We start from the raw sequence: 144,144 nt of genomic DNA, 5'->3' as shown, positions 1-144,144 counted from the left end.
AGCATTCAGCTATTCCAGGCAAACGTCAAGTCAGAGCATCTGTTCTGCCTGCTTGTTCAGGGTCTATAGATTAGGTGCACTTCAAGATAAATACAACACATGAGTAAATGCACAGAGAAACCAGTATTCTATTTATTTCATTACAACACTTCAATGTTAAAGAATGACTCCAAAGGGCAAAGATCACATCTAAGCTGCTATGTAAACATGTATGTTGTAATCGTAGTAGCCAAATAGAGCTGGACTCTTATCAAAACTTTCTTTTACACAAACATCTACTACAGGATGGGTGAAAACTTTCCAGTATGTACAGACTCTCTGTCTGCGATTGGCTCAGGGGGAGTCTGCTGCAATTGTTGCAAAAGCACTTTCTCACTAGTGGATTTACATTGCATAAATGCTTAAAGTTCATGAGACAGGTGGGAGGGATCGGGTCACTGATGGCTGGACATTTTGGATACATTTTCTACACTTGTCCTAACCACTGGGATGCATTTTAGATGGAGGGCTGCAATTGGGATAACAGGAAATCTGGGCGCCAGAGGCACTGCAGAAGTGTAACACCCATGTTAATATTGGCAATTCAGGCTAACCGGTAAAAACTATTTTTCCTTACAGATACATTTTAAGGTACATTTTGGTGCCTGATAAAATAGCTGGTGTGGGGCCACCTGCTATGCAAACTGTAGATACAAATAGCGGACAATCATTTTTTCCTGGAGCAGACAGCGCATGGAACGCAAGAGCTGAGTCCGCGCTCCCTGCCCGCTTCCACTGCTGTAGTTTCTGAAGGGTTGAGCACAGGGTGACGGAGGGTAGGAGTCAGTCCATTCCTCCCTGCCCCTGAGTGTGCCCGCTGCTCCCCCTTCCTGCCCTGTACTCCCTTGTTCCCCTAAAAACGGCCCTGGTCGGACCCCAGAGCCTCTGGCCCCCCTCATGCTTCTCCCCCTACTGACCCCCGCGGCTGCATCCATTGTGTGGGGTTTGTTATACCCCTTGCAGGAAGTACATCGTCTGAATATCTGCGCATGCACAATGTACCATTGACTTTCATTGCTTGCGGTTCGCGATAACACTGCAGCTTCTGCGTCAGCCGGAGCACTTTCGTCGCATCACAGGAAGTGTGTCATATTCCCTTGGCTTTAATGTCCATTGCCACAAGGTGAGGTAGGAGAGGGCAATGTGGTAAGTGTAAAAGGGACTGTGATCTGTTGTGAACATTTTTGCACTGGTACCACAGGACCCCTTCCAAGGATTTGTAGAGTCCATGTGAAGAAGGGTTGGGGCAGTGGTAGGGGACTCGCATGGTATTAGGCGGTTTTAGGTGTGCACAAACCTCGAGCTGTCACAATTTAACACACACAACTAGGGTTGCAAAGCATATAAAAGACCATGGGCAGTCGGTTGTAGTCTGAAATTCAATTTTTGCAAGTTGCTATGTAGGAATTAGTTCTTGGATATCACCTTGGTGCTCTGTGTCCAATGTTAATTATCCCTATAATCTCACAGTAAGAGGTAGTTTAATTCTCACAATACATCGGTCAAATGCTCTTTCAAGGTCCACAAGCTGAACTGAATACATCACATTTCTATGGAATTTAAAGTAAGATTTTACAAAAAAAACTATACAATCGGATTTTTTTCACAAAACTTCTCATAAATGATTTATTTATCACCTTATTGATAAAAATAACCTTTCCGCAGATTTAGAAGCAAAATAATCACTCTTAGTAAGTTGTGTCTGATTAACTTCATTTCAATATTACTTTTCTTACCTTTGTTACATTTTTGCTCTTTGAAAACTTAAAAATGTAACATAGATAAGATCAGGGGCGTCTCTAGCCATTTTGTCACTCCAGGCGAGAAATCCTGTGTCCCCCCCCCCCCCCCCGTGATTGCCCCCCAGCCCCATACCCCCATCCCCGTGGTGAACCCCACCCCCAAGACCACCGAAAATAATAATGTAGCAGCGTTTCACCCGAAAATCTGAAAATACACTTATTGCGGCATGGGTTCACCAGAAAATAGTTGTAATGCAGCAGAGCGTTTCACCATAAAATATACTTATTGCGGCATGCACTCACACACACCACACACACACACTATACACATGCACACAGTACACACAACACACACACTATACACAGTACACACACACACACTATAGACACGCACAGTACACACACACACACTATGCTGCTACCAGGGGAGGACTGGGACCTTTTGGCCTGGGGAGAAACACAGACTAGAGGCCCGTTATCATGGCAGCCTCAGCCCAAATTATGTCATACATTCACCCCATGTCGTATATGCCAGTAATCACGTGGAGTGCCAATGCGGAAATACAGCTAGGACACTGTGAACAGTGTGACAGGTAAAGTACAGGCATCAGGGGGCACAATACATTTTGAGGGACAACGACCGGAGTTTCCGTCTTGTCTATAATTTGCGGTTATCACACGCCATGATTATCGCACCTGACAACCACATAGGCCCAAGATTTCCCAACATCTCAGATTGATACATTCAACCTATTTCCACCCAAAAAATTTTATCCGATTCGCTAATATCAAAACGGTTGGTCGATCAGCTGTCGAGTCAACAGAAGTATGGCCACTGTAATTCCCTCAAGGCCAATCCCCCAAATTGCTAGCGATTGCTATTGCGATTTTGTCATGCACTAGCCCAGAGAGAGGAGGAGTGGAGTGAGACTGAGAATAGCTGGAGATGGAGCAGAGAGCTGATCTGTATTGCAGTCCCACATTACACAGAGGCTAGTTGCTGGTAATAGGACTGCTGTCCCTGCCAGTCTCTCACACAAGTCAGAAAGCAGCCCTGGAGTCTAGGGACTGTCAAAACTTTTCAACCTGTTTAGCACCTTATCTGCACATGCAGTCATTTTAGCAATAGGGAGAGACCAGACAGATTTTTTTTCCCACAGACCCTCCTCTGCATCATGCCATGTATATTTACCAGCTTGCCTGCCCTCTAATTGCACTTTTATCAGCTAGCTTAGTGTTTCACATTGCTTTACAACAATAAACCTGAATACACCAGACACAGGACCAGCCCTAAATCACTGAATAAAAGGCAGCCTGGGGGGCAGTCCATGCCTGGCTCACTGCTACACTCAGTCTCTACATCCAAGCAGTTACCAGTAGCAGAGAGAGAGGAACTGAATGAATCAGTTAAGAGTGAAGAGTCAGGACTCAGGAGCTGATGCTGTACTCCGAGCCTTCTTTTACTGACTCATTACTGTGGTTCTTTGAATCATTGAGCTGAAGGAACTGAATGAATCAGTTATGAGTCGAGTCAGGCGCTGCTGTTAGCTGCTGCTGCTGTAATAAACAGATACCTGAGTGAGCTGAGAGGCATTTCTTCTCTCACTACTCACTGCAGCAGCGCTCCTGCCTCCTCCTGCCGCTGTAGGCAAGAATTTATACCTGCCTGGTGGTTGAGACGCCTGTGGATAAGATGAAAACGTGAAAATGCTTTGTGAATCATGACCAATGTGTGTGATTATACAAGGGTCTAGAACGTTTATTTAAATAAAGAAAAATTAAAAAACATCCCTGCAGCGATCAGAGCCCACCAACAGAAAGCTCTGTTGGTGGGCAGAAAAGGGGGGGGGGGATCACTTGTGTGCAGAGTTGTATGGCTCTGCAGCGAGCCCTTAAAGAGACACTGAAGCGAAAAAAATATGATATAATGAATTGGTTGTGTAGTGCGGATAATTACTAGAACATTAGTAGCAAAGAAAAATATTCTCATATTTTTATTTTGTTTTACAGCTTTTTTTTTTTTATAACATTGCATCATTCTCTAATATTTGCAGTTTACACACTACTCCGCATTCATTTTTACAGAACAGGCTATTGAACTTTTGATCTGTCCTGAACTGTTCTGTGATAAGAACCTTCAGAACACAGAGCACTCTGCGACTTTGAAAGTCGTGGAGCTCAATGGCAATTTGCATAGATAACAAATGGAGTTTCTTATCTCTTCCTGTACTGGAAAAATAATTCTGGGATTACACCATACAATTTTCAGATTCTTCTGTTAGATTTTCTGTTAGAATGCATAATTAGATTATTTTCTGTAGAGTGGTCATTATCTCTGGTGCATTGTCTTCTGGTCATCTCCTGCTGAGTAGAACAATGCCTAATTGCTCGGCAGATAGATGGTAAGATAGATAAATTGAACGTTGAATTTACAGAATCTAATGCTGGGCATACACGGCTTGATGCAGGCTTATCAATCGAGCCGCTGATGGCTCGATTGATATTATCCGACGTATCCGATCACCACTGGGAAGGATTCCGTGCTCGATACCCGCGGGCGGACAATGGCGGCGAATCGAGCGGAAGATAAACGCCGGCGGCGACGAGCGGGAATGTGGCGGGATCGACCCGTGTATGCCCAGCATAACAGAAAAATCTAATGGAAAATTGTATGGTGTAATCCCAGCATTATGCTTTTTTTATTATGTTTTTCCTTATCAATTGCACCGCTGATTGCTCGATTGATAATTTCCAACATGTCCGATCACCGCGGCGGATTGATTCCACGCTTGATCCCCGCGAGCGGACAATGCAAAAAAAACCGAACAGCTGATAAGAAGTGACCGCGGGGACGAGCAGGAATCGATCCGGGCGGCCACAGGGACGCGCCGGCATCGAGCCGCTGGCTCGATTCCGGCGCATTGTCCTACCGTGTATTCCCAGCATTAGACTTATGTCTCTGCTCCTAATGCTTTATTTCTTAGCTGTACTACACATACAAATCATTATATCATATATTTTTTTTCCACTTCAGTGTCTCTTTAAAGCTGTGTGGCCTGAATTGTAAAAAATAGCCTGGTCACTAGGGGGTGTAAGCCTACGGTCCTCAAGTGGTTTAAGTGTCTGTAAGAAGCAGCTCACAGTCGTTCAGGGGGAGGTACTTCATGCACAGGGCCGGCGCTACCATTAAGGCAAAGTAGGCAGCTGCCCCAGGGCCCCAGAGCTTGTAGGGGCCCCCAGTAGCTACAAGAGGAAAAAAAAATTTCAAATCGGCCTTATAGTTTTTGAGAAAATCGATTTTAAAGTTTCAAAGGAAAAAAAATAGACATTTAAAAACCTGCCGACTGTAATGGTTAATAGCAAATCCACCTTAAATGCTAGAAACCCTAAATTTGCAGGATATGTTAAGGAGATCATTAGGAATAAGAGGAAAAAACAATTTTTCAAAAAGACCTTATAGTTTTTGAGAAAATCGATTTTAAAGTTTCGAAGGAAAAAAGTATACTTTTAAATGCGGTAAATGTTACTTTTAGTAGCAAACCTAACGGTAGTGTAATTTTACATGCATCAAACGAAAGCGCAATAAATTTCCTGACGGGGTTTCCAGGGGGTCTATACGCAGCCGCAGCGCTTTGGCCAGGGATCGCTATACAGCCGCAATATGGCTGTATGAAGATCCCTGGCATTTTTTCCTATTTTCCCAATTTTTTTTTTTTATGTTTAGAGTGTGGGAATTTTTTTTTTTTTTTTAAATTATGTGCGGTCCCCCCTCCTGAAACTTTTTAACCCCTTGTCCCCCATGCAGGCTGGGATAGCCAGAATGTGGAGCTCCGACCGATTGGAACTTCACACCCTGACTATACCAGCTGCAAAAAAGGTCCCCTAATGCCGATTTTTGTTCCGGGGTATATGTTGGGGGGGGGCCCCCCATGTTTATTTTGCCCTGGGGCCCCATTGTTGCTTAAACCGGCCCTGTTCATGCAGTGAGGGTAACAGTTGACTGTTAGGACTACGGAAAGGCTATTAGGGAAGGGAAAAGACCTGGGACTCAGATCACTAATCCATTTTGAAATTTAATATAAAATAACAGAGTGGCTAAATGTGTAATGACACATTTAGGCAAAATGAGGCTTCTGCAGGTAGTACTCTTGTTTTTAAAATATGGCCTTAGGTCACGTGACCTAAATCAGCTGACTTGATGTTTCCTTCCATTACCGGGTAAGTGGCCACACACCATACAATTAAAACATCCAATTTTACACCAATTCGACAAATACAATCGGTTGTCCCAAAAATTTTAAACTTTTCAATTGAGAAATCCGATCTATTTCCTGTATTTTATTTTTTTTTTAAATGGGACATGTTGGAAAATTCAGAACAATTTTATCAAGATTTGTATGGTGTGTGATGGATTGTGAAATTGTATTCAACTAGAAAAAAATGTATGTAACTTTTCAGTACATTTCCCTCTCGATTTTTTTTTTTTTAAACCATTTTTATTGGGATATAAGCCAAAGAAATAAAGACAGCAAATACATCAAATTGTATAAATTACAGCATACTGAAAATAAGATTTATAATATAGAATTATATCCCAAAACATTTTCTGTGTATAAAGCAACATGAATAATATAGGTGCAGTCACCCAAGTGATTATTCGATGGTAAACCACTAGCAGACTTATCTATAGTTATAAAACATAAGCAGTACCATAAAAGAGAAAGAAGCCCAGGGGTCCAGGTCCGTCAAGGTTCTCATTACCCAAAGTCCCCGTACCTCTCGATTTTTCTAACCAAACCAATTTTTTCGGAGTTAACTTTTATCCCAAAATTGCGGTAATCTCGAAAATACGTGCGTGGTACCTCAAAGATTCTGATTGAAACTTCCAATCAATCGGAAAATTGGATCGAAATGCTCGAATCGAATCAAAATGAAAAAAAATTGTACGGTGTGGCCACCTTTGGGGTCCTTTTACACTTAGGGCCCATTTCCACTGGTGTTTGGGATGCAATGCGATTGTCGAATCGCCTCGCATCCCCCTGCAGGTACTTCCAGTTGTCGTGCGAACAACCGGATGCGACCTCAAGCAGCTTCCTGTTAGCAGCAATGGGGACTCGGATACGTGCTGTGGAAATCTGCAGCATGATATCCATAATTTCCCCCGCTACGCATTGCGCCGCTTCACATCGGGAAATTCACGTCAGTGGAAACTGTTCCATTGCCTAACAGGTGCTGCAGTGTAAATGCGGTGTGATGATTGCAATAACTGAAAGAAAACTGATTTTCAAAGTAATGTCCATGTTTTTCTACGGTATAACCCTGTTTTTGTTTTCAAATATGGTCATCATCTAAACCAGCTAACTTGAAGGGGCTAATAGAAGGCCCTATGAACAGCTGCAGAAACTATTCGCTAAGATCAGCGCTACTTACTGCAAATAGTTGCTATTGACCAATTCACCCTTGTTTCATGGCACTAATTGAGATCTGACAGGCTCGGGCTGAGCCACCGAACCACCGATTTTTCCATCGGTGGGCCCCACCTCCTGGGGGCCCCAGAGCTGAGGATGGGGGCACAGCGCAGGAAGGGGGGAAATTGTGCACAGAGCGGCGGGGAGGGGGGTAAGCCTCCCTCCCCTCCCTCACCTAGGCCCCCCCCCTTCTGCACTCCCCCTCCTCCAGAATTGCAGCCAGCCAGCGGCAGCAGCGGAAACGGCTTACCATGATCTATGGCTCTGCGTGCCGCTGGTCTGGTCTCCTGCACTGACACTGTCCAATCATGCTCTCGTAGTACTTCCTGTGAGAGCGTGATTGGACAGTGCAGTGCAGGAGATAGAGACCAGCAACGGCACGCAGAGCTATTGATCCCGGTAAATGATTCCTGCTGGCTGCAATTCTGGAGGGGGGGAGCGTGGAAGAGGGGGCTCTAGGCGAGGGAGGGGGGAGGCTTCTCCCCTCCCCGCCGCTCTGTGCACACTGCCCCCCCTTCCAGCATGGGGGCCCCCACTAACTGGGGACCTGCCTTTGTGGGGATATCTGCCACCAATCTGATTGCATTTTGTGGGGATATCTGCTGCCAATCTAATTGCAATTTGTGGGCATATCTGCCGCCAATCTAATTGTATTTTGTGGGGAAATCTGCTGCCAATCTGATTGCATTTTGTGGGGGTATCTGCCGCCAATCTGATTGCATTTTGTGGGGGTATCTGCTGCCAATCTGATTGCATTTAGTGGGGATATCTGCCGCCAATCTAATTGCATTTTGTGGGCATATCTGCTGCCAATTTGATTGCATTTTGTGGGGGTATGTGCTGCCAATCTAATTGCAATTTGTGGGGATATCTGCCGCCCATCTAATTGTATTTTGTAGGGAAATCTGCTGCCAATCTGATTGCATTTTGTGGAGATATCTGCCACCAATCTGATTGCATTTTGTGGGGGGTATCTGCCGCCAATCTGATTGCATTTTGTGGGGGTATCTGCTGCCAATCTGATTGCATTTAGTGGGGATATCTGCCGCCAATCTAATTGCATTTTGTGGGCATATCTGCTGCCAATTTGATTGCATTTTGTGGGGGTATGTGCTGCCAATCTAATTGCAATTTGTGGGGATATCTGCCACCAATCTAATTGTATTTTGTAGAGAAATCTGCTGCCAATCTGATTGCATTTTGTGGAGATATCTGCCACCAATCTGATTGCATTTTGTGGGGGTATCTGCCGCCAATCTGATTGCATTTAGTGGGGATATCTGCCGCCAATCTAATTGCATTTTGTGGGCATATCTACTGCCAATTTGCTTGCATTTTGTGGGGATATCTGCTGCTAATCTGATTGCATTTTGTGGGGATATCTGCTGCCAATCTGATTGCATTTTATGGGGATATCTGCTGCCAATTTGATTGCATCTTGTGGGGAAATCTGCCGCCAATCTGATTGCATTTTGTCTGAAAATCTGCTGCTATCTGACTACTTGATGAATTATCATGAGGCATGTAACTACTTGATTATTTTATCTAAAATGTATCTGGTCGGACCTAATCTCTGCGAATAACACCTCTACTTATTTTTTGGATTCTTTTTGTTTTTTTTTGGTGTAAAGTCTGCCCATGACTCATCATGACCACGCCCATGAGCCAGTGCGTGGTGACACTCATTTATTTTTGCTGTGGTGCGCTGCGTGCGCCGCATGTTAGACATCCCTATTGGAGACTGTCCTCAGAAGTGCTCACAATCTATTCCCTACCATAAAATCATGCAAAATTTCTAGAGTACATGTGTATGTGAGCCCAAAATGGGGGGGGGGAGGGGAGGAGGAGAGGTGTTCGAGGGGAGAGGGGGGGGGAGGAGGAGGAAAGTGGGGGAGGAGGAGGAGGGGGGGCGGGCCCCAGGCTGAAACTTCCTTCATGGGCCCTTAGTGTCCCAGTCCGACCCTGACATCTGATGTTTGTTCCAGATGGTTCTGTCTTCTAAGCTCCCTGTAAGAATTGGACTGAGGCCTGGAACCCAGTACAAATTGCAAAGCGCTATGGCAATCACTAGCATTTTTAATTAGCATTTTGTAAGCAATTTCATGAGCGTTTTCTGGCGATTTTTAAAAAGTGTAAGCTTTTTGCCAGCGATTGTGATGGCGATTTGCAATTTTAATTCTGATTGGTCCTTTCAAACTATTATAATTATTTTTTTACTGTTTGCAGTAATTTAAAATCCCACACAAATCGCTGTGAGTAGCAATTCATGAGCGATTTGCCAGCGCTTTATATTGAAGCACAAATGCTCCCAACATGATTGTCCTGCGATTGCGATTTTGCTATTTGCAATCGCTACTGTGGAATTTGTTACATTTATTTACATTGGCAGAGTGTTTAGGGAAATCGCTAGTGATTTAAAGTGCTCCCTAAACGCTCAAAAAAGCGATCTGGTGGGTTCCAGCCCTCAGATGTTGTCTCCTGTGCAGTGTCCAGGATCGCTCCAAATTTGACCGGGTTGTGTTTGTTGCCATTTTCAAATGGCCTGTACCATCTGTGATCATTTAAAAGTTCCTTTTCACTGCTTATTGTGCTTAACCACTTAAGGACTGCAGTCATAAAACCCCTTAAAGCCAATGGGTACCGGTAAAAAAAGAAAAAGTCAGATACTCACCTAAGGAGAGGGAAGGCTCGGTCCTAATGAGCCTTCCTTCTCCTCTCCCGGTGCCCTCGGTGCTGCGCTGGCTCCCCCGTTCGCGTCCGCCGCCGCAGGGACTTCGGAGGTCTTCGGAAGCACTCGTCCTTCCGAAGACGGGCTGCTCTATAGTACGTACGTGCGAGCGCGTCATAGAGGGCGCTCGTGCATGCGTAGTATGGAGCGGCCGCGTCATCGGGAGCCCGAGTGCTCCCGAAGGCTTCTGAAAGCTCCCGAAGGCATGCGGAAGTGGCAGTATTTGACCGAACTGGTCGAATACTGCCACGGGGGATCCTGCGCAGGACCGGACAGCGGGAGAGGAGAGGGAAGGCTCATTAGGACTGAGCCTTCCCTCTCCTTAGATGAGTATCTGACTTTTTCTTTTTTTTACCGGTAAACATTCACTTTAAGGACCAGACACTTTTTTTCCATTCAGACCACTGCAGCTTTAACGGTTTATTGCTCGGTCATACAACCTACCATCTAAATGAATTTTACCTCCTTTTCTTGTCACTAATACAGCTTTCTTTTGGTGCTATTTGATTGCTGCTGCGATTTTTACTTTTTACTATATTCATCAAAAAAGACATGAATTTTGTCAAAAAAATGATTATTTTTTTTACTTTCTGTGCTGACATTTTTCAAATAAAGTAAAATGTCTGTATACATGCAGCACGTAAAATGTGGACATACATGTTTTTAATAAAAAAAAAACAATTCAGCCTATATTTATTGGTTTGGGTAAAAGTTATAGCGTTTATAAACTATGGTGCCAAAAGTGAATTTTCCCATTTTTAGGCATCTCTGACTTTTCTGACCACCTGTCATGTTTCATGAGGTGCTAAAATTCCTGGATGTTATAAATACCCCCCAAATGACCCCATTTTGTAAAGAAGACATCCCAAAGTATTCACTGAGAGGCATGGTGAGTTCATAGAAGATTTTATTTTTTGTCACAAGTTAGCGGAAAATGACACTTTGTGACAAAAAAAAGAAAAAAAAAGTTTCAATGTCTTCTAACTTGCCACGGACTCACTATGCTCCTCTCTGAATACCTTGAAGTGTCTACTTTCCAAAATGGGGTCATTTGTGGGGTGTGTTTACTGTCCTGGTATTTTGGGGGGTGCTAAATTGTAAGCACCCCTGTAAAGCCTAAAGGTGCTCATTGGACTTTGGGCCCCTTAGCGCAGTTAGGCTGCAAAAAAGTGCCACACATGTGGTATTGCTGTACTCAGGAGAAGTAGTATAATGTGTTTTGGGGTGTATTTTTACCCATACCCATGCTGGGTGGGAAAAATATCTCTGTAAATGACAATTTTTTTTTTTTTTTTTTTTTTTTTTTACACACAATTGTCCATTTACAGAGATATATCTCCCACTCAGCATGGGTATGTGTAAAAATACACCCCAAAACACATTATACTACTTCTCGTGAGTATGGCGATACCACATGTGTGGCACTTTTTTGCACCCTAACTGCGCTAAGGGGCCCAAAGTCCAATGAGTACCTTTAGGATTTCACAGGTCATTTTGCGACATTTGGTTTCAAGACTACTCCTCACGGTTTAGGGCCCCTAAAATGCCAGGGCAGTATAGGAACCCCACAAATGACCCCATTTTAGAAAGAAGACACCTCAAGGTATTCCGTTAGCAGTATGGTGAGTTCATAGAAGATTTTATTTTTTGTCACAAGTTAGATCGGTAGATCCCAAAGGACTTCTAAGTAGATCCCACACCGCTTGCCTGAGTGACCTACGCATCTTACCCTGTCTCTTTGACTTGGATGAGCTTAGTGCGATATGCTGTACTGAAGTTATACTCAGCAGTTTAGTAGAGGATTATGATGTTGCAAGGTGCTGATTATAATATTTCTGAACACTGAGCATGATACTGTAAGCATGAAATTGAGACTCTATTTGGTCAAGCATTGTTCTGTTTGGCTTACTGAGGAGGACTCTCTGTCTAGTTGACTGGTGGCTTGTGGTAATCACTGATGGTCTGCCACTGTGCATGTACTGCAGCCGTGGCTTGCTTCTGTAGGTAGATTCTGCCTGGTAGATCATTTTAATTCATAATTATCTCAGTAGTTTGCAAGCTGAAACATTGGGGGCACCTCTGCCATAGAGCCTTATCAATCCGTGTCATGCACTGATGAGAACCAGCAAGACTAAAACATCAAATCCGTGTTGGATTGATGTGACTCTGTAAAATTACTGGCTAACATTTTTGTTTAGTTTGGATGCACTGCTACTTAATGCATATATGTCAAAGGAAACTTGAGACAATGCGACCAACGTCAGGACTTGCTTAGTAAATATTGGTTCATGATCAGGGTCACATGATTTCAGAAAGGTTGAGTAACCCTGGTCTATGCATGTGATGTTTGTAGGGAATGTCAACATGAATGAAGATACTGGGAGATAGTACATCTGTGCCATACCCTGCACTGAGGTTATATGGCAGGCAGCAGTGTTAGATGTTTTTGTTATACACTGACCATATTACATTTAATTACTAATTAAATATACTAATTAAATAACTGCAGATTCTTCTTAGTTATTATGTATGGGAAATGTTTCTATTTTTTTTCCTTACTCAACGCAGCTATGCTGTAAATTTTGTTGTTTTTGTGTTGTATTACTTCCACAATGTTTGAGAGCTGGACAGTCAGTATGGTCTTCCAAGGGCACCATCAACATGACCTGGGTGAGTTAGGGTAGTTCACAATTGAATTAATCTTAACGCAAACCTGAGACAAATTAAACACAAAGTTTTATACTTACCTGGGGCTTCCTCCAGCCGCTGTAGTCTGTGGCGTCCCTTAGTGTGCATCTGCTGCCGTCCGTATTCCCGCCATCAGCCCCAGTAGTTGGGCACTAGTTGTGCAGTCGCAGAACACTCCCAGCCATGGGATTGTGACCAAGGAGGCATGCGGCCAGGGCAGAGCATGCACAGTCGTCACCAAATGGCTCAATCTGGGACTTTACCAGAGCTGACTGCTGGAGAATGGACGGGACGGAATGCACACTGAGGGAGCCCATGGACTACAAGAGGCTGGAGGAAACCTTAGGTAAATATAAGTCCATGTGTTTGATGCATCTCGGGTACTCTTTAAGTCTTGTATACGCTAAATGGTTCTTAGCCGAGACAGCCAGTCGGGGCTCTGTATGCCAAGCATCTAGCATGTGTACAGTGGTCCACCATCCCCCATGATGTGTCGAGTGATGCAGATGACACCCAGATCTACCTCCACACCCCTGACATATCCACCATTAACATGGACAAGTTTGTCAGGAATATAGCAGCTAGTTATGATGTTGGGATAATACAGTAGTATATTTTCATTTTCCTGTCTGCTATGTACTTCAGATGCGTATGTATGTGTGGTCATCTGTCTTTGGGGGAAGCTGTACTTGTCTGTATGACAGTGTGGAATACAATTACCCTAAGTTCCTCTGGGAGCAGGGATCTAATTAGAAGCCCCATTGTCCCAATATACAAATCAGGCCAGAGTTAGGGAACTTCAAAGGCTAACAAAAAACTCTGGAATGTTGAGGAAGCCTTAATCAATTGTCACCTGGAGTGGGGAAGTCCTTTTGATACAATTTTTACCTGTGGAAATTGGATTTTATGGAAGTGTTTTGAAATCTCTGAAAGATCCAAAACTAACACAGAATTGCTTTTAAGTAGGCAAAGTGTGACAGGAAAGCCTTGAAATTCGCATGTCACATCTAGCCCAGATGTGACAAGGGGCTCGGCAGACCGTGATGTCACCGTCTGGGAAATTGCGTTAGTTCTGGGGATGGTACATTCACTGCCCCAGGCCCCCAGGTGGACTATATAACTCAAGCCTGGGACAGTCACAAATCATCTTCTCTTGGAGGTAGCGCATAGCTAGAGGGATCCCGAGCGAATCAGATCGGCGTTGTCCCGCCAACCACGTTCTAACCTACGCGATAACGTTATTTGCAACTTGTCTTGTTGTGTATCCTTGTAACTTTTACTTTGTAACTTTTTTTACTTTGTTTTTTTTGTACATCTTTTGTATATATTATTTTCTGCATTGTTCCTCTTTTTTTCCTGGAATATTAAATCGTTATTTAATAAGTTTGACTTCTGCTGTACTAAACTAATACTCATAGCCTACTAGAAGAGACTGAAGTGTAACTGTGTATAAGTCCATGCCTGATTGTATAATTGAGCAACACTACCGTATAAGATTGCAATTGTGCATGTGTGTGGGGCATTTGTCATACGTTGGCCTAAAGCGCGCAGCTGACCCAACGTACGAAAAAGCCAGTGCGAGTAGCTCGACGTCAGAGTGAGGAGTGTGTCTAGCAACAGCTAGTGGTGGCAGTGAGAAGTGTTTGAGGGGTCCCAGCCTTGTTTTTAGCTTGAATAAGGCTGCTCCCCGCTTGATCTGGTCAAACCCGCAGTCGGGAACCGTATATGCTGGCGTGCCGCGGGCCAGTTCCTGACAAATGTCTCCTCCTGGATGTCTGCTAGGTTCCTGAAACTAAATCTAGACAAAACGGAATTATTATTTTCACACCCCGGCCATCCCTGAACCTCCCAGATGTGCATGTCACTGTTAACCACACTACCATTTGCCCTACCTCTCAAGCCCGCTGTATGGGTGTCACCCTGGACTCCGCACTCTCCTTCACTCCCCACATCCAAAACCTCACAAAGTCCTGCAACTTCCACCTTCGTAACATCTGTAAGATTCGTCCTTTCCTGACCTCTGCCACCACCAAACTCCTCATCCATGCCTTCATAAACTACTGCAATGCCCTTCTGTCTGGTCTCCCTATGACCCGAATAGCCCCACTGCAGTCCATCACAAATGCGGCAACCAGAATTATCCACTCCTCCCATCGCTCCACCACAGCGGCTCCCCTCCGTGAATCCCTCCACTGGCTTCCTCTCCAGTCCAGAATCAGATTTAAGATACTGTGTCTGACCTACAAATCTGTCCACAAAACCTGTCCAACCTACATTTCTGATCTTACTCAAAGGTACACACTTAGCCGCTCACTCCGCTCCTCCAATGAACTTCGCTTGACCGCCCCCTGTATCACCCAGTCCCATGCACGCCTCCAGGACTTCTCAAGCTCCAACACTATGGAACTCCCTACCTCAACCCATTAGGGCAGCCCTCTCCTTCAACATCTTAAAGAAGGCCCTCAAAACTCACCTTTTCACTCTGACCTACCACCCCTCAAAAGTGCTCTAAACCCACAGCTGAACTCTGGTCCCCTACCTTTCATGTCTCTACCTCTCCCTCTAGATCAGGCATGGGCAAACTTGGCCCTCCAGCTGTTAAGGAACTACAAATCCCACAATGCATTTGCCTTTATGAGTCATGACTGTGGCTGTCAGACTCATGCAGCATTGTGGGACTTGTAGTCCCTCAACAGCTGGAGGGCCAAGTTTGCCCATGCCTGCTCTAGATTGTAAGCCTTTGGGCAGGGTCTTCCTCCTTTTGTGTCCTACCTGATCATGCACCTCCATTACTGTGAACCCATGCTATGCATTTGAGTGAACCTAACTTGCCTAGTCTCCATGCTCCATCCAGTGACTGACTAAGCATTACCTGGTACTCATACTGTGCTGCGTGATCTGGTCTTTCTTGTATTCCTGTATTGTCATATTGCTGTATGTCTCCCCTAAATATTGTCTGTAACCTAAACTAATGTCCAGCACTGCGTAATATGTTGGCGCTTTATAAATACAAATAAAAAATCTGACATCTCAGCCGAGGGCATTGTTCTATTCACCTGCCTGCTCCTTCAGCCCTCTACCCTCCTATATAAAGCAGAACAAATTGCTAGCCCCTGTACAGCATTAGGCCCAAACTGTCACATGAGAGATTGAGTCCTGATCCCTGGGGGTGACAGAAACTGTACACTCACCTCTAGACTGTAATCTATTTGTGAGTAGGGTGCTCCTCTGCCTTTTGTGTCTTGTTTTTGTGAGCTTGTACAATGCTATGTAAAGTGTTGTTTTAATTTGTGAAAAACCTATTTCTTTATGCAAATAGTAATATGTCAGTATTACATTGCTTGTACAGTATGTACTTAATTGCTTATTTTTGTATTTGGAACATGGGTGGTGGTGCTTTAATTACCTTTATTCATTTGCGTGGAATTCCTTTGAACCTGGGTTTATTTATATACAGTACATGAAAAAGGTTGAGTTCTATGTCAACTGATTGATTTACGAGCAGCCAATAGTGTTTAAGGACCACCAGCTGATAATATTCAGCAGGTCCGATGATGCTGCTCGATCCCCGCCCGCCTGATAAGGAAGCGCTGGCGGGAACGAGCGGGAATCGATCCGCGCGAACGCGGTGGGAGTCGATCCGGCGGCTAATCAGCCGCCAGATCGACCCGTGTATGCTCAGCATAAGACTAGAGTTGGGCCGAACGGTTTGCCGGCGAACGTGGTTCGCGCGAACGTAGGTGGTTCGCGTGCGGGTACCGCACGCGAACCTTTTGCGGAAGAAGTTCGGTTCGCCCCATAATGCACTGAGGGTCAACTTTGACCCTCTACATCACAGTCAGCAGGCCCAGTGTAGCCAATTAGGCTACACTAGCCCCTGGAGCCCCACCCCCCCTTATATAAGGCAGGCAGCGGCGGCCATTACGGCCACTCGTGTGCCTGCATTAGTGAGAGTAGGGCGAGCTGCTGCAGTCTCTCATATAGGGAAAGATTAGTTAGGCTTAACTTCTTCCTGGCTGCATACCTGTTCTGTTCAGTGAGCCCTCAGCCCACTGCATACCTGTACTGTGATCCTGCCACTGCATACCTGTTCAGTGATCCTGCCACTGCATACCTGTTCTGTTCAGTGAGCCCTCAGCCCACTGCATACCTGTACTGTGATCCTGCCACTCCATACCTGTTCAGTGATCCTGCCACTGCATACCTGTTCTGTTCAGTGAGCCCTCAGCCCACTGCATACCTGTACTGTGATCCTGCCACTCCATACCTGTTCAGTGATCCTGCCACTGCATACCTGTTCTGTGAACCCGCCACTGTATACCTGTTCTGTTCAGTGGACCCGCCACTGTATACCTGTTCTGTGAACCCGCCACTGTATACCTGTTCTGTTCAGTGGACCCGCCACTGTATACCTGTTCTGTTCAGTGGACCCGCCACTGTATACCTGTTCTGTTCAGTGGACCCGCCACTGTATACCTGTTCAGTGAACCCGCCACTGCATACCTGTTGTGTTCAGTGAACCTGCCACTGCATACCTGTTCTGTGAACCCGCCACTGTATACCTGTTCTGTTCAGTGGACCCGCCACTGTATACCTGTTCAGTGAACCCGCCACTGTATACCTGTTCTGTTCAGTGAACCCGCCACTGTATACCTGTTCTGTTCAGTGGACCCGCCACTGTATACCTGTTTAGTGAACACGCCACTGCATACCTATTGTGTTCAGTGATCCTGCCACTGCATACCTGTTCTGTGAACCCGCCACTGTATACCTGTTCTGTTCAGTGGACCCGCCACTGTATACCTGTTCTGTGAACCCGCCACTGTATACCTGTTCAGTGAACCCGCCACTGCATACCTGTTGTGTTCAGTGAACCTGCCACTGCATACCTGTTCTGTGAACCCGCCACTGTATACCTGTTCTGTTCAGTGGACCCGCCACTGTATACCTGTTCAGTGAACCCGCCACTGTATACCTGTTCTGTTCAGTGGACCCGCCACTGTATACCTGTTTAGTGAACACGCCACTGCATACCTATTGTGTTCAGTGATCCTGCCACTGCATACCTGTTCTGTGAACCCGCCACTGTATACCTGTTCTGTTCAGTGGACCCGCCACTGTATACCTGTTTAGTGAACACGCCACTGCATACCTATTGTGTTCAGTGATCCTGCCACTGCATACCTGTTCTGTGAACCCGCCACTGTATACCTGTTCTGTTCAGTGGACCCGCCACTGTATACCTGTTCTGTTCAGTGGACCCGCCACTGTATACCTGTTCTGTTCAGTGGACCCGCCACTGTATACCTGTTCAGTGGACCCGCCACTGTATACCTGTTCAGTGAACCCGCCACTGCATACCTGTTGTGTTCAGTGAACCTGCCACTGCATACCTGTTCTGTGAACCCGCCACTGTATACCTGTTCTGTTCAGTGGACCCGCCACTGTATACCTGTTCTGTTCAGTGGACCCGCCACTGTATACCTGTTCAGTGAACCCGCCACTGCATACCTGTTGTGTTCAGTGAACCTGCCACTGTATACCTGTACTGTTCAGTGAACCCACCGCATCAGTGCGCATACCTGTGCAGTTAAGTGAACCCACCTACCTACGTGAGTGCACGCAGTGTGATATACCACTCCGTGCATACCCGATATGGACAAAACAGGTAGAGGAAGAGGAAGAGGTAGTGGCAGAGGCAGAGGAAGGCCACCCGGCAGGTCTGCGCGAGGTCGTGTAAATGTAATTTCGTGTGGACCTGGCCCACAGTACAGTGCTCGGAAGAAGGCACGTCCCATCACCTCCCAAGATTGTCAGGACGTGGTTGAGTATTTAGCGACACAGAACACCTCATCTTGCTCAGCCACCAGCGCTACTACTAGCACCACTTCCGCTGCATTTGACACTTCGCAAGAATTATTTAGTGTTGAAATCACTGATGCACAGCCATTGTTGTTACAGCCAGATGAATTTTCACCAGCTAATATGTCTGAGTTACGCGGCAACACTATGGATGTAACGTGTCAGGAGGATGAAGGACCTACTGATGGTGCAAGTTTGGATTTGTCTGAGGCAAGCGAAGCTGGGCAGGATGACTACGATGATGACGGTAATAGGGATCCTCTGTATGTTCCCAATAGAGGAGATGAAGAGGGGGACAGTTCAGAGGGGGAGTCAGAGAGTAGTAGGAGGAGAGAAGTTGCTGAAAGAAGCTGGGGCAGCTCTTCGTCAGAAACAGCTGGTGGCAGAGTCCGGCACCATGTATCGCCACCTATGTACAGCCAGCCAACTTGCCCTTCAGCATCAGCTGCTGAGGTCCCCATAGTGCCCACATCCCAGGGTGGCTCAGCGGTGTGGAAATTTTTTAATGTGTGTGCCTCAGATCGGACCAAAGCCATCTGTTCGCTCTGCCAACAAAAATTGAGCCGTGGAAAGGCCAACACTCACGTAGGGACAAGTGCCTTACGAAGGCACCTGGAGAAAAGGCACAAACAGCAATGGGATGGCCACCTGAGCAAAAGCAGCAGCAGCACACAAAAGAAAAGTCACCCTCCTTCTCCTCTTCCTCCTTCAGGTGCATCATCTGCTTCTGCCGCTTTCTCCCTTGCACCTTCACAGGCACCCTCCTCCACTCCGCCTCTGCCCTTGAGCGGTTCCTGCTCCTCTGCCCACAGCAGCAGTCAGGTGTCCGTGAAGGAAATGTTTGAGCGGAAGAAGCCACTTTTGGCCAGTCACCCCCTTGCCCGGCGTCTGACAGCTGGCGTGGCGGAACTGTTAGCTCGCCAGCTGTTACCATACCGGCTGGTGGACTCTGAGGCCTTCCGTAAATTTGTGGCCATCGGAACACCGCAGTGGAAGATGCCAGGTCGCACTTATTTTTCGAGAAAGGCCATACCCCAACTGCACCGTGAAGTTGAGAGGCAAGTGGTGTCATCTCTTGCGAAGAGCGTTGGGTCAAGGGTACACCTGACCACGGATGGCTGGTCTGCCAAGCACGGGCAGGGCCGCTACATTACCTACACAGCCCATTGGGTGAACCTGGTGGTGAACGATGGCAAGCAGAAAGCGGCGGACCAAATTGTGACACCTCCACGGCTTGCAGGCAGGCCTCCTGCCACCTCCTCTCCTCCTGCTACATGCTCTTCGCTGTCCTCCTCCTCCTCCTTGGCTGAGTGGCAGTTCTCCTCTCCAGCTACACAGCCCCAGCTCCGCAGGGCCTATGCTGCATGCCAGGTACGACGGTGTCACGCCATCTTAGACATGGCTTGTCTCAAAGCGGAGAGTCACACTGGAGCAGCTCTCCTGGCTGCTCTTAAGAAACAGGTGGATGAGTGGCTGACCCCGCACCACCTGGAGATAGGCAACGTGGTGTGCGACAACGGCAGCAATCTGCTTGCCGCTTTGCATATGGGGAAGCTGACACACATACCCTGCATGGCACATGTCATGAATCTAGTGGTTCAAAGATTTGTGGCAAAGTACCCTGGCTTAGCGGATGTCCTGAAGCAGGCCAGGAAGTTCTGTGGGCATTTGAGGCGCTCTTACACAGCCATGGCACGATTTGCAGAAATTCAACATGCCGGTGAGACGCCTCATTTGCGATAGCCCCACTCGCTGGAACTCGACCCTGCTCATGTTCTCCCGCCTGCTAGAACAGAAGAAAGCCGTCACCCAGTACCTCTACAACTGGAGTAGAACGAAACAGTCTGGGAAGATGGGGATGTTCTGGCCCGACAACTGGACACTGATGAAAAATGCATGCAGGCTCATGCGGCCGTTTGAGGAGGTGACCAACCTGGTGAGCCGCAGTGAGGGCACCATCAGCGACTTAATTCCCTACGCGTACTTCTTGGAGCGTGCTGTGCGTAGAGTGGCGGATGAAGCTGCGAATGAGCGTGACCAGGAACCGTTACGGCAGGAACAGGCATGGGACCAATTTTCATCAGACCCAGCTGTTTCCTCAACACCTGTGGCAGCACAGAGGGGGGAGGAGGAGGAAGAAGAGAGGTCGTGTGCAGAAGACGAGTCAGACTCAGAGGATGATGAGCAAGGTGTTTCTTTGGGGGAGGAGGAGGAGGAGGGGACAGCGGCAGGAGAACAACCGCAGCAGGCGTCGCAGGGGACTTGTGCTGCTCAACCTTCCCGTGGTATTGTTCGCGGCTGGGGGGAGGAGTTTGACTTACGTGACGTCACTGAGGAAGAGCAAGAGGAGATGGAGGGTACTGGATCCGACTTTGTGCAGATGTCGTCTTTTATGCTGTCCTGCCTGTTGAGGGACCCCCGTATAAAAAACCTCAAGGGGAATGAGCTGTACTGGGTGGCCACACTACTAGACCCTCGGTACAGGCACAAAGTGGCGGACCTGTTACCAACTCACCTGAAGGTGGAAAGGATGCAGCACATGCAGAACCAGCTGTCAACTATGCTTTACAATGCCTTTAAGGGTGATGTGACAGCACAACGCCAGCAAGGTACCACTGCCACTAATCCTCCTCCCGTGTCCACGCAGTCAAAGACAGGACGCTCCAGCGATCTCATGGTGATGTCGGACATGCGGACGTTCTTTAGTCCAACGCCTCGCCGTAGCCCTTCCGGATCCACCCTCCACCAACGCCTCGACCGGCAGGTAGCCGACTACCTGGCCTTAAGTGTGGATGTAGACACTGCTGTGAACAGCGATGAGGAACCCTTGAACTACTGGGTGCGCAGGCTTGACCTGTGGCCAGAGCTGTCCCAATTTGCCATCCAACTTCTCTCCTGCCCTGCCGCAAGCGTCCTCTCAGAAAGGACCTTCAGCGCAGCTGGAGGCATTGTCACAGAGAAGAGAAGTCGCCTAAGTCACAAAAGTGTTAAGTACCTCACCTTTATCAAAATGAATGAGGCATGGATCCCGGAGGGCTGCTGCCCGCCCCAAGACTAAGTCAGTCCCCGCACACACAGCATCTCTGCCTGCACGCCGTGTGACTGGCTGCCTGGCCTGCCCCAAAAAGACTAAGTCGCTCCCAGTCCCTCCACACAGCATGTCTGCCTGCAGGCCGCTTCACTACCTTCTCCGCCACCACCAACAGGGTCCGGGACTCCAGGCGGATTGCTGAATTTTTTAGGCCGCTGCTAGCAGCGGCCGCTGTAATAATTTTTATGGTGCGTGTACATGACTGCCTAATTTTTCTGGCTGCACTGAGGGCAGCTGCAACAACAAAAGAAAAGGCATGTACATGCGCCCATTCCCCTTCGTGATCATTACCTTGCCGTGGTGAAGGGGCTTGCGTATCACAATGAAGCAATGACCGGCGCCTAGATGAGTGTCTCGGGGGGCACACAAAAGATAATAAGGTCGTTGCTTCATTGTGGTCAGACCAAATTTGATCAGCTGGACAGTCACTGTTCTGTCATTCAGCTACATCAGCCAGGCCGACCATATGGGCTGTAAAGCCACCAAAACCTGCACTCTCGCCATGGTGCGCACCAGTCCAGCACGGCCGTCACTACACAAACAGCTGTTTGCGGTGCATTACACGGTGAGTTTGGTGTGTCAGTGTGAAGCAGTACCTTAATTACACTACCTGATTGATGTATACACATGCAAGATGTTTGAAAGCACTTTAGGCCTGTCATTTAGCATTCAATGTGATTTCTGCCCTTAAAACGCTGCTTTGCGTCAAATCCAGATTTTTCCCGGGGACTTTTGGCGTGTATCCCACTCCGCCATTCCCCCCTCCAGGTGTTAGACCCCTTGAAACATCTTTTCCATCACTTTTGTGGCCAGCATAATTATTTTTTTTTTCAAAGTTCGCATCCCCATTGAAGTCTATTGCGGTTCGCGAACTTTAACGCGAACCGAACGTTCCGCGAAAGTTCGCGAACCCGGTTCGCGAACCTAAAATCGGAGGTTCGGCCCAACTCTACATAAGACTGCATAGATTATATAATCTGTTTATTCCTTAAAGCGGAACTGTAAAGTGTTTTTAAACACATTGTTTCACTTACCTGGGGCTTTCCCAAGCCCCCAGCAGCCTTCCTGTCCCGCGCCGGTCCTGCCCGAGCCTCCATTCTCCCGCCGCCGTGCCGTCGACTTCTAAATCGACACCAGCGCAGCCCTGCCAAGCGTATCTTTTCATTGCGTTCCCCTCTGCAATAGCAGGGTACACGAAAAAATGATACGGGTGGCCAGAGTCGCACAGGCGCAGTGGCCCAGTGGCGAAACTGAAAGTAGCTGGCAGCGGGAGAACGGCGGCTCGGGCAGGACCGGCGCGGGACAGGATGGCTGCTGGGGGCTTGGGGAAGCCCCAGGTAAAAACACTTTACAGTTCCGCTTTAAAGTGTACCACAAGCAACATGTGACATGATGAGATAAGCATGCGTATGTACAGGGCAGAACATATTAATATTTATGCTGTTTATTTTTTATTTTTTGCTGTCTGAAAGAGTGAATTTTCAGGCGTGCAAGTGACAGCGTCTGTCTTGTCAGTATCTTGTGGGGAATATAGTAAATATCAATGATAAGCAAATTACAGCCATAAAAGTTTTCGTGGCAGAATACAACTTCCAAAGGCAGGGGAGAGATAGACAAAGGTCAATAGTTCATGTATTTTAATTCTGGGACACTTAATATGCTGCCAGAGACAATAAAACATTCAGTCTACTTTTTAATTGTTTAAATATAAAATAAAACCATTGAATATTTAAAAAACATCATTTTCAGAAGTAGGAGGATAAATACAATTGTTTCTCTCTCAACGGTTTATTATCACCTCGGGTTCACTTTAATTACTCCATGATGATTTTAGATCAGTACAGCGCAACATTCAGAAGAAAGTAAAAACAATGAATTATTCCTATCAAGGTGAACATTACTTATTCATTTTTGCCATTAAAGGGCCACTCATGAAGAATGTAAAAAAATACATGTAAACACATACAAATAGGAAGGAATGAGCCAAAAATTACTTTTCTCCTATGTTGCTGTCACTTAATCCTAACATTTGTATAGCGCTTTTCTCCTGTTGTACTCAAAAGCTGCAGCCACTGGGATGCGCTCAAAGGGCCACCCTGCAGTGTTAGGAAGTCTTGCCCAAGGACTTCTTACTAAATAGGTACTGACCCTAGCCAGGATTTGAACCCTGATCGCCCACTTATCCCCTTATCCAGTACACTGCTTACAGTAGGTAGTAGAAATCTGACAGAATTGACAGGTTTTGGACTAGTCCATCTCCTCATGGGGGATTTTTAGTATTTTGTTTATTTTTTTTACAATAGCAATCCCTGGAAGGGATTTATACAAAGATGCCAGCTGCCCCCCTTACTTGTTTGCACACTATTTTGCTAGTTGGACCGAGCAACTGCCATTCACTAAGTGCTTTTGAAGTAAAGAAAACCCTGAGAATTCCCCAGGAGGAGATGGGCTAGTCCAAAACCTGTCAATTTTGCCAGATTTCTACTAAATACTGTAAGGGACAGCAACATAGGAGAAAAGTAATTCACAGCACGTTTAACTCTGGGAGAAATGTACTACCTAGCTGCATGTGTATGCATGTATTTAAATGTTATAGTTTTCACCATAAATGTCCTTTATATTGTGCACTGTTTGATGTGCCTCCCGTACCCTCTGCTTGGATTCTTCCCTCTTTTCTGTTCCTTGCTCCATTGATGCCCAGGAAAAGTTTCCTGGACTCTGCAAAGTTCTGCAGTTCTCAGCATAGCTGGATGAAGTTGCGTACAAATGCCTGGCACAAAGCACAAAAGGGGCGCTGTTTTCATGGGCAAGTGCTGAATGGGTTCACGTTTTATAGGTCAGATCAATTCAGTCCCCAAAAAAAAATCACATTCCTGCAGTGTATGCGCCTCCATAGTGGTAATCCACATTCCTGCAGTGTATTCACATTCATAGTGGTAATTCTGAAAAGTGCTGACAGTGAAATACCTGGACTTTAGAGCACAATGAACACCTGATGAGAGGACAGTGGCTGGTTTTATGTTATGCTGGCTGAAGTTATGAAATGAGTGAATTAGCATTTGGGGACATTTGAGTTTCTATATCCTGGCACCTCTCCCATAGGCATTCTCCTCTGTCATGGTTGTATATAAGCAGCCTTTGTTGCAGTTCAGTGTCAGCTGAGTTGGAGTCAAGAAGGGAGCTTGTGCAGAGGGTGGGGGGTAAGGGTGTGTGTGTGTGTGTGTGGGGGGGGGGGGGGGGGTGTCAATATTTGTGATCCATACAGCATCTGATGGAGGCTTGCACTCATGCAAGGAGTGGATCTGGGAGGGGAGAGAATGGAGATATGAAGGTGGACCAAGGGGAGCCTCAGGCAGAGCACAGAGAGCAGTAGGAGGGCAGCTGACAGTGACCCTGGGACACAAGAAAGGGGGAGTGTGACCAGCACATGATCTATGGAGGGGGGAACCACAGACACCACAGAGAAGAGGCAGAGGCTGGCAAAGCACAAACAAGGTAAGAAAAATGTGTGCTAGGCAGAGAATGGAGGAGAATTAGTAGTCCCAGTAACTGTGTGTTTGTTAGAGATGGAGAGAGGGAGAGGGAGTAAGTGAGAGAGAAGTAAACTTTCCAGCCAGGGACAAAGGACGTGAGATGGATTAGAAGTAGATTCCTGGGAATCATTGCTCCTGCTCTCCCACCTCCTCCAAGTAAGCAGGCTATGTAAGAGAACCTGTCACCCTGCATTACTTTACATTACACCTGCTGACAAGTGGCGTGTGTACCCTTTTACTCTTTGGGCCACATCCTGCTAACTTTTCTCCTGAGTTTTCTCCTAGTAGATATTTTTACACCTTATGGATAAAATACTTTTTAAAGCTCCCACCAAGCAAGAAATTACTCAAAATGAGTTTGCTGTGACCTTTTTACCTAGTTTTTAGTATTTTTTCAACTGCTAAGTACTGAGAAATGATTTTTAAGATGAGATGAAAAATGATCACCTTGGAGAGAGGATACTAGGATATGGCCTGTTGTATTCTCCCTGACAAAATGATTCAGTCATTATGGAAGTCTAGTGCTGCAGGACCCACATTTCTGGTCCTACCTGCCTGGACACTACAAGTTCCAGCATGCAAGTTTCTTAAGCGGACCTGAACTCAGAACTTCCTCTCTGCTCTAAAAGATACACAACAGCATAATAACCTTTAAAGATAAAAAAAATTATTTGTTACAGCGGATACAAATCCTGCAATAAATCTGCAGGGTTTCTACTTTCTTCTTTCATGGAAGCAGACAAAGGGTTAACATCCTGTGTTTACAAATTAGCCGCTCTGCCATGGAGGAGATTCATGAGATGACACAGCAGAGATATCAAATTACACTTGTGATTAGTCACCGATAAGGGGGAAATTAGACAGGCTAAATTCTCTAAATACATACAGGGTGCATTTCTCTCTGTTTTCCTTCTGTCCTGAGCAAGAGTTCAGGTCCTCTTCTTTCAGTAACTAGTTAATCTAAAGTAACAAATATGTGTAAGATGCTGGTGCTTTATATAGTGTAATAGTAGTAATATCCGATTAGCAGTGGTTATGATTGACTGATGAAATCTGCTTTGCTTCTGCGGCCTCAAGTGCTTTGCCAGTCATTTGTATTATTAGTTGTGATCCCTTTTTAGAATAGTCAATCATAAGTGTGTTTCCCATGATATGGTCATTAGTTTATTGTGTTTATTAGGCACCTATAACAAAGCTGCTAAACTGAATCACCCTTAAGATTTTCTGTTCTATGAATTCCAATTGCAACCAAAATGTTAATGTTCTCTTTGTGTATAATGAGGAAAAGATAGCTCTTTTGGATTTTTATTTATGTCTGTGTCCCTGTTAAAGCGAACATGAGCTGAAAATTGACTGATCAGATAAATAATTGTATCTATTCTCCTATTTTGAAAATTATGTATTTTTATGTATTTTTTTTTAGACTCTCCCGGTTTTATTTTCGGTTTGTAATTTGAAAAAGTTGGTTTAATGTTTGATTGTTTCAGCTAAAGGACAGTGTTTCACACAAATCAGAGATTACAGCCCCAATCTATAAACTATTGACCTCTTTATCTATCCCCTGCACTCAGCAGCTGTTCTCTGACAGGCAAGTTTTATGGCTGAAATCAGACTAAAGAGAAATTTTCAATTGGAAACCTGAATTTTTACAAGTTTATCTCATTCAGACAAAAAAAGTAAAATTATTTTGTTCGTTTTGTACTTTTTTTTTTTAGCAAATCAGTTTTTATTTGTATGCTTTGTACTTTACATACATGTTTATCTCATTATGGGCCATATGCACATGGTACATGGCTGTCCCCAGTACAGTGCTACTGGGAGACTGAAGGCAGAGCGGAGCTCCGCCTTCCAAGCAGAGATGCGCGCGTAATCTCTTGCAAAACCCAGCCTCAGGACTTGACGCAAATTGGCGTTAGGCGGTCCTGGGGCTGCTGCCGCAATCACGCCCATTGGCGTGACACGGTCGTTATGTAGTTAAAAAGCATTTTATGACAAGTTATAAAAATACCATCTAGGAGAAAACTCAGGTAAAAAATGTAATTGCAAATGGGTCTATGTCACATGTCACCCAGGTACCCTTTCAAGAAGTTGTCTCTATTCCTCATCACTAACACTTGACACTAAGACAAACTCTGGTAATATATCTCAAACAAACCTTAAAAAACAACTGAAGTGAGAGGAATATGGAGGCTGACATATTTATTTAATTTTATACAATACCAGTTGCCTAAAAGCTGATCTAGCATGCATGTAGCAAATGCAGTTATAAACCTGATCTGCATATGCTTGTTCAGGGTCTAAGACTAAAAGTATTCAAGGCAGAAGATCAGCAGGAGAGACAGTCAAATTGCATTGTTATAAAAATGTCAGTTTCCCTTTGTTGGGGGAGCAGATCCTTCCAAAGTTAGTTGAGCAGATTGAGCACCTGAATAGAAAGTGGTAACTGGATGTGCCTGCAGATTAACTGCACAGACCGTGCAAAGAGATTTCCATGAGGTGTGTCTGGATAATCATAGCATGTTGCCCTCTGAAGTGGAAACGTAAGATTTTAGTAACATTACAGTGGTGTGTGTAGCACTTATATACATTATTTTAGCTTTTAGCAATAGTTTATATGTCCATTAAATGAGACTGAGTGTACACTATGTAACAATATTTTGAATAGTGATATGCAATTTGTTTTTATTTTCCCCTCCACGTCTTTCTGCTGCTCTGGCTTCAGCTGTAACGATGGTGTCCCATACTCTGCTAATCACATTTGCTTTTGCAGTTTTTCTAACCCAGATAGTACTGAGTAGACTGTCAGATTCCCTGCTTACTCTCACTGATTCAGCCCATACTTTATCCCTTGTGATTGCACTTTGCCCCAATACCATCCTTGCCTACTCTTCCTCCTTGTCTTCCGAAGCCAAGGCCCGCCTTCCCACCCTGTTCTCTCTGCTCTCCCCTCTCGTCCTCTCCTCCCTGTGTCTGGCTCTCACTCTAGGTTCACTGGGACATCTGGTTCATCCTCACCACTCTCACCGCCCAGCTCTCGTCTTTGTGGCTGGAGTCCTGGGTCTTCTCTTCAATGTCATATATCTGGCTATAACCGGAGCTTTCCAAGGTAAGGATATTCCTATAAGGTAACCAAAAATATCTGGTGTATATAAGTGACCTGAGCAGTGTTTTTTTTTTTTTTTTTTCAAACTGAACCTCCCCATTAGGGAGCTTTGTAATTATGTGTGCCAATCAGGGTTGGGGGGAGCATCATTACCTACCTATGGGGTGCTGTCAGTGGCGTAGCTAAGGAGCTGTGGGCCCCGATGCAAGTTTTACATTGCCCCCCCCCCCCCCAAGCACTCTATACATAATTGATGCGGCGCACCAAAACCTGCCAATGGCAACTACAGTGTCAGGGGTGCAAGAAGGGGATGGGGAGCAGTTTAATGATTACCACTATTCAAAGCATCTATAGAAGTGATTATTATGTGCACAGGACCAATAGAGAGCTAATACTGTAATTGAGGGAGGGCTCTTTGGGGCCCCTCTGGCCCAAGGGCCCTGATGCGGTCGCAACCTCTGTTGCTACGCCCCTGGGTGCTGCTCCTCTTGCCTCTGGCCCGTACAACATGTGCCATCTTCTTCACTCGTCTGGCATCTTCTGCCAGTTATTGTTATTCACGTAGATGTCACACGCTGGGAGATGTAGCCCATGGAGCTGTACTCCTCCACCCTCCAGGCAGATTGTGCTGTTTTCCCAAACCAGCAATGCTTTCCTGCCTCTGTGTTGCCAACCGTCAGTAAATTTACTGACAGTCAGTAAAACAGTAAACAAATCTGGGCTGCCAGTAAAGTCTGTGATAACTTTGTGGTGTCACTTAAAAAAAACTCTCTTTGTTCCCTAGTAGATTACATCACTTACTGCTTATTAATTCATGTGTCACTCTGGAATGTACATTGCTCTAGCTAGAGGTGGTCATACATCAGTCGATAATCATTATCAAATCTGATGAAAATCTGTGCTGCCAAGAGCATGTCTGATCAGCAATTCAATCAATTCCAGGCCAAAATTGGTTGCATGTATCGATCGGACATGTTGTAAAATCTCGGGCCAAAATGCTTGATCAGATGTGCGGCGGTAACGGCATTCAATAATCATGAATGCGACAATAACACCCGGCCGCATCCCCCCAACCCGCTCCAGAGCCCGTGCATTAATACTCTTCTTCCTCATTCGCGCCCCACATGGTTGCCAGTGTATTGCACGTGGGGTGTCAATAAAAATGTTTTTGAGCGGTCGGTAAAAACATTTTTCTGAGGTTGACAACACAGGTTTTAAAGCATTTAAAGGGGGCTTAGATGCTTTCCTTGCGTCGAAAGACATCCATGGCTACAATTACTAGGTAATGCCTAATGATGTTGATCCAGGGATTTTATCTGATTGCCATCTGGAGTCGGGAAGGAATTTTTTGCCTTTTGGGGGTAATTGGACCATGCCTTGTAAGGGTTTTTCGCCTGCCTCTGGATCAACAGGGATATGTGAGGGAGCAGTCTGGTGTTGTACTATGTTCTCTGGTTGAACTCGATGGACGTATGTCTTTTTTCAACCCAAGTAACTATGTAACTATGTTTGTCCCATTTCCTAAGCCATGTCCCGTAGAGAAAAGCAGGAATTAGATTAATTGGCAAGCCAGCCCTGACTCCTCCTATAATATCTCATAGCACTTCCCACTCCCCCTGACACCCGACCCCCATAACACACAAGGCAGAGGAAGGTTAGTGGCTGTAATAGAAAATCACTTCCCTTCCCTACAGTAGTATGAAGGAAGAGGGTGAGTAGCATAGAAGATAATTTGCTGTAGTGCAGGTAACTGCCTATCAACTGTTCCTATTTATTTATTAGGCACTTACAGCCAGCTGTAAGAGGCCAACAATGGCATTACTCTCATGCATGCATATCCTAAAGCCACCCGCTAGACGTGACATGCGATGTTTCTTTACCGTACAGTAACTGCCCCACGTGGTATTCACTAACATGCATGTGGTTCAAATACCATCATTCGGTTGCATTATAGCGCAACCGGAAGGCGCCCACTCCCGGCAACTGGCATGGGTGAGTATACGGAGCTTGTCTGAAAGGCCCCTGATCAAGCATTCTGTGGCTCAGGTTGTGATTTGTACTGTTCAGTGTTTATATGGATTATGTTTATGAGCCAGATATTCCAAATCTCAAGCCACTCATTTGCTGTATAGTGTTACTACAGTAGTTATTGTAAACCTACTGTAAGAGGTACAGTATATGAGAGCTGCCATCTTTATTTCCTGATTGCACTCAGCGATTGGCACTTTTGCAACTGGCTTGAGGAAGCAGGTGAGAACTAGATATATTTCTAGTATATTCGTTGTTTCATCTTGGGAGGCAAGCCAACCTTAACCCATTGTAAAATATTATTTTATTATATTTTTGGGGTGCCTCCCACTCTCCCCTCTGATGAGACAGGTTAGTAGGAAAGTTCCCCTAGATGACCTCCAGTAGACTTAGGCTACTTTCCCACCAAGACGTTGCGTTTTAGGGGACATTATGGTTGCATAACGTGCACCTAACGCAACGTATGGTGGTGTTGAAGTTGGACGTCAGATTAAGCTGCGTTATGCAGCTCTCAAAGCAGCCGCTCCAGGTTAGTGATAGGAAGTCCGGATCTTTTTAAGGATTCAGATCATTTGAATCGGATCATTGAAAAGAACCGAATCATTTGAATCATTTTACTAGGGAAGCAGACTGGGTGAAATGACTAGCAGGACAGGACTTTCCCTGCACTGCACATTCTGTATGTTCCTGTTTCTTCCAGACAGACATCCACTGTGAACCGAATCTTTCATTGTGATGATCCGGATGATTCGACTCACAAAAAAGATCCGGATCAAATGAATGATTCGTTCATGATCCGGACAACACTACAGTGCTACCAGGAGTCTCTGCAGTGCAGTGAATATTAATTAGCCATGTGGCTGGCAGCGGAGAAGGAGGGGAGACCTCCTCCTCCAACATTACTGAGCATGTGCAAGCAGTCTAACGCTGCTTAGCCCAGTATAACGCACAGCATGCAGCACTTTGATTAAACGTGCTGTGTTACTATGTACCGCAACGTGGGCACTGTGAACAGCTCAATTGATTTTACAGTGCTGTGAGTAAGGCCCTGTTCACACCTGCGTTTTGGCATGCAAATGGACCGGATCCGGATCGGGACCTGATCCGGATCCGGTCCGTTTGCATCAGGAATGTATCAGGCTGCCATCCGGATCCGTGTGGTAAAAACAGCGCAATTACTAATAAAATTGTTGCGGTTAGCAGAAGGTGCCCCTGTAGAATCAGGTCCTCCGCTGTTTAGGCCTCACCTCCACCTCCGACATACTGCCAAACAGCTCCAGCACGTTAGTCACTGCTGCCCATGTGTCCCCATCCGAAATGGCCGCTAGAATATGCATAGGAAGTGGGGTAGAACGTCAGGTGTTTGTATCCTGTGTGTTCCGTGCTTTCCGTTCCCCATAGGTTTCCATTTCCGGATGATGCAGTCAGGCTCCGGGCCAGATGATCCGGACCCAAAAAATAGCGCATGTTGGAAAAGTGTCCGGAGTCCGGATCCGATCTGTACGGAACGTACGCATGTGAACGTCCGCATAGACTTTGCATTGCTATGCGGAACGTACGTTCCGTTTGTACAGTATACGGTCCGGATCCGATCAGGCGGATCCGGACAGGGAACGCTAATGTGAACCGGGCCTTAGGCTGCTTACTGGCTGCTGTAAGTAACGTGGGACTTTAACGTGAAAGTGATCAAGAACACGTTAGTTATCCACCTTCATGCTTATGTACTAAGGCCAGAGGGAAGGTAGCCTTTGGCATGACTTGTTTTGTATTTTTTTTTTAGTTATAGCCATCTAATGCTATCAAGTTCTAGCTATCTAGTATCTAGTTTTTTATAGCTATCTAATGAGCTCAAACCGTTTGGCTGATCAGCCACTTAAAGAGTAACTGTCAGGCTGCAAAAGCTAATTTAAACCTCTATTCTCCTGTGTTAAACAGTTTAGAAGGAAGCCAAAAAGGCAATACTGAAGTGAAAAATCTCTCTTACTGTGATGTGTGCTGAACAGCAAGGCTGTTATTCCCACGCTTGTAAGGAGGCTGGCAGGACGTATAACAGATACTGCAAAGCATTCTGGGGCGCGTACATTTGAAATCGGCGCCGGTAGACTTGGGCGCAGGATACAGCGTTATATAGCTGATCCTGCTTCTGCACAAGTCCGGGCCGATTTAATTACTATTCCCCCTCCAGGCCGACATGGATAGTGGGGGAATGAAATAATTCGGCTTCCAGCGATTGCTGGAGGCCGAATTATTATGTTTTTAAGCAACTTCGGCTCTGTCTTCTGACGGAGCCGACGTTACTCACTGAGCACTTCAATAGGAATGATTCCTATTGAAGTCTATGGAGGCGCCGGCTGCGCCAAAATCTAGCAGCGCTGAAAAGCACTGCTCCGTCTGGGGCTGCCTCTTCTCCCCACTGCACTACTTTGGCTCATCCCCTTCATTTCCCTATCAAGCCCTAAGGCTGCTTTCACAGTGAGAAGTTACAGGCTCTTGTTACAGCAGCTTGTAACAGCAGCCTAAACTCACAGCACTGAAAAATCACAGGGCACATGTTCCGTTAGAGTATACTGCATGAGTCTGCTATTATTCCTAGCCACATGGCTAATTAATATTCACTGCACAGTAGTGTTGTCCATTAGGATCTTTTTTGTGAGTCGAATCATGAGGAAGCAAGGAGGATATGACATCACATTTGGCTTCATAGGAGACAGACAAACATGGAACCTGCCATGAGCTGTCAGGAGCATCATTCTCTGCAAATACTATATAAAAATTCTTTGAAATTCAAACGTGGACAGTGAAATGCATATGTAATGTAAGTAGAGCCAATATTTAGCTACTGATATGTGTTTTTTTTCCTCTGGGACCTTATACCTAACCGCTCCTCTTTAAAGGAAATATCAGACAAAGGTCTACTTTTCAGGTAAAAACCTCACATATTTTTGCCTGTTTACATAAAAAAAATTAAATAAGGTTTAGTATCCCTGAGGGAGCCTGAAGTGAGAGAGATATGGGTGCTGCCATATTTATTTCCCTTTAAATAATACCAGTTGCCTGGCAGTGCTGCTGATCTTAAAGGCTTAAATTGTGTCTGAATCACACACCTGAAATGAGCATGCAGCTAATCTTATCAGATTTTTGTCAGAAACATCTGATCTGCTTGCTTGTTTAGGGTCTATGGCTTGAAGTATTAGGTAGAGGATCAGCAGGACTGCCAGGTTCGTTTAAGCAAGATTATTTTATATCCTTTTAATGTTTACTGTTAAACATATTAAAATATCTGTGTTCTCTGCTAAAACATCATTCTCTACCCCTTCTCCAAACCAGGTCTGTGTGTATCAACAGCCCAACAGCAACAACCAAAATGGCGCTTGGTTCTAGGTCTGCTGTCCTCTCTGGCTCCTTCTACTCTCCTGCTCACCAGCTGTTTGCTTCTTCATCTGTTCAGTCACCCTGCTGTACACTATGTGGACCCCGGCCTGTCTTTGGTTTCTATAGCAATCATGGTGGCCTCTGTCTTCTCAGACATGGTTCAAAATGGCTGTGTTCTCCTCCAGGCCATTCCTCCATCTACCAATTTCCACAGCCTCAAGACAGACTTGGATAAACTCTGTGGCCCCTATGGACATCATGAGCTTCATATGTGGGGCTTTTCTAAAGACCATGGAGTTGCCTCTCTTCATGTTCACTGCTCTGGAGTGGAAGCTTACAAAAATATTTTAAGCCAAGCCAGAGTTCTGTTTAAGGGCCATGGCATAAGGGAGCTGACAATACAGCCAGAATTTGGAAGTCCAGGCCCGTGTGCCTTGGCTTGTGGACCTACCTGTGCCCATTACGCCTGCTGTGACTCCACACATTCTTCAAGTAATGCATTAGTTTTAGCCAATAATGTGTGTGCATGAGACCAAAATATGAAATTACATCATGCAGTCCACTAATAAGTGTATAAAGAATAACATTTAGTAAATGGACCGACTCACAAAAATAATATAAAGGTTGGAAAGAGACATTACTTAAAATGATTAACAACCCTTTAAACCAGTGCTGTCCAACTGGTGGGCCACACCCGGCTCCCTAGACCTCCTGCTGAGGCCTGTCTGTCACTTGCTCTGTGGCTGTGCTGTAGGTATTCATCCCACAGGTCCTGCACTTCAGAGCCGAGTGATCTTGGGCCAGCTGTAATGGGAGTCCAGATGATGAGGAGTAACACGCACTCCAACCGCATCACCCGAACTACATTACTAGTGGGTGCAGCATGGGGCAGGAGATTTGCAGTCAGAGCTGCAGTGAAGATTGGAGATCGGTACAGGAGAGGCGGCACCTCACAGGTGAGTACATACGGATGTTCAGTGCCACCAAGGATGTTGTTGGCACCAGAATGCACATTTTAATAATGGGGAACTGTTTTTCAATAGGGAAAAAGATGCCTAATGTATTTTTGCAGAAATTAATGCTACAAGGTTATGTATATTAACCTGGTAGCAAAAAATTGGCCCTCCATGCCCATGAAGTTGGACAGTACTGCTTTAAACTTTCACAAATTCGTATGGAAGAAAGTGCATTGTACTAATATTCATCTATGCAATTCACAATTAAGAACTAACTGCAACACTGAAACATGGAGCAATCTGTTCCCCAGGTCGCATTTTTGTTACAGGAAGTCTGAAATTAATTCAGGCCTCAAATCAGGTGCTGCCATTGTGGCAGATTTATCAAAAGTAATGCAAGGAAAGATTGGAGCAAAAGTTGGCTGGATGTTCAATTCAAGGATTTCTATTGGCCACTGTGCACCACTATTGCAACAGTTTGGTTCCAATCTTCCCTACACTGGTTTTGAGAAATTGCCTTTACTGAAGAGTAGGGATGATTACAGATATGCAAATTGTTTCGAGTTGATGCAAATGTATGCATTTTTTTATGCAAATATAGGCAGCTTGAAAATGGACCAATCAATTTAAACCTGGGTTTAAGTTGATTGGTCCATTTTCAAACTGCATACATTTGCATACAAATTTGCATAATTTCAAATCAATTTGCATCTCATTGATCATCCCTACTAAAGAGTAACCTTAAAAATGTGACTAACATTCTTTATCATTTATAAATGCTTTTAGATTGCCCAAGCCTGACCTTTTTATATTGGTAAGTCACACATACAAACAATGATGTTTACAAAATAGGTTCTTTTAATGGTAATACAAAAAGTTTAGTGCTCTAAAATTACTGTTTTTTTTCTTCAAGATCTCATTTTCATAATTTAAGAGTTTAAAAACCAGGATCATTTTAAGGTCATCAAGATCATTTTAAGGTCATCAAACTGATAAAACATCACTTAGTCTTTCTACATTTAGGCAAAAAAAAAAAAAAATGCCACCGCTTTCACCAAGCCCCCCGCAGCCTTGGTAGTCTGAAAAGCAAGAACTAAACTAGAGTAGAGGTGAGTATGGTTGGCCAATGAGATGCAAATAATTTCGAGTTGATACACTATTATGCAAATGTATGCAGCTTGAAAATAAACCAATCAAATCCTGCTGGAGTAAAATTCAATAAAACCATTTTCAAGTTGCATAAATCTGCATCAACTCAAAATTATTTGCATCTCATTGACCATCCCTCGAGGTGAGCACCCAATTTTTCCTACAGATGGCAACACAACGATGCTGACCAAAATGCAGGTGCTCAGATGTAAATAGAGAAATGTAATCAGACTACTTTTTGGCTCATTCTGCACAGACTGGGCTGTTCAGAGATCTGTTGGGGTATTTGATAGTGAGGATTAGAAGAGGACACCATTTAGGGTGTCTGTATATGTATGCAGCTCCCAAAGGATGGCGTTACATGATATGATCAGCAGCCATGTGTTATTGCTGAAGATTGTGAGGCATGTTTCTGCTGAATAGCAGCATCCAGCATTAAGGACTACAGTGCTCTCCCCAGGCTCTTTTAGCCAGGTGCTCCACCCGGCTAGTTTTGGTGAGCACCCGGCTATCACCAGTTCACCTCCTCGTATGCTGTAAGCAGAGAAGTGCCAGCTTTGCATTCTCTCATTGCATCCCACCCGGCTACTTTTTCATGCCACACGGCTGGAAAAAAATTCTGGGGAGAACACTGGAATAGATGTTTAGAAGCCAAAATGCTTTTATAACTATGCCAATGAATCCGTTATTTTCCCCTAATCAATAATATAATTCATAATATAATTATAATTGGCGCTTTATAAATCAATAACCATAATAAATCATTACTGATATTGGACCTCCTGTGATCTGTGGAACCCCTTGTCTGAACAGTCGAATAGTCTAGAGAAAGTGCCTCATTGGCCAGCTAAGGCTCTCACATTGGACTCTTAACTCTTTCCAATCCATTTATGTGATCACCCATGTTCCCCACCACCCTTCCAGCACTTACTTTTTTCCCGTTGTGTGGTGGGGACAGATGGACATTGGTGTTTCAGTGAGTGCTGCTGCTGAGGCATCTGGCTGGGTCTCTACTACCTTGTGCTGGCTGTAGCTCCCATTGTACACATGCCAGTGTAATATCAAGATTATGCGGGCAGCGTGGTACCAAAGGGGATGAAAGTGTCGGACTGCTAATGCCGTGATGGACTAAAGCTGCTGGTGGCCCACATAAGTTGATGCTGTACCAGATTAGATTTGGCAATGGTGCCCCTACTGGCAAACCCAAATGCGCCCACGTAGTATTTAACTTACTGACGCAGCAAGCGCTGGCGGCAATCAAAGTGTTGGATTTACTCCGACACTCTGATCTAAAGGGGCTGGCACTGTGCTGGATTTTATTTGCCAATAGCTCCCCTAGTGGCAATCATGTTTTCCTATGTCAACTTTGGGCCTATACTGGAAAATGCCAATGTTGGAAATTGTCCAACATGTGACTGGAAATGGTAAAATTGTTGGAATGGGAAATAAAGTCCTAGTAAAGGAATATAAAAAAAACATATTGGAGTTAGTACTAATTCTACATTGCCCTGCAACTCTTACCACTATTTCCATAGATAGTACAATATAGGTATGGTCTCCTCCTTGCTGCTAGGTGGGTAGCTCCCATCTCTAAGATAATGGCAGAACTGTCTCTTTCCAGCAGTCCTAGCAATCATTGACTATTGGTAGTGAATGTGAGCTAGGACAGCCATAAGTACATTCTAGCAAGCAGGAGAGGAGACCTCGCCTACCCAGCCTATGGAAAGTTGTGGCAGCAGCCAGTAAAAGTTGTAGGACAGTACTATTCTAGTTTGTATAATTTTAGTGGGGCTTTAATGGAAGATGGTTTAGGAATTAACAAAATAAGTCCAGAAAATATAGCAAAGTCATCAATATGAAATCTAATTGTATAGTGTTTACAAGGGATTCCTCATCTTAAAGGGAACTGTAGGAAAGGGTTTAGAGCTTAATGCAGCAAGGGCTGATTATAGATCAACAATTGAGGTCTATATGTATATTGCAAACTAGTGAGGCCTCAAGTGCATAGACTTTGATCTGAGCAGTGCTGGTGGTACATTCTGGATCACAAGTGCCTGATTACTTGCTGTAAGTTACTGTGTTCAGGAGATACACCTTCTTCTTTGCAGTGTCGGATGGTTGTGGCATCCTGATTGGCTGCAAATAGTGCCTGTTTTTCAAACCAAACAACTTCTACAGAAGAGACAGAGTGAATTGTGACTAAAGAGCAGCTACCCTCTACCTTTGCCCAGTCAATCACAAAGTCCCCTTCCAATTAGACAGCAATGTTATTATTCCATTATAACTGTCCAGTAAGAAATCATGATATTAGTGACATGAACAGAGTTACCTAAAACCTGATGTCCATTTTACCACACAATCCTATAAACACGTATTGGAAGGAGTAAGAAAAATGTAGTGGGAGTTCTGCCGTAATGTTCTTACTTGGCCTGGATGATAAATCCTCCAGTAGGTTTTCCATTAATGCCAACGTGCTATAATCCTCAGTCATCCACTAGAGTATGTCTAAGCCAAAGTGGCTGAACTGTTTTTTTCCAAGTCCAAGGTGACCATGTTTGCTACATGAAGTTCACTCAACTTCCTTTACTTCAGCCACTTATGGTCAACAACCACCCATTCTTGTATCATCTGGGTAGGAACAGTCTGGGTACTGCTGATCCTGCTCTCCAGCAACACTGAAACTAAGACCAATCCCCACCAGACTGGCTGTGGCATCTTCCTCCACAATCTGTGGAAATTCCGCAAAGTGATTGTAAGGTGCAGGCTGTTCTTCTAGGTCATGGGAAATCCACTCACTATAAATGTCTAGATTGGTAGGAGTGTCTTCAACAAATGTTGCATTGTCCAGTGGAAATTGTGCGGGCAAAAGATTCATCCCATTATAGTCAAGACTTGGCATTGGATTGCATCCAAGGCTACATTCTATGAAAGGAATAAAAAAAAATAGTTATTAAATCTAAGTAACTTACACAAACTTTGAAAGAGCAAGTCTGTGGGTAAAACTCACTGAACAAAGCAGTTATCACACCTTACACTCTGATTGTACAATCTTTGTTCAGTAGCACTTCTGTATATAGCAATAGGTTCCACCTAAGCAATTGTTTAATTATTTTCCATCTGTTGACCTTCACAGTACATGACTGTTACTGCACAAATCTTGTACAATCAGGTTGCTAGGTGTGTTCCATGGAGAGGGAAGCTCCAGAGGCTTTCCCCATCTCACTCCACCCCACCATTCCAGCGACGTCCTCCTGAAGCTCATGGCCAAGCTCCCAAAGCATGTGTATGCACGCACTGCTCTTGTGCAGTAGCATGAAAAAAAAAGCTACTGTGTAGGTAGTGCTTGTTAACAGTTTTCGGCCAGACTCGGTGGAGGAACGGTGAGGCGGCACGGGACGGGGGAAGCCGCTGGATTATCCAGTGGATTTCCTCTACCTAGGTAAGTACCCAATTTGGGCACTTTTTTTTTTAATACAGGTTTCCTTTAAATTTTACTTCTTTCAAATCCATTGTATGGCATAAAGGTGACCATACAGTAGTTTAATTTTTGCCTCAATATCTGGCTGATTTGATCAAATCTACTAGAACTCGATGCAGCCAGATTGAAAACTTTGCTCGATCAGCGGCAGGTTGGGAGTGTGTGGCTAGGGGTGTTTGATTTCACGGGGACCGGAGCAGCAGTGGAGGTTACTCTCACCTCTCTGCCGCAGTTTCTCACCACCGCTGGGCTCCTTCTCCTGTCTCTTCTCTGCGGGGCGCTTGTGTCACACCACAAACTCTAGAGGCCAAACACTATAAGCATCCAGTGGTCATGTAAGGTACTTGCCACAGTGCCTTTAGAGTTTGGCCTCTGATGTTTATCACCTGACACAGGCCTCGGCAAAGAGTTAGGAAGGATAGCCTGGCGATGGAGAAAAGATGTGTGGCAGACAGGTGTGTGCAGGTGTCTGCCGGCAGTGTCGGGCAGCCTGTGCAGGTGGCGTGTAAAGGTGTCTGCGGCCGTGTCGGGCAGCCAGCCTGTCAGCATTGCAGGGCTCTGAGCGGCACTGTTGTCCTCCTTTTGCAGGGCTCCGCGATCGGTTCCTGGGTATTGGCATCGGGCGAGACTGCAGTGTGTGCGGTGCAGTCTTCCGCTCCCCTCGCAAAGTAATACGGCAGCGGCGGCTGTTGCAGCCACGGGCATCACTCACCTCGTCCTTGGAGCCAGCGAGATCAGCCGCTTGTTTCTCTCTCCTCTCTAGTGCCGGTACTTCCTGCTTGTCTCTAGTGACGCGACCAGCACTAAAGGGAAGGAGAGACAGAGACAAGCGGCTGATCTCGCGGGCTCCAAGGACGAGGTGAGTGATGCCCACGGCTGCAACACCTGCCGCTGCTTTATTACTTTGCAGGGGGAGCGGAAGACTGGGAGGAGGACGCCAGGCACACAGAGGACCCAGGAGGGCAGATCACCACGGGCATGGTCAAGTCAGATGAGTGATTCCCGCGGTAATGGGGGATGGCCACAAAGGGGGACTTGAGGTGGACATCAAGGGGGACGGGGACGCCACAAAGGGAGACGGAGAGGACACAAATGGAGACCACAAAGGGGGTCAGGAGGAGGCTACAAGGGGGGACATGAGAAGGCCACAATGGGGGACAGGAGGAGGCCACAGGGGGGACACAGGAGGAGACCACAGTGGTCAACTTTTTGCATTATAACATGGGTTCTCTGGTCTCATTAGACCTCAAGGTTTTATTTTAAATCTTAGAGATTTACCCAAGTAAGATAAATCATTTCTTATAGAAACCTAATTTGCTGCCAATCAATGCGTTGCCTTTCTAGTGAATTTCTTTCTGGTGATCCACACATTGTCCTTGCCTAGAAGAGTGTAAATCCAAGTTGAAGGTTACATTATCATTTCAACTAATTTATAAACACATGGGCTGCCTTATTAATTTTTTTCCAGTATTTGGGACAGATGGGTAACAAACCCACATGTATAAGATTTATTTTCCATGTTGTCGAACAATGCAACATCTGTTACCTGCTGTTTGCGATTATTGTTATGTTTTTCTTTTGCACAAACTGCTTCTCTGTATCCTATATATGACTCTTGTATACATTGTTAATCCTACAGCTTTTTACTGTAATGTACATTCAGATGTTTTCAATACACATTTGCTTAATGAAATTAAATTTGAATTCTTTCAGTGCTGTCTTTCACCTCTAGATTGTGACCTTTTATTAGATCACCCCCTTTTATAGTTCAGGCTGGACCAGGGCCAGCGCTACCATAGAGGCAAAGGGGGCATTTGCCCTGGGCCCCCGACCTCTGCTGAGGCCCCCGCAGCGCCGACCCTGCTCCATTCTGCCTGCTCCCCTCGCTCCCCGGGGCCCTGCAGCTATAATGGCAGCCATAATTAACTACAAGTATCGGCGGGCGGGGGCTGTACTCTGAGACACGCTGTCTCCCTCTCACTCTATGACCCGGCGCGTGTTTACAAATGACACGCCGGGTCAGAGTGGGAGGGAGACAGCGTGTCTCAGAGTACAGCCGCTGCCCACCCGCCGGGACTAATAGGTATTTATGGCTGCTTGCAGGGCCCCGGGGAGCAGAGTAGTAATAGCGGGGGAAGCTTTGCACTGGGGGGCCCCAATGCTATAGTTTGCCACAGGGCCCCTTAAACCGGACCTGGGTTGGACACTATTGATTAAGTCTGCCTCTGACACAGGAGACCAGGGTTTGAATATCAGCTCTTCCTGCTCAGTAAGCCGACCCCTATTCAGTGTGGAGACCTTGGGCAAGACTACCTAACAATGCTAAGCGCACACTAGTGGCTGCAGCTCTGGTGATTTGCGTTTGCCAGGAGAAAAAGCAAAGTAAATGTTCTGTGTCTTTTCTTCTGATCCCTTGACACCAAGTCATAAGGAGCCAGATTATCCTCTAGCTGGGTGCCCATTGAGACCCAGGCACCAAACAAATGATGCCATCTCTCAATCTATCCCTACATCATATGGCATAACCATGTTCAGCTATGCTGCAATAACACAAGCTTTAGTACTAATGTGAGATCACCCCATTGTCACCTGAAGACTTCAGGAATGCTTCCACCAACTCACATTGGCCTGCTTTCATTAAGCTGTGCTGCTAAAGATAGAGCAGCACGAGTTAAAAATCCTGTTCGCATGCTATGCGCGATAGTGCTGCATAGCGTGCGCTGCTAACTTACGCCGCTCCTATCTAAGTACCGGCCGCTCCATTAATCCCACCAGAGTCTTTGTAGGACGTGATTTCCGCACTTTGATTAACACAACAGGCTGCCTGTCACTTGAATCACCTGGAGATGGATCTATACAACGATCTGTATGTATAGAACTGGCCCCATACAGTGGTGTACATACTGTATGTATGCTCTGCCCACAGGGCCACCAGATTGGAGATGTGTCTGGAGGGGTGCCCCGCCAGCAACAAGACACAACTTTACCAGTTGAGTGGTGAGGAAGATGGTTTGTTTACACTAAGCAGAGATGAATTAAAGGACCACTATTGTGAAAATTGTAAAATTTTAAATACATGTAACCATAAACAAATAAGAAGTACGTTTCTTCCAGAGTAAAATGAGCCATAAATCACTTTTCTCCTATGTTGCTGTCACTTACAGTAAGTAGTAGAAATCTGACATTACCAACATGTTTTGGGTTAGTCCATCTCTTTATGGGGGATTCTCAGCAAGGCTTTTATTCTTTATTAAGACATTCCCTGAGCAGGATTTATACAATGATGCTGGCCAGCCTCCCTGCTCGCTTTACACTTTTTTGCAGTTGGACTGAGCAACTGCCATTCACTAAGTGTTTTTGAAACCAAATAAAACCCTGAGAATCCCCCATGAGGAGATGGGCTAGTCCAAAACCTGTCGGTTCTGTCAGATTTCTACTACCTACTGTAAGCGACAAAATATGGGAGAAAAGAAATTTACGGCTCATTTTACTCTGGAAGAAACATATTTCTTATCTTAATGTGTTTACATGTAATTTACATTTTACAATTTTTTCTCGATAGTGGTCCTTTAAGATGTAACGGGGTGTAGACAAGGTAGTAGATTTGGGGCCCTCCCTATTGTCTTTTGGTAAGCTGAAGTGGAAAGAGGTCAAAGAAGGTGGCAGGTAGGCCCCTTATCGCCCACTGGGCCCCAGGAATCTCCCTAGGTTGCCTGGTCGATATCCCTGCTCTGCCACTAAGGGCTGATTTACACTACAAGAGCTTTTTAAACGTTAGAGATCGCTAATACAATGCAATGGGGGATTTTTACAAAATCGCAACACTCTAGTGAGAACACACACATAGGATAACATTAGCAAGAGTTTTTAAAATCACAAAGCACTTAGAAAAGCTTTGTAGTGTGAACTAGCCCTAAGACACATTTTGGCTTCTTAATTAGCTCGCCAGGCTGGCAACTTCTGACAAACCACAAGTAGCCATTTTGCAGGTGTCTAGATTTGGGATTTCACGGTATGTTATCATCAGCAAGATGCTGCAGTCCTCTTAGCAGCAGCGCTGTGCTGATATTTCCATTACTTGCAATATACTGACTTCAGAAGAGGTAGAACAGTTAAATCTCTTGAGTCTAAGGAATTAAATTCACTTATATCTATAGTTTTATAGAGTCTTTGTGATCCACTGTCACAAAAATGGAAACCTCCAAGATAGAGCTGTGACCAATACGGACCATAAAACCGTTGCACTAAGATGAGAGATGAGATTGTAAGAGGAGTACTCCGTGATATTCACCAAGCAGATTCATGCCTTAACTACCTAAAGACCGCTTCATGCCAATGGGCGTCACCGCGGTGGCAGCCCCAGGACCTCCTTACGCCAATTGGCATCAAGTCCTGGGGCGGGGTTTTGCTGGAGATCTCTGTGCATCTCCGCTTGAATGATGGAGCTTTGTTCCGTCATCAGTCTCCCGATCGGCTCTCATAGGCTGGCGGGGAGAGGAATACCAAAATTATAATAAAAATAGGCAGCTATATTTAACCTCTTGAGGACTGCAGTGTTAAACACCCTAGTGACCAGGCCATTTTATGTAAAATGGGCCACTGCAGCTTTAAGGCCAAGCTGCAGGGCCGCACAACTCAGCACACAAGTGACCCCCCCCTTTTCTCCCCACCAACAGAGCTCTGTTGGAGGGGTCTGATTGCCCCCCCCCTCCCCTGTGTTTATTTTTTTTTTTATGAAAATATTATTTTTTTTTATTACCTTTATCCTGGACCCTCCCTCCCCCCACCAGCCAATCACTGTGATCAGCTGTCATAGGCTTCAGCCTATGCCAGCCGATCACCTTCAGGTCCCCCAGGGGGACATCCGTGTCACACTGCTGTCCCCAGTACAGCGCTGATGATGATCGCAGCGCTGTACTATGCAATTAGACGACGATTGCCGCTCGGAGACTGAAGGCGGGGCAGAGCTCCGGCCCCCGAGCAGGAGATGCGCACGGTCTCCTGCAAACTGCTGCCCCAGGACTTTACGCCGATCGGCATTCGGCGGTCCTGGGGCTGCCACCGCGGCCACACCTATCGGCGTGACGCGGTCGGCAAGCAGTTTAAGAATAAATTTTAAAATTTTTTTACAAAAAAAATAAAATATTGGGAGAGCAATAAGAGCCCACCAACAGGAAGCTCTGTTGGTGGGCAGAAAAGGGGGGGGGGCGGGGTCAATCACTTGTGTGCTGAGTTGTACGGCCCTGCAGTGAGGACTTAAAAGCTGCAGTGTGCTCAATTGAAAAAAATAGCCTGGTCACTAGGGGGGTGTAAGCCAAGGGTCCTCAAGGGGTTAAAGGATACCACTCCACTGCCCGTACTGAATGCTAGCAAGTGCCGCCAGGCAGTGGATTCCCTCCAATGGGAAAGAGGCCTTAGGTGGCATCCACACATCCACTTTTAATTGCCCAATTTTACCACTGTCATGTAGTATGAGGACCAACAGATTTTGAATACTATGAACAGATTGTGTAGGAAAGCTCTTATACTGTATGGAGATGGTACAATTGGAAAGCAGCAAAAAAAAAAGAGTTCCAAAGTGTAACTTTAAAGTGGAGCTGAACTCTTGCACAGAAGAGAAACAGAGAGACATGCACCCTGCATGTATTTAGAGAGTTTAGCCTGTCTAATCCCCCCTCATCTGTGACTAAGCACAAGTAGTAATTTGATCCCCCAGCTGTGTCAGCTGGCTTCCACAGCAGAGCAGCTAATTTGTAAACACAGGATGTTAACCCTATGTCTGCGTGCATAAAAGACACACTGCAGATTTATATCAGCTGTAACAAATAAATGTTTTTCTTTAAAAGTTATTATGCTGTTGATTATCTTTTAGAGCAGATGGGAAGTTCTGAGTTTAGGTCTGCTTTAATATTTGTGTAGCCACTGATTACTTTTAATGTGATTATTAAAATAAAGGAATTTTACAGCTAGCGCAATCCAGCTACGGGACATTTTCTAACATCTTTGAACCATCTGAGTGCACTTTGGAAAGTATAGTTTGAGTTCTAGCATTTTTTTTTATTCAAGCAAACTGCTGAACGAAAACCCCTTTTTTGGGTATTTACCTGATGGGTTTAAGTAATCCACAAAACTGCGTCTTGGTTGCTTCCTTCTGACCTCAATGCCGTGTGGATCTGCACATTTAATGAAAAGCAGTAGTGAGAGCAATGCATACGTTTAGGTACATAACGATTGATTTGCTAAAGGCGGAGAACGTAAGTGATGATCAAGCAAAACCCTGTCTCGCTTGTTTTTTCTTAATTAACCACCCTGGCAGTATTAACGAGCTCAGCTCGTCCAGAAAAAACTTGCTGAAAGCGGTATTGACGAGCTGAGCTCGTCAATACCGCCAGGGAGATTTCTTGTTTCTCTTCCCCGCTGGCTGCACTTTTCCCTCATCGGAGGGATTCCCCAGGGTGGCTGGATGCCTGTCAGCACACTGTGGGTAGCGATCTGTGCTACCCACAGCATACAGAACTAGCATCCAGCCACCCTGGGAATCCCTGTGCAGCCGGCGGGGCAGAGAATGTGTGGGGCTGTTCAGGGATTCCCCTTCTGTGCCGGCGGGTGGCTGGTGCGGGGATCCCCTCTGGGGGGGGGGTCCCCTTCTGTGCTGGCTGTTAGTGGCAGGGGGGGAATCCCCATACTGTGCGTGCGGGTGGCTGGGTGGCCCTTCTGTGTGTGAGGGGGGGGGGTATAATCCTTCTAAGGGGGCTAGTCGTGGTCAGTCGGGGACACCCCCTCCTGTGGTGGGGAGGAGGTTGGTGTCCCCATCTATGCGGGCTGTGGGTGGCCTCTCCCTCCCTCTCTGTCCTCCGTGCCCCCCCTCACCCCTGATCCTGTGTCTCCCCCCCCCCGATCCTGTGTCTCCCCCCCGATCCCGTGTCTCCCCCGTCAGAAGCCCTGCTTCACTCACCTGAGGGCTTTCTCCTGCGCCGGCCGCGATGGACACCCTCCTCCTCCATCGCCGAAGTCCCGGTCTGTGTTATTACAGTATGCGGCTTGGTGACATCACCAAGCTGCGTACTGTAATTACAGAGAACACGAGACTTCGCGATGGAGGAAGAAGTGTGCCGCTTCCGCCGCAGGAGAAAGCCCTCAGGTGAGTAGATCAGGGCTTCTTACAGGGGGGAGACACGGGATCGGGGGGGGGGAGGACAGAGAGGGAGGGATAGGGGAAGAGGAGGGAGAGGCCACCCACAGCCTGCATAGATGGGGACACCCACCTCCCCCCCCACCACAGAAGGGGGTGTCCCCGACCGACCACGACTAGCCCCCATAGAAGGGGATACCTGCCCCTCTCCCCAATGCAAACACAGAAGGGCACACGCACAGTATGGGGATCCCCCCCCCCCCCCCCACAGAGGGGATCCCCGCCGGCCACTACCAGCCAGCACAGAAGGGGAGCCCCCCCCCACAGAAGGGACATCCGGCCACAGTTAGGGGGCAATGGGGTTGGGGGGGGGGGGGGCAGAGGCACCTGAAAACCTAGCTCCCTATACATATGACTCCCTAGACCTGGCTGCACATCTGTCTCCTATACACCTGGCTGCACATCTGTCTCCTACACACCAGCAAACATCTTGCTCCCTATATACCTGGCAAAACATCTGGCAAACTATTCCTGGCTAATACATCTGACTAACTATACCTGGCTGCACATCTGGCTAACTACACCTGGCTGCACATCTGGCTAACTATACCTGGCTGCAAATCTGGCTAACTATACCTGGCTGCACATCTGGCTAACTATACCTGGCTGCACATCTGGCTAACTACACCTGGCTGCACACAGCATCATCAAAATCTCGCAGCAAACACTTTTTTTTTTTTAATTGAATTCAATACAATAACCTGTATTGAATTCAATATAAAAAAAGATTGCAAAAAAAAAATTGGTTGAAAACTATTGGAAATTAATTGAACCACTTTTTGCACGGAAATCCAGGGGAAATAAAACGCCAGGGTGGCTACATATGTCTGCTAATAAGGTGGCCAAACACCAGCCGATATATGGGCAGATCGACCAAGAGGCAGATCTCTCTCTGATTGAATCTGATCGGAGAGAAATCTGTTGCCAGCCCATACACCACAGGCCGTTTTCCGATCAATTCCATGCTGGAATTGATCAGAATCAGCCTTGTGATGCTGTCTCCATGTCCTAACGCTGTCCTTCCCCAATGTTCACTATGCCTCCCCGGTGCCCAGTGGCCTATACATTACCTGTCCTTGTCCGCCACTGCCTCTGGACTCCGTCCTCTGTCCATACACTCACGGTTGCCGGAGTAACGTGGTTGAGTGTGTGACATCGGCAACCACATGTGGCACGTGTATGGATGAAGGACGAAACCCTTAATGCATAGTGCACTGGGCAATGGGAGGAAGGGGGCACATTGAACATTTGGAGGGGCGTGAAGGGTTTCGCCGCTCGTCCTGATATCGCTTGCCGTTACCGCCGTGCACCTGACCGACCACAACAGCCCGGCATCTAGCAGCATGTCCAATTGACATGCACGGTTCGAAATTGGTCGCATCGTCGATCAGGCATGCACCTGGCAGCACCGATTTTTGTCCGATTCAATAATAATTATCCAATCGGATGGTCAATTGGCTGCCAAGTCGCTAGATGTATGGGTACCTTAGGGCTGGTTCAGACGGACGTTTGCAGAGCGTTTACTGCCAGCGTTCGGGGCTTGGCGCTAAACGCTCCCATTCAAGTGAATGGGAGTGTTTGTACCAAGCTTTTATGCGCGTTTGCACAAACGCGGCGTTCGGGTCCCGATTTTCACTGGCGTTCAAGGAGCCCCTGGAAGCTACATGTAGCTTCCAGGGGCGGTTAACCGCGACGGGTAATGTCCCCCTAGGGGAAGAAAAAACGCGACCGCATCCGAACGCAATGCGAACGCTGCTGAAAGCCTGAACGCATCACGAACGCAACGCCAACGAACGCGACGCCTCCAAACGTCCGTCTGAACCAGCCCTTAAGGAGGCAAAGTCTTGCAACTTCTGCCTGGGTCATATGTGATTGCTGATATGATAGTAAATAAAGTACCCTAAGCAAGTGCTTATCTGTAACAAACTCAGGACAGTCTGTGGATGCTGCACATGACTGCTAATCTACTAACCTTTCTAGCAACTGCTACTATGTTCTGATGTAACCCAGGTGAACATTTTTCCACCTCATAGCAGTCCCTTTTTTTTTTTAAACAAATTCCAGTCCAAGATTTCAGGCACACTTATGTTCTAGTCTAGAGAACTATATTTTTGTGGCCTAAATCAGCATAATAGTTTCTATTTATCAGAATACTTACCTGGACTAGCATACTCATCTAGCGTAGAAGCAAGACGAGGCCTTTTTCTGCACAAACCATAGGAATCTGCAACAACATTTTAAAGACACTATTAATCATGTGCAGAGGCTGGAGAGAATACTGGTAGACTGTAAGATAATGCTGAATAGATCATAAATACATTTTTTAAGCCATGTGCTATGATAAATTATATACCGTATATTTTTCCAATTATCTGGCACAATAGAATCCAGCAGTTTCTCCCATCTCTGGGTAAGCTCTGAGCTCTGCAGCTAATATGCATAAAAACAGGGCCAAAAACCAGAGGATTTATTGATGCCATCTATCCTGTTTTCCGCACATATCATGCAAGGCTATACACTTGCTGCCTAATATATCCCAACCCCTGGATAGGTGCCAGTGTAACGAGAACTCGAGTTACTCACTTCACTTTTCAGTGTTTTTTATGTTATTAAGTCTGATTGATGTATGTTATTGTGCTCACAACTATTGGCAATCTGTGACCTACTCGCTATTAGAGACACTTCATAACCAGAATGTATATATCGGGGCCAGTTCATATTGAAATCTAAAGTCTGCTGTTGAGAAAGGAAGCCATGGTTTGGTTGATGGTATTGTTAGGTCTCAGTGGAGCTCAGCTTAGGTCTGGGTACACACTATGAGATTTTCTGGTCGATTTACTGTCAGATCGATTATTTCCAACATGTCAGATTTGCTTTCCGATCGATTTCCGAGCATTTTACGATTGATTTCCATGCACTCTAATAGGAAATCGATCGGAAAATGCTCGGAAAATGATCAGAAAGCAAATCGAACATGTTGGAAAGAATCGATCTGACAGTAAATCGACCAGAAAATTCATAGTGTGTATCCAGCATACCCAAATCGTGACTCCACTGACCATACCGCCACCTTGTGGTGACAGCATGTAATGGCATTAATCCTCAAACCAATGTATGTGAACCTAGGATGTTTTTAACTTATACTGTAAAAATACGTAATTGTTGCAAGATAAGAATGTAAACTTTAGGCTTTAAGCCAGTGGTCCTCAAACTAAGGCCCGTGGAACAAATGTGGCCCCCTGAGGCTTTTTTCCTGGCCCCCCACACACAAAATGTATTACTTATAGATGCTTTCAGCTACATCTGTAAATATTTGTGGTCCACATATAGAATAGCACCAGCCATCCACATGGAAGCCATAAAGCAGTCATTCGCTGGTTTCCAATCAAATTCCACATCAGGTGACACTGCTGTCCAATTGGGCTGCAGGTTGTCATCTGCAGTGTTCTCCCTAGAGCCTTTCAGCTGGACGGAGCGCCCACCTGGGTCTGTCCTCCCGCCTGGCTGCCGTTTGCCCTGGTCTGTGGCAGAATTACTTCCTCCTCTTGAATCATTACAGCGAGCAGCAGCTGTGTCTGTGCAGCCAGCTCGCTGTCATTCAGGGACGCTCTCTCCACCCTCTTCCCAGCTCCCTTCCTAGTGTAGAGGGGCGGAGAAAGCTCCTGTGAAGTTGCACGCAGGACAGATAAACTTGTACCGCGAGACGCCTGGCTCTATTCATTCCAATTAGAGATGGGAAGTTCGGATCTTTTCAATGATCCGGATGATTCGAATCGGATCATTGAAGAGATCCGGATCTTTGATCCGAATCTCGGATCATTTTACTACCGGAAGCATTCGGGGTGAAATGAACAGCAGGACAGGTCTGTGGACAGGAGAAGGGGAGGGAGTGGACACACAGAGAAGGGGAGAAGATGGACAGAGGGCAGGGAGTGGACAGAGAAGGGAGGAGGGACGAGCAGAGAGCAGAAATGTTTGCACGTAATACCCACATGTTGCAATCATTATGCTTTACATATATTTCACCTATATGTTCATCTGTACACTTTGAAAAAAAAGGTCGCACAGTGAAAGAAAGCATTCCCAGAAGATAAGTGCAGCTGTTTAGTGCCGAGTGCAGGAGGATTATATTGCCTTTCAATCACACTGTCTGCAAAGTTACTGAGCTGTGCTGAGCCAAAAGCTTCCCATGTGATCACTGTGCAGCACTACGGAACAGCCAGCCTATAATGGGCAGCACATTGCAGCCAGTATGTGTGCTCTACACATATCTGGCAGTGGCACCCATGTCCCCTCTCTCTCATCTACCTGTCTCCCTGCAAGGCTGCCTCCCTTCCAACAGAGCGATCCATCTCCGCTCTGCTTCCAGGACCCCGCTGCCCGCTGAGAGGGGGCGTGTCGCTCCTGGCTCCGCCCCTTTTGCGATCCGAATCGTTCATTTTGATGATTCGGATGATCGACTCATAAAATAGATTCGGATCAAAGATCCGAATCGTTCATGATCCGGACAACACTAAATCGGCAAGTCTCCTGTCAGGGGCGGGGCTGTCTCGCAGCCGTTGCTGTGGTAAATGCCTTTTATATGCAGACAGCATTAGATTAGCTTCACACTCTTGCACAGTACTGACCTCACTAATGACTAACTAGTGAGATGTGGAGAGGAGAGCTGTAACGTTGCAGCGGATTTCTGCTGAGATTATACAAAAAGGTGACATTACTGACCTTATTTCTACAAAATAAAAAAGCAGTTTAGCTGCAATCTTAGCTAAACTTGGAAAATGCTTGCAGTTATTACATTATAAACTACAGAGTACAGTGGTGTAGCTAAGGAGCTGGGCCCCGATGCAAGTTTTACAGTGCCCCCCCCCCCCCAAGTACTCTATACATAACTGATATAGCGCACCAAAACCTGCCAATGGCAACTACAGTGTCAGTGTCTTACAGGCGCAAGAAGAGGATAGGGAGCAGTTTGTATATTATTACCACTATTCAAAGTATCTATACAAGTGATTATTATGAGCACAGGACCAATAGAGAGCTAATACTGTAGTTGAGGAAGGGCCCTTCGGGCCCCGATGCAGTCGCTACCTCTGCAACCCCTATTGCTACGCCCCTGACAGAGCAGATGATCCAGCAGCCTCCCCGTTCTGATATTCATAGCAGAGTACCTTCATGACAGATATGAGAGAGAGAGAGAGAGACACACATCCAGTAGTACGTAGCATATTCTCCCCCCCCCCCTCCCCCTTGAACCCAGTGTGACCCTCCCCACCCGGCTACTTTATTATGCCACCCGGCTGGAAAAAACATTCTGGGGGGGGAACACTGATCTGGTTATGCTTCACTGTCTGGCCTACAAAGACTTCTACATATTTTTATTTATGTTCCGGCCCCCCAGCAGTCTGAAGTAGGTTCATCCAACCCTCGACCCAAAACGTTTGGGGACCCCTGCTTTAAGCTGTCACCTGTAGCCATGCCTTCCCCACCCACATGCTGCTGCTCCCTCACACTTATCACCTCCCCTACTGATTTATTGCGCTATGACAGCTCACCTGCTCCCAACAGTGGTATAGGAAAACATAGCAATACTAAAAGATCTTGATCGCAAGGGCTCGATCGGGCACACGCAGGGCCAGACCGAGGCAGAGGCTCCAGCCTCAGGGCGCAGTGTAGGAGGGGGCACACAACTCACTCAGCTATCATTCCCCTATTGTGTTTGAAGCAGAGGGAAATAAGAAAAGGGGATACATGGCAGTGACTGCAAGCCAGATAACTAGAGATTAAGGTGCTGGGGGGCTGCGGTGCCTCTTAGTCTAATAGCAATCAGTGTGTGACGGCTGGGATGGAGGGGCACACTTTGGTGTCTCAGCCTTGGGTGCTGGAGGACCTAGTACCGGCTCTGGGTGCACGGCAGTTACAGCGTTCAACATCCCGACACCTGATGGACTCCTGGTCCCTCCAAGTGTACATGATTTCATGCTGGAAATCGGTGTGCAGTGTGTGGCTAGGCAAAAGATCCCTCTCTGATCAGATTCGATGAGAGAGGGATCTATCCAGTGGTCTGTCTGTTGGCAGATAAAGTGATGTATGGCCAACTTTAGCCAGTTTTGTTTGTATAAAAGCTTACCTATCCATTTAATCTATGCATTTCTAACTGAACATAAGCATAAATTGCATTCCATTTTATCAAGCCTGGAATCTGTACTTTATTTTCAGCACAGACCGTACAGATATTTTTCTTTTCCTGCTTAAATAATTACATACACAAAAACAATTGTTGCTTATTTTCCACACTTGTACTAATTGAGTGATTAGCAGAATATTTTGCACTCCTAACCTGACAGTCTCTGTGTGGGCTTGTGCACCTCTTGTCATCCAAAATGAAGAAAGCCCAAAGATTATTTCATGCTGCTGTTTTTACACGAGTGCTGTACAGCTAACCTGCTCAGTTTCTACATGAGCAGCATGTTCTGCTCTATGAAGAAAGGAGGGGGGAGAACAATGAGTGCTGTCCTGCTGAAGGTAGTTCAGGGGCTATCTGTACCCCTGTAACAAAAGTGTGTATGTATGTATATCTTTAATACTAGTATACTTAGGAGTCTCATGTTTACTAATATAGGCACTGCTATTGGCCTGAGGAAGCGGGCTCAGACCCGTGAAACGCGTTGCCTGTGCTACCAATAAAATCTTTTGTCCCTACAAAGATTTGTCGTCCTTGAGGTAAGCAACCTCAAACCTTTATCGGTTTTAAAACTGCTTTTAAACGCTTTTATATACCACCAGGGCGCCTCTTTAAAGAGAATCTGTATTGTTAAAATCGCACAAAAGTAAACATACCAGTGCGTTAGGGGACATCTCCTATTACCCTCTGTCACAATTTCGCCGCTCCCCGCCGCATTAAAAGTGGTTAAAAACTGTTTTAAAAAGTTTGTTTATAAACAAACAAAATGGCCACCAAAACAGGAAGTAGGTTGATGTACAGTATGTCCACACATAGAAAATACATCCATACACAAGCAGGCTGTATACACCCTTCCTTTTGAATCTCAAGAGATCATTGTGTGTTTCTTTCCCCCCTGCATCTCTCATGCACTGAAGTTTCAGGCTGCTCTTTTCTTCCTGCAAACAGCTTTGCCTGTGTCTGAATTTCCTCAGTATGTGAAAGCCCAGCCAGCTCAGAGGACGATTTATCCAGCTTGTAAAAGATAAGAGAGAAGAGAGAAGCTGCTCTAATGTAAATAATACACAGGCAGTGTGCACAGAGAGGCCTGGAAGGGGGAGGTCATAGCAGAACCACAACACTGAAGAACTTGGCAGCCTTCCAGACACAGGCCGACAAGTCTGACAGGGGAAAGATACATTGATTTATTACAGAGACTGTGATAGCAGAAAGTGCTGCAGTAAGCAAGAACACATTAGAATAGCTTTTGGAACTTGTAGGATGATAAAAAACAGGATGCAATTTTTGTTACGGAGTCTCTTTAAAGGGAACCTAAACTAAAACCATTCAGTGCCTGTAACAAAAGTGGTCATGGTCTGTTCTGCCAACATTCCAACAGCATCAAAGGACACCTGTGAGCACTTTGGATCAGCAATGACTGGTTCAGCTGAAGAAAATGTAAAGTGTGCATGTTGCATTACTATAACTTCCTGTCGATTTACTATAAAGCAAACTTGTGAGGTTTGTAATCGCCCAAAATGGATACTTACCTCAGGAGGGGGACCCCTCTGGATCTTCTAGAGGTTTCCACCGGCTTGATCTAGTGCTGAAACCCCAGAAGCGCAGCTGCAGTACGCCTGCACAGTAGCCCATAACCGCTCGGACTCCGTTGGAAAAAAAGTAGAGCTTAATCGGGTCCATGCTATTGCCCAGGGTGCTTGTGCCTATGCAGTAGCACGGACCTGATTGGGCACAACTATTTCTGACAGAGTCCGAGCAGGTCTATGCTACCAGTGCACATGCCAAGCGGCTGCCGGAGAGATACGCATATAGTACACTTATCTTACGTCAGACTGGACACGACTGACAGAAGTGATGGGACCCGGTACCAGTGCTGCAGACAGCGGAGGACGGCGCCATGGGAGCGATCTGAGCTTACGGGGCTGGAGGAAGCCCCAGATATGTATGAAACTTTATTTACAGGAGCTTTGGCACACTTTAAAGTAACCTGATAATTTTAAAGAAAACCTGAAAGAAAACACCTCTGGAGGATACTTTCCCTGTCTTCTGCTGTCCCGGCAATCCAGTGCTGCAAAATATTTACCTACCATGATCCAGCGCAGGTGCAGTAGCAGCTCTTCGTTCAAATAGCCTGGGCAGGTGCGAGTCCTTTGCGTCTGCAAAGTAGAGCGGATACAATCGAGCTTGGCTATTTCCACCTTAGCCCGAACGAAGAGCTGCTACTGTGCCTGTGCTGGAATGCGGTAGGTATATATTACCGCGCAGACGCAGAGCTTGTCAAGCAGCTTTCGGTGGAGCCAGCACTGGATTCCCCCAAGCTACAGAGGACATGGAAGCCTCATTGGGACTCTGAGGCTTCCCCCTCCCGAGGTAAGTATCCCCCAGAGGGTTTTCTTTTTTCTTGTTACAGGGTCTCTTTAAGACAAATAGTGAGATCGGTTACAAAACAAAGGCATACATATATTTATCACAGGCAATGATTGTAACAATATGTCATGCTAAAGTAGGTGTTTTTGTGACTACTGCCCTTTAACCACTTAAGGACTGCAGTCATAAAACCCCTTAAGGACCAGAGCCTTTTTTTCCATTCGGACCACTGCAGCTTTCACGGTTTATTGCTCAGTCATACAACCTACCACCTAAATGAATTTTACCTCCTTTTCTTGTCACTAATACAGCTTTCTTTCGGTGCTATTTGATTGCTGCTGCGAGTTTTACTTTTTATTATATTCATCAAAAAAGACATGAATTTTGTCAAAAAAATGACTTTTTTAACTTTCTGTGCTGACATTTTTCAAATAAAGTAAAATTTCCTATACATTTGAGCGCGAAAGTTATTCTGCTACATGTCTTTGATTAAAAAAAAACCCATTCAGTGTATATTTATTGGATTGGGTAAAAGTTGTAGCGTTTACAAACTATGGTGCCAAAAGTGAATTTTCCCATTTTCAAGCATCTCTGACTTTTCTGCGCACCTGTCAGGTTTCATGAGGGGCTAAAATTCCAGGATAGTACAAATACCCCACAAATGACCCCATTTTGGAAAGAAAACATCCCAAAGTATTCAGTGAGAGGCATGGTGAGTTCATAGAAGATTTTATTTTTTGTCACAAGTTAGCGGAAAATGACACTTTGTAACAAAAAAAAAAAAAAAAAGTTTTCATTTCTTCTAACTTGCGACAAAAAAAAATGAAATCTGCCACGGACTCACTATGCTCCTCTCTGAATACCTTGAAGTGTCTACTTTCCAAAATGGGGTCATTTGTGGGGTGTGTTCACTGTCCTGGCATTTTGGGGGGTGCCTAATTGTAAGCACCCCTGTAAAGCCTAAAGATGCTCATTGGACTTTTGGCCCCTTAGCGCAGTTAGGCTGCAAAAAAGTGCCACACATGTGGTATTGCCGTACTCAGGAGAAGTAGTATAATGTGTTTTGGGGTGTATTTTTATAAATACCCATGCTGGGTGGGAGAAATATCTCCGTAAATGACAATTTTTTATTTTTTTTACACACAATTGTCAATTTATAGAGATATTTCTCCCACTCAGCATGGGTATGTGGAAAAATACACCCCAAAACACATTATACTACTTCTCCTGAGTACGGCGATACCACATGTGTGGCACTTTTTTGCACCCTAACTGCGCTAAGGGGCCCAAAGTCCAATGAGTACCTTTAGGATTTCACAGGTCATTTTGAGAAATTTCGTTTCAAGACTGCTCCTCACGGTTTAGGGCCCCTAAAATGCCAGGACAGTATAGGAATCCCACAAATTACCCCATTTTAGAAAGAAAACACCCCAAGGTATTCCATTAGGAGTATGGTGAGTTCATAGAAGATTTTTTTTTTTTGTCACAAGTTAGCGGAAATTGATTTTAATTGTTTTTTTTCACAAAGTGTCATTTTCCGCTAACTTGTGATAAAAAATAAAATCTTCTATGAACTCACCATACTCCTAACGGAATACCTTGGGGTGTCTTCTTTCTAAAATGGGGTCATTTGTGGGGTTCCTATACTGCCCTGGCATTTTAGGGGCCCTAAACCGTGAGGAGTAGTCTTGAAACCAAATGTCGCAAAATGACCTGTGAAATCCTAAAGGTACTCATTGGACTTTGGGCCCCTTAGCGCACTTAGGGTGCAAAAAAGTGCCACACATGTGGTACCGCCGTACTCAGGAGAAGTAGTATAATGTGTTTTGGGGTGTATTTTTACACATACAGATGCTAGGTGGGAAAAATATATCTGTAAATGACAATTATTTGATTTTTTTTACACACAATTGTCCATTTACAGAGAGATTTCTCCCACCCAGCATGGGTATGTATAAAAATACACGCCAAAACACATTATACTACTTCTTCTGAGTACGGCGATACCACATGTGTGACACTTGTTTGCAACCTAGGTGCGCTAAGGGGCCTAACGTCCTATTCACAGGTAATTTTGAGGCATTTGGATTCTAGACTACTCCTCACGGTTTAGGGCCCCTAAAATGCCAGGGCAATATAGGAACCCCACAAGTGACCCCATTTTAGAAAGAAGACACCCCAAGGTATTCCGTTAGGGGTATGGTGAGTTCATAGAAGATTTTTTTTTTGTCACAAGTTAGCGGAAAATGACACTTTGTGAAAAAAAAAAACAATACATATCAATTTCCGCTAACTTGTGACAAAAAATAAAATCTTCTATGAACTCACCATACTCCTAACGGAATACCTTGGGGTGTCTTCTTTCTAGAATGGGGTCATTTGTGGGGTTCCAATACTGCCCTGGCATTTTAGGGGCCCTAAACCGTGAGGAGTAGTCTTGAACCCAAATGTCTCAAAATGACCTGTGAAATCCTAAAGGTACTCATTGGACTTTGGGCCCCTTAGCACAGTTAGGCTGCAAAAAAGTGTCACACATGTGGTATCGCCGTACTCAGAAGAAGTAGTATAATGTGTTTTGTGGTGTATTTTTACATATAACCACGCTGGGTGGGAGAAATATCTCTGTAAATGACACATTTTTGATTTTTTTTTACACACAATTGTCCATTTACAGAGAGATTTCTCCCACCCAGCATGGGTATGTGTAAAATTACACCACAAAACACATTATACTACTTCTCCTGAGTATGGCGATACTACATGTGTGACACTTTTTTGCAGCCTAGGTGCGCTAAGGGGCCCAACGTCCTATTCACAGGTCATTTTGAGGCATTTGTTTTCTAGACTACTCCCCACGGTTTAGGGCCCCTAAAATGCCAGGGCAGTATAGGAACCCCACAAGTGACCCCATTTTAGAAAGACGACACCCCAAGGTATTCCGTTAGGGGTATGGTGAGTTCATAGAAGATTTTATTTTTTGTCACAAGTTAGTGAAAATGACACTTTGTGAAAAAAACAATAAAAATCCAATTTCCGCTAACTTTTGACAAAAAATATAATCTTCTATGAACTCATCATACACCTAACAGAATACCTTGGGGTGTCTTCTTTCTAAAATGGGGTCACTTGTGGGGTTCCTATACTGCCCTGGCATTTTACGGGCCCAAAACTGTGAGTAGTCTGGAAACCAAATTTCTCAAAATGACTGTTCAGGGGTATAAGCATCTACAAATTTTGATAGGTGGTCTATGAGGGGGCAAATTTTGTGGAAACGGTCATAAGCAGGGTGGCCTCTTAGATGACAGGATGTATTGGGCCTGATCTGATGGATAGGAGTGCTAGGGGGGTGACAGGAGGTGATTGATGGGTGTCTCAGGGGGCGGTTAGAGGGGAAAATAGATGCAATCAATGCACTGGGGAGGTGATCGGAAGGGGGTCTGAGGGGGATCTGAGGGTTTGGCCGAGTGATCAGGAGCCCACACGGGGCAAATTAGGGCCTGATCTGATGGGTAGGTGTGCTAGGGGGTGACAGGAGGTGATTTATGGGTGTCTCAAGGTGTGATTAGAGGGGGGAAATAGATGCAAGCAATGCACTAGCGAGGTGATCAGGGCTGGGGTCTGAGGGCGTTCTGAGGTGTGGGTGGGTGATTGGGTGCCCGCAAGGGGCAGATTAGGGTTTAATCTGATGGGTAACAGTGACAGGTGGTGATAGGGGGTGATTGATGGGTAATTAGTGGGTGTTTAGAGGAGAGAAGAGATGTAAACACTGCACTTGGGAGGTGATCTGATGTCGGATCTGCTGGCGATCTATTGGTGTGGGTGGGTGATCAGATTGCCCGCAAGGGGCAGGTTAGGGGCTGATTGATGGGTGGCAGTGACAGGGGGTGATTGATGGGTGGCAGTGACAGGGGGTGATTGATGGGTGGCAGTGACAGGGGGTGATTGATGGGTGATTGACAGGTGATCAGTGGGTTATTACAGGGAATAACAGATGTAAATATTGCACTGGCGAATTGATAAGGGGGGGTCTGAGGGCAATCTGAGCATGTGGGCGGGTGATTGGGTGCCCGCAAGGGGCAGATTAGGGTCTAATCTGATGGGTAACAGTGACAGGTGGTGATAGGGGGTGATTGATGGGTAATTAGTGGGTGTTTAGAGGAGAGAATAGATGTAAACAATGGATTTGGGAGGTGATCTTATGTCGGATCTGCGGGCGATCTATTGGTGTGGGTGGGTGATCAGATTGCCCGCAAGGGGCAGGTTAGGGGCTGATTGATGGGTGGCAGTGACAGGGGGTGATTGATGGGTGGCAGTGACAGGGGGTGATTGACAGGTGATCAGTGGGTTATTACAGGGAAGAACGGATGTAAATAATGCACTGGCGAATCGATAAGGGGGGGTTTGAGGGCAATCTGAGCGTGTGGGCGGGTGATTGGGTGCCCGCAAGGGTCTAATCTGATGGGTAACAGTGACAGGTGGTGATAGGGGGTGATTGATGGGTGATTGATGGGTAATTAGTGGGTGTTTAGAGGAGAGAATAGATGTAAACGATGGATTTGGGAGGTGATCTGATGTCGGATCTGCGGGCGATCTATTGGTGTGGGTGGGTGATCAGATTGCCCGCAAGGGGCAGGTTAGGGGCTGATTGATGGGTGGCAGTGACAGGGGGTGATTGACGGGTGATTGACAGGTGATTGACAGGTGATCAGGGGGGATAGATGCATACAGTACACAAGGGGGGGGGAGGGTCTGGGGGGGTCTGGGGAGAATCTGGGGGGTGGGGGGGTGATCAGGAGGGAGCAGGGGGCAGTTTAGGGACTAAAAAAAAAAATAGCGTTGACAGATAGTGACAGGGAGTGATTGATGGGTGATTAGGGGGGTGATTGTGTGCAAATGGTGGTCTGGGGGGTGGGCAGGGGGGGGTCTGAGGGGTACTGTGGGCGATCAGGGGGCAGGGGGGGGGCAGATCAGTGTGTTTGGGTGCAGACTAGGGTGGCTGCAGCCTGCCCTGGTGGTCCCTCGGACACTGGGACCACCAGGGCAGGAGGCAGCCTGTATAATACACTTTGTAAACATTACAAAGCGTATTATACGCTTCCTATCCGGGGATCGTCGGGTTAACAACCCGCCGGCGCTTCCGATTGGCCGGCGGGTTGACGTCGCGGGTGGGCGGAGCCTATTGCCGGCGGATGCGCGCGCATCCCAGGCCAAAGAGTGCCCCAGGACCTGACGCCATTCTGCGTTACGTGGTCCTGGGGCTGCCACTTTGCCGCCGCCAATATGAAGTAGGCGGTCGGCAAGTGGTTAACCCAGAAGGGATAGAGCTGATGATACAGGACACAGTGCATGTATAGTACAAGATGTGGGCTGTGATAAAACTCCTCCAAAATATCCTAAATCCTGAACAAATAACTAGTGTTGCTGTGTGAATCTGGGTTTCCGAATAAGGAAGAGCATCACGGAGCTGCGTTCCACGTCGCGCTTCACTTGATTCCGATGTGGCTTTCTAAGCCGGAAGGACGAAGCATTGGAGTCATGTGAAGCGTGGCGTGGAACGCAGCGCTGTGACTTTCTCCGGACATGAAGGTGCTAAACAAAGATGTATTAAGATGTAATGGGGCCCTAGGCAAGGTTTGGCGCCCCCTTGTGATCCTTTTGGTAAGCTGAAATGGAGAGGTCAGAGAAAGTGACATGTGGGCCCCTTGACACAGACTAGGCCAAAGGCACCTGCCTAGGTTGCCTGGTGGACGATGCTGCTCTGGGTGCTGAACTGCTTTGGATGGCGTTATCTAAGGAAACCCGGATTTGAACATCAAAACCAGTGATGGCTAACCTTGGCACTCCAGCTGTGTCAAAACTACAAATCCCATCATGCCTCTCCCTCCCCAAGTTACGCTTGAAGCTGTCAGAGTATTGCAATGCCACCACAGCTGGAGTGCCAAGGTTCGCCATCACTGATCAAAACCATAAGTAACAAAAAACGAATTCATGGGGACAATTTACATTGCCTACGGATTTTTTTGTGAAGTGTATTGTTTTGATGAAATAAAGTTACAAATACAAAAGTTGACAAGGACTTGGCAGACACTGGTACCCACCAGTATCGCGTGGCAAGTAGGTGAAGGTCACCCCGTCGCTGCGGATGCCATCCGTGATCCTCTGCAGACACACTTGGACAGGGGTGGGGTCTTTGATGTTGAGGTCACGGTATGGGGGTGTCTTCAGGACAATGGCGATCTGTCTGTGCACGTCTGCCTGGGAGAAGTCAGCGCGGGCTTCCCATGATGCTTCCATAAACACCACCTGGATGTCTTCTAGAGCAAACACAGAATACAGGAGGTTTGAATGCAGTACTTGTGGCCGGCAAACATGTTCACTCACATAATAGCTGGAAGGAAAAGGTGTTTCAGACAGTCTGGGTTGCTCAAACTGCTTAGAGTGAACCTGAGATGAAAGCCATACTTACCTGGGGCTAGTTCTGAGCAGGCGCTCCCAGGGACAGGATGGTGACAGGGAAATATGCCTGGCCGCGCATGCACAACAAATCGCGACTCGGCCAGGCTTCTGGGTCGTATTGCGCGTGACAGGAGCCCCCCAAGGAGACAGCGAGGGACTGAGCGGTCTCAAGGGGCCTTAACCCTCCTGGCGGTTTGCAAAAAAATCGCCAGGGGGCAGCAAATCTTTTTTTTTTAATTTTTTTTTTTTTTTTTCATGTAGCGAGACAAAGTCTCGCTACATGATAGCCGCTTTTCAGCAGCATCCCCCCAGCCCCTCCGATCGCCGCCGGCGATCGGAGATCCGGAGATCCCGTTCAAAGAACGGGATCTCCTGGAGGGCTTCCCCCGTCGCCATGGCGACGGGCGGGATGACGTCACCGACGTCATGACGTCAGAGGGGACTCCGATCTGCCCCATAGCGCTGCCTGGCACTGATTGGCCAGGCAGCGCACGGGGTCTGGGGGGGGGGGGCGGCCGCGGCGAGAGGAATTGCGGCGGATCGGCGGGTAGCGGCGGCGATCGGGCACTGCACGCAGCTAGCAAAGTGCTAGCTGCGTGCAGCAAAAAAAAAAATTATGCAAATCGGCCCAGCGGGGCCTGAGCGGTGCCTTCCGGCGGCATAGCCCGAACTCAGTTCGGGCTTACCGCCAGGAAGGTTAAGGAAGCCCCCGGTAAGTATGGTACTTGAGATAGCTTTCATCTCAGGGACACTTTAAAGAGGCACTGTCGTGACACATAGTGGAATGCAGTAAATGATTCAGGGGAACCACTTTTAAGGTAATTATCCTGGTTTCAGCATCAGAAAGACTTTTTAGAACTATATATTGCTGTATAATAGTATGATAGATTGTAAGCTCACAATGGCAGGGATCTCCCTCTAGTGTTTCTTATACTGCTTTAATTTCAACATATGCAGATGTACGAACTACATATCAACTATGTATGGATTTGTATTTCTACTATTACCGTACAGTGTCTTGTATTTCTTATATATATATATATATATATATATATATATATATATATATATATATATATATATATATATATATTTGTTCCCCATTATTTGTTTGTACTATGTACAGCGCTACGGAAGATGTTGGTGCTATATAAATAAACAACAATAATAATGTAACCCCATCCTCCTAGAGATGTTTTGCCTAGGCTGTTTACCTATATGGAATTCTCCTCCCAGAGCATTCTGGGAGTCCAGGTGTTTTTACTGACTTTGGAACACAAAGTAAACAACCACGACTGCGACAACGACTGCGATTCAGACAGTCAAACACATTTATTATTCAAATTAAGCGCCTCTGTCTTAATTTGAATCCTTGTGCAGATTGTTTGATACTCCTCCCTATATTGCCTGATGAAGCGGGGTTGAACCTGTGAAACGCGTTGCATTTCTTTTTGGAGTTCCTAATAAATGTGTTTGACTGTCTAAATCGCAGTCGTTGTCGTGTCTGCTTGAGGGAGGTAAGACCACCACTTCCTCCTTCAATTTTGCCATTTAAGTTGGTTTTTAAGCTCTTTTAATCTAATCTTATACTTTTGGCGCCTCTGTTCATTGTATACAATTTTGAGTCCACCCTTGGTGGAGGGTTGCTACCCTTTCTTCCTGTCTACAGAGAGCGACTTCTTAATCCTGAGTGGGGTCAGGACAATCTCCCCACCTGCCTTTACAGTGGTTGCCTGCTGGTGACCCTGACTTGTGAGTATCTAGCAATACAAACTTATTGCCACCTTGTCCAGTACGAATTACACTATTGGGGCTCTTGGTGTTCCCTGTTTTTAACCATTGTGCAGTGATGCACCTACCAGCAGTAAAGATGTCACCTCCTGTGATAAATATAAGAATGTAAATCAGTGAGACGATGAAAGATTTTACAATGGGCAAACACTGACTAAATAATTTATAAATTAAAATGTTGAAAAATATGCAATTTTATTCATTAAGCTATATTCAGTACCTCTATAAAAACCTCCTTTATGTCCCAAAAGCAGCATGGCTGATGACAGGGATAGGCAGCTATGAGCAACACAGACTGTCTGAGGCAGGTTTTCCCTCTAGCAGTTTCATGAATAAAGTGCACTGTGCAGCAACCAGAAACAAATCTTCCATCTGCGCCACTTCAAAAAGAATACAGGGCCTTATTTATCATTGAAAGATCAAGAAATCAAAATGCTTTATTATTTCAGATGATAATCTACTAATTACCAGTATGCAACAGATAGACTGCTAGACTCACTGCCAGGCAGTCCTATAGGCTAGGCTTTTGGAGTTGGAGTCGAGGAGTCGGAGCAATTTTTGGGTACCTGGAGTCTGAGTCGGTGGTTTCATAAACAGAGGAGTCGGAGTTGGAATCAGATTTTTTTTTTATACTCTTGTCACATAATCTTCTCTGCAATCCGCAAATACACGCCCCATGTGGTTGCCGGCGTAACACGTGTGCACATGTACCTATGTACCACATGTACCTATGTATATGCCGGCCACTACGCATGCTAACTGTATGCGGATTGTGGACAGAGCCTGGAGCAAGCAGCGGACAGGGACGGGTACAGGGGCAGTGAATGCAGCATCACAAAGCCGATACCATAGGGATTTCATGCTGAAATCGATCAGGAATCGGCCTGTGGTGTATGGGCAGCCAACAGATCTCTCTCAGACTAGAGTCGACCAAAGAGAGAGCTGTCTACCCTTCAGCACCTTGTCACACCAGATGTATGCAGAGCCAGACTAACCAATGGCAGCTTACCTTTTTGCACCTTGTCACACAAGATGTAAATTTCCTCCCCACCTAAACATACTCCACACTCCTTATTCATACGACAGATCTTCAGTTCTGATGTATTAGTGGACTCTAAAAAGGCACAAAGAGACATGTATGTAGTTCAAAGAGAACTGAGCGACAGAATGGTAATTTCAGTAACGGAGTACATACATGGACAGGTTTCCAAACCAAGTATTATATTGTCCATGGACAGCTACACAAATACAAAAAAAATTCACAAGCAGCTGAGTCAAACATCACTGAAATGCTCACTATGATATTATGACCTAAAAAACAGCATGCCAGCGGTCTATCTTAAAGTGGCTCTGGCATCGAACAGACTGAAAAGCTTTCATTTCACATAGAAACGCCATATAAATCAGCTGCACTGAGCTGTGTTTGTTTATTTAGCTACAGTTGAGTGTAATTATCTGTAGCAGTGTGTTAACCACTTCACCACTGAGGGGTTTTACCCCTTGAACACCAGAGCAATTTTCACCTTTCAGCGCTCCTTCCATTAATTCGTCTATAACTTTATTATTACTTATCCCAATGAAATGAACTATATCTTGTTTTTTTCGCCACAAATTAGGCTTTCTTTAGGTGGGACATTATGCCAAGAATTATTTTATTCTAAATGTGTTTTAATGGGAGAATAGGAAAAAATGCGGGAAAAAATTATTACTTTTCAGTTTTCGGCCATTATCGTTTTTAAATAAAGCATGCTACTGTAATTAAAACCCATGAAATGTATTTAACCATTTGTCCCGGTTATAAAACCATTTAAATTATGTCCCTATCACAATGTTTGGCGACAATATTTTATTTGGAAATAAAGGTGCATTTTTTTCAGTTTTGCATCCATCCCTAGTTACAAGCCCGCAGTTTATAAAGTAACAGTGTTATACCCTCTTGACATAAATATTTAAAAAGTTCAGTCCCTAAGGTAACTATTTATGTTTTTTTTTTATTGTATTTTTTTTTTTTAATTACAAAAAAAAATAAAAAAATTGGGGAGTGTGGGAGGTAATGAGTTAATTTATTGTGTAAATGTAATGTTTGTTTATGTAAAATGCTTTTAGGGTGTAGTTTACTATTTGGCCACAAGATGGCCACAGTGTGTTTGTTTACATGCGACCTGTAAGCGTCCTTCCGGACGCTTACAGGAAGCAGTAGGAGGCTGGAGAATCACAATGATCGCGCTGTTTCTAATAGAAGCAGCGCGATCATTGCGGGGGCTTAGATCAACGAACGGGAATGGATTTTCCCGTTCATTGATCTCCGTGCGAGCAGGCGGCGGCGGGAGCGCAGACAGTGGCGGGAGCGCGGACAGCGGCGGTAGCGCGGAAGGTACGGATTTCTCCGTCCCTGGTTTTTTAGAGATTCGTACCGTGGGGGTTTAAGTGGTTAAAGTGGACCTGAACTCTTGCACAGGACAGAAGGAAAACAGAGAGAAATGCACCCTGTATGTATTTAGAAAGCTTAGCCTGTGGTACACACCATGCAATTTCCCATCAGATAGATGGGTTGATAGATAATTTCTGACAGATCCGATCGGATTTCTGATCATTTTTCTTATCACTTCTATGCAAATCAATCAGAAAAATGATCGGAAATCAGATGAGACCTTTTGGAAATTAACTATTTGACCCATCTATCTGATGGGAAATTGCATGGTGTGTACCAGGCTTAATTCCTCCTTATCTGTGTCTAATCACAAGTTGTAATTTGATCTCTCATTCTCACCTAAGCTAATTTGAAAGCACAGGATGTTAACAATATGTCTGCTTCCCTGAATTAGGAAGTAGACCGCGGTATCAGCTGTAACAAAGAAATGAAAAGGTGGAGGGAAAGGCTGCGTGTCCCTAAACACATGCTGCAATTGAATGGTTAATCGCACAGGCATACACCGCCTCTGCTAGACTGAAAAATGCATGCCCTGCATCCAAGACAAGTGCTAACATTTATTAAACTAGGAGGAACTTTAGCTTCCAATATGGTTTGCATGCAAAGTATATAATACTAGACACTTGCGCCACGGTGAGGCAAACCTCCGGGCAAGTGACCTAACCTAAATTTAAAACCTTGGGAGCAGCTAAGCAAAAAAAAAGTGTAACTTAAATTTGGTTGAGCAGCGAGGAGAACGCCAGTGCATACCATTAAGGCTGCATCCGAAATGACCACCAGCTCAGTGTGCAGCACCTAAATAGATTTTTTGCACACTTTGCATTCAATTCAGATGCAAATCATATGCAAGTCTGCTACTACTTATTATGCAAACAGGAAACTCAGGAGGAGGGTATTGGTGAGCACCCGGCTGTCATCGGCTCACCTCCTCCTATTCTGTAAGTAGAGTTGCACACAGAATCTCTAGCCCTGCATTCTCTCATCTCGTCCCAACCGCTACTTTTTCATGCCACCTAACTGGAAAAAATTTCTGGGGAGAACTCTGCATAAGAATATATAAAATACTTCCCTCTTACATACAATTGGCCATAAACACAACTCTGTTGAGTGGCTGTCTTCCTTCTTACATCTGACAACCTTATGGACATTTCCTTTAACATCGGTGGTCCACAGAACACCCATCCTGCTCCAAGTAAGATTGTGGAAGATCTAAAGCCAGGCATAAGCTACACAGCAGTCTTAATAGATTAAGCCAGTCTTTCTCAACCCTGGAGGAACCCTTGAAGCAATTTTGGGATCGGATGGAAACCCTGGGTTAGTGGTGAGAGGGAATGTATGTTGCAGGAGGCATGGTTTGTAAATGGTTAATTTTTTTATTTTTTTTATTATTATTATAACAGCCTCTTTAATTTACCCCCATTTCATGTTTTTACAGTACTCCCTATGACAGCAAGCAACCTTAAAAGGAACCTTAACCTCCTTGCCGGTTATCCCGAGCTTAGCTCGGGGTAACCTGCGCAGGAGGATTTCTCAGGCCCCGCTGGGCCGATTTTCACAATTTTTTTTTATTGCACGCAGCTAGTTCTTTGCTAGCTGCGTGCATATTCCAATCGACGCCGATTCGCCACTACCCGCCGCCCCCCCCACTCCAGACCCCTTGCGCAGCCTGGCCAATCAGTGCCAGGCAGCGCTGAGGGGTGGATTGGGATTCCCTCTGACGTCCATGACATCGGTGATGTCATGGCGACGGGGGAAGCCGAGCAGGAAATCCCATTCTGAATGGGATTTCCTGCTTGCAAAGATCGCCGGCGGCGATCAAAGTAGGTAGGAGGATGCTGCTCGTCAGCGGCTATCATGTAGCTAGCGCTAGGCTAGCTACATGAATTTAAAAAAATAATAATTTTAAAAGTGCTGCGTCGCCCCCTTGCCGACAGAATTGGACTGGCAAGGCGGTTAACTCTAAAAAGCCCCCTGCAGCCATCCTGTGCCCTCGCTGTCACTCATGGCTCCTCTGGTCCCCCGCTGCCAGCTAGTTTCATTTTTGCCGACTGGGAGTCGGCCGGCCGCCATGCGTACGTTTTTACGCATGCCTGCTGGTGCAGGAAGATATTGCAGACATCAACAAGTACATTTTTACGTATTACGGGTGTAATGCGTAAAATTTTTACGTATTACACCCGTAACGCGTAAAAATGAACATGTTGATGTCTGCAATAGCTTCCTGCACCAGCAGGCATGCGTAAAAACGTACGCATGGCAAAAACGAAACTAGCTGGCAGCGGGGGACCAGAGGAGCCATGAGTGACTGTGAGGGCACAGGATGGCTGCAGGGGGCTGGTAAATGCCCCAGGTAAGTAAAACTCATTTTTTTTTTTAGAGTTAAGGTTCCCTTTAAAGAGAAACCGTGACCAAGAATTGAACTTTATCCCAATCAGTAGCTGATACCCCCTTTTACATGAGAAATCTATTCCTTTTCACAGATGGATCATCAGGGGGCTCTGTATGGCTGATAGTGGTGAAACCCCTCCCACAGGAAACTGTGATGACCATGGTCCTGGCAGTTTCCTGTCTGTGAACCTCATTGCATTGTGGGAAATAGCCGTTTACAGCTGTTTCCAACTGCCCAAAAAAAAAGCAAGCAGCAGCTACTTCCAGTGACATCACCTGCCAGCAGTAAAAATGTCACCATGTGATAAATGTCAGAACGTAAATCAGGTAGAGGAAAGCTTTTACAATGGGCAAACACTGACTAAATCATTTATAAGTAATTATTGTAAAAAAAATGTAGCACTTTTTTATTACATTATTTTCACTGGAGTTCCTCTTTAATGTCTCTACAGTGGCGTAGCAATAGATGCAGAGGTTGTAACCGCACTAGGGCCCCTGGACCAGAGGGGCGCTCCCTCATCCATCTTATTAGTTTTTCATTGGTGCTATGCTGGTAATGAACACCTCTGCATGTGCATTGTATAATGCACTGCAGCTGTCCTTGATAGGTCTTGGGGCTCCATATCAATAGAGTGCTTTGGACCCCATGTAAGATTCTCACTGGGGTCCAAAGCTCCTTAGTTACACCACTGTGTCTCTTATAATACTGTAGCTCCCACTACTTCTTATAGTGCTCCTCTTTTATAGTTTACTTATTTATACTACTCCTTTTATAAAGCTTCCAGTTTCTAGCGCTTTTTATTACTATGTTGTTGTTTTTTAATTGTACTGATCCCTAACTTACTGTTTCTTCCCACAGTACCTCCTATTGGAGGTTTATTATAACCCCCTCCCATTTCAGTGCTGCCTGTTATTGTGTCCTGTAATTATATTGCTCATAATATTAGTTCCCCCCTAGTTGTGCAGCAGCAGATTGGCCTCAGTATGCTAGTTATAGTTACCTGCGCCAATTTCCACTTTATCTGCTGTAGTTTTGGCCTCCCACGTGTTCCTTCATCATCACAGCCTGATGGCAATAAGCCATAGCAGCCATATCACCATTGTGCCAGTAGTGAAGACATGGGGAAGTTGGAATTTGGGATGGACAGCCAATGAGGGAAGAGGATACAAGGGAGCCAAGGAGGTACATTTGAAACTTTCTCACCCCATCAGCACAGGCTGCTCTTACCAGAAGTAAAATTACAGGAAACCCTACAGAGTTCTCCAAAAACTCTCAGGTCCCCTGATTTAGGAAGCCTGGATTAAGCAAAATATTTGATAAAAGCATCTTTAATAAAAACATTGAGGGCAAAATGCTGTACAGATGTGTTGCTAGCTTGGAAAGGGGTGAAGAGATGCGCCGCAAGTTAGAACGGCAAAAAGCGGGAGAGGTGAGGAGGGAGAGCAATGGACTTGGCCGGTACTCTGACAAAATTAACAGACTTTCCGGATCTCCTGCTGATGCATTGATGGCCGGGATCATGGGCTGCTGTAAACATGCTAGATTCTGAGCGGCATCCATGAATGAAGGCATCAACTATGTGTACAAAGCTTAAAGGAAAACTTAGAGACTCTGCAACAAATTTTTCAGTCTTATTTCTTCTATCCTATAAGTTCCTATGCCTGATCTAATATGCTCTGGCTTACTGCAGCTTTTCCTAATTGCACTGTCTCTGTAATAAATCTTATCTACTTTCCTCTGTCGTGTCTGTCGGGCTAAAGCTTGAGTGTGTGGAATGTGCATGGCTGCTTGTGATTGGTTAGAAGCGATACACACCCTCTGCAGGCCCCCTGCACACTCTGTATGACTCACACACTCTGTTTATGTGAGCCTATTACAAGCTGGTTAGTTTGTTTGTAAACACTGCCTAAAACTAGCAATTACAAGCCAGGATTGCAGCAGAGAGTGGCAGAAACAGCACAGAGGGGCACAGGAGAAAATAAGGAATAGAATGGTATGCTTTTTAGTGTAAGAATATTAGAGTACAGATTCTCTTTAAGTTAGAGGGATATTGAGGCTGCCATAGTTATTTTTAAGCAATACCAGTTACCTGGCTACCATGCTGATCCTCTGCCTCTAACACTTGACCGTGAACAAGCATGCAGCCGATTAGGGGTTTCTGACATTATTGTCAGATCTGACAAGATTAGCTGCATGTTTGTTTCTGGTGTTATTTGGACACTACTGCAGCTAAATACAGTAGATCAGCAGGGCTGCCAGGCAACTGGTGTTGCTTAAAAGGATATAAATATGGCTGCCTCCATATTCTTCTCACTTTAGTTGTCCTTTAAGGATCCACTGCAGATCAAAGTGGGCCACAGATAAGCCAATCTCCCTCCTGTAGCAGCAAGGGAAGCTGCCTATTGGCTGAGCTACTTACTTTTATCATATACGGCTTCTGAAAGCACAGGGCCAATTGTCATCCGCTGTCCTGATGGTGAACTGTACCAAGCTTGAAAACAGAGCCTGACCACGTTCAGATCCACCTCCTCGTGGTGTCGCCACATGCCAGCTGTTGGGATAGATGAAAAAAAAAAACCTGAACAATATATCAAGGTTTCTAATGTATATGTTTCTGTTTTGGTAGCAAAACAAGGATAAGGATGACAGCTCCAGAACTTATGCTTATAAAGTAGGCCAGTCAGTACAGTCTTAGGCAACTTTCACAATTAGTGCATCGTGTAGCAGTATGCTCGTTCTCTGCTCTACCGCCGCAGTGGCCATTAGTCTCAATGAGACTGGCCACTGTACCCGCGGTGCGGTGCCATGCGTCGACAGTGGATCCGACGATGCAGAGGCGGTGCAGACTCTGCAGTGCGTTGCTGAGCGGTACCATGCAGCAGGCATGTGCACTGGAGTCTATGGCGCTGCAGAAATCTACAGTAAAACCCCCTTTACCCAGAACTCAGCTAACCAGAAGTCTCAAGCAAAAAGAACAAAAAATTCTGGCCTTCCAGGATGTATAAATCCACTTTTACACTTTTTTTATACAATAATAAACCTCTGTTACATTAAAGAGACTCTGTATTGGAAAAAAATGCCCCATGGTGAGAAGCTTCTGGATCCTATCAAGGCTCCCCCCATCCTCCTGTGTCCCACGGTGGTCTCGCTCTGGCTCACTGAATCCACAGCCGACAATTTGTCAGGCTGTGCAATATTTACGCTTCCCTATTACAGCGGGGGAGCTGTTGCTGCTCTCCACTGAGAAATAGGCGGAAATGGCTGGTCTTAGTCGGGTCTGCTCTACTGCGCCGGCCCAGGAGACATGCGCCTGCACAGTAGAGTGGACCCAACTGGGATCGGCTATTTTCGCCTATTTCCGAGCGGAGAGCTGCTACTGCACCTGCGCTGGAGCCAGGAAGGTAAATATTTACATCCCCCTGTTCGGGGAGCTCTATAACTGCCGCCCTGGATCCAGAGGCGAGTACCCCGCAGGGGCATTTTTTTTCCAATACAGATCCTCTTTAAGTTACGCCTGTCTTCATTTGTTTTTAATGACTGTATTTCAGCACTAATACAGAGTTTATGGTAAGTATACAGTGTGGAGTAAAGAACTGTTTTTTAGCTAGGCCTATTTTTAACATTGACTCTCAAAGCAACCAGAAACGACACTTATCCGGCATCAGCCAGTCCCCCTTGTTGCCGGATAATGGGGATTTTACTGTATTTAGATTGTTGCAGTGGCAACATGGCGTGCATGCACCAATCGGATACAGATCAGTGATGTACTTCCTGTCCAAAAGGGAGCATGTCATTGTTCGAGGGTGGAGCTATGCATATTATCGGCGCACTCTGTGGCGTGATGGTCCTCCTGCCCCAGGGCTCACTTGCGCAGGACAATTGCACATAACTATATGTCAAACTAGCCTTACAAGTGGACCTATAGCCTGCAGTCACAGATTACAGAAGTCATAGGGCCCATGTCAGTGTTACCAGTCCATCTGGAGTTACACGGTCCCCTTTTCTTGCAATAAGTACATATATATAGTATCATAGTTTGGCTTCTTGTGGCTTTGCCATAGCAGTGGAAGAGGAAGCAGCAGCTGGGGAGGGGACCACACATGATTGTTATTATTACACTGATATTATTAGTGGGAGAGAATTAGGACATCTCAGTTTTGTATTGCTGTCTCAGTGTCCTTTGGAGAGGCTTCTCCTCATTTCTTGCTCCAGTAATAGCAACACAAGGAACAGGAAGTGAGCTCTCTAATGGAGACACAGTCAGCCAGAGATACATTAAGATGTAATGGGGTCATAGGCAAGGTAGTAGATTTGGCCCCCTTGTTTTGGTAAGATGTAATGAAGAGGTCAGAGAAGGTGGCAGGTGGGCACCTTGACACCCACTAGGCCCCAGCACCTGCCTAGGTTGCCTGGTGGATGATCCTGCTCTGCAGACAGCCAAAGAAATCACTCAATGGTAGTTGTAAAAAGGTTAAAATATTGCTGGGGTTTTATCACACACTAAGAACTTGTCACTCATTTCCTGTATCAGTGACATAGTTTCTGAGGATAGAAAATAAGGGTAAACCTCTGCAATGGGTACACAGGCAATAATAAAAACTTGAAAAAAGAGAAGAGGACAAACCAGTAAATGCTGCTCAAAAACTGCACTTTATTTTTTGGTAATTAAAGCACACACATAAATTACATGAAAATGTCAGGTGATTCCTGACAGTAAATAGTACTGTAAATACAATATACGTGCTGCAATCTAAGAGGACAGTAAGGAAAAAGTCCCTTTTGAAAAGCCTATTTGTCTATATGGGGATCCATCCCTGCCAAGCTGAGTTAAAGGTACATAGGAGTAGGGCACAGCTAATAAATCCAGCAAGTGTGCAGCTGCCAGCCCACCCCTAAAATAGGTGAAGCTGGTATGATATCTTTGGTGACGTCCCAACTGTGACCCCGAAAGGGAACCCAGGTATAAATATCCTGGGGGCAAATACCACTCACAGAGGGCAGAAAGGACGTGACCAATATGATCAATGATCAGTCAATCAGCAACCTGCAGTAGAAGGGAAGGACACCCAAACAATAAGACCAATACTATTCATTGTGTCAAAAATATTGAGGACACCCTATCCTGACCTGTGAGGAAACCAACATTTGGAATTTTTATAAAGGTTATAACCACTCACAGAGGATAAAAGGGTGTGACCAATATGATCGAAAATAGGCTATTTATAGAATGCAAAAGAGCCGGTAAACACAGCAATATATGCAGATGCCGCCAGAAATCGTTTGTGCCAATACCACACTGGAATTTTCAATTCAAAGCCTCTGAAATTGGATTACAAATGGGAGGGCGCCACATGTACTATAGACCTAAAAAAATTCAAAAATTAGAATCGAATTGCAGCATAATAGATGATGTAGCTAGGAGCAAACAGGAGGGCCCTCCTGTGCTAGACCAGCAATTAGTTGATGTACAGTTCTCAGTCCAAGCGTACTCCTTCAATAGTAAATCATCTCCACATAAATGTATATCACCACGCCATTACATATAGGTCAGCAGAGGGTTTTAAATTGCCGGATAGTCTTTATAATAACTCATGCCAAGTTCCGCCTGGGCCAGCCAAACCACTGCTATATCCACGAAGGTCGCCCGGTTTAGATATAGATACTCTTGCGGGTAGTTATTGGGCAGTGGATAGGGCGCTATAGAGCAAATCTTCTGATGTTATCAATAAAGAAAAGTCACATAGTCAGTTGCGCATAGCAATCAGCACCTCAATTTGTTTGTGGAATTGCTGACATTTAACAGTCGTCTTGCCATTAGTATGGCGCTGCAAACAAAGCTCCAGGCGTTTATGATAGTAGCAGGCAAGATAGCCTAATGCGGAAATGCTAGGCATCCAGCAGTTATATTATAATTATTAGTTATAATAATAAAAACTTAAAGTGTACCCGAGGCAGTGTGCCGGGGGGGGGGGGGGTGTCAGAGGGGACACAGAGACATGTTCGCTGCTACAGGACATGCCCCTGGTCCCCCTCACGCCGCTCTCTGCCCCCCATCACCCCCCGGAATTGGTGACAATTGTCACCAATATCGAGGGGTAAAGGAGGAGAGGTATTCCCTGCTTAAACGCCCACTGGGGGCGTCCTTGCAGGCTTTCCCCAGCTGCCATTTGGGCAGCTGTCTCTCCCTGGCTGCACTCCCTGCCACTGCCCCGCCTCCCTGCACGTTGCTGCAGCTCACTCAGCCTTTGCAACGTTGTGAGGGGGCTGAGTGAACTTTTGACCTTTATAAAAACATAACTGAATATCTCAAAACCTATAAAAGATAGAGAGATGATTTTTGCAGCACAAATGAGCACATGCACAGCACTACCCACCCATACAAGTTTCATGTCTGTAGGTCGCTGTATGGGGGCTGGGTGATGGTATGGTTTTGGAAATAATAAGTGCTATTATCTACCTTAGGCCAGTTTATCTTTTGACCTCTGGCCAAGTTGTACTTCCTACCAGATAACCTAAAACACACTGGCCCACATGCAATTCCCTTCTCCTTCTGAGTTTTCGCCTTTCAGTTGCAGAGCTTGCAGTTAAGTGTGTTTACCGGATGCCAAATAGATCACTAGCAAAGTACGTGGTCAAGAACCAGGCACTGGCCCCTTCATGCACCACAGAGTGACAATGTTATACACTGTAGTCTTCTGCAACAGATTCAGTCTGTGCCTGCCCCTTGCAGTCTGAGCAGCAGGATGATGTAATGGTTAAGCAGGAAAAGCCCAAAGGAAAATACAAAAGCAGTAGGAATGGTCACCGATAATGCTAATCAACTTTATGGTAATTTTGCATTTCCATAATATTACTGTTAAACTCGGTTATTTGCACATAATTAACCATCCCTAGTTGGTAGTTGGCAAAGGGTTTTCCAGCTCTGCATATTGCTGGAGAGAAGGTATCTGATGTCAGGTAGACCGTCATCAAAAATGATTATGTTTGTTTCAGGTGATATACCGGTAAATGTACTGTGAATGTGCAGCTTTCAATGCAACCCTAGGGTAGACTAAACAAGCCCTCTGACCCTTATAGCTGTGCTTACCATTAAAAGGATCTATTCCCAAAGCTAGCCTGTCTTGAACTGCTGACTCAATTTCCTTCTTCCGGACACACTGGATACCCAGATTGCTAAAACTGGAGAAGTGCAAAATGACAGTTTAGTATAACACTTAAAAAATAGGAATTCAACTTCAGCAAAGCGTAGGTGGTGATTCTACTAATCTAACATAAAGCAAAGCTGAAGTGAAAATAAAAACTTATGGGTGATTAACTGTATGCATTATTTTTACTAATGATAAATAGAACATAGCATGGAAATAGTGATCCTTCCAGCACTAATGTCTTATTAGAAGCATATCAGTCAGATAAAGCTCGTCATCTACTGTATTTACGTTTCAGGAAACCAGCCTGAATGCCACAAGCTGTGCAGCAAGCTGATTTGCAAAGATAACTCGTTTTTTAACACTTACAGGAAAAAAGTGGTGGCGGTTAGACAACTTGTTATGCTAGGTACACACCATACTATTTTTGGCAGATAGATGGTTCGATAGATAAATTCTGTCATATCCGATATTATTTCCGATCAATAAGAAAAGATAAGAGAATTGAGCAGAAAATCAAGCGGAGAATCAATCGGACGGAAAATCAACCAAAAAAACCGCATCATGTGTACCTAGCATTAGCATGAATAGTACTATATGTAGGTAGGATTATCTCATGTTAACTGCAGGTGTGACTTAATTCCCATTGCATAAGACTGAGAGCTGGACGTAATTATATTATTAAGTGCTTATATATTGCCAACATCTTACGCAGCGCTGTACAGAGTATATTGGCTTGTCAGTAACTGTCCCTCAGAAGGGCTCACAATCTAATCCCTGCCATAGTCATATGTCTATGTATGTATCGTGTAGTGTATGTATCATAGTCTAGGGCCAATTTAGGGGGAATCCAATTAACTTATCTGTATTTTTTAGTATGTAAGAGGAAACTAGAGTGCCCGAAGTAAACCCACACAGACACGGGGAGAACATGAAAACTCCTTGCAGATAGTGACCTGGCTGGGATTTTAACTGGGGACCCAGCGCTGCAAGGCGAGAACGCTAAGCACTACTCCACCATGCTAGAGCTTTATGATCATAGCTAACTTTTTAAAAGAAAATATATGTATTTTTTTAAATGGCATGATCCACAGTTGTGATTTTTATTGAAAGCCTAATCCAATCAATCTACAGAGTTCTATCACTTCGGAGGCTGTATAAGCAAGTTGAGAACTGCTAACTTATACAGATACTGTAGAAGGAAGTTATTTCCTCCAGCACAGTGAGATCATAGCATGGTGTATCGGTGCACACTCCTCACTGAGACCATACGTGTGTCATAAAGCAATAAAGAAGAAAGGGGATTTCGTGAGCCTCCTATGTTATTGAGTAAAAGTTATTTCACGACAGGAGTCAAATCTGTGTTATTACTTGTGTTATAGGTGAAAGCTAGGTGTAGGGTTAGGAACGGTTACATATTATTAATGCTATGTGTATTTACGGCACTGATGTTTTCTGCTGAGCTTAAGCTTGTGGACAGATAGCCTTAAAGTGGAACTGAAAAGGTCAGAAAAAAAAAAAAGAGTTTCACTTATCTGGGGCATCTGCCAGTCCTCCCGTGCCCACGCCGTGACATACCGATCCTCCGTTCCCCCGCCGCGACACACTTTTCTTCTTGTAGCGGAAGCCTACTTCTAAGTCGACTTCCACTGCGCCCTGGCCCCGTGTATCCTCGTACGCGTTCCCATGGCCAGAAGCATCCTGCGCAGGTGCAGTACGGGAGAAAATCAGAACGAGGATGCGCATGGCCAGGGCCGCGCAGACGGAGTGGATACCCACTGGGCGAAGTGAAAGTGAGCCGTGGCATGGGAACGGAAGATCGTCGGCTGTGAACGGATGGGCATGGATGTCACGTCGGGGGGCACACGTCGGTTGCAGGGGGCTGCCAGAAGCCCCAGGTAAGTAAAACTCTTATTTTTAGATCTTTCAGTTCCGCTTTAACCACTTGACGACCAGTGGCTTTTCCTATGATCTGTGCTGCGTGGGCTCTCCAGCCCGCAGCACAGATCGGGATATAGCCAGGGCGATCAGACTTACCCCCTTTTTTTCCCACTAGGGGGATGTCCTCCTGGGGGGGTCTGATCGCCGCCGGCTTGCTGCGCTTTGCGGGGGGGGGGGCTCTTCAAAGCCCCCCTCCACAGCGTTCTCAGCGCTCCGTCCCTCTCCCTCCCTCTCCCTTCCCCTCTGAGCTGCGCAGGACGGATATCCGTCCTGCGCATTGTAGGATAGGCTTCAGCCTATCATATGCCGGCGATCCCCAGCCAATCAGAGGCCGGGGATCGCCGATCTGCCTTACGGCGCTGCTGCGCAGCAGCGCCGTATGACGTAAACAGCGGGGATTTCTTCCCCGCGTGTTTACATTTTGCCGGCGAGCCGCGATCGGCGGCTCTCCGGCTGTTCACGGAGACACCCTCCGTGAACTGACATGGAAAGGCCGCTCGTTCGAGCGGCCATTTCCATGGTAACCCGCAGACGACCAGTTTACGCCAATCGGCGTTAGCTGGTCGTCAAGAGGTTAAGTTGTCCTGCAAAATGTCTTGATAAACTTTGGAATTCATTTTTCCTTCGATGATAGCAATCTGTCCAGGCCCTGACGCAGCAAAGAAGCCCCAAACCATGATGCCCTCACCACCATACTTCACAGTTGAGATGAGGCTTTGATGTTTGTGTGCTGTGCCTCTTTTTCTCCACACATAGGGGTTGATTCACAAAGGTTACTTATTTTTCACCTTAACTGTAAGGAGTGCTAATGCATGAGATTAACAAATAAGGAGAAATAATTCATGAGATAAATAGATAAGGAGAGCTAGACCATGAGTTATGTCAAATAAGGAGAGCTAAACCATGAGTTATGTCAAATAACGAGAGCTTAACCATGATTTAAGTTAGATAAGGAGAGCTAGACCATGAGTTAAGTCATTTAAGAAGAGATAAATTGTGAGTTAATAAATAAGGTGAGATAATTTAACAGAAAAGCTTTGTGAATCAGGTCCATAGTGTTGTGTGTTTCTTCAACTCAATTTTGGTTTCATCTGTACACAGAAAATTGTTCCAGTACTGCTGTGAAACCTCCAGGTGCTCTTTTGCAAACTTTAAACGTGCAGCAATGTTTTTTATTTTTGGACAGCAGTGGCTTCCTCTGTGGTATCCTCCCATGGGCGCCACAGAATATGTTGGCGCTTTATAAATCAATAATAATAATAATAACAACTCCATTCTTGTTTAGTGTATCGTAGATTCGCTAACATGGATGTTAGCATATGCCAGAGACTTTTGTAAGGCATTTATTGGGATCACCCGTAGTTCTATTACCTCTCCCACTCGTGTTGTTGTTGTTTTGTAAATCTTTAGCTGACACTCTAGGATTCTTCTTCACCTCATTGAGCATTGAGCAGTGCAGACACTGTGCTCTTGCAGTCATCTTTACAGGACGACCACTCTTAAGCTAAGTACTCACGGGGGGACAATTGTAGCTGTCGCTGCACACGGGAGCGTGTGCGCGACAGTTCGGAGACAGTTCGGCGACAGCTCGTCGCCAAGTCCCTCTGCATACACACGGCAGCAGAGGGATTAGCGATGCGGCGGAAGCTGTCGCCGAGGTTCCTCCCCCCCGCCGGATGCTCCGTGTACTGTGTGTGGGTAGCTGTCGCTAGCCCGCATACACATGCGGGGCTAGCGACAGTTCCGGCGATGTTGCGGCGACGGCTGTAGCCGGCGATTGAACATGTCAATCGCCTGGCGACAGCTCCGACGGGCGATGGTTCGGGGCGCGCGCGTCATACACACGGACGAACCGTCGCCGCAACACGCGCGTGCCACGTGGTTGCGGCGACGGCCGTACCCCATGTGTATGAGCCTTTAGGGAGAGTAGCAGCAGAGCTGAACTTTCTCCATTTATAGACAATTTGTCTTACCATGGACTGATGAACGGCAAGGCTTTTGGAGATACTTTTATAACCCTTTCCAGGGTTATATCAGAGCGCTCCTGATCAGAGCGAGTGCAGTGATTGGCTAGTATAGCAGAGCCTTGTCCCGCCCTCAAGACCATCGGCCCCCCACCTGATTGGCCAGCGGGAGTCTGAATGGAACATATAGTAGGAACAACGAGTGCTAGTGCGATGACCGGCGGGGGTCAGTGTGTTAGGACGGTGCAGCGGCCATGATTGACAGCGTCCCCACGTTATTAGATGGCGGGGCATCTGCAAAGGAATATATAAAGATACAGGGCAAGCAGAAGAGTAAAGTGATGCGGTGGACGGCAGGGGTTAGCGCGCCTGGCCACTGCAGCGGCCATAACTTACCGCGTCCCCACCGGACGGGGGGCAACTGAAAGGGATCATATATGGTGGAAGAGTAAGTAATGCGCTAGTGTGGTGGACGCAGGGGTCAGCGTGTCTGACCACTGTGTATGTGTGGGTTCCTGGTACTGGTCTCAATTGTTACATTTGGACCATAAGACGCAGCTACTCCCCAATCCCCCCCTCCACACACACACACACTTTTGGGGGAATAAAAGTGCGTCTTATGGTCCGAAAAATAATATGGTAATTATTTGTGTGGTTTTAGTTTAACGCAGACTGTGATTGTCTATTGTGACTTAGATGAAGATCAGTTAACATTTTATGACCAATTTGTGCAGAAATCCACGAAGAGCGGTGTGTGATGGAGTGGCTTCTGGCCTGCAGGGCAGCAGCAAGAACAATGCGATTGAGTGTTGGTAACTGCTACAGATTCGATATGCCGGATCTTTCATTATCGTTTGCGCCGCTGTACCCACACTGGCCTTATTCTCGGCTATGGTGGCTGTTATCGTCTGCCACACCCAATTTTAAAGGGTACTAGAAGTAAATTTAAAACCTACTGGTACCGCAGTAGTGAGAAATCTCTGGTTAGCACTCTTGCCTTGCAGCACAAGGTCCTCGGTTCAAATCCCAGCCATGGCACTATCTGAACGGAGTTTGTATGTTCTACCCGTATCTGTGAGAGTTTTCTTCAGGCACTCTAGTTTCCTCCCATATCCCAAAACATACAGCTAAGTTAATTGACTTAGCACTAAAAATTGGCCCTAGACTACTATACATACACTACATGATACATGCATAGACATATGACTATAGTAGGGACTAGATTGTGAGCCTCTGTGAGGGACAGTAAACTGACAAGACTGTACACTCTGTACAGCGCTGCGGAAGAGGTCGGTGCTGCTACCTTAAGCCACTTCCCTTTGTCCTAAGACCAAATTGCACTCCTACTAGGTATCCTAAAACACACTGCCTTTATATATTTTATCGTATACTACCAGGGGTCTAGTCCTGGGAAAAGAAGTGAGTGGACTTACTTGGAGAACCCCTGCACCGCGCCAAAATGGGCGTGTCCAAGCACACCATGGGCGTGGTCATGGGTGGGGCCGAATATACATGACCTTAGCTGTGATGTAAAAGGTCTACCGAGGAAGTTTGAGCTCTGCCGTAGTGTATCCCCCAAAAATAGATGTAATCTGACAGCATTTCACCAAAAAGACACATTGGGCTCGATTCACAAAGCGGTGCTAACCCAGTTAGCATGCCTAAAAGACTTTAGGCATGATAACCATTGCACCATGCTGGTGAAAAGCCAGTTTAGGCGTGATAAGTTTAGGTGTGATAAGTTTAGGTGTGATAAGTTTAGGCATGCTAAGTTTAGATAAGTTTAGATCGCTTGCAAAGTCCCGCACGCAAAGCAGCGCCATTAAACTTTATACAAAGTGCACCAGTCTTTGCTAGCGTAAAACTTTTGATCAGCTGTGCACTGCGGTGCTAACGCAGTTGGCGCTTAAACTTAGCATGCCTAAACTTATCACACCTAAACTTATCATGCCTAAACTTATCACACCTAAACTTATCACACCTAAACTTATCATGCCTAAACTGAGTTTAGGCATGATAAAGGGCTTTTCACCAGCGTGCTAACTGTTAGCACCGCTTTGTGAATCAGGCCCATAATCTGGTAGAAGTTCCTCCAAAATACAGATAATATGGAAGTGGTTCCCCAAAATAGACAATGTGGCAGCAGCAGCAGTTCCACCAACATACACATAATTTGGAAGCAGTTCCCCAAAATACGCAAAACCTGGCAGCGGATCACCCAAAATACACGTAACACCCAAAGGACATATAATCTGGCAGTAGTGGTCCCCCAAACATACACAATCTGGAAGCAGTTCCCCAAAATACACGTAATCTGGCAGCAGCCGTTCCCCTAACATACACATAATCTGGCAGCTGTTCCCCAAAATACATAACAGCGGTTCCACAAAAATGCAGATAATCTGACAGCAGTTCCCCCAAAATAGGTACCCCCAGGTAGCCAGGTCTATAGGTGTCCCCAGTATAAGTAGCCATGAATATAGTAGTCCCCAGCATATGTAGCCAGAGGTGTAGTTGCCTAGTATATGTAGCCAGGGGTATATGTGCCCAGTATATATAGCCAGGGGTGTATGTGCCCAGTATATATAGCCAGGGGTATATGTGCCCAGTATATGTAGCTAGAGGTATATGTGCCCAGTATATGTAGCCAGGGGTATATGTGCCCAGTATATATAGCCAGGGGTATATGAGCCCAGTATATATAGCCAGGGGTATATGTGCCCAGTATATATAGGCAGGGGTATATGTGCCCAGTATATATAGCCAGTGGGATATGTGCCCAGTATATATAGCCAGTGGGATATGTGCCCAGTATATATAGGCAGAGGTATATGTGCCCAGTATATGTAGCCAGTGGGATATGTGCCCAGTATATGTAGCCAGTGGGATATGTGCCCAGTATATGTAGCCAGTGGGATATGTGCCCAGTATATGTAGGCAGGGGTATATGTCCCCAGTATATGTAGGCAGGGGTATATGTCCCCAGTATATGTAGTCAGGGGTATATGTGCCCAGTATATGTAGTCAGGGGTATATGTGCCCAGTATATGTAGGCAGGGGTATATGTGCCCAGTATATATAGCCAGGGGTATATGTGCCCAGTATATATAGCCAGGGGTATATGTGCCCAGTATATGTAGCTAGAGGTATATGTGCCCAGTATATGTAGCCAGGGGTATATGTGCCCAGTATATATAGCCAGGGGTATATGTGCCCAGTATATAAAGCCAGGGGCATATGTGCACAGTATATATAGGCAGGGGTATATGTGCCCAGTATATATAGCCAGTGGGATATGTGCCCAGTATATATAGCCAGTGGGATATGTGCCCAGTATATATAGGCAGAGGTATATGTGCCCAGTATATGTAGCCAGTGGGATATGTCCCCAGTATATGTAGTCAGGGGTATATGTGCCCAGTATATATAGCCAGGGGTATATGTGCCCAGTATATATAGGCAGGGGTATATGTGCCCAGTATATATAGCCAGTGGGATATGTGCCCAGTATATATAGCCAGTGGGATATGTGCCCAGTATATATAGGCAGAGGTATATGTGCCCAGTATATGTAGCCAGTGGGATATGTGCCCAGTATATGTAGCCAGTGGGATATGTGCCCAGTATATGTAGGCATGGAGTATATGTCCCCAGTATATGTAGGCAGGGGTATATGTCCCAGTATATGTAGGCAGGGGTATATGTCCCAGTATATGTAGGCAGGGGTATATGTGCCCAGTATATATAGCCAGTGGGATATGTGCCCAGTATATATAAGCAGAGGTATATGTGCCCAGTATATGTAGCCAGTGGGATATGTCCCCAGTATATGTAGGCAGGGGTATATGTCCCCAGTATATGTAGGCAGGGGTATATGTGCCCAGTATATGTAGTCAGGGGTATATGTGCCCAGTATATGTAGCCAGAGGTATATGTGCCCAGTATATGTAGGCAGGGGGTATATGTGCTCAGTATATGTAGCCAGGGGTATATGTGCCCAGTATATGTAGGCAGGGGTATATGTGCCCAGTATATGTAGGCAGGGGTATATGTGCCCAGTATATGTAGCCAGAGGTATATGTGCCCAGTATATGTAGGCAGGGGTATATGTGCCCAGTATATGTAGCCAGGGGTATATGTGCCCAGTATATGTAGCCAGGGGTATATGTGCCCAGTATATGTAGCCAGGGGTATATGTAGCCAGGGGTATATGTGCCCAGTATATGTAGTCAGGGGTATAGTAGTCCCCAGTATATGTAGCCAGGGGTATATGTGCTCAGTATATGTAGTCGGAGGTATAGTAGTCCCCAGTATATGTAGCCAGGGGTATATGTGCCCAGTATATGTAGTCAGAGGTATATGTGCCCAGTATATGTAGGCAGGGGTATATGTGCCCAGGTAGCCAGGTGTGCCCCCAGTAGGAGGGGAGCAGCTCAGAGAAGGAGAGCTATGGGGACAGCGGGGATGGGCGGGCATCTCCCCCCCCCCATCCCTCACCTTCGTGCTCCCCTTCCTGCCTCTCCCCTCCGGTGTTTTGAAATGTCGGGCCGGCGGCTAAAGTGGGCGGAGACTTACCGCGTTCCAGCCGCAAGGGACGCACCGCTCTGTGTGCGGCTAGTCTGGTCTTCTTGCCGCACACAGAGCGGAGCGTCCCTTGCGGCCGGAAGAAGGCAGAAAGTCTCCGCCCACTTTAGCCGCCGGGCCCGACATTTCAAAACACCGGAGGGGAGAGGCAGGAAGGGGAGCACGAAGGTGAGGGATGGGGGGGGGGGGGGGAGATGTCCGCCCATCCCCGCTGTCCCCATAGCTCTCCTTCTCTGCGCTGCTCCCCTCCACACAAGCCAGGGTGAACGGCGTCCACGCTAAAGAAAAAGTGGGTGGACACCATTCACCCGCGTCCACGCAGGACTCGACCCCTGTATATTACCCCTCCTCTTGTTTTCCCCCATTCCCTTTAGATTGTAAGCTCGCAAGGGCAGAGCTCTCTCCCCCTTTTGTGTCTCTGAAAGCATTATACATTTTATTCATCATATTACTTTTATCACTGTCATTACCACTTCTGTATTTTGTATTCTGTATGCTGTATCATTTTTTTGTATTTTGTCACTAATTATGTATCTTGTATATTAGTGTACACCATTGTCTGTATTATGTACCCCATGTTTATTTCTTACTTTGTACAGCGCCACGGAATAGGTTGGCGCTTTATAAATCAATAATAATAATAATAATAAATAAATTTTAAATAATAATGTATCTATTTAATTGAAATGAGTTGGAAATGTTTAATCTGGCTGTAAGTGTACTATGGACGAGGGAATCTGGACTGGCATGCACAAGTAAGGACTGGGCATGCCCAGTATAATGAAGCACTCATGCATGGTGGGAAAAGAGCAGTACACGAGCAGCTTCAATTCTACTGAGCATGTGTGGACCTAACTAGCACATGCCTGATCTGGATGCACTCCATCACGCCAGGAACGTGGCCAGAAGATGATGAGGGACTCTAGGAGTATGTGGGAAGCCTATTGTCATCTAGAGCAGGGGTGTCAAACTCAAATACAAAGTAGGCCGAAATTGAACACCGGGACCCAATCCCAGGCTATCTTCAATGTCTATTGGCCACCTTCCTCCCTTATAAAGTTCCCTGGTGTCTAATGGCTCCCCTCAAACCACTATACAGTTCCCTGGTGTCTAGTGGTTCTCCTCCTTCCCCTATACAGTTTCCTGGTGTCTAGTGGCCCCCACCCACCCCTATATAGTTTCCTAGCATTTAGAGCTTTCCCCCTTCCTTCCCCATATGGCTTCTCTGTTGTTCTAGGGGTTCACCTGCAATATAGCTTCCTTGGTGGTCTAGAGTGGGCCAAACATAATGCACTTGGTAAACAACTTGGAGGCCAAATTGAATGGCTCTGAGGGCCAGATTCGGCTTGCGGCCAGAGTTTGACATGTATGATCTAGAGGCTTCTAACTACTGGGATGTGTACATTTCCCCCCTTCCATACTTCAGGTGTACTTTAAATTATTTTTTAAAAGTTTTTGTCATAATTTTAACATGAAAAGGTGTAAAACTACATAGTTATGCAAATATCTTTGTGTCTTTCTATATGCTGTGCTCACCTATGCTCTGTTTCCCCATCAATTGGATGCAGAATAATCTCACAAATCCCATGATGGCAGTCTTTACCCACAAGGCCATGTGGGTGGACACGGAAAGGTTCGTCCTTCCACACAAGACAGACACTGACATGAACCTCCTGGATTCCCTCGCAGTTCTCCAGCTAAAGCAAGAACACAGTAAAGGTGCCAGGTGTGACAAGGGCGGGAAGAAGCATGGGAATCTTAGGTACTTTCCAAGAAAGGTCAATGCCTACAGATGTTGTCAATCACAATCTTTACAAATGAAGGGCTGTAACCAAAAGTATAATACTGACAAAACTGAAAACAAATTTGTCATTAGTGACCCGCAACCTAACGCCTATTTATTACATAACTGCCTCCAGGGACCTTACCAGATAGTAGCCAGTTCTTTAGCTGTTCACATACGCAAGTTTTAGCATATCCTGGCAGGTTGTCAAACAGAGTGAAAGGCATATAATGTCATCTGAAACACAGCTGGTCTAACCGCAGATCACTGGTGGTACCCCTGGCTGATCTGTCCTCTGGGAATTGTAATGACATCTGTTGAGTTTCTAGTAAATAAGCAGATAAATGTGATCTCTACATCAGCCCAAGGTAGACTCCCAGTAATCTGCAGGTGGCTGAGATTGGCTTCTGACAATTAAACCAGTGACACCACAAAGACCCTGTGCAATATATCTCTATAAGTGGACCTGAACTCTTGCACAGGACACACAAAGTGTTTCCGTCTAACGTTTTTGGAGAGAAGAGCCTGTCTAATTCCTTCTTATCTGTAATCACAAGGGAAATTTGATCTCTCAGCTGTGTCAGGACAGACATTCGGCAGTCCTCGGCAGACACAGCTAATATGTAAGCAAAGGCTTTTAACCCTTTGTCTGCTTCCATGACAGCAGGAAGTAGACTCAATGGAGATTAATTGCAGGAGTTTTGTAAGCTGTAAAAAAGAAATGTTTTTATTTAAAGAGACTATGGGGCTGGAGGAAGCCCGGTTAAGTATCAAAACTTTTAATTACACTCACCTAAAGGATTATTAGGAACACCATACTAATACGGTGTTTGACCCCCTTTCGCCTTCAGAACTGCCTTAATTCTACGTGGCATTGATTCAACAAGGTGCTGAAAGCATTCTTTAGAAATGTTGGCCCATATTGATAGGATAGCATCTTGCAGTTAATGGAGATTTGTGGGATGCACATCCAGGGCATGAAGCTCCCATTCCATCACATCCCAAAGATGCTCTATTGGGTTGAGATCTGGTGACTGTGGGGGCCATTTTAGTACAGTGAACTCATTGTCATGTTCAAGAAATCAATTTGAAATGATTCGAGCTTTGTGACATGGTGCATTATCCTGCTGGGAGTAGCCATTAGAGGATGGGTACATGGTGGTCATGAAGGGATGGACATGGTCAGAAACAATGCTCATGTAGCCTGTGGCATTTAAATCAAGCCCAATTGGCACTAAAGGGCCTAAAGTGTGCCAAGAAAACATCCCCCACACCATTACACCACCACCACCAGCCTGCACAGTGGTAACAAGGCATAATGGATCCATGTTCCCATTCTGTTTACGCCAAATTCTGCCTCTATCGAGACTCATCAGACCAGGCAACATTTTTCCAGTCTTCAACTGTCCAATTTTGGTGAGCTTGTGCAAATTGTAGCCTCTTTTTCCTGTTTGTAGTGAAAATGAGTGGTATCCGGTGGGGTCTTCTGCTGTTGTATCCCATCCGCCTCAAGGTTGTGCATGTTGTGGCTTCACAAATGCTTTGCTGCATACCTCGGTTGTAACAAGTGGTTATTTCAGTCAATGTTGCTCTTCTATCAGCTTGAATCAGTCTGCCCATTCTCCTCTGACCTCTAGCATCAACAAGGAATTTTCGCCCACAGGACCGCCGCATACTGAATGTCTTTTCCTTTTCACACCATTCTTAGTAAACCCTAGAAATGGTTGTGCGTGAAAATCCCAGTAACTGAGCAGTTTGTGAAATACCCAGATCAGCCCGCCTGGCACCAACAACCATGCCACGCTCAAAATTGCGTACATCACCTTTCCTTCCCATTCTGACATTCAGTTTGGAGTTCAGGAGATTGTCTTGACCAGGACCACACCCCTAAATGCAATGAAGCAACTGCCATGTGATTGGTTGATTAGATAACTGCATCAATGAGAAATTGAACAGGTGTTCCTAATAATCCTTTAGGTGAGTGTATGTCATCTCTGGTTTACTTTAAGCCTAACTGGACGTGTAGTAGTTGTGGCAGGTGCACCACCAGTTTGTTACTAAATGAGGCACATGTGGTATCATTTTAACCAGGATGAGTTGTAGACTACTTGTTGCGTTTTAAAGCTTGGACCCACATCACATAAGAAATAGTTAGGGACAAACTCAATCCAATATAAAAATTAATTTTCAAAATTATGATCAAACATGGGAAAGTATTAGTAAACTACACAAGACATATGTGGTAACATTTTAACCATGATAACAGTAGAATAGATTTTAGGGTGTTTTAAGGTTAAGGGCTATATCTTGTGTATTCTTTTTAATAACAAACTGAATCAAAAACAATACAAATTTTTGTATATTCTGTACCAAAACCAAGACTTGTAAAATGAAAACAAGGGGACAGAATATAAGAGAAAATAACTATATAGTTACCCTAAGAACTTGACATTTTTTAAATATGTATGCCATGAGGGTATATTAATGTTATTTTAGCAAATAAGGACTTGTAATCATTGATCGTGTACAATGAGAAAGCAAAAAGAGACCTTTATTTCCAAAGACAATATTGTCACCATACAATGGGCTTGATTCACAAAGCGGTGCAAAGTGTTTGCACGCCTGTGAAAAGCCCTTTATCACGAGTTTAGGCGTGATAAGAAGAAAGTCGCGCGATCTCCCGCGCGCAAAGTTTTGCGCGCGTAGCGCACCGCGCTGCGCGCGCAGTGTACCATGCTTCGCGCGCAGCGTCCATTGAGCCCTATGGGACTTTGCGTGCGCTACGCGCGCAAAACTTTGCGCGCGGAAGCTTCGCGCGAAGAGCAGCACAAATCGGTGATAACTCAACTTTGCACAGCTTATCACGCCTAAAGTCTTTTAGGCGTGATAACTGAGTTATCACCGCTTTGTGAATCAGGGCCATTGTGCTAAAAACATAATCTAAACATTGTAATCACCAGGATGGATAAGCAAATACAATTTGTGGGTTTAACTTATAGTTAGTACTGTTTATTGTAAAGCTCATCTAATTCCCGCTTATTTGTGACTAATTACAAGTGTAATTTGATCTCTCAGCTATGGCAGCTCAGGAATCTCGGCAGAGATGAAAACAGGAAGTAGACACACTGCAGATTTATTGCAGGATTTGTATCAGCTGTAAAAAAGAAATGCTTTTATTTAAAGGGAAAATAAACTTATGAGAAAATGATTTGCAGTATTGGACTGGGAGGTGGTAAAGCTGAGGAAATCCACTTGCTGGCCAAGCAGCAGTAATCAGCTGTTGCTGCTCACAGTGAAGACTTGCTGCAGGTTTCTATTGGGAGTGATAACATAGGGTTTCTGCTGCTTGGCCAACAGGTGGATTTCCTCAGTTTTTCAACCTTCCAGTCTGACAGTGATGATTTGAATGTGTATTACTGATAAGAAATTGAACATTAGTAGCACAAATATGAGTATCATATTGTTTCCAGTACAGGAAGAGTTAAGAAAGTTCAGTCGTCATCTATGCAAAAGAACTTCTCTGAGCTCTACGCCCCACTTGGGTCGACTACAGTGCAGTTTTCTGAAGCAATAATCTCAACCTGACTCTCATTGCTTCTTGTTTTGTTTAAAGGAGAACTGTAGTGAGAGGTATATGGAGGCTGCCATATTTTTTTCCTTTTAAGCAATACCAGTTGCCTGGCTATTCAGCTAATCCTCTGCCTCTAATACTTTCAGCCATAGGCCCTGAACAAGCATGCAGCAGATCAGGTGTTTCTGACAAATTTAGACAGATATGACAAGATTAGCTGCATGCTTGTTTCTGGTGTGATTCAGACACTTCTTTAGGCAAATAGACCATCAGGGCTGCCAGGCAACTGGTATTGCCTAAAAGGAAATAAATATGGCAGCCTCCATATCCCTCTCACTACAGTTCTCCTTTAAGGTTTTACTGCCAGGGAGTTCAAAGGGTCATTAGCTCTACTCTGCTTCATCATTTAAAATACAGAGTGTAGTTTGTAACCAGCAAAGATTAGAGAATGATGCAATGTTCTATAAAAACAGCTATATAACTGAAAATAAAAATGAGACTCTTTTCTTGGCTACTAATGTTCTATGAATTATCCGTACTACACATATAATTCATTATAGCATACTTTTGTTCGCTTCAGAGGAAGAGAGGAAGTTTTGAATTTAGGTCCGCTTTAACATGGTCTGCTGCTAGACCCCAACTCTTTGGATGGTGGGTGATCCGTTATTCTTTCTTTCTGTCTGTCTGTAGGAAGAGCAATTCAGGTAATCTCGCCATACACTTTCTTCCCATATCTGCAAGGCACTACAGGATATTGCTCCACCAGAAGCAAGAAGTTGATAGGCTTTCTATCAGTACAGCTTCTGTATATAAATGAAATGTGATTTTATATGAAGTCTACTTCATTATGGCAGCCAGGGGTAGAGGCCCACACCGGGTCGGGTACCCGCGGGTTACCCGAAATGCGGGTCGGGATCGGGTACCCGTTTTGATTTAAATCGGATTGCCGGTCGGGTGCGAGTATCGGCTCTGCGGGTCAGGTGCGGGTGCCAGATTCACCAGAAAGTGGGTTGCGGGTCGGGTGTGGGCGGCGGGTCTGAAAAATTAGACCCGCACAGGCCTCTAGCCAGGACCACCACTTAGAACCCACACAGGCCTCTAGCCAGGACCACCACTTAGAACCCGCACAGGCCTCTAGCCAGGACCACCACTTAGAACCCGCACAGGCCTCTAGCCAGGACCACCACTTAGAGCCCGCACAGGCCTCTAGCCAGGACCACCACTTAGAACCCGCACAGGCCTCTAGCCAGGCCCACCACTTAGAACCCGCACAGGCCTCTAGCCAGGACCACCACTTATACTAGGTTTTTATACATGCAACAAATACTGGGCCATGCATTGTGGTGTTATGTTAAAGGGATTCCGAGCAGTGCAGAAACCATGGAAAGATGCGTATCATTTTAAAGCTCTCTTTCTCCTCTTTTCAATTATATATAAACTGCTGCCCTACGCCTTTTAGTTTTTGCTAGTTTCGCGATTGAAATTGCCGCGGCCGCTTTAGGTGTCGCCAGAAAGAGGCGAAAGAGAGCTTTAAAATGATATCCATCTTTTCATAGTTACATTGTATTACACAGGGCGACTTTTTCCTAAAGTCAGCAGCTCCAGTCTGCTGAATGGAGCTGCTGACACTGGGGAAAGTGTCGTCCTGTGTAATACAAGTAACTATGGAAAGATGGATATCATTTTAAAGCTCTCTTTCTCCTCTTTTTGGCGACACCTAAATCGTCGCACTACGCCTTTTAGTTTTCTCTATTTTCGCGATTGAAATCGTGGCCGCGGCAATTTCAATCGCGAAAATAGCAAAAACTAAAAGGCGTAGGGCGGTTTATATATCATTGGAAAGAGGAGAAAGAGAGCTTAAAAATGATATGCATCTTTCCATAGTTTCTGCACTGCTCAGAGTCCCTTTAAAGCCCATCGGGACCTAGCAACATGGAGGCTGTCAGCTACAAGCAAGCTACCAAATTTTCTTAAAGGACATCCGAGGTGAAAATAAAGTGATGAGATAAATAGTTGTATCTATTCTCCTTCTCCTAAAAATTACTTTTTTTTTTTAGATATCTCACAGATTTATTTTGTATTTTAATCTAGTTTTTACATTTTACGGTTTCATTGTCTCTGCTCAATGGCACCTTCATTTCAGTATGCCAAAGCTTAAAGCTATGAACTAATAAACCTTTTTATCTCCTTCCTGCTCGCAGAAGCCATTTACCGACAGGAAAGTGTGTTCTGGCTGAAATTACTTATTGAGGTTGCATTCACAGTGCCACGTTGCGGAGCCGCATTATAAAGTGTTATAACGCAGCTCACCGCACTGTAATGATAATCCTATGGGCCGTTCACAGTGCGTAGTTATCATTGCATTGAAAATGTTGCGTTGTGGTAACTTACTGCTTACAGTGCGTTACCTCTAAATGCAGACGTGTTACGACTTTAACGTCGCATTAAAATGCAACGTCCCACTGTGAATATGCCCTGAGGGTTATGCTATAGTCCGACCCAGTCCTGACCTGGACAGAAACTGTCACTTGCATACCTGATGTTTAACTTTTTCAGGCAGAAAAGGAAGAAAATGAACACGGCATAGTTATTTGTGTGCTTGGCACTGTACATACACGTCTATCTCATCATGTCACATATCACCTCGGTTGTCCTTTAAGCAACATAGAAGGAGACTGCTAACATGCTGGTGAGCCGTGGATCAAGATGGCGGTCTCGGAGAGGAACCCCAGAGACTTCTGTCAACATTAAGAAGAAACAAAACATTATAAGAGTGTGTTATATTGACTCACTTGACACATAAGAAAATGAGAAAGGATCTTGGGAAGATTGCTGTTCACATTAGTGGAGGTGCCCTTCAGATTGCTTTGTTACTGGTGCTATTGGATAGCACCATACACCCCTAATTTATTACATGGCTCCCATTAGGACAGTGGGTATGCAGGGGAAAAGTCCAAAGACCTCCTGATCTCACAAACAATGAAGAACTGTAGGAGGCGCCCAAAAGTATTCTAATCTCAAAATTATAAAGTACAGGAGTAGATCGATCTTACCTCCATAAAAGAACAAACCACAGGGGTAGATAAACGTTTTAATGATGCACAATAAGACACCGCGTTTCATGGGTACTGGCCCGCTTCTTCAGGTCAATAACAAGTGCCTACGTTTGCAGCAGTCACGGGTGTGGGCTCCTCTTTAAAATAAAATGAAGTTCATTTCTCCCAGATTAAGATGCACTATACATTACCTTTCTCCTATGCTGCAGTCACTTGAATTCTGAAAGGTGTTGGACTGGTCCATCTCTTCTTAGGGGATTCTCAAGGATTTCTTTATTTTCAAAGGCACTTAATGAATGACAGTTGCTCAGTCCAGCTGCCAGAATGGTGTGTAAATAACTAGGGATGCCAGAAAACATATTTGTATATAACCTTTCCTGAGTGCTTTTGTAAAGAATAAATTAAATACTGAGAATCCCCCATGTGTAGATAGACTAGTTCAAAACCTGTCAGATCTGTACGATTTTTACTGCCCACTGTAACAGACAGGAACATAGGAGAAAAGTAATTTGTAATGCATTTTAATTTGAGAGAAATGTAATTTGTATAGGTATGTGTTTTCGTTTTTTTGTGACAGTTGACCTTTTTTAATATCACATAAGAAACTCTGGTTAAGTTCAAAATTTGAGTTGATTTCTATGTTTGCTGAGATTGCTAGATGCTTTTTGTTCTGTGTCAGCTGTCATCAGTAAAGTCAAAGGTGATGGAGTAATTTGGCAAGTGCTTACCGCTATAGCAGGCAGGGTCTTGGTGTGATCAGTGGTGCCTTCCCCCAGAATGCTGCCCGCCGACCTCCCTTCACACTGATATCGGAACCGCATGCCCCGTTGCTTTGGCTGTTCTGTGATGACCAGTGTGGGTGGTGCATTGACCTGGCATGGTTCCCAGACTGAGAGGACTGGTTCCGCTGGCTGCGAGTTGACAATAACTGTATCTATAAGATTACTATACCCCCGGGGAGGAAAATCCGAGGAGATATGTACAGGCAGCAAATCATTCTGTGGTCCTGGATTGTCAGAGTTGATTAACTCCATAACATCATCCATATCATCTGCTGGAAAACAAAAAGGATAAAAAGACACCATGAAAATAATAAAGAACTAACCAAGTCTGGGGAGAGAAGTGATTAAAGTGGTCTGACAGTCAGCATTTCTTCTTTGCTCTAAAAATATTATTTACAGCCTTAGGGCTCGTTCACGTCATGACACGCTTCCGTGCGCATTTGGAAGTGCGTATGATGTGCAACACGCAAGAAAGGCAGAAGGGCATAGACAGTCCTTCTGCCGTTCACATCATAGGTGCTGCGCAGCAGTACGATGCGCTGTGATGTACTTGCGTACTGCTGCATGTGTTCTGTCCACAAATGCAGTGCTGACCCATTTACTGTTACATAGTTATTTTGGTTGAAAAAAGACATACGTCCATCGAGTTCAACCAGAGAACAAAGTTCAACTTCAGCCTGCTCCCTCACATATCCCTGTTGATCCAGAGGAAGGCGAAAAACCCTTACAAGGCATGGTCTAATTAGCCCCAAAAAGGAAAAAACTTCCTTCCCGACTCCAGATGGCAATCAGATAAAATCCCTGGATCAACACACTGGGCATTACCTAGTAATTGTAGCCATGGATGTCTTTCAACGCAAAGGAAAGCATCTAAGCCCCCTTTAATATAGAGTTTGCCATAACGACTTCCTGTGGCAATGCATTCCACATCTTAATCACTCTTACTGTAAAGAACCCTCTCCTAAATAAATGCCTAAAACGTTTTTCCTCCATGCGCAGATCATGTCCTCTAGTCCTTTAAGAAGGCCTAGGGACAAAAAGCTCATCTGCCAAGCTATTTATCTGCCAAGCCCTCTGATGTATTTATACATGTTAATTAGATCCCCTCTAAGGCATCTTTTCTCTAGACTAAATAAACCCAGTTTATCTAACCTTTCTTGGTAAGTGAGACATTCCATCCCACGTAATGAATAAGATCAGCAGTGCAGCGCATAGCGGCGCAGATGGCGTACGAACATACGCGTTGGGTTCTGATCGCACAGCCATCTGCGCGTCACGATGAGGACGACCCCTTAAACCTTAAAAAAAAAAAATTGTAGCAGAACAGCATTTAGTTAAACACAGCACAGCACTAAGAAATACAGTAGAATCTCTTTATAGTAAACGCTCAAATAGTAAACCTCCGCTTTATTACACCCATCTCCCTGTATCATGGGGTGTGATGAGGGCTGCTGTACATGTGGGGGCAGCCGCGAGTACAATTGGACATTTCATGGTTTATAATGAAGTGTCTTCCTTGATGGTTGTATTTTTGCGCTATATGTTATATCTATGTCTTGTATATGGTTTTATATGATGACGGCACTGGACATTGTCGGCCGCACAAATTTCTTTGCTGTCCAAACAATAAGATGTGGAAATGTTTGTTATATTTTCTTTGTTATGTGGAAACTTTATTAAAATAAAGAATCTGTAAAAAATAATAATAATGTTACTTGTCTTCAGGGCTGTGGAGTCGGTCCAAAAATCCACAGACTCCGACTCCTCAGTTTAGGATTCCACCGACTCCGACTCCACGACTCCGACTCCTCTAATTTGAATATTACAATTTTGTTGATTAAAAGTATGTAAGATGAAATTCGTCTCTTAACTGCCAACGCTTAGGAATTTTACAAGACAACTGAAGTGAGAAGGATATGTAGACTACTATATTTATTCCCTTTAGACTAAAACTAGTCCTTGGTAAGAGTACTTGTAAAAGGTACAAACCGGAACAAAGAACATCTATCAGGCCCTAGGCAATGTAAGTGTGGGTACATGTAAGAATGATGTGCAGGTACTCTGCAGGGGAATGAGAAGATTGTAAACAGACAACACCTCTGTGTTCAATGTGCACAGCATTCTCAGTGGATTCCCTGCAGCTCTGTGGGGAGTGCATATGTAGAGTATAGTACTACTGTGTAACAAAGTAAACCTGAGACAGATGAAATTAAAGTTTTATACATACCTGGGGCTTCCTCCAGCCGCCTTCAGGATAATCAGTCCCTCGTTGTCCTCCACCACCTGGATCTTCTGCTATGAGTCCAGGTACTTGAGTCAGTCAGGCGTAGTGCGCATGCACACACTCCGCCGCCAGGAGCATACTACACCTGTGCAGCACTATTGCGCAGGTGCAGAATGTTCCTGGCTGTGGGAGCGGCATGCGGCCGGACAGTGCTGACTGGCTGAATTACCAGGACTCATAGCAGAAGATCCGGGTGGTAGAGGACAGCGAGGGACTGATTAGCTTGAAGGGGGCTGAAGGAAGCCCCAGGTATGTATAAAAAAAACTTTACTTTTCATCCGTCTCAGTTACCCTTTAATTTGTAGTCAACAAACCAAATTTTAATAACATATCAAATTATTTGATTTCATCAGCAAAGGGAGTGCATACATTTGCATAAATCAGCATCAATGCAGAATTATTTCCATCTCGTTGAATATCTCTATTAGTGACACAGCTACACATCAGGCTTTATACTTACAGCATAGATGTTATTTAGTATATATAAGAGATTCCTGTGTACACATCATATATACAGTCACAATCAGATGTGTATATCTGACCTTAAAAATACGGGGACTGCTTTATTGAAGCAGCACAAGTAACTAATTTTGATTGGTTTATTTCATTTTTGTGGACTAAGCACAGCTATTACTGTATATATATACTGTATATATACATTATTTTTAATGACTATTATCTGAGAAATAGAACATTTTATCATATTTTCTATTTAAATTAGAGGTATCCAAATTCATTAGGAGTCGGAGTCGGAGTCGGTGCATTTTTTCCCGACTCCGACTCCAGGCACCCAAAATTGCCCGACTCCACGACTCCGACTCCGACTCCACAGCCCTGCTTGTCTTGTCTCTTTGCAAGTTGTCCACATCGATGCTGACATTGTAGCCAACTGTAATGCCTGGTACACACGATGCAATGTTCCATCAGATTGATGATCAAATCGATTATTTCTGACAGGTCAGCTTTCCAAACGTTTTTCTGAGAGATTTTGATAGAACTGACCGGAAAATCAATCGGAAATCAGATTGGACCTGTCGGAAATAATCCATTTGACCGCCAGTCTGACGGAAAATTGCATTGTGTGTACCAGGCATTAGAATCAAAGATCACTGAGAATCATTAAAACAACACAATCAATAGTTCATCAGGGTTTATCCCTGAAAAGAGAAAGATTGAAGCTACGATTTCCTGCCAAACAGGGTGATAGATGTTGTAAGCTGATTTTGTTTACAAGTTCAGTGCAGAAATCCCCTTAATGATGTAACGAGAGGAGCTCTGGGACTGAAAACCAGGGAAAGCACCAGGGACAAAGTCTGCTGGCAGCCGCTATGAAGACGTCAATATCGGGAGCACAAGATGGAAGGTAAACCATTGTCACAAGGTGTGAGAAACGACAATGTGAAACCATAAAATGTGAATTGTGGCACGAGTGCTGGAGAGGTTTGCCATGACTATAGCCGTCACTGGATGGTGACCTAGCTACTATCTTAACACATGTAACAAGTTATTCCATCTGCATTGAGGCTTCTTGCACACCAAGACGTTGTGTTAGGTGTCACGTTAAGGTCGCATAACGTGCACCTAACACAACGTATGGTGCTGCAAAAGCCGACGGTAGAGTGAGCCGCTTTCGGCGGCTCGATTCCTATAATGTCTCCCAGAGTGGCGCTGATTGGCCAGCGGGACCACGTGATGCGGAGCGAGACACTCCGCATCACGTGGTCCCGCCGGCCAATCAGCTGCCGCCAGTGCAGTGAATATTAAGTAGCCATGTGCGCGGCTACTGTAGCTGGCTCTCCCCGCCTCCTCTCCGCCCCCCACTGCGCATGTGCAAACAGTCTAACGCGGCTATAGCCGCTCCAACGCCGTAGCATGCTGCACTTTGCACCGAACGTGCAGCATTACATGTAACGCAACGTGGGCTGTGTGAACAGCCCACTTGTGTTACATTGCTGTGCGTTGGGGGAGCGTTACAGGCGCACTAACGTGCGCCTGTAACGTCTTGGTGTGTAAGCAGCCTAAAGATACACTGCTGTCACTTTGATTGTAACAAAGTTGTTTAGGTAGACTGTTCCCCAGGAAAAAAACATTTTCAAATAAAGCTGCAGACCGAATACAAACAAATCCACGTCTAATATACTACAAACAAGTCCACGTTTACAACAAGCCAGGGCCTGTACAGACCTGAATAGCTAATTAGTTCATTTTACTACCTCTTGTTTACACAAAATCATCTAGGACACACTTAAAGAGACACTGAAGCGAAAAAAAAATATGATATAGTGAATTGGTTGTGTACTATGAATAATTACTAGAAGATTAGCAGCAAAGAAAATATTCTCATACTTTTATTTTCAGGTATATAGTGTTTTTTCTAACATTGCATCATTCTATAATATGTGCAGATTACACAACACTCAGCATTCAAAATGAGTCTTTCAGAGCAGTCTGTGAAGTAATGACCTCTCCTCTGCCAGAGGAAAAGTAAATAGTCCAATAACACTTGAGATAATAAAAGTCAGATAACAGCCCTCTCCACGACTAACTTAGTCTGAGAGCTTAATGGCTTGTTTGCATAGAGATAACAACTGGAGTTTCTCAACTCTTCCTGTACTGGAAACAATTACACTGATGTATCTGATCTTAATGTTTTATTTCTTAACTGTGCTACACATACAAATCATAATATCATCATTTTTTTTTTCGCTTCAGTGTCTCTTTAAGCCTTGTAAACAGTGGCATAGCTAAGGAGCTGTGGGCCCTGATGCTCCCTGCCCCCCCCCCCCCATTTTAAATAGTATAACAACTCACCTATCCCAGCGCACTGCTCCATCTGTCCGTGCCCCCAGTCTTCATCCCCATTGGCTGCATCTTCTCAGAGACTCAGAGCATGTCATTATGTAATAAGAGGCGCCCCTGCGAGGATGAAGACCAGAGTACACAGACTAATGAAGCAGTATGCCAGCAGAGACAGGTGAGTTGCTATGTGGCCAAAAACGGTGCAGGGGCCACGGGGATCACAATAAGGTTTAAAGGGGTGCTCTCTGGAGGGTGGCTCTGGGGCCCAGGAGGGGGTGAATTTGCCATCAGGAGGGGGCCCAGGTCACTTGTGCCCCAGGGCCCCATTGTAGCTTAAACCACACCCTAAATTTTGGCCCTCCTCCACTATGAAAAGCAATAGAACACTCCATTTGCCTGCAGGCTAGGGACGCATCTGTACACTTTTGGCTCCTAACTTCCGCACGAGGGATCGAGTCCCAACCCCTGCAGAGCAACAGTCCTTGTACAGGTGAATAAGGCTTTAGGCCTCCTACAGAGAAAGAACATATAACGGATAATGTATGACTGTTCGCTATTACAGCTCTCAGGCTGAAGTAAAAATAACACAGAGAATCATTTTTCCCTGTTTAGTGCATAATTTGTGAGTCACACCGAAACATACATGAGGCCAGTGGAGCAAGAACAACAGGTGTTCAATTAGCATTTTTTAAAAGGCTTTAAAGATGGAAGACTTCATAGTCACCTTACTTCTGCTTACATGTATGTATTTTCATGTCTTTATATCCTGCATTTCCATTTCCTTTCCTGTGCTTCCATTTCCTGTCCTGCACTTCCATTTCCTGTCCTGCACTTCTTGTCTTTTTAATAAGTGTGGCATGGCAGGACCACAAATATTCAGGAAATACATTGTACTTCTTGAACAAAACTGATATGCTACAGGATGGTACTGAGGGAACTGGTACTTCTATCCCTATCCCATAAGAAGGGAAAAGCAGCAGAGCCCCCTGTTGAGGGGGAAGCCAATCATTGGCCAATCAAAATTGGATGTGTGTACCAGGCTGTACACTGCTACCTTGCCAGTCACTGCCTCAGTGTGAAAGGGACTTTAAAGACAACTGTAGCGAGCGATATATACAGGATGCCAAATTTATTTGCCCTTAAGCAATGCCAGTTACCTGGCAGCTCTATTGATCTATTTGGATGCAGCAGTGTCTGAGTAACACCAGAAACAAGCATGCAACTAATCTTGTCAGACCTGACAGTAAGGGCTGGAACACACAAGAGCGTTTTTTTGAGCATTTTGGCAGCGCTGCGATACGCTAGCGTTTTGCCAAAACGCTCAGCTGATGTTAATGGATGGGGCAACTTCCACAGGAGCGTTTGCGTTTCCCAGAAACGCAAACGCAGGACCTGCAGCATTTTGGGAGCGTTAGCGCTTCAATGTAAAGTATTGAAACGCTAGCAGAAACGCTCAGCAAAACCTAAACTGAGCGGTTTTGCTAGCGTTTTGCGGTTCAGCACACTGTAACAAAATTAAAAATAATTCACAGGACCAATCAGGATAAAAACGCGAAACGCAAAACGCTACACAACCGCTGAGGAAAAAAAATACACTGTTGCAAAACGCGACCGAAAACTCGCATGAATCCGCTTGCAAACTGCTCAGGCAAAACGCTAGCGGTTGCGTTTTGCTTTTGCAGATTTCAGTGGGTTCCAGGCCTAATGTTGGAAACACCTGCTGCATGCTTGTTCAGGGCCTATGGCTAAAAGCATTAGAGGCAGAGGATCAGCAGGACAGCCAGGCAACTGGTATTGCACAAAAGGAAAAAAAACATGGCAGCCTCCCTACAGTTGTCCTTTAAAGTAAGCCTGAAGGGGAAAAAAAAGTTCCACTGGGGGGTATTTACCTTGAGAGGGGAAAGCCTCTGGATCCCAATGAGGCTTCTCCCATCCTCCTTCCAGGACTGGGACCCCCGCACAAGCAGGCACAATAATATTTACCATTGCCTGCATGCACAGGCGCAGTATTGGCTCTCTGTTTGGGCTCAGGCAGAAATAGCCAGGCCCGATGTGTCTGCTCTACGGCACAGACTGCTTGCATCTGCGCAGTAGAGTGGACCGGATCAGGCTTGGCTTTATCTGCTAGAGCTCAAGGGAAACAATAATATTTAAGGGCAAGATACACAGCACAGCATGTGAGACTAGTGTACAATCTACAATGGCTGTATGAGTCATCTTAAGCTTTGTACACAGGCTATTATTATTATTATTATTTATTGTATTTATAAAGCGCCAACATCTTACGCAGCGCTGCACAATAGATAAATGGGTTAACATACAGGTAGAACATACGGAAACTCACAACAAAACAAGATCATGCAAATGATTTGATAACAATACAGTATCATAGGTCAAAATAGAGACTGTTCGAGTCTACAAGAGGGGTGGTTGCGAGTAAGATTGCATAATCAAGCTGGATACGTTAGGGAGGAGGGCCCTGCCGGAGGCTTACAATCTAAAGGGTGGGGTGGAGACAATAGGTGCGTCTTTTGAGAGGGAGTCTAACAGAACATATTATGGTGCTGGTGTAGGGGGGTATGCGAGCGTGAAGAGGTGAGTCTTGAGAGCTTGTTTGAAGGAATTAAAGGTGGGGGCGAGTCTGACGGCTGGTGGGAGAGAGTTCCAGAGAGTAGGGGCGGCCCTGGTGAAGTCCTGCAATCGTGCGTGTGACTGAGTTATGCGTGGTGCGACTAGGCGCAGGTCATTGGAGGATCGGAGGGGGCGGGCTGGTATGTGCCTGTGGACCAGATCAGAGATGTAGGTTGGGCAGGTCTTGTGCACTGATTTGTAGGCAAAGCACAGGATTTTGAAATTGATCCTAAAGCTGATGGGGAGCCAGTGTAGTGCTTTACAGAGCGGAGTTGTAGAGGCGCTGCGGTTAGACGGACGATAAACAACGGGGCGGCTGAGAATCATTAAAGTGTCCCGACGACTGTAAAAGACAGCGATTATGGTCCTGGCAGATCGGTTTGGACGATAATCTGTGTAAATCAAGTAAGCCTCACAATGGTAAACGATCAATCCATACAAAATACTCACGTGTTGCAAATCTCACACTTTCGTGTCCTCACTTTTGCCCTTCCAGTAACAATCCAATCGTGAGACTGTCACTGAATTGAAATGTGCGCAGACGCCGCTAGTAAGTTTAGTTAGTTATTTGCTAGTTTTCTGGCGATCGCAGTCTAGCATGTATACTATAAAGTGAAAATAAGACATTCGCTGGATCCACTTCTAATAACAAGTTATAATGACTCTGTGGGTCTTTTTTTATCAACTCACCTTCCGAGCCCGTGTGTGGCGGCTTTCTGTGCTTAGCAGTGCCCCCTTGCATAAGCGTGCTGTGGTGTTTCCATAGCACCCTATATCTCCGCTATAGAGAGTGCCATGACACTCATCTGCAAGGGGGCGGTGCTATGCACTGGAAACAAGAACAAATTGGGCTCAGAGGGTGAGTTAAAAGATAAAGAGTCATAACTTTTTATTATAAGAGGATGCAGCAAATGTTTAATTTTCCCTTTAACCTCCCTGGCAGTAAGCCCGACCTCAGGTCGGACTATGCCGCGCAGGAGGATTTCTCAGACCCTGCTGTGCCGATTTGTATAATTTTTTTTTGGTACACGCAGCTAGTACTTCCCGATCGCCGCCGCTCCGCGACGATTTACCGATTCCCGCCGCGCCGCCCCCCCCCCCAGATCCCTTGCGCAGCCTGGCCTATCAGCACCAGGCAGCGCTGAGGGGCTGATCGGGACTCCCCATGACATCACGACATCGATGACGATCGTCATCATGACGACGGGGGAAGCCAAACAGGAAATCCCGTTCTGAACGGGATTTCCGGTTTGCACTGATCGCCGGAGGCGATCGGAGGGGGTGGGGGGATGCCGCAGCACAGCGGCTATCATGTAGCTAGCGCTAGGCTAGCTACATGATTAAAAAAAAAAAAAATTTAGTGCTGCGCTGCCCCCTGGCGGTTTTAATAGACCGCCAGGGAGGTTAAAGTCTCTTAAAGAGGAAAGTGAAAATAAAATAATGAATACAATTGTTTATTGTTTACAATATTCACTTATAGACTATGAAGTCAATGTTTGACCATTGTAAAATCTTTCCTCTCCCTGATTTACATTCTGAAATGTATCACTGGTGTTGACAGCTTTAGTTCTGCCAGGTGATTTGCACATTCCGTCCCTTATTGAGAGTTCTATGCACAGAGGGAGATATTACTGCTTGTTTGGCAGTTGAAAAAAAAGCCATTATTTCCCACAATGCAATGAGGTTAACAGACAACAAACTATCAGGACCATGGACCTGACATCACACTGTGGGAGAGGTTTCACCACAATATCAGCCACACAGATCCCCCTGATGATCTAGTTGAGAAAAGATAGAGATTTCTCATTGGAAAGGGGGTATCAGCTACTGACTGGAATTAAGTTCAATCCTTGATTAAAGATTCCATGGCTGACTCTGCTAAGGACATAGTGTAAAGCAATCACAGGCTGATTTCCCAGGCTATGGTTTCCACTACAGGACATTTTCTCTCTCCAGAGAAATGGATATGCATACTTGGCTTGTGAGAAAAATTGTCAGGTCAAGTCTGCACATCCAACTGCATTCTAATATCTGTGTATAGCTTTATACTAGAACATGGTGACATATCTACTGATCTTACCAGAGGAACTAATCATAGATCTGAGTCAGACCATGTGGGTGTTATAGTCTAAAGCTGATCTTTAAAAGTCATTTCAGAAAATCACTTTAAAAACACCACACTGATAGCAGCTGATGACTAAACTTCCTAACATGTATTCAATAGAACGTGACTGCTCTCCCTGGCCCCACCCATTTCCCTTTCGCTCTGACATAAACAGCAAGTTGTAACCGCTACACCAAAATAAGGTCTCTGTTTATCATTAGATCATACAGTGCAAGTCTGCTTTGTGTACCCTCTGTGTGTGCGTTACATGTGTTGCATACTAACAATATTTGAACAACAACAAAAGAATGAATTTAAATTATCTGGGGCTTATTGCAGCCAAGCCCCCCCCCCCCCCCCCGCCCCCCAGTCTTCCTGGTTCCCTTCGGGAGGCAGGTGTGACCCCGCACAGCCGACCCCTCTCCCCAAGTCGCTGGCTACTGCGTATTCGCGGCCCTGAGCCTTTGCCTTCAGTACTACATGTTGTGATTAGCTCACAGTGAAATGTGAAATGAAATTGGCTTCTGACCGAGATAAGGAGTTCTGCTGTTATTATGACAGCAAAGCGAGTAGTCTGTTGTGTTGCTGAATCAGTGCGAGCAACGGGAACAGCGAATGCACACAATGCAGAAGTTGAAATCTTCACCATGGCAGGGATAAGCGGTTAAAAAAAAATAATTTATTTATGTTATTCTAACCAATGGTGTGAAATCAGCTGGCAATACACATAGATTTCTACTTAATGTTCCAAATGATCGATTCCTTTCTAAAAAAAAATCAATTTAGAAGGAACTGATTCTTACCACACATAGCACATTTATTTTTAAAAGATCCCAGTAGGGAATCTATTACAAATCGATAGAACTGCAGTTCAATCTGTGCAATGTACAACACACCAACACCCCCACACACACTGCAGGTCACACTCGACCTTATATTCACTAAATCCACCACCATTGCAGACCTTGACATCGCACCCTTTCCACCCTCAGACCATCACCTTCTCACCTTCAACCTCCTCACGGAAGGCACCTCCAAACTACCCGCCCGCCCACCCACCTGGTCGATGGCAGCGAGACCTACGCGAGCTCAACCCTAGCGTCCTTGCTGACCCCCCCCATGCCCTCTCCTCCACTCTCCCCACCCCAAACTGTCCTAATCTTGCTGCAGCTCAGTATCGCCAAACTCTCTCATCAGCCCTAGAGAAAGCTGCTCCACCAATATTTTTCCGCAACCGACCCCCTAACCCCCAGCCCTGGCGCACTACCCATACTCGCAACCTCCAGAGGAAAACACGCCACTGAACGGAGATGGAGGAAAACTAGACTTAACCAGGATTTCCTACAGTACAAGACTAACCTGCTGCAGTTCCACACCGCCCTTGCTCATGCGAAGCAGGAATACTTTACCAAGCTCATTGGAGCACAAGCTTCCAACCCCTGGTGTCTTTTTGCCACTTTCAACTCTCTGCTTAAACTCCCCCCCCCCCCACCCTCTGTTTCCTCCCTCTCTGCCACAGATTTAGCCACCCACTTCACCAACAAAATTGTCTCCATCCGTCAGGAAATATCCAATCTCCAATCTTCACCTCCCATCCCCTCCCAACCAGCTCCTCCTCCACCCTATCCTCCCCTCACATCCTTCACTCCTACTACCATTGAGGAAGTCAACCACCTACTGCAGACTTCCCATACCACTACTTCCCCACTTGACCCCATCTCTTCTGATTTACTCCAGCCTCACTTCACTGAATTGGCCCCAGTCCTCACTACCCTGTTCAACCTCTCCCTATCCACTGGCACCTTCCCCTCAGACTTCAAGCAGGACACTGTATTACCCCTGCTCAAGAAACCCTCCCTCGACCCCTCACTACCCTCCAACTACCGCCCTATCTCCCTCCTCCCTTTGCCTCAAAACTCCTTGAGCGTCTGGTTCATAAACGTCTAACCCAGTACCTCAATGCCAACTCACTGCTAGACCCACTGCAATCTGGATTTCGGCCTGCCCACTCAACCGAAACTGCTCTCAACAAAGTGGTCAATGACCTTGCCTTAGCTAAAGCTGAAGGTAAATACTCCATTCTCCTCCTCCTTGACCTTTCAGCAGCTTTTGACATAGTAGATCATCCCCTACTCCTCCAGTCCCTCCAGTCTATGGGCATTCACAATCTCGCACCGACCTGGCTTTCACCCTACCTCTCCAACCGCTCCTTCACGACCGCCTTCAATGAGTCCTCGTCCACCCCCAACCACCTCTCGGTGGGAGTCCCCCAATGCTCGGCCCTTGGCCCCCTACTGTTCACACTATACACATCCTCCATTGGCAAGGTTATCTCCTCCATGGGTTTTAACTATCATCTGTATGCAGATGACACCCAGCTCTACCTCCACACCCCTGGCATATCCACCACTACCATGGACAAGGTCTCCTCCTGCCTATCAGCCATCTCCTCCTGGATGTCCGCTAGGTTCCTGAAACTAAATCTAGACAAAACGGAATTTATGATCTTCCCACCTCGGCCATCCATGAACTTCCCAGATGTGCATGTCACTATTAACCACACTACCATTCGCCCTACCTCTCAAGCCCGCTGTCTGGGTGTCACCCTGGACTCTGCACTCTCCTTCACTCCCCACATACAAAACCTCACAAAGTCCTGCAACTTACACCTTCGTAACATCTGTAAGATTCGCCCTTTCCTGACCTCTGCCACCACCAAACTCCTCATCCATGCCCTCATAATTTCCCGCCTTGACTACTGCAATGCCCTTCTGTCTGGTCTCCCTATGACCCGAACAGCCCCACTGCAGTCCATCATAAATGCGGCAGCCAGAATTATCCACTACTCCCATCCCTCCACCACGGCGGATCCCCTCCTTGAATCCCTCCACTGGCTTCCTATCCAGTCCAGAATCAGATTCAAGATACTGTGTCTGACCTACAAATCTGTCCACAAAACCTGTCCAACCTACATTTCCGATCTTACTCAGAGGTACACACCTAGCCGCTCCCTCCGCTCTTCCAATGAACTTCGCCTAACTGCCCCCCACATCACCCAGTCCCACGCACGCCTCCAGGACTTCTCAAGAGCTGCTCCAACACTATGGAACTCCCTACCCCCACCCATTAGGGCATCCCCTCTTTCAACATCTTCAAGAAAGCCCTCAAAACTCACCTTTTCACTCTGGCCTACTACCCCTCACAAGTGCTCTAAACCCACAGCTAAACTCTGGTCCCCTACCTTTCGTGTCCTTACCTCTCTCTCTAGATTGTAAGCCTTTGGGCAGGGTCCTCCTCCTTTTGTGTCCTACCTGATCATGCACCTCCATTACTGTGAACTCATACTATGCATCTGAGTGAACCTAACTTGCCTAATCTCCATGCTCCCATCCAGTGACTGACTGAGCATTACCTTGTACTCCTACTGTGCTGCGTGATCTGGTCTTTCTTGTATTCATGTATTGTCATTTTGCTGTATGTCACTCCTAGATACTGTCTGTAACCTGAACTAATGTCCAGTGCTGCGTAATATGTTGGCGCTTTATAAATACAATAAATAATAATGTCGTGCAATGCTATGGCCTGTCAATCTACCACTGCTGGTATGGATATGGATAAATACTGTCCAATGAATATGCCGCCAGGAGATTTGGGCGCAGAATAAAGCCGATATATGGCCTACCCTGCTCCTGCACAAGTCCCAGCGGCGTTAATTACTATTCCCCCCCCAGGTTCACGTGAATGGCGGGAAATGATGTAATTCAGCTTTCAGCTATTGCTGGTTGCCAAATTACAGTGTTTTAAAAGAAATGTGAGTTCTGTCTTTTGAAGGTGCCCAAGTTACTCGATGAGTGTCGCTATAGCCGTAATTCCTATTATGGCCTATGGTGGCACCTGCTGCGCCCAAATCTCCCCTGAGTAGGCAGTATGGCATTACTGTACTTTAGCGGCGAGCATCATTGCAGTACTTGCACTGGAGCCTGTGGATGTATAGCTTCGCCACTGGCCCTATTCAAAGCTCAATTATAGAGAGGATTTATCAAACATAGGTGATAAGAACTAAAGAGAATTAAAATTGTTTAGACAAATGATAACACTCAGGGGTTACTCTAAAAATGCATTCCTGTGACTTGCAACATCGTGAGGCTAAAGGAATGCAGAATCAGTATCAGGAAGGAAGGCAGAGGAGAATCAGGGAAAAAAGGGTGCAGGAGCCCTTACGGAAAACACAGCACTGCCATAGGTGCTCATTATATAAGCTACAATTTGAGGCAAAGATTGGAAATTTGGAGCGCCCGCTATGAAATGAAGCAGTTTACCTTCTTTGCCGCATATTGCAGCTTTACGACAGAGTTAGGCACCAATGGAGTATGAAACATAGGCACCACCAGGGGGGGTTCCTAAAGTTAGGCACCACCCGGGGGGGGTAGTCTTGGGGTTAGGCACCAGGGGTGGGGGGCAGGGCTGTGGAGTCAGAGTTGGAGTCGGAATCGAGGAGTCGGGCAATTTTGGGCACCCAGAGTCGGAGTTGGAGTCGTTGATTTCATAAACTGAGGAGTCGGAGTCAGGAGTCGGATGATTTTTGTACAAAATCCACAGCCCTGTTAAGTAGTAGACTAAGGAGTCGGAGTCGAGGAGTCGGAGTCTGAGCCATTTTGGGTACCCGGAGTCGGAGTTGGAGTCTTGGTTTCATAAACTGAGGAGTCGGAAGATTTTTGTACCGACTCCACAGCCCTGGTGGGGGGTCAGGCAAACCCAGAGTGAGGTCTTAGGATTAGGCCCCACCAGTGTTTTAGGGCTCTTTCACACTAGCTAACGCATGCACAACCCCGATTTTGTGCATGCGTTATGACCTACGGCATGACGTCGGGAAATTGCGGCTCAACGTGTATCAGCCACACTAGTTCTAATTCACACGACGGGAAATGCTTGTGCCATACAATTAAAAGCTTTCAGATGCATTACAATGTAATGCTCTGGAACGCTTTGTCTAATGTGAAAGGTAACATGAAAGTCAATAGACTTGTTACCTTTCTTACCCGTAGGGTTAGGCACCCCTGGGGGGGGTAAGTCTTAGGGTTAGGCAAGGTACTACCAGAGAGGGTCCTAGGGTTAGGCAATTCCAGGGGGGGGGGGGTTAGGGTTAGGCTTTGGTAGAGAGGGAGGGTTCTGTGTGAGAGTAGGGTTAGGTTTAGCCATAGTAAAATATCGGTAAACATTACCAATATTTTAATATCTGAATATTATAATTATTATATATATATATATATATATATATATATATATATATATATATATATATATATATATATATAATATATAATTATATATATAATTGTAGCGATATTCTACTTGCGGCAATCCCGTGTCTTTTTTTTTTTTTCTTGTATGCGGGGAGAGGACACTCCTATAGTAATTTGTTTCAGGATGCAATAAATTAATTTCTAATAATAATTACTTGATTTCCTCCATTACACATGGAAAGCAATACAGTGCTATTCTAGTCCTCCTCCCGGAGACATACTACTTAGCTGGGGAAATTTTGCAAACTTCACAGTCAACTGCCAACTATCATTTCTCCAGGGCAGGCCAAACAAATAGCTTTCACATCATAATGTTATCACGTCAGCAGTTTCTGCCAGCAGTAACACATAGGACAAGAAATGCTGACTAATAAAGTGAAATATAGATTAAATTCAAAACGACAAAGTTCAAAACCTATGTTCAGCATAGCCCATAACAAAGTTAGGTTCACAGCCATCAGATTAGGGAACAAGAATTATTGATTAGTTATTTCACTTCGCATCTAGACCTGTTTCCGCCGTATGGACCAGAGCAGTTTTGACATTTTAGCCATGTCCCTATTTAATCAACAATAACTTTATCCCTACTTATGATACCTAAATGAAAGCTATATAGTTTTTTGTCAAGACAAACTAGGCTTTCATTGTATGGCATTTTTTGTTTTGTTTTCTATGCATTTTAATAGGAAAAATAGGAAAAACATTTAGAAAAAACACATTATTTCTCAGTTTTACCACTAAAAAGCGCTACTGTAGATAAAAAACACAAATTTTGTTTGGCTATTTCTACCGTTTATCACAAAACTTAGATTATGTTCCTTCTACAATTTATGGTGAGGATATTGGATTCTGAAGTAATGCTACAGTGTATATTTATTTGTTTTCATTATGAACTGAGAAAAAAATAAAAAGTATTTTATTGGGAAAAATCAAACTTATTGGATCAAGGAACAAATATTCCCTTTCACCAATTAGTGCTGCAGCAGATAGTGCCGAAGGTGTGCACAGGAGCAAGTGCAATCGTGGACAGCTGTGCTTTCTGCTACAAGACTTACAGTATATTTGCTGTACGTCCTCGTGGCTTAGATTAAATCACAAATGACATAGATATACTGTACTGGTGGATAAAGTGGTTAACACATGGATCACTCTTTCCCTTGCTGGACAAGTCAGTATCAGCTAGAGAACTATAGGACTAAATTTACTTACCTAGCGAATGTGTAGGAAGGACCACAGACCCTAGAGTATCGTGGGAAGCAAGGTAATGATGACCTAAGGAAAACAGAGAGAAATGAATTTACACTTCATACATCAACTTAGCAGGGCTCATAGGAAAATTCTGCGTGCAGATTACAGCTGTAAGTATTGTAGGGAGGATGTGTCTAATAGCGGCTAACTGTGTCTTTGTTTAGAGGGAGAGTAAGTAGTTTGAAACTAAACCCCTTTGCCCATCTTCCTATAGGTAGCCATACATCTAGAGATGATGGGCAGATTCGACCAAGAGACAGAACTCTCTGATGAAATCTAATCGGAGAAAGACTGCAGGCCGATTCCTGCTCGATTTCAGCATAAAATATTGCAGGAATTGGCCTTGTGATGCCACCATGCCGCCCCAGCCGCTGTCACCCTAGTGTTTTATGAGAACATGTTTTCCTGATTTCTCATGTGTTGTAGAACATACATGTACTATATCATTGCGAACAATATTAATTTAAAATATTTAATAAGATGCTAATGGTTTTAAAGGGTACCTGAACCAAGTAAAATTATTTAAAATAACCACATGAGGTATCTGCTAATGAATATTACACACTTGCCTTGCCGTCAGTTTCTCTCAGAAGCTTACCATTTTCTTCTTACAATGATTCCTTTCATTTCTGACAGGATTTTTCCAGAACTTAAATACAGTGGCTTGCAAAAGTTTCTGGCCCCCTTGAAGTTTTCCACATTTTGTCACATTACTGCCACAAACATGAATCAATTTTATAGGAATTCCAGGTGAAAGACCAATACAAAGTAGTGTACACGTGAGAAGTGGAACCAAAATCATACAGGATTCCAAACATTTTTTACAAATAAATAACTGCAAAGTGGTGTGTGCCTAATTATTCAGTCCCCTTTGGTCTGAGTGCAGTCAGTTGCCCAAAGACATTGCCTGATGAGTGCTAATGACTAAATAGAGTGCGCCTGTGTGTAATCTAATGTCAGTACACATACAGCTGCTCTGCGACGGCCTCAGAGGTTGTCCAAGAGAATATTGGGAGCAACAACACCATGAAGTCCAAAGAACACACCAGACAGGTCAGGGATAAAGTTATTGAGAAATTTAAAGCAGGCTTAGGCTACAAAAAGATTTCCAAAGCCTTGAACATCCCACGGAGCACTGTTCCAGTGATCATTCAGAAATGGAAGGAGTATGGCACAACTGTAAACCTACCAAGACAAGCCCGTCCACCTAAACTCACAGGCCGAACAAGGAGAGCGCTGATCAGAAATGCAGTACAGAGGCCCACCATGGGCCTCTTAACTGCATTTCTGATCAGCGCTCTCCGTGTTCGGCTCTGGACGAGCTGCAGAGATCTACAGCACAGGTGGGGGAATCTGTCCATAGGACAACTATTAGTTGTGCACTGCACAAAGTTGGCCTTTATGGAAGAGTGGCAAGAAGAAAGCCATTGTTAACAGAAAAGCATAAGAAGTCCCATTTGCAGTTTGCCACAAGCCATGTGGGGGACACAGCAAACATGTGGAAGAAGGTGCTCTGGTCAGATGAGACCAAAATGGAACTTTTTGGCCAAAATCCAAAACGCTATGTGTGGCCGAAAACTAACACTGCACATCACTCTGAACACACCATCCCCACTGTCAAATATGGTGGTGGCGGGCTGGCAGCATCATGCTCTGGGGGTGCTTCTCTTCAGCAGGGACAGGGAAGATGGTCAGAGTTGATGGGAAGATGGATGGAGCCAAATACAGGGCAATCTTGGAAGAAAACCTCTTGGAGTCTGCAAAAGACTTGAGACTGGGGCGGAGGTTCACCTTCCAGCAGGACAACGACCCTAAACATAAAGCCAGGGCAACAATGGAATGGTTTAAAACAAAAGATATCCATGTGTTAGAATGGCCCAGTCAAAGTCCAGATCTAAATCCAATCGAGAATCTGTGGCAAGATCTGAAAACTGCTTTTCACAAATGCTGTCCATCTAATCTGACTGAGCTGGAGCTGTTTTGCAAAGAAGAATGGGCAAGGATTTCAGTCTCTAGATGTGCAAAGCTGGTAGAGACATACCCTAAAAGACTGGCAGCTGTAATTGCAGCAAAAGGTGGCTCTACAAAGTATTGACTCAGGGGGCTGAATAATTACGCACATCCCACTTTGCAGTTATTTTTGTTTAAAAAAATGTTTGGAATCATGTATGATTTTCATTCCACTTCTCACGTGTACACCACTTTGTATTGGTCTTTCACATGGAGTTTCAATAAAATTGATTCATGTTTGTGGCAGTAATATGACAAAATGTGGAAAACTTCAGGGGGTCGAATACTTTTGCAAGCCACTGTATATCAGTTGCTGTCAGCTATAACTGAAAGAACCACTGATGTGCAAGGTAATGTCCATGTTTCCCTATGGCTCATGTGGATGATATTACAGTTTAACAGTGTGCTGACCAGGAAGGTGTTATGGGGGTATGGGGTAACGGCCATTTTCAAAATGGAGGATGGAGATTTCCATTATTCACAGTGGACAAACATGACTCAGTAGAAGAGAAAGAGACTGAGGAGTAGACTACTAGGTAAGTAAGACGTGTGTATGTTTATTTGGACTTTTAAATTTCAGTTCAGGTTTGCTTTAAGCTGAAACAGAAGATATTTGTGATATTTTAAGTGAGCAACTGTGGCTTCCCATGATGCATCACTCTTGAATATGCAAATGATCTCTCTCTGCCCCTGAAAGCAAGGCTGCACATCCAGAAGTGCTGGTGTATAGTGAGCTTGTAGCTAATACATTTCACAGAGTCACATCAATCTGACAGGTATACAGCTTGTTTCAGACTTTTTGGTCCTCATCAGTGCATGGCATGGATTGATATGGCTCCATGGGATTAGTATTAGATACTCATCAGATACTGCAGGGCCTGTCCTGTGCAGAAGTCCAACGATTTATAAACTGAGAAGACCAAGCGCTGACATCACCTCACAAAACATTTCAATATCTTAAACATGATGCATCCACACATACCAGAGGCCTCACATCAGCCCTTGTACCAGTGTGCTGCCTGCAGAGTCCACCCTGTGCTTCCACAGCACTTCCTAACTAAATCCAAGGACCGCAATCTGGGCTTAGTGCTGCTCCTAGATCTGCATTTAAAACATTTGTTCAAACTGAAACAGGAGACACAACTTCTATGTAATGTTTGCCATACACTGGTTGATTGCCACCAGATCGAGCAACAGATGGATGCCTCTCTGATCGTATCTGATCAGAGAGAGATCTACTGGCTGCCCATTACTGCAAACAGATTTTGAATCGATTTCAGCATGAAACTGATTCGCAACCTGTGGAAGTGCCGCTGCCGCTTGCTCGCCGCCCCCTGTGTGCTCCCCAGCCTGCAGCAATACATTACCTGTCCGCCGGCTTAACCGGGGGAGGGTTAACTTACCTCTGCTGCCGGCTTTAGTCATTCCACTTGCAGTCCACATAACCATTACTTCCTCCTTCAAACTCATACACTGATCAATGGGGGCCACCAGAGAGATCCCTCTAGGATCATTATCTGATCAAAGAGATCTATCTGCTTGAATCCTTTAAAGGGAATGTCCAGGTTAAATCAAAAGTAAAAAAATCTACTAAGGCCCGGTTCACATTAGCGGTGGCCGTCCGGAATCGCCGTGCCGGAGCCGGACCGCTTGCAGAACGGACGGAACGGACGCACGGCAATAGCAATGAAAGCCTATGCGTCCGTTCACATGCGTCCGTTCTGCCGGACCGGAGCCGGACCGGATCCGGACCGGATCCGGACTCCGGCGTCCGTTCCAACATGCGCTATTTTTTGGTCCGGCTCCTCCGGCAGCCGTATCCGGAGCGGAGCCGGACTGCACCATCCGGCCAATACAAAGCAATGAGAGCCGGAGAGCGCACAACACACTGGCTACAAAAACCGGACGTTCTACCCCACTTCCTATGCATTTTGGATGGGGACCACATGGGCCAAGCGTTCAAAGAGTGGGGCAGCAGCGATTTCATGCTGGAGCTCGTTTTGGCAGCAACATGTCTGATGTCTGATAACGAGGAGGCGAACAACAGGAAGGAGAGAATTCCCAGGTTTACGAGTAAAAAATGCCTGGATCCATGGTCCCAACTGCAGTCTCTGTATCCACGGATGGTCTCCACACGTCCACCTGTCTCCAACAATGACCCCAGACCCTTCTGCTGACCTCCCAGACCCCAGGTATTTACAGGATGGTATCTCCTTAAGAAACAGGATCCGGACCGCAACCGTGTTCACACCGCACGGAAACCGAATGCAAACGGACCGGATCCGGATAGGAACCGTACGGATCAGGTCCGGTCCGGCTCCGGTGCGGTCCGGACATCCGGTGCGGTTTTGACAAAACCGCAAGTGTGAACGGGGCCTTAACTGGGGCTTCCTCCAGCCCCTTGCAGCCGCCCTGTGCCCTCGCCGCAGCTCCGGTGGCTCGCAGTTCCCTCCGGTGCAGATGCCGATCTCGCCAGGTCGGCATCTGCTTGCGCTTCACCATGCGGCACACTGAGTCGCACTGACGTCATCCCGACTGTACTGCGCAGGCGCAGAGCTACTGCAAAGTACAGTCCGGATGACGTCAGTGCGGCTACGTGAGCTTGAATGCAAGTAGGCCTCTTGTACTGGAGGGGACTTAGGACCACTGGCGGGGAGCGGAGCTGTGGCGAGGGCACAGGATGGCTGCCAAGGGCTGGAGGAAACCCCAGGTAAGTAGATTTTTACTTTTTATTCATCCTGGACATTCCCTTTAACATTCTACACACAGATTTGCAATAGATTTCACCATGAAATTGATTGAAAATCTCATTGCACCGCCTGCCAGGTCTCCCCAGGGCCGGGCCGAGGCAGAGGCTGAAGAGGCTCCAGCCTCAGGGCACAGTGTAGGAGGGGGCGCACAATTCATTCTGCTGTCATTCCCAATTGTGTTTGAAGCACAAAGAAATAAGAAAAGGGCATACATAGCAGTGACTGCAAGCCAGATAACTAGATATTAAGGTGTTGGGGAGGTTGTGGGCCCTGTGGCACCTCTTAGTCTAATAGCAATCAGTGTGTGATGGCTGGGTGGCAGGGATGGAGGGGCGCACTTTGCTGTCTCAGCCTTGGGTGCTGAAGGACCTTGTCCCGGCTCTGGGTCTCCCCATTTATTTGGGCATTGCTATGCTATTTTCTTGCACTTCCATCACTTAGCACAATTGCAAGAAAAATGCTGCATTCAGTGTGTTTTTCATTTGGCGCAAAATCTAATTGCTTGAGTGGTAAAAGGGAACCATGATTAATAAGTTAATCACATTGCCCCATCGATCTGCAAATCGTGTCAATAAGTATAGTTATAATATTTTAAAATCAACCTGTAATAAATAATGCAATACAGTACTGTATATTTACATTACTTATTTTAGTGTCATATGACTCACACTGTTTACATTATGAAATGACTCCACACTAGTCTATGCTCAGTGCATGCTGAAGTGCTGATAAGATCAGTGATGATGAGTAACTGTAAAGACACGGTCTACAACAAGAGAGTAGCAGTCTACAGAAAGATCATAGAAGGACAACTTTCAAAGAAGAATCAAAACAAGATGCTGCTGGTTTACTGTCAATATAGGTGCAGAGTTAGGCCCGGTGCACACCAAAAAAACGCTAGCAGATCCGCAAAATGCTAGCAGATTTTGAAACGCTTTTTCTTATTTTTCTGTAGCGTTTCAGCTAGCATTTTGCGGTTTTGGGAAGCGTTTTTGGTGTAGTAGATTTCATGTATTGTTACAGTAAAGCTGTTACTGAACAGCTACTGTAACAAAAAACGCCTGGCAAACCGCTCTGAAGTGCCGTTTTTCAGAGCGGTTTGCGTTTTTCCTATACTTAACATTGAGGCAGAAACGCATCCGCAATCCAAAATCTGCAGCAGCCCGGGAGTATGCGTTTCTGCAAAACGCCTCCCGCTCTGGTGTGCACCAGCCCATTGAAATACATTACCCTAGCGGATCCGCAGCCGCAAGCGGATCGCAAACCGCAGCAGAACCGCTCTGGTGTGCACTAGGCCTTAGTGTTTGCACTGTGCATATTGGAGATGCTAGTATTAGAGCATAGAACTTAAAGCAGCAGGGACACTAACACATATATAAGTAGATAAATACTTGTTCTACTAACATAATATATGTTTTTGTACTGTCCGCGTTGTGATTTCAGTGAATTTTATAAAGTAAGAGAAAAATGTTCCAGGCATTTTCCATCATTACTGTCAAGGACTGAATCCAATCCTAATGTAATTTCACACCTTACTTTTTTCTCTTAGAAATTGCACTGTCAAATCTAGCTTGCTTTGTAAACACATATGAGGACAACATATATTATATTTCAGCAGCTTCTGCAGAGCAGTGAGGTGTATTTCCCTTCTCAGCCTCAGCCTGTCACACTGAACTGCACTCAGCCAATCAATGAGGAGCAGGAATGTGGGAGAGGAGATAATACGCTTTCTTCTCCTCAGCAATGTACCAGAATAGAGCCAGGCTGAGCTAATATTCTTTAAGGCAGAAACATTTATGATTATTTGGAATGCTTGCAATTCAGACTACATAATAAACACAAAGCAGTGGGTAAATGGAATTTGATTTTATAGCTGACAATCCTTCTTTAAAGCAGCTGATGTTTGCTGACTTTTTTTTTAGCCTGTGTGGGAGCTGCCATCTTGGTGTCAGCACTATGCACAGAAAAGAGAGAATACACTCTTAGGCCTGGAACCCACTGAAAACCGCAAACGCAAAACGCAACCGCTAGCGTTTTGTCTGAGCGGTTTGCAAGCGGATTCATGCGCGTTTTTGGTCGTGTTTTGCAACATTGTATTTTTTTCCCCAGCGGGTGCCTAGCGTTTTGCGTTTTTATCCTGATCGGTCCTGTAAATTATTTTTCATTTTGTTACAGTGTGCTGAACCGCAAAACGCTAGCAAAACCGCTCAGTTTAGGTTTTGCTGAGCGTTTCCGCTAGCGGTTCAATACTTTACATTGAAGCGCTAACGCTCCCAAAATGCTGCACGTCCTGCGTTTGCGTTTCTGAGAAACGCAAACGCTCCTGTGGAAGTTGCCCCATCCATTAACATTAGCCCAGCGTTTTGGCAAACTGCTAGCGTATCGCAGTGCTGCCAAAAGCGCTCCTGTGGGTTCCAGCCCTTACAGTTTATTGTGTCAGTGCAGCATGTCAGCAGAAAGAGTTAAAGTGTAAGAGAATTTCATTTTTTTAATAATTGCTTTGTTTTTTTCCAAGTGAGGCCTAGTCCCTCGTTTCTTATCTTAACATCAATAGGAAGTGAACATGAACAAAAAAATAAATAAATAATGGTCAGTTATGGTAATTCAGCACAGGACCAGCACAATTTTGGATATTTAAAGAGACACTGAAGCGAAAAAAAAATGATGATATTATGATTTGTATGTGTAGTACAGCTAAGAAATAAAACATTAAGATCAGATACATCAGTGTAATTGTTTCCAGTACAGGAAGAGTTGAGAAACTCCAGTTGTTATCTCTATGCAAAAAAGCTATTAAGCTCTCCGACTAATTTAGTCGTGGAGAGGGTTGTTATCTGACTTTTATTATCTCAACTGTAATTGAACTGTTTACTTTTCCTCTGCTAGAGGAGAGGTCATTACTTCACAGACTGCTCTGAAAGAATCATTTTGAATGCTGAGTGTTGTGTAATCTGCACATATTATAGAGTGATGCAATGTTAGAAAAAACACTATATACCTGAAAATAAAAATATGAGAATATTTTCTTTGCTGCTAATCTTCTAGTAATTATTCATAGTACACAACCAATTCATTATATCATATATTTCTTTTCGCTTCAGTGTCTCTTTAAAGCCACTCATGGATTGTACAGTGGATTTTTATCGCCTGGAACAAACTCTTGTGATTGTTTGAAGGGACAATTGTCCTCTTGCAGGGAAATAAAGTAGCAAACAGCTGAGTAAATCAAACATTATGACTAAAAGTAAACCTGAAGTGACACAAATAAATAAATAAATAAAATATACTTACCTATGTAGAGGAAGAATCCCATAGAGCCTTTAAGTCCTCTCTCTGTGCCCTTGTTCCACCCACATCATACTACTACCCATAGCAGCAAATTAAGTAAAAAATAGATTTTTCAATATTCAGCATGAAATCGATTCACAACCTGTGGAGCTGTCCCTGCCTCTGCCTGCCTCGCCGCCCCGTGTGCTCCCACGGCAGGTAAAACAGTAGAGGGCGCTCTACTGTTTGAACTTCCCCTTCTCACAGGACGGGACAGGAAGTGAAGAGGAGATGGAGAAGAAGGTCAGCCAGAGAAAGGGACAGCATGGACCCGGAGACTAGCGCCGGGAGACAGGTGATGTTGCTGCGTCGGTCGTCGCCGAATCGAATGCCGCTAATGACTCGCTTGTGACGCGCTGGCAATCACGCAAAATTTTCCACCAGGACAGATCAACTGGATCAATCAATTTCGGAAGGAACTCGGTCAACATTTGCATTAAGGATTTCACAGCAGATTTGATCTCAGTGATTGAATCTGCTGTGTATCAATCGATGTAGTGTGTGGCTTAGTAGTTTTACATATTTCAATCTATTGTGTCTAATAGTACAGTAGGTGCACATATGGTCGTGACTATGGATTTCAACCTATTTCAACCTAAAGGTGGCCATACACTTATAGATTTGCAGCAGATTTGACCATCAGATAGATTTCTGTTAGATGCCTGTCTAGTCGAATCTGACAGGAATCTGATGTGTGCCACACACTAGGAACAGATTTCTACTGAAAATCCATCGAAATGCTATATTGCACCATTTGATCCAATGCTACTCTATGGGCCATCGATCTGCTGCCAGCAGCCGATCGACCTAGATATTCCATCTATACCGATCGAGCAAATCAATCGAAATCGGCTGGAAATCGATCAATCGGCCGATCAATCATGCTTCCTGCTGCATCGATTTCTAGCCGATTGGATCAGAGAGGTCGAATCGGCCGTCTATCTATGGCTCAAATCACCAGTGTCTGAACCCCTTAAGCCACTTTCTTCTTGGAAATAATTAAAACATTGATCATGAAAGCAGAAAACAGCAGTCAGATGTGATATTGATCAACTCATGCTGATATCAGCATCCACTATGCCACCTATCTAGCCAACATTGTGCAGAATGGGGGGTGGGCGCTCTAGAAGGCTAGGGTCCAATTCGGTGCACTCCCCCCTTCCCCTGTATGTTTGTCAGCATGCAGACAGCTTATGCTGGTGTATGCGCATGGTGCACATGGACACATAACATTAGCTCCCTTGTGCGATTGGTAAGATGCACTGTCTTTCCCAGGAGAGGAAGTTAGGATGTGTGCTCCTAATCCATTGATAGGTTTGATGCAATGAATGTGTTTGCATGTCTGCACTATGCATGTTACAGGGCCAGAGTTAGGACACCTATGTTTACCTGGGTACTTCTGCGCAGTATAGGTGATTAAGCATAAGAATGCATTCTTCTGTGAACTAAAACCCTGGCTTTTCATTTAGCTGTAGGGATAACAGTTGTACCTGGATGAATAAATCTGTGAATGCATTTGTTTGAACATTTGCATGTGAGAGTGCGAAGGGTTAATTGATTTTTGCTGTTTTCTAGCCACACCTCCTTCAGCACCTCCCTTTCCTTAATAATTTATTTAATGTCCTAACTAGAGGCGATGTGCCTGGATATATGTATGTTTATTCATAGAAGGCTAAATAAAAGACATACATGGGGAAAATGAGCCACCAGTGATCCAGAAATACAAAAAATATGATGGAAATAAGAACACCAATTGCTGAAGTGTCCTCTTAAAGGAAACATGAAGTGAAAATAAGATGATCAGATTAACAATTGCATCTATCCTCCTTCACCTAAAAAATATTTTTTTTCTAGCTATCCTACAGTCTTATTTTATATTTAAATCTACTTTTTAGGTTTTTACTCCTTCATTGTATCTGTTCAATGACACATTCATTGAAGTATACCAGAGCTAAAATCTATGAACTATTGACCCTTTTCTCACTTTCCTGTTCTCAGTAGCCATTTTCTTCAGCTTTACGGCAGTAATTCCTTATCAGTGAGGATTAAGCTATAGTCCCACCTGGACAGAAACTGTCACTTGTATACCTGATGTTTAACTCTTTCAGGCACAGAAAGAAAAAAAGGAACACAGCACAGTTATTTGTGTGCTTGGCACTGTACAGACACCTCTATCTCATCATGTCACGTCGCCTAGTGTATCCTTTACAAAGTAAAAAACAAGAACTGCAAGGCCGATTTCTTACACAATGTTTGCTGTAAAGGCAGTAAAAGCTGGAGCATCAGAATAGAAAGTGAACAGCTATAGAGAAAAACAGGAAGAGGCTTGACGGTAAATCAATGTAATCATAAACAATAACACAAGTTATTTCATCGTGATATTGCTATTAATAAACCAGTGATAAGCTCAGAACACAACTCTATGTGCCAAGTCACGTGGGTGATTGCTGGACAACTTTCAGCTGTGCAGCCAAATCAAGCAAGAGATCCCCGTTACTGAAACTGCCGCTTATGATCGATATCTGTATTCCGTGAGTGCTGCAATGCACACTGTGCATGTTATAACACACGCATTCATTCAAAGCCTGGTATCTATGCAGTGTGGCCATATTCACTCATACTATCCAGAAGGCGAGGAACACACAAGGCAGAAACGCTAGTGTTACGGAAAACGCACATAATGCAAGTCAATAGGCCGCATTAAAAATCGCATGTTTGCGTTCTGCAATGTGCGTTTTTAAAAACGCTGGTTTTGCTGCATATTTTTCCAAAACACATCTATGCACATAATAAAAGTCAATGGTGACGCAGCGGTATTGCGTTTTAGTCCGTTTTTTATGCGTTTTGTATTTTTTGTATGTTAAAATAACCAAAAAAAACCAAAAACAAATTTGATGATATATTTCTGCTTCCTGATGACTTCTTAATGATTTGCATAAAACGCATAAAAACATGCATGTAAAACGCATACAAAACGCATATGCGACTTATATATCCAAACCGCATTAAAACACACACAAAACACAAGCGAAACGCATGTGCGGAAACAAAAACTTAAACGCACAGAAAATGCTCTAAAAACGCATATGCAGCAAAATGCTATTTTTCCTGCACTGCCTAGTGTGTTCCTACCCAAAACATGCTGCATACAGAGGACCTCAGAGATGCAAAAAAGCCCTAAGATCTGCTGGGACCCACTGAAAATCACAATCGCAGACACAAAGTGTGTAGCCATTTTAAGGTATCCTTAAGGCCCCTTTTACAATTGGCTACTGCGTCACCCCGCGTTACGCTTCCCTGCCGCATCCCGGCTGCAAGGGGTATGTAAGTCTATGGAGACTTGCACACTTAACACAATGCAACAAGGATCCAAACTTCTGCATTCCCAATGCATAGCCTGCAGCGAGTTGCCACATGATTTTGCCAACCGAATGGATTATGTAGCAATGCAAGTCAATGGGCGACGGAGCGAATGTGAACAACAGAAACGCGGACACGGCACACATGCACAGACTGACAGGAATCCCAGGGCAACCTGTTTAGTAAGCCAGCACCTTTTCAGTAAGGAGACCTTAGGCAAGGCTCCCTAACATGGCTACTGCCTACCGAGCATGCCCTAGTGCCTACAGCTTAAATGTTCTGTCTGGCCTAGTGCACACCAGAGCGGTTCTGCTGCGGTTTGCGATCCGCTTGCGGGTGCGGATCCGCTAGGGTACTGTATTTCAATGGGCTTTTGCACACCAGAGCGGGAGGCGTTTTGCAGAAACGCATACTCCCGGGCTGCTGCAGATTTTAGATTGCGGATGCGTTTCTGCCTCAATGTTAAGTATAGGAAAAACGCAAACCGCTCTGAAAAATGGCACTTCAGAGCGGTTTGCCAGGCGTTTTTTGTTACAGTAGCTGTTCAGTAACAGCTTTACTGTAACAATACATGAAATCTACTACACCAAAAACGCTTCCCAAAACCACAAAATGCTAGCTGACACGCTACAGAAAAAGAAGAAAAAGCGTTTCAAAATCTGCTAGCATTTTGCGGATCTGCTAGCGGTTTTTGGTGTGCACCAGGCCTTTGTCTTGTCTTGTAAGAATTTCACCACAACAGTGTAAAATGGGCCTACAGAGAATACATTTCAAATACGTGTGCAGCACCAGTCTATACTTATGCTAATTTTATAACTAAAGTTGAATTTCCATTAAATGCAGCGACATACGTATCGCAGTGCACACTGCATGCCATTTCATAACCATGTACCATCATTTTCTATGGTATGATCACATTTTCGCTGTAAACAGCGTGTTAATAGATTAAGCCATTTTGATGCAGAAATGTAAACGTTCATAGAATTATATGGGCAATGTGTTCAAGTGCCTTAACTTGTGGCATCCTTGTGCAACGCCCATAGTGTGAATAAGCCCTGACTGTAATACATAATATGAACACAATATACAATCACTGCACCCCACAGGAGCACCAAACAACTGAACTTTCTTAGGACAAGTGCTCTAATGCAAAATAAATACCAAGGGCTGTCCTGTAAAACACAACATATTCCCCAAGCAAATTAAACCCAAGTTCGGAATGTTTTTTTTTTTTTTTTTTTTTTAATGTGCATTTAATTGCATACTTTAACCACTTCAGGACTGCAGGCTTACACCCCCTAGTGACCAGGCCATTTTTCATAACACAGGGCTGTGCAGCTTTGTCAGGTTGCTGCACAGCCCTACAACTCAGCATACAAATGAATCTTACCTCCTTTTCTTGTCCTTAACAGGACATTCCTTTGGAGATGTCTGATCGCTCCTGCGATCCTTTGATTTTTCTTTTTTCAGGCTTTCAGTGCCTGATTTTCCCTCCCCCTCCTTCCCACCCCCCTGCCCCGTCCTGATTTGATTAGGAAGGCGATCCGTCCTCTTCTCCGCCTCTCATAGGCATCAGCCTATGAGAGGGCTTCGATCCCCATCCACTCTGAAGGACAGCTGAGTGTCCCTTGTACAGCGCTGCACAAGATAGCAGTGCTGTACGGATTTCTTTCCCCTTTTCGTTTAGTAACAGCCTGCTAGTCGCGATCGCAGCTAGCAGGCTGATCACGGAGCGGAGTGCGCATTCCCTGCTAAACTGCAGCTCTAGGAGTTGACGCCAATCGGCGTTAGGCGGTCCTGGGGCTGCCACCTTGCAGCCGCCAATTGATGCTGGGCAGTCGTAAGGTAGTTAAACGTATCGTCAGGGAAATAAAAAATAAATTAAAAAACACTTTACTTACCCAGGGCTTCCTCCAGCCCCTGGCAGTCGATATGTCCCTCGCCACAGCTCCGGAGTCACAAGATCCCCTCCCCCCTCCGTTTCAGATGGTGACCTCGGCATCCACTGCACCTGCGAGAGCACCACTGTCAATCGCGCTCACATAGTCTGGAGTGTTCTGTGCCAGCCGGGCACGCTCCCCCATCACGCTCCCGTCCCTGGGAGCAATCTGTGCAGAACGCTCCCAGGGAAAGGAGCGCGATGTGGGATCGCACCAAGGACGCGCATGCGCGACGAACCACTACTTGGCCAGGCTTTAGGGCTGAATTGCCGGGGACCAGAGACACCCGAAGAGACAGGGAGGGACGATCGGGGGCTTAAGGAAGCCCCATGTAGGTATGTAACCTGAGACACTTCTCGTCTCAGGTACACTTTAAATTAATTATGCATGGGCAGGATTTGTAAAAAAAAAAAAAAAAAAAGTCACTTCTGGCAGCATAATCAGGGAAAATACCTGATGCCATAATTCATAGAACCTCTGTAACCTCCAGCCACCTGCTTCCAACCTCAGTCTGAAACCAGGGATTATTTATGACAGCCATCAGTCAGCAGACAGCCGTGACAGCAGCTTACACAGCAATAAGGGAACCTGAGGTGAAAGTGATATGGAGGCTGCCATATTTATTTCCTTGTAAACAATGCCAGTTCCTTGGCAGTCCTGTTGATCTTCTGGCATAAGTAGTGTCTGAGTCAAAACCCTGGAACACGCATATGGCTAACCCAGTAAAACTGAGTCAGAGTACCCGATTTTCATATGCTTGTTCAGGGTCTATGGCTAAAGGTAGAGATCAGGAGGACTGCCAGGGAACTGGTAATGTTTAAAAGGAAATCAATATGGCATCCTCTATATCACTCTCACCTCGGGTTCCTTTCAAAAAGGATGACTGGGAGTGAGCAGTCAGTAGTTTGTCACAAAGGATCTATGAATTCATACATCAAATATTATTTATTTACACACCTTTAACCTCTTGAGGACTGCAGGGCTAAACCCCCTAGTGACCAGGCCATTTTTAGTAAAATGTGCCACTGCAGCTTTAAGACTAAGCTGCAGATCCGCACAACACAGCACAGAAGTGATTCCCCCCCCCCCCCTCCCCTTTTTCTCCCCACCAACAGAGCTCTCTGTTGGTGGGGTCTGATCGCTCCCCCCATGTTTATTTTTTTTAATAATCAATATTATTGTTCCTGCTTTTTAAAAAAACAAAACAAAAAACAAACCTGTTGCTTTAAATCCCTTCCCTCCCTTCCCACAGCCGGCCAATTACTGCGATCGGCTGTCATAGGCTTCTGCCTATGAGAGCCGATCGCTCTCTTGTCCCCCAGGGGGACAGCCGTGTCACACGGCTGTCCCCAGTGCAGCGCTGCTGCTGATCGCAGCGCTGCACAGAGTAAATAGACGGCGATCACGCCGTCTAACAGTCTCCCGAGCGGCAATAGCCACTCGGAGACTGAAGGCGGGGTGGAGCTCCGCCCTCCGAGCATGAGATGCGCGTGCAGCGTGCGTGCGATCTCATGCAAATTACAGCCCCAGGATTTTACGCCAATTGGCGTTAGGCGGTCCTGGGGCTGCTGCCGCGGCCACGCCCATCGGCGTGACGAGGTCGGAAACAGGTTAAAGGAGACCACTATCACGAAAAATTATAACATTTTAAATTTGTATGTTTGCATATGAATAAAATGTACATTTGCCCTAGAGTAAAATGAGATATAAATTGCTTTTCTCCTTTGTTGCTATCACTTACAGTAGATAGTAAAATTCTGACAGAGCTGACAGGTTTTGAACCAGTCCATCTCCTCATGGGGGATTCTCAGGGATTTTGTTTTCAAAAGCACTTAGTAAACAGCAGTTGCTCAGTCCAACTGCCAGAATATTGTACAACAGGTAGGGAGGCCAACTGACATCTTTGTATAGAGCCTTTCCAGGCTTTTGTTTTGTTTTTGTAAAGAATGAAGGAAATACTGAGACTCCCCCATAAGGAAATGGACAAGTCCAAAACCTGTCGGTCCTGTCAGACTTTTACTACCTACTGTAAGTGACAGCAACATAGCAGAAATATAATTTATAGCTCATTTTAATCTGGAAGAATACACTTCTTATATGTATGTGAACAAATGTATTTTACATTTTTCGTGACAGTGTTCCTTTATGTAAAACAACTATTAAATGCACATAAAATTGGTCTGAACTGAGCATTAGGGTACTTTTCCACTTGGAAGTCCAATCGTGCTGAATTTGTGATCTCACAACCTGCAATTTATATGTGCCACGATTGAAGCCGATGTGAACAATGCGCAGTCGCACCGTAAATCGCGCAGGTTGTTCCTAGCATTTGCAAAAAATTAAAACCATGTTAATGGATAAAGAGCACCACGGTTTACAAGTTAATTGCATAGCTGTTGCGATCTGCAAAACGCAAGCGATGCACTTTTTTGAGCGGATCACAGCAGTTGGAAAAGCACCCTTAGGGCCCTTTTCCACTACGGCGTTTGCGCTTGCTGAATCGCAAACCGGTAGTGATTTTCCAAATCGCTACGGTTTGGTTTTAACACAGGAATCGCGGTAGGTCATTTCCACTACCGCGATTAGTTTTTTTACCTAATCGCGATCGCGCGGCGGAACGATTATTGCAGCGATTTTGCTATGCAGTCCATAGCATAGCAAAATCGCGACCGCAAACATCGAGTAATCGACTTGAAATTTTGTACATTTGCTGAATCGCGAACGCTAGCGATTGCTAGTAAAGGGCCCTTGGCTCCCTGCACACTGCAAATCCGATTTGCGATTTTCCCTGGATGCTATCAAAAGAAAAACACAGAAAAAACGCAGCATGCAGTATCAATTAAAAATCAGAAATCGCATGTGAAAATCGATTAAAAATCGAAATCGCATGTAGTGTGCATGAGGCCTGAATCACGACTTTGCAAATCATCACACAAGTTTGTCAGTCTGACTTTCTACGCTCTGTACAAATCCAAAACAGTCACTGGGGATAAGTGCCGTTCCACACATGCACAGCTCCACATTATCACTCTATAGGAGGATGACAGTCACTGTCACACCTACCTGTCCTGCCCGGCTCCCTCATGCTGCTGGCTGTACAGATCCTATAGATGATAAGGCTGGGTGACAGATATACAGTATTATTAGATGAGGGATCACAAGCTGATGTGACCAGGCTCGCTATATCACTGTCACCAATTCTACAGAAGAAAGTTACTCGACTCTTCCTCACTCTAGTCTGGAATTCCCCTACTCTGTGCTCCGGCGCTGATTGGCTGCAGGAGTGATGACCTCAGTGACAGAAGGAGGGGGAGGGACCAAGGAAATCCCCCTCCGAATTCTGGAGAACACGTGACTTCCCCTTTTCCCACACCACGTGGAACTGAGGAGAAGGGAAACTGGCAGATACTTACAGTAATGTGTAATATGGATGTAAACATAGGCCCATATAACCCATTATGGCAGCGCCCCCTGCCGTGCTTATCGGGTACAGCAAATCTGCCTCTTCTCTACAGCTCGTTTCTAAGCAAGAACTCTTCTGTTTTTATATGAGAGCTCAGCTCAGTCTTTAGCTTATAATATTGAGATTCTGAAGTGAATTTTGAAGTGTGAAAACTCCCTTTCGATAATGGATAGATACCTAAGTAGAGGTAGGGATGGTCAGAAATGCCAATTTCTGATTCTGACAAATTTCTTTCTTATTTCCATGACTGCAATTTCCACTGAATGTCCCCCCCCCCCCCAGGTTTTTTTTGCAGAATCAGCTACGGTTTGTGGATGTACACTATTATTCATACAACCCAGGTACACTTGCAAACTCTCTGATAGGCCTAAAATTTCCACGAAATTCTGATTACCACAGTACAATACTGATTCTATGATTGGCCCAGTACTTCCAAGTCTTGTAATTGGACAAAAATTTCCAAGAAACTCTGATATCAGAATTTAGTGATGGGAATTCCGGCTCTTCTCAGAGAATCTTGTGAATCGGCTCCCATTAAAGAGCCGGCTCTTAATCGGCTCTTCATTAAATATCACTAGACACCACTCAGAATCGGAGTAAAAGCCCCACCCCGTCTCCATGACAACTCCAGACTGCTTCTCTGACTGGTGCAATCCCTCCTGCTACTGCTCTGCTCCGCCCCATACACTCCTACAAGCTGCTAGAGGAGGACTACATCTCCCAACATGCCTCAGCACCCTTTATTACAGACCAAAGCAGGGCTGTGTGGGGCAGCTGAGGCATCGGCTCTTTTGAAACTGAGAACCGGCTCTTGTCGTTCGCAGCAAAGAGCCAGCTCTTAGAGCCGGCTCGTTCGCGAATGACCCATCACTATCAGAATTCCATTGCTCACCCCTAAGTAGAGGGAAGGATACCATAGAGCCTTTCCGTACTCCCTCCATCCTGTCATCCCTGTTCTGTCCCCTGTTGAAGTTATTTGTCCTGCTAGGTCAAATACCTCTTCGGGACACCAGGGGAAGACTTCAGAAGTTCAATATGTAAAGAAGCTTGCAGCCTGTTCCCCAGTTTCTTTACACGAGAATTAAACAAATTAAATAAAAAGTGCAGGAAGTGGCTTTGCTATTTTTACTGCAATGTCACATACATTCCACAGGGAGAAGGGAACCTGTGCATCTGTAGGGATGCTGCCTCTGACTAATCACTCCCATCAACAGCTGAGAGCAAAATGAGGTAGCTTTCGTACTTAAATATACACATCTTTAGGGCTGATTCACACCAAGAGCGATTTTAAAAGCACCAGCATTTCAAAAACTACATTGCATCTAGCGATTTATGGCCAGATCGACCCAGAGACAGATCTCTCTCTGATCAGAGAGCGATATGCTGGCTGCCCATACACCGCAGACCGATTCCCAATCAATTTCAGCATGAGATCACTCAGGAGTCGGCTTTGCAAAGATGCCAATTCCACCCACCTGACTACTTCCCGAAATGTTAATGCCCCCCATGGAGATCGGGGCCCATTTACATGTGGATTCAACCACTTCCCCTCCCCTAGGACAAGTAACTACATCTCTGCAGAATCGCATACATGTAGCTACTATGTCCCTTCCTGCTCTATGGTTACCGCTGCCAATCGTTAGCCAGGATCTCAATTAATTGGAACACAGTTCGCATTCATTGATCTAAGTCCCTGTGTAAATGACTACCACCATCTATTAGACAGCGCCGCCATTCACAAAAAACAATACTTACACATCCATGCATTACTTCCTCTTTGCGTAGTAATACTTAGGGATGGCCCTGCCTAGGAGAACTCATGGAGAAGCATGTGATCAGTTTCATCAGCTGATAGATTTGTAAGGTCCTGATTTGCTGTTATGACTTCCTGGTTTAACACATGATCATGAGCAGCAAATCAGAGCATTAAAATCTATCAGCTGATCAAACTGATCACATGCTCCTCCACAAGTTCTCCTACACAGGGCCATCCCTAGTAACACTACGCATATAGAAGTAATGCACAAGGACATCTTGTAGCCAAATAGTAAAATTACATCTAAACCTTTTTTCATTAAAATCTATTTTTAAACATTTAAAATTAACCCCTTACCTCCCACACTCCCCAATAGTTACCCCAAAAATGTATACACACACACACATACAATTTAAAAATAAACATAAATCACTATGTTAGGGACTGAACTTTAATATTTATGTCAAGAGGGTATATTACGGTTACTTTATAAATTATGGGCTTGCAACTAGGGATGGATGTAAAACTGAAAAAAAATGCACCTTTTATTTCCAAATAAAATATTGGTGCCATACATTGTACTAGGGAATCATTTTAAATGGGCAAATAAAATGTGTGGGTTTTAATTACGGTAGCATGTATTATTTTAAAACTATAAAGTCCGAAAACTGAGAAATAATGAATTTTTTTCTTTTTTTTTTCTTATTTTTCCTGTTAAAACACATTTAGAATACAATAATTCTTAGCAAAAAGTACCCCCCAAAGAAAGCCTAATTGGTGGCGAAAAAAAACAAGATATAGATTGTTTCGTTGTGATAAGTAGTAATAAAGTTATAGGCAAATGAATGGAAGAAGCGCTGACAGGTGAAAATTGCTCAGGTTTTTTTAAAGGGGAAAACCCCTTGGAGGTGAAGTGGGTAATACCTATTGTAAATAGGTATTACCCACCACTGAGGGGTTTTACCCCTTGAGCACCAGAGCAATTTTCACCTTTCAGCGCTCCTTCCATTAATTAGTCTATAACTTTATCATTACTTCTCGCAATGAAATGAACTACATCTTGTTTTTTTCGCCACCAATTAGGCTTTCTTTAGGTGGGACATTATGCCAAGAATTATTTTATTCTAAATGTGTTTTAATGGGAAAATAGGAAAAAATGTAGGGGAAAAAAAATCATTTTTCAGTTTTTGGCCATTATAGTTTCTAAATAATGCATGCTACTGTAATTAAAATCCATGAAATTTTTTTGCCAATTTGTCCCGGCTATTATACCGTTTTAATTATGTCCCTATCACAATGTTTGGAAATAAAGGTGCATTTTTTCAGTTTTGCATCCATCCCTAATTACAAGCCCATAGTTTATAAAGTAACAGTGTTATACCCTCTTGATAAAAATATTTTGAGAGTTCAGTCCCTAAGGTAACTGTTTTTTTATTATTGTAATTTTTTTTTATTACAAAAAAATGGTAACAATTGGGGAGTGTGGGAGTTAATGAGTTAATTTATAATGTAAAATAATGTATTTGTATATGAAAAATGCTTTTGGGTGTAGTTTTACTATTTGGCCACAGTATTTTTTTGTAAATGCGTCCTGCAAGCGTAGGAAGTACGCTTGCAGGAAGTTCAGGGAGGCTGGGAAACTATTCTTTTTTTCACAATGATCGCGCTGCTTCTCATAGAAGCAGCCGATCATTGCTGGGGGGCAGAGATCAACGAACGAGAATGGTTTTTCCCGTTCATTGATCTCCGGGCAAGCGGGCGGTGGCTTGCACGAGCAGGAGCGCGGACAGCAGCGGGGGGTGCGTGTATCTACGCCCCTGGTGGTCAAAGGGTGTTTAAAGGGGCGTAGATACACGCACCAGTGGTGGTAAAGTGGTTAAGTTCCATTCGTTATGTTAATTAAAATATATAGGTAATATAATCTTCTTACCCACCCTGTTTTAAAAGAACAGGCAAAGGTTTGTGATTTCATGAGGGCAGCCATCTTTTTGGTTGAAAGGAGGTGACAGGGAGCATGAGGCACAGTTCCAACTGTCCTGATCACCCCTCTCAGCTGCTTGGCAACGAGAACATCAGAAATCCCATCATGCTTTGCACAGAATCAAGGAAAAATCCAGTTTTCTTTAATGGGGCGGAGCTTAGCTTCTGTGCAGCTATAAATTAGGCTTGGGTATGAAAAACAAAGTTCTGATGCTGTGAACCTGTTAAAGAAACACCAAGCCTTTTCAGTACTGCTGAGATTTTTAGTCTGGAGGTTCACTTTGAGAACCCGAGCTGGCATTCTTTTGTATTAAAAAAAAACAACTTCATGATCTAGGGGGCAAGCCGATCAGTAAGAGTCCATCACCGCCATTCCCTGACCCCCCCCTGAAGCCTGTAATGGCTTAGTTTCACTTTCAGGGGTCATGATGCTGCATACAGAGCTCTGTGCTCTCATCCAAGAAGCTCAGAGTTCAGAAAGGTGGGGAACAGGTGCGGGGATAGGCAGCAAAGGGGTGGGATACAAATCTGAAGGGCCATCAAGAGAAGGGAAGGGGTGATCCTGATGCCCAGAGAGGGAGATTCCAGGGGTTGCAGAACAGAGCAGGGAGGCTGCCATCCAAATGCACCTTGCGTACACTTTATGTCCCACCATGAACGAGCAGATTGAATAGAGCTTTATACACTTCCAGGTTGCTTTTAAGATGCTCAAACTGGACGCATAAAAACATCCAGTTTGAGTCAAGAGGTGAAACTTCTTGTAGTTTATTTCTGCATCGTTCATGTACAGCAACTTTTAGCTAGAGTGGGTACAGTTCTTTACAGTCCTGCATTCTCAACCTTTAAAGCGGACCTGAAGATGTATTACAAAAAAAAAAAAGTTTCACTTACCTGGGGCTTCTGACAGCCCCCTGCAGCCGCCCTAATCTTCAGCAATCCTATGTTCCCCGCTGCAGCACAGTTTTGGTTTTGCCAACTTTTAAGTCAACGTCCACTGCACCTGCGCCAAAATGCATACAGACTGTTTTGGATTGGTTGATCCTCATCAGTGCATGGCAAGGATTAATGTGGCTCTATGGAGTAGGACTTGAAACCCTAAGAGTTACAGACTACCAATCCGAAACTCTGTATGAATGTTGGATTAGTATGGCTCTGTAATATTTACAAGCTGACACATCATTACATTCCAGCGGATCTGGAGGCGCGTTTAGCTCACAGGGACAACAATGGATAATTTCAGCAGTGATGCACTGGGAAAAATCTCAGGGCTAACTCCAACCTGAATTATTGCAAATACTTTGTTTTAAGAAAGCAAATTTTTGTTTTCCATAGCATTTTAGTAAGAGGGCTTTTTGGTCCATTGTAGCCCCTTACACACTCCAATAAGGTCACTGTGAGCTTGCTGGGTAGTCTGTACATAGTCATGTCACAGACTGTTGTCAGAGAAGCTCACAATCTAATCCTACCACAGTCATAGTCTAAACTCCAAACATATATAGTGCGTGGCTGAGAGACCTTTCAGGAATCACACCCCCCCCCCCCCCCTTAAAAATCCTGTGTTTGCTCCTGTATAAAGACCAACAAAATGTTGAATATTATGAGATTATGTAGTTAAAGAGGCTCAGAGCTGAAGAAAAGCTTAGATACTTACCCGGGGCTTCTTCCACCCCATGAACACTTCTAAGTCCCCACGCTGTCCTCCCACAGTCTGCCATTCAGCCACGGTGAGCTCAGTTACCAGCCTCAGTGACGACAGTCACGGTCTACTGCGCATGCGGCCTGCACAGTAGACCCCAACTGGCATTAACTGAGGCTGGTAACGGAGCTCACCACAGCTGAACAGCAGACCGCGGGAGGACGGCGTGGGGACTTAGACCTGTTTATGGGGTGGGAGGAAGCCCCAGGCAAGTATCAGAGCTGTACTGTCCTTCGTCTGAGTCTCTTTACGCTCTCATACTACATTGAGGTAAAATGGGCCAATCACTGACCAATCTGAATTTGTGTATGCACACTTAGGTAGCTAGGTTAGACTTCAGTGCATCATCCAAGCAGCAGAAAGAATCATTGGCTGCAGTTTACCTTCCCTGCTGGACCTTTACAGTAGCAGGTGCAGAAAGAGAGCAATCAAGATTGCCTCTAAACCCACTCACTCTATCTTTCAACTTTTGCCTTTGTGAGAAACCAGCCAGTTGCAACCAAAATTTCCAAGCATGTGAACGGCTTCTTCCCTAAGGCGTTAGCCATGCTTAATGCAGAACCATGTTTACTGGTCCAGCACAAATAGCAATGCTGCTAGGTCCTGAAAGCATAACAGCACAGAACTAAAAATAAAGGCCTCATTATGTTTGCTACTATTAATCTCATTTAGGGCCTGATGAAACGAAAACAGGGAAATATTGCCCCTGCAGACATTGCACAGCAAAATTACCGTTACTACAAGCACTGTGTACCGCAAGTTACGCTATAAGCAAGCCCAGCGGTTCTCAATTAGCATGACTGTTGCTAAAGTAATGCACGCTACTAATGGCAACGCTTGTTAGTAATGTGAGTTACCACAGCAACAGTCGTACTAGTCGAGTGTAGCAGGTCGCAGTCTGAAGCCATAATAAAAAAATAAATAAAAAATCAAACAGATACTTGCCAAAGGAGGGGGAAGGCTCTGGGTCCTATAGAGCCTTCCCGTTCCTCTCCTCATCCTCCGCAGGCTCCCCAGTAAGCAGTCTCCAACTGATCGGTCAGAGACTGCTCTCTTTCGGTGCGGGTGGGCTTCGGGCGCACTTGGGCTACCGAAGATGGGCCACGCCACAATGTGCATGCGCGAGCACCCTAACTCAGGCTCCCGGAGACTTCCAAAGCCTCCTGTGGCGGGAGATTTGAGCAGAGGAGCCTTCGGGGGAATGAGATGATGAGGAAAGGAGAGGGAAGGCTCTATAGAACTCAGAGCCTTCCCTCTCCTTAGGTATCGGGGTTTTTTTTTTTTTTTTTACTTCAGACTTACTTTAACCACTTCCATACCATGACATTTTGTGCTGATCTGTGCTGCGTGGGCTCTCCAGCCCACAGCACAGATCAGATAGCAGCCAGGCCGAACAGACTTCCCCCCCTTTTTTCCACACTACGGGGATGTCCTGCTGGGGGGGTCTGATCGCCGCCGGCTGCTTGCGCTTGCGGGGGCTCTTCAAAGCCCCCCTCCGCAGCGCTTCCTGGCCTCCTTCCCTCCCTCTCCCTCCCCCTGTGAGCGACTGATGGGATAGGCTTTAGCCTATCAGATGCCGGCGATCCCCAGCCAATCAGAGGCCGGGGATCGCCGATCTCTCCTCTACGGCGCTGCTGCGCAGCAGCGCCGTATACATGTAAACACCGGGGAAGGTCTTCCCTGTGTGTTTACATTTACCCTGCGAGCCGCCGATCGGCTCGCAGGGTGTTCACGGAGACACCCTCCGTGAACTGACATGGACCGTTTCCATGGAATACACTTCAGGATTCAGGGGCGTATATATACGCACCGAGAATCCGGAAGTGGTTAAGCAGCTACCAAGTCAAATTTCTTGTAAGTGCAAACTGATTAAGCCAAATAAAATTGATTCTGTTAATATTTGTTCAACTCCCATACAGACAATTCTTGCAATAAAGAGTTAAGACTGGTAAACACCTTTAATTTTGATTGACCAATTTTACCACCTCCATATGGTATGATCATAGTATATAATTTATTCACCGCTGCTATGCATATCTGCTCCCCTTAAAAGTTCATGTGCGCATCAGGGGCATAGATATGCAGATTTGTTTCTTTAACTCTCTCTTCGCGATAGCCGGCAAGCTACTGTTCGTTTCCGTCGCAATCCTGCCGGTTCGTGATCGGTGAATGGGAACAGCTGTTCCCAAAGCCGATCACAGTGCCTGTAATGAATGCATAAGCGAGATGCCGGTATTCATTCACAGAGTGAAAGTAAAGAACAGATACAAAACACTTCCTGTGTACTGTTCAACTGACCAAGAACAAAATACAATAGCTATCAGTTGGTTCGCCTCCTCGATTCAGTACAAAAATCCAGTGCTCAGATGGCAGTGCCACACAACTAAAGTTATTAAAAAACAGTCCCAATAATGTATTCAGCACGTTTTCATCAGGGGCTTGTTATGGTCTTCACATGGCATTACTGACAATCAACATATTGTTAACATCCTGTGCTTGAGCTTATCTGCCGTGGCAGTCAGCTGACAGGAGAGAGATTAAATTACAATTTGTGATTAGATACAGATGAGGGGGGATTAGACAGGTTAAACTCTCTAAATACATAAAGGGTGCATTTATCTATCCTATGCAAGAGTTCAGGTCCACTTTAATTTAAGCAGAGGAGAGCTTATCTGGATGACAGCTACATTGATTGTAAAGCAGTAGAATGCCTTTACCTGATGTAACAGTACAGTATAGCTGCTTCTAATTGCTAACTGTGCTTTAACTTGATGGGAAAGTGGGAGCGATTGCGCCTTTTAGACAGATGATATTACTTTGGGGCTTAAACTCAACACACACCATACAATCTTGTTTTTTCTATCTTACCACTTTCATGTAGTATAAGAACTTATCCAATCAATCAGTCAAGGTATTTTCAATCTGTTGTCCCTTATACCACATAGATTTGGTAAAACTGTACAACCAAGATTGTATGGTTTGTGCTGAGCTTAAGACAGGCAGACTGAATATCTACATGAGACTGAAGAAAATAGATTATCTATATGAACAGTAAGAAGTTGGGAGACATGTTTTTATTGTAAGTAAGGCCAAACTATAATGTCACTTTAAAATGATCACATTAGGTATACCATTAATCATGTCCTTTGTACATTGGAAACAACTGAAGTCTGCTTGGCTGCCATGGAGACACTGGGTACCACTGCTAGCAGTGCTTTGTATTAGGTTATAAAATAGGCCCAAGCAAAGGTTATTCCCCAAAACTGCTCACACACGCTGAGAGCGCGTTTCTGATTGGTCACTACAGTACTGAATAGAAATACACTCTTTAGTACCGTTGCTAAATAACCACCATGCTTAATGTCCAACACAAATCATATTCGGATACAAAAAAAAAAATCAAAACAAATCAAAACATACACAGTGCATTTCACAATGGGAAAGGTGCGTTGTCTTCCAGGATTTTTCAAGATGGCTGCAGTAATGTCAGCTGAGAAAAACCACAACAGGTGGTCTCAGATCAGGCATTGTAAAAGTTCAGCATGACCCAACTTGGTCCATTCTAGGCTGTGTTCATTGAAATATACATATGTGAATGAAAAAGTTCCAAGAAATATAACCCTCAAAATCAGGAAAATGCAATTTACAAGTAAACACTTCAAATGTTCCAATCACTTTTCCATAGATTAAAAACCTCTAAAGAAACCTGTGAAATGGTACTTCTTCACACCAAGGCCCTCAAAGGACACCAGACGTGTGAAGGATACGGAGGCTGCCATATTTATTTCCTTTCACACAGTACCAGTTGCCTGGCTATCATGATAATCCTCTGCACCTAATACTTTTAGCCATAGACACTGAACAAGCATGCAGCAGATCAGGGGTTTCTTACATTATTGTCAAATCTGACAAGATTAGCGGCATGCTTGTTTCTGGTGTGTGATTCAGACACTACTGCAGCCAAATAGATCTGCAGGGCTGCCATGTAACGGAACTGGTATTAAAAGGAAATAAATATGGCAGCCCCCATATGCTTCTTGCTTCAGATCCCCTTTAATTCACTTTTTCTCCTAAGTTTTCTCCTAGGGGATATTTTTACACCTCATCAATAAAATGTCCTTTAACCCTCCTAGCGGTATGGACAGAAATGTCCGTTCAAAAAAACATGCTGTGAACAGTATAAACATGCATACACATCAATACTCTCCTGCACTGTATACTAGACCCTTGCTTGACACATTTTGGCAAGTTACAGGAAAAAAAAAGTTTTAAAAATAAATTTTATCACTGTTTGCACAGAAATCCTGGGGAAATTGAACGCTGGGAAGGTTAAAGAGACTCCGAAGTCTCGCTAAAATGAGGTTTTTCTTTTAAAAACCTCATTAACATAATCTCACCTAAAACGCTGCATTCCCGCGGCTGGAAACACCCGCAAACTCGCAAACTCAAGGGGGTACAGGGCAGGCAAAATCCATGACTTTCTTGGTCGTGGATTTTGCTGCTGCCCCGTCAATCAGCGCGTATCTCCGCCTCTACCCCGCCCCTCTCAGTGAAGGAAGACCGAGAGGGGCGGGGTAGAGGCAGCGAGCCACGCTGATTGACGCGCATAGAGGCAGAGCCGCGCTGCCTGTATACAGAAGTTGCCTGCCCGTACCCCCGTGAGTTTGGGGTGATCAGGGGGGTTTGCAGCCGCGGGAATGCGGCGTTTTAGGTGAGACTATAATGTTAATGAGGTTTTTAAAAGAAAAAAACCTAATTTTAGCTAGACTTCAGATTCTCTTTAAGCCACCAGCAAGCAAGATAATACTCAGAATAATTTTGACAGTACCTTTTGAATTACTTTTTAATTGCTGAGTGCTAAACGGTTATCTTAAACAGAAGATGAAAAATTATCTCCTAGGAGAAAACAAACAAAAAAAATTTAACTGAGGGCCGTTTTACACTACATGCAATTGCGATGCTATTTTACATGCTATTTCCAATTTTTTTTTTTTAAGCGGTTAAAAAGTTCTACATGCTGTGTTTTTTCTTCTTGAGTTGCTAGTATCCAGTGAAAATCGCAAATCGTAATTGCGATTTGTAGTGTAAAAGATGCCTTAATAAGGGCCCAATAGTGCTTTTAAAGAGCTTTTATCACCAGCTCTTTCCAGTGTTTAAAACAAAATGCTTGGACAATAAAATCCTATGGGCTATTCACACCAGACAATAGTTTCAATTAAAATTGCTAAAGCGCTGCATGCACCATTTTTGAAACGTTTAGGATTCTGTATCAAGTATAGAAAAGAGCTTTTGCTTTTCTATACTGTGCAAATCGCTACAAAATTGCTAAACTCGCTAGCACTTTTTGGTGAAAACAGCCCTTAGGGCTCTTTCACATTAGGGCAGATTTTCTGCGTTTCAACGCAAAGGGTAAAGTTTGCGTTACCCAAGGTGAAATGAAAGTCCATAGACTTTCATTTTAGCTTTCACATATAACGCAGCCTTTTTGTGCGTTGCGTTACACTGCACCCAGGCGCAGTTTTTCAGCCAACGCTAGCTTTATGCGTTACAATGTTAGTCAATGTAAAACGCACACTATGCGCGTTTTCAATCCGTTAACGCAGGCAATCAGTCCCAGAATGCAACAGAGGAACAATGTAGAAAGTTGAAAACTAAAAGAAAAAAAAATTACCTGCGTTTTTCTATGTGCAGTAACGGATTGAAAACGGATTAAAAACGCACACTCACTGCAGTGCAACGCATATCAAAATGCATTAAAACGCATACAACAAAACGCATGCTTTGAGCGTTCTCCAACGCAAGCTCTGATGTGAAAGAGCCCTTAGGAGAATGCTCCACTTTGACTGCTCTCTAATTTTTTTGCAATTGCAGTGAGTCATTTAAAAGGCAAGCATGAAGAGCGCAAAAAAATAGAAAAGCGAGAAGAGCGGAAAGAATAGACAAGCAAGAAGAGCACAAGGAATAGACAAGCAAGAAGAGCAGACAGAATAGACAATCAAGAGTGGAATGAACAGACAAGCAAGAAGAGCGCAAAGAAGAGACAAGCAAGATGAGTGATTAAAAAAAAAAAAAACAGTCCTGACAATATGGAGGATGCCATCGTAGCCTTCTAAAATACTGGTTTCCTGATCTTCTCATCCACCACCCTGGAATCAGTATGCAGATCGAAAAAGTCAGAAGCCTTAATCGGTATGCTGTTCCAAGGAAGCAATTTGAAAAAGCGTTATAAAGTATAATCTAGTTATAGTAAACTCGAATACCATAGTCATATGTCCATCATAGTCTAGGGCCACTTTTAGAGGGAAGACAATTAACTTATCTGTATGTTTTTGGGATGATGGAGGAAACCCACGCAGACACGGGGAGAACATACAAACTCCTTGCAGATAGTGCCTTGGCCGGAATTCAAATCCAGTGATGCAAGACAAAGTTTTCTGGCCCCTGCAAAATACTTTATCCGGCTATAGTGGAAAGTAAGCAGACGCATGCTTCATACGCCAGTCAGAGACCCATGAGCTGTGGTTGGTGGGCTGGCTAGCAGTCACTTATAACTTGCTTGCTATCTGCATGCAAATCTGGGAAAACATGGATTACCTCAAAAGCACCAGCCAGTGCATGGGATAAAGACCGCAATCTACATCTACTGGTAAGACCTATGCTTTTTGTGTAAGCTGCTGCCTTATCACTAAGGGAATAACCAATTATCTGTGACTTGCTTGTGCATGGCTGCAATGCTACAGTATCATCCAAGCTGCAGGGGAAAGTGGAAAAAGAAGCATGCTATCAGTACTGTACATGCATTAACTAGTAAGACCTATGCTTCCTAAGCAAGCCGTTGCTTGATTATTGTACGCAAAATCCCTGCACATTGAGCACTAAGCCTTGTGATCTAGCTTAGACATTGTCTGTGCTCGCTTGCTGAAACATTGAAAAGGAAAAAAAATATACTCAATTATTGACTTAATTAAGATACAGCATTACAATTTACTTTATGTGCTTGAGTATGACAGTTTCTGATATAGGAAACTACTTGGTCTAGTCCAGTGATCTGCAAACGTGGCTCTCCAGCTGTTAAGGAACTACAAGTCCCACAATGCATTTGCCTTTATGAATCATGACTGTGGCTGTCAGATTCCCGCAATGCATTGTGGGGCTTGTAGTTCCTCAACAGCTGAAGAGCCAAGTTTGCAGATCACTGGCCTAGTCCCTTGGCGTTTACTATAAAGGGATTCTATTGTAGTGAAAGGCCCAGCATCACAGCAAAAAAAAAAAAAACAAAAAAAAAAAATAGAATTTGTAGCAGGTGGTCAAGATGGCAACTTCCATAGCTTTTTGATGACAGGTGTACTTTAAGGGGAGCCAATTTTGAAGAGGCTATCGACCAGGGCTGTGGAGTCGGAGTTGGAGTCAGGGCAATTTTGGGCACCCAGAGTCGGAGTGATTGATTTCATAAACTGAGGAGGCAGATGATTTTTGTACAAAATTCACAGCCCTGTTAAGTATTAGACTAAGGAGTCGGAGCCATTTTGGGTACCCGCAGTCGGAGTTGGAGTCGTGGTTTCATAAACTGAGGAGTCGGAAGATCTTTGTACCGACTCCACAGCCCTCCTATAGACTGCTGCTTTACTCCTCTCCCAAATTGCAGTGGTTCCCAAAGAGAACTGTCAACCTGTTTCCATTGTCTTTTCGCATGGACAGTCAGTCCTTGGTAGAATCTCCACAGAAATACAAGAGTGCAGACTTTAGACAGGGAAGTCCAGGACAGGAAGTTAAAACTAAACTATCCACTGGAGCATCGGACAGGAACGGAAAAAAATAGCATCCCTACTCCATCTACTACAAAAGGTTTTGGGTGGAGTTCCAGTATTGAGTGTAAAAGAGGCAGCTTTGCTATAAAGTAGCATTTCTCAAACTGCCAGTGGAATTCAACCTCTTTGAATGGAATACTATAGAATGGCATTGTGGGCGAAGCTAGTATAAAGTTAGAGAAAACTGCCACCATGTTTTTTTACGTGGCTACCAGAGGAGAATCTTGAAGAGAAAATGTTCTATGCTGGTAGTGTAGTTGGGTGGGGCACATAGTCATCTGTACACAGGCTGTGATGGTGGTGTGTTACTGAGCATAATTTAGGACACTGCTATAAAGGAAGAGAGGGGTAACAAAGCAGACAGATGTGGTAATAGGTATTCAGGAGAATTTTGGAAATGAACACTGGAAATCAGACATTTTCTAACATACATGATAACGACTGCTGAGTAAGATATTATTGATAACCTGCAGCTTGTGGGAAGCATGTAGCCCATTGTAAGAGACAACCCCTGAAAGCACTAATTACCTGAGGACAGGGACAGGTAATAGCCAGGTCCTTTGGTACATCGCAATTTTAAAACCTTTAAAAGTGCCGCACAAACATGAGGAAATTAAGAGCGGCCATATTTATTAAACCCAATTTGCGCATTGATCCCGCAGAGAAGTCATGACTGAGAGGAGACACGGCACAACAGAAGAATAAAACAGAGAGAGAAGAGGGAGAAGCAGAGGGGGCGGAGACCAAGGAAGAGTGAGAAGGGGAAGGAGACAGGTGGAGAGACAGGAGGCGGGCAGAGAAAGACAAACTTCACCAGTCCCATATACATATTAACTGACGGGGAAACGCCGTCTCAACAAAGAGGGTTGGGGGCAGGAGGGGTTTATATATAAAACAGCAGCCGATTTACCACCCCCTGGGGGAGGTTCAACAGTTTATGAAAGGGCATGGGGGACATGGGAAAAAATGAATCAGTCTTTCTTTTTCTCTTCTGCTGGTTTAGGTTGAGATGTGTCTTCGGGGGAAGGGAGAAGTGATGCTGGCCCATCCTGTGCTGGGAGAGCATTTGGCGTCTCTCCGCTGGTCCCAAACTCATTCATCCGCGTGGGATCCACCCTGTAGATCCAGCGTTGGTACAAATAGATGAAGAAAACCACATCTGCAGAGGAAACATAGCAGAAAACAAACATTGAACATGAGGACGCGTTTTCCAGGCAACACCACCCACACAGTCCACCTTGCTGCTTATGATGTTGGCTAGGAGTACGTAGCTACTCGTAATCGAAGTTAGTGCTGCCAGCAGCAGAGGGAGGCCAATTTACCTATGCCTTCTATAGCCAATGCGTTCCACGTAACTACACTACTTCCTCCTCCAAACCCAGGAGGAGGAAGTAGTGCTGTTACATGGTCTGCGAGTAGAACGCATTGGCTATAGGCTGCAGCAGGCAGCGCTACCTAATTTACATTTCAATTACTACTTGCTGCATCGTATATTCAAGCTAAAAACAGATCAAAAGTTCAATCCCAGGCAAGTAAGTAAACACATATGTGGAAATCCCCAACCCATGTTCTATTGATTGCTGCTATTTATGTTCAATATAATATTAGAATAACGTACAGCCCAGATGATGTCATCCTACTGAACTCACACAGGGTACTACAGCAGCTGTGGGCGGAGGAGCTAAATGACATCACTGGAAGTCTAGGTGCACCAGAGCGTCTGTCACCTATTCTGGCTGGTATCTCAGTACCTTCATTGATACAAAAGGAGAGCAAGAACAGTGTTTCTGGAAACGTGGTCAATAAGATGCTGAGAATTTTGCCTTGCGTGCTTAAAGGGACCCTCAAGGGGAAAAAAAAAAAAAATTAGTCCAATTTGGGTAATTGCCTCAGGGATCCAGAGGAGTCCCCCATTGCCCGTCCTTCTCGCCATTCCAGCACTGGGACCCTCACAAGCCTGCTAACAAGGGTGTGTCAAAAGAGCTCGCTGGCACACCAGCATGGAGCCAAGCAGGCTTGCTTCTTCCACCAAGGCCAAGTGGACATCCGATCATATTTATCGAATTGCCGTAAAATCAGATCATTTTATTGTATCATACCCATTGGCTTACATTGACGGACAGCTTCAGAAGCCAATGAAAGCGGCTCCTGACCTGCTAGCACAGCTCTGCCATCATTTGGACGGCAGAGAGAGGGACCTGGGGCGGGGACAGAAAGGCGTGGGCAGTGGATGATTGCGGCGATTTATCAGTGAGCGCCATTTTACCATGCCAGCAGTCTCTGGTCCTTAAGGGGACAGAGACTGCTGGTACGGAAGTAAAATTACAGAACTTAGGCAGCTTAGAACAGGCCAAATCAAAATAGACAGGGACTGATGTATGCGATTCCAGCTGCATACAACTTGCATTACATTTTCATATAAGCCAGAAATATTAGCACATCATTGACCATCTTTAATCCCTCCGCATGCAGCACTCAATTTCATAAGAAACATTTTCCTGATTGGCAGAGTAAGAATAGGCTGCAGACTGGCGGACCTCTGAACTAGCCCCCCCCCGATGTTTATTTATCTTTCAATAAATGTTTTTTATATAAATTTTGCTTTTTGTATTTGTTTATATGCCCCCCTCCCTCCCTTTCCCCGCTGGCCAATCCATGTGATCAGCTGTCTTAGGCTTCAGCCGACAGTCAGGAGGGGACAGCCGTGTCACACGGCTGTCCCCAGTACAGCGCTGCTGCTGATCGCAGCGCTGTACAATGTGTAAAGACGCGTCTAAAAGTCTCCCGAACGGCAATTGCCGCTCGGAGACTGAAGTCGGGGCGGAGCTCTACCCCTCAAGCAGGAGGTGCGCGCGCAGCCATCTCCTGCAAATCCCAGCCCCAGGACTTGACGCCAATTGGCGTTAGGCGGTCCTGGGGCTGCTGCCGCGACCACGCCCATTGGCGTGGGGCGGTCTTTAAGTAAAGTGGATCCGAGATAAACTTTTACTCATTGCATAACTGTGTTCCTTTCATATAGTTTATAGGGCATTCCTCAAGCCAAATACTTTTTTGTTTTGTTTTAATACTCTAATTCCCAAAACACTAAACAGGCCTCGCCCACAGCTTTTCACAGTGCCTTGGCAGTGTAGCAAGGGCTTATGGGAGCCTGGACAGGAGGAGGAGGATGTTACTAGCCATTGATTTCAGAGGCAGAGGGGAGGAGGAGAGGGACTGAATTTACACACAGGCAAGCTGATAGCATCTCCAGCCCTCACCCAGTGACAATGTGACAAACAGAACATGGCTGCCGCAATGTATCACAGGAAAAAATAATCAACTTTTGAAGCGGTTTTCAGCTAGATAGGCCCCATTTACACTTGGGTGGGAATCTAACAAAACGCTAGTGGTTTTTAAAAACCGCTAGCCCATGTAAGCCTCAAACGCGTAACATGCAGCATTTTGCTGGCGATTCGCATAGCTCCGCCAATCGCGATCGCTCCCAAAACACTGCAGTGTCCAGTGATTTTTCCGCATTAATCGCAGAAAAATCACTCCCGCAAACCGCTAACGGTAATCGCCAGCATTTTGCAGTTTTAGGTGTGAATGGGGCCTTAGATAAGATATATAGACAAGTTACTTGTTATAGTTTTTCATCTCGGATCCGCATGTCCACAATGGAAACCTTCGATTGGAGCAAACCTACCTTTTTGTTTCAAATAAAAGACCCATCATTTTAACTTGGTTGAACACAAGCATGGCTAATGGGGAAATAGTACATAAGGAAGCCACAAAGCGGCAGAGTTGTCTTACCATCTCTCAGGCACCCGATTCTGTACATCATGGGCATCTTGATGACAAAAGCAAACAAGTCATCGATGAAGGTGTTCAGAGCTTTGTAGGTTAACATCCTCCATGGGAGGTGGGCCACTGACTTCAGCTTGTAGTTAATGAACAGCTGCGGCGTCATTGTGATGAACCCTGCAACAGTTACATCATACAGTTAAAAAGGAACTTTAACAAAATATATTATTGGTGAGAAGTTAAAAAGTGAGAAGTTAAAATGTAGAAGATAGATCAAGAAATTATTTATCTTCGCCGTGTAATTTGTGCATGTTGTTTGATCCACCTTAAGCCTGTGGGTCATCATCTTTACGGACAAGACAAAACAGAAAGCACCAACTGCCATTACCTATAAACACACCTACTAACAATATGATAGGCCAAAATGTTGAGCTAGTGGGGAGGTGCAGCTGTGTACATACATACATACACACACAGCTGCAACTCCCCTCCCCGCAATATGCACTTGGTAATATGGCTCTTGGTCAAAAAACGTTTGGACACCACAGCTCTATAAAGAATGGATGGGAGGGCGGAGTGCCCTCTAGTGGCTACATGCAATAACATCTATAAATACTGCACCAGTGATGTAGCAAAACTTTGAACCACTAATATGCACTTCTGCAGCAAACAGCAATATTTACATCTGTGCTCCTGCGCAGGCTCAGTACCAGTTTTCCCTTGGGCTCCGGGTGAAATAGCCCAGCCTGATTGGGTCTACTCTACTGCGTAGGAGACTTGCCTGCACAGTACAGCGGACCCAATCGGAGGCCGAAGGGAAGCTGGTAATGCACCTGCGCAGGAGCACAGATAATATGTTGAAGCTGCTACTGCACCTGCATGCACAGTCATCAGCTTGTCGGCAGATTTAGGGGAGTGCCAGTGCTGAATCGTCTCTACTTAACCTTCCTGGCGGTAACCCCAGGGTAAGCCGCGCAGGAGGTTTTCTCAAGCCCTGCTGGGCCGATTTGAATAATTTTTTTTTTGCTGAAC

General features: G+C 45.1%; 3 protein-coding genes across 4 annotated transcripts in view; 1 reads left to right on the top strand and 2 right to left on the bottom strand.

Annotated features, from left to right (window-relative positions):
• Nucleotides 1-24,894: 24,894 nt before the first annotated feature.
• Nucleotides 24,895-40,040, top strand: LOC137529015 (calcium/manganese antiporter SLC30A10-like). The gene is made up of 3 exons (XM_068250883.1): nt 24,895-25,113; nt 27,874-28,257; nt 33,610-40,040. The coding sequence occupies exons 1-3, from the start codon at nt 25,053-25,055 to the stop codon at nt 34,182-34,184; spliced, it is 1,020 nt and encodes a 339-aa protein (XP_068106984.1). The 5' UTR covers nt 24,895-25,052; the 3' UTR covers nt 34,185-40,040.
• RELB (RELB proto-oncogene, NF-kB subunit) lies at nt 35,456-126,672 on the bottom strand. 2 transcript variants are annotated; one of them, XM_068250881.1, is made up of 11 exons: nt 125,690-126,672; nt 109,201-109,263; nt 92,817-93,142; nt 85,215-85,375; nt 75,132-75,223; nt 70,464-70,595; nt 64,234-64,338; nt 61,076-61,291; nt 48,588-48,653; nt 45,342-45,410; nt 35,456-38,681 (listed from the first exon to the last, which is right to left on the bottom strand). In XM_068250881.1, the coding sequence occupies exons 1-11, from the start codon at nt 125,709-125,711 to the stop codon at nt 38,362-38,364; spliced, it is 1,572 nt and encodes a 523-aa protein (XP_068106982.1). In that variant the 5' UTR covers nt 125,712-126,672; the 3' UTR covers nt 35,456-38,361. The 2 variants fall into 2 exon arrangements, with proteins under 2 accessions (XP_068106982.1, XP_068106983.1); XM_068250882.1 differs by having other exon boundaries at nt 92,817-93,139.
• A 13,018-nt stretch (nt 126,673-139,690) lies between these two features.
• Nucleotides 139,691-144,144, bottom strand: part of CLPTM1 (CLPTM1 regulator of GABA type A receptor forward trafficking) — a 77,204-nt gene continuing 72,750 nt past the window's right edge. The window contains exons 13-14 of the mRNA XM_068250880.1: nt 143,122-143,289; nt 139,691-140,488 (exon numbers count right to left, since the gene is read on the bottom strand). Of these exons, the coding sequence (XP_068106981.1) occupies nt 140,301-140,488; nt 143,122-143,289 (356 nt within the window). The 3' untranslated portion in view covers nt 139,691-140,300. The remainder of the gene's footprint in view (nt 140,489-143,121; nt 143,290-144,144) is intronic.

Source organism: Hyperolius riggenbachi, chromosome 8 (assembly GCF_040937935.1).
Source record: "Hyperolius riggenbachi isolate aHypRig1 chromosome 8, aHypRig1.pri, whole genome shotgun sequence".
Taxonomy (NCBI): Eukaryota; Metazoa; Chordata; class Amphibia; order Anura; family Hyperoliidae; genus Hyperolius; species Hyperolius riggenbachi.
This window is presented reverse-complemented; position numbering and strand designations above follow the sequence as displayed.

Coding starts and splice junctions, on each gene's coding strand:
- RELB (XM_068250881.1), bottom strand. CDS start 125,711: ATGAGGGAGCCGGGCAGGACAG. Junction 64,339..70,463: donor AGAAGCCGTATATGATAAAA/GTAAGTAGCTCA, acceptor GTGCCTTTTTAG/AGTCCACTAATACATCAGAA. Junction 61,292..64,233: donor GTGTGACAAGGTGCAAAAAG/GTAAGCTGCCAT, acceptor TGTTTGCTCTAG/AAGACATCCAGGTGGTGTTT.
- LOC137529015 (XM_068250883.1), top strand. CDS start 25,053: ATGGAGGGGGGAACCACAGACACCACAGAGAAGAGGCAGAGGCTGGCA. Junction 25,114..27,873: donor GCTGGCAAAGCACAAACAAG/GTAAGAAAAATG, acceptor CTCTGGCTTCAG/CTGTAACGATGGTGTCCCAT. Junction 28,258..33,609: donor TATAACCGGAGCTTTCCAAG/GTAAGGATATTC, acceptor TCTCCAAACCAG/GTCTGTGTGTATCAACAGCC.